Raw genomic sequence first — 144,179 nt, forward strand, 5'->3', positions numbered from 1 at the left:
GTCAGTGAGACTCTGTTCATTTTTTTTAAAACCTTTTCCTCTCTGTGCTTCATTTTAAATTGATTCTCTTGTCATATATATTCAAGTGCATTGATCTTTTCTCCTGCAGTGCTAAATCTTCTGTTTTGTCCCACTGAAATTTTCATTTCCTATATTATACTTTTCAGTTCTAGAATTTCCAGTTTTATAGTTGCCATTTGTCTACTGATATTCCTCTATAGGTTCACCCATTATATTTATATTTTCCTTGCAATCTTTAAAATGTATTTATAATAGACATTTTAAAGATTTTGTCTACTAATTACAATATCTGTGTCACCTATGGATCTGTTTCTCTTGATTACTATTAATTATTTTTCCTGGTTATGGTCTCCTTTTCTTTTCTTGTTTCTTCACAGGTTTCATAATTTTTTTTTTTTTTTTTTTTTCTGCAGTACACGGGCCTCCCACTGCTGTGGCCTCTCCCGTCGCGGAGCACAGGCTCCGGACGTGCAGGCTCAGCGGCCACGGCTCACGGGCGCAGCCCCTCCGCGGCATGTGGGATCTTCCCGGACCGGGGCACGAACCCGTGTCCCCTGCATCGGCAGGCGGACTCTCAACCACTGCGCCACCAGGGAAGCCCCATAATTTTTGATTGTATGATAGGTATTGTGGATGATATGTTGTTGAGTCTGGGATTTGGTGGTGTCTTCTTTAAAGAGTTTTGAATTTTTTTTCTGGCAGGCACTTAATTTACTAGCGGGCCAGCTCGATCATTTCAAGTCTTGTTTTTAAGCTTCATTAAGGTATGTCTAGAGTAGTCTTTACCCTGGAGCTATAACAGCCGTACACTGTAAGGCGTGGTTTTTCCAGTATCACGGCTGAATGTTTAGAGTGTTCAGCAGGTCCCTCTGCTCTGGATGATCAGATCTCATATGTATCCCAGAGCTGTGACTTTTGGAATCTGCATTCAGCTCACAGTTCCTCTGTAGCTGTTCTCTGCCAGGCTTTCCAGAATCTAGTCTTGTGTGTCTAGTCTTTACATTTGGCTAAAGACTTAAGGTGACTTAAGGGCACCCTATGCAGATTTCGCAGCTCTTTCTATACACAAGTCCCTCCTATCTGGTAGCCAGTCTTGCAGTTCCAACTGCCTCAGTAGCCTTGAACTCTAATATCTGCCCCCTAATCTCAAGCAAAACTTCTGTGCTCTGCTTGCAATCCACCTCCCTGTGTTGCATGGTCTGGAGCAGGACCTCCAAGGAGAGAGCCAGGGCAATTTCTCTTATGGATTACAGTCCTCTACTGCCTGCTGTGAAACATCTAAAAACAGTAGTTACTGTATATGCTTTCCCATGGTGGAAGGGCTGGTCCAGTCCCAGTTACTCTGTCGTCTGAAACAGAGGTCATATATTTTTATTTTTTGGAGTTTCTTTTTATAATTTTATTTTATAATTATATAGAATATTTGCAAGATTCCAAATCGAATCTACAAAATAAGATTTATTCATAGAAGTCTAGCTGGTATTCCTATACCTTCCACATTACTCACTCCATTTCTTTATATATAACAATTAAAAATAATATTCATGGTTTATTTTCTATTCTTTCTTTTGTTAACATAAGCAGTGTGTGTGTGTGTGTGTGTGTGTGTGTGTGTGTGTGTTGTATTCACCCCTTATTTAAATAAGTAGTAGCAGTATACTCTACATTTCGATACTTTCCTCCATTTTGCTTTTTTTCATGTAACTATGTATCCTGATGATCACTCCATACTGGTATAAAGAGATACTGCTCATTCCTTCATTACAGTTGCATAGTTCTCAATTGTAAGAGTGACTAACGTGTCCTGGTTTGCCTAGGACTCTCCTGGTGTTAGCACTGAAAGTTCCATGTGTCCCAAACCAGGTTGGTTGGTTGCCCTGTCATTGTATGTGTATTGTAATTTATGTAATCAGTTTTCCTTGGATGGATATTTGGGTTGTTTCCAATCTTTCACTGCTACAAGCAGTTCTCAGTGAATAGCCTTGTGTATATATCTTTTCATGTTTTGCCAGTGTATATTTGAGTTATATTTTTAGAAATGGGATTGCTGGTTCAAAGGTAAATGTGTAAGTTTTCCAGATATTGTCAAATTCTCCTCCATAGGGATTGTACAATATGCATTTCCACCAGCAAAGCTTGAGATCCTGTTTCTCCAGAGATGCACCCACAGAGAATGTCAAACTTTTATTTTTTCCAGTTGAATATCAGGTGAGAAATTATACCTCAGTATAGTTTTAATTTACATTTCTCTTATGAGCAAATTTGAGCATCTTTCAAAATAAGAGCCACTTGCACTTCTTTCTCTGTGGACTGTTGGTACAATTCTCTAGCCTATTTTTCTATAGGCTTATAGGTTTTTTCTTCTCTAATTTTAGAAGTTCTTTTATATATTAGATACATGAACTCTTTGCAATGTAAGTTGCAAATATTATTCCCAGTTTGTTGTTTATCTTTTCACTTTGCATATAACAACTTTTGCTGTGCCCCCAATTTTTTGGAATGTAATCAATTTAGCTATATTTTCCGTTAAGTCATAGGAATGATTTCCCCATTCCCAGACTACAGAAGAATTCAACAATGTTTTCTCTTCTTTAGTGCTTGTATGGTTTGCTTTATTACCTTTACATTTCTGATCCATTTGGGATTTATCCTGATGTGTGACAGGAACGGATGCAATTTTATCTTTTTCTATATGGCTCTCCAATGATCTGAATATAATTTAAAAGTCTATCATTTTTCCTCTGATTTGAGCTGTTGTCTTTATCGCATGTTAAATTTGCATATGAATGGGTCTTTCTCTGACTTTCCTGTTCTGTTTCATTTTAATTATAGAGGCTTCATAGCATGTTTTAGTATTTAGTAGGGTTAAGCCCCCGCTCTTTGTTCTTCTTTTTCAGGATTTTTCTCACTATTATTTGTTGTTCTTCCAAATGAACTTTATAATCAACTTGTTTAGCTGCAGGAATAATCTGAAGATATTTTTATTGGGACTACCAAGTTTTTATACATTAACTTTAGGGAGAATTGTCATCTTTATGACACTGAGTCTTCCCAGTCAAAAACACAGTATCAAGTGACATTTCTGATTACATTTCAGATTAAGGAGTTGATGAAATTCTCTGTATGATCATGTGGCTGGGGACCACTGGGTTTCACAAGTCTTCCTGAGCCCAGCCCGTGCCACCTCTTCCAAGAAGCCTGTCTTCTTTTCTAGGGAAATGATCTCTCCATTCTCTACAGATATCTTGTGATTCACATGAACATTTTCGACTATAGCTCCTACCTTTACATATGTATACCCCATTTCCCCTTCTGGGCTAAGAGCTCTCTGGGAACTGGATATGTATTATATATTTATTTGTTTTTTTGGCTGTCTTGGGTCTTCGTTTCTGTGCGAGGGCTTTCTCTAGTTGCCGCAAGCGGGGGCCACTCTTCATCACGCTGTGCGGGACTCTCACTATCGCGGCCTCTCTTGTTGCAGAGCACAGGCTCCAGACGTGCACAGGCTCAGTAGTTGTGGCTCATGGGCCTAGCTGCCCCGCGGCATGTGGGATCTTCCCAGACCAGGGCTTGAACCCATGTTCCCTGCATTGGCAGGCAGATTCTCAACCACTGCGCCACCAGGGAAGCCCTGGGTATGTATTATAAATCACAGGTGTACTGATAAAAGCTAAGCTAAGGCAAGAGACTCTGAGCTGGGTGTATCACATCAGTTACTTCATAGCCTTTCCCGGGGGTCACCAGCTAGCATCTAGCAAGACAAACCTAGCCCATGTGTTTGACCTGCATGGAAATTTTTAAAATTTTGAATTAGTTGCCAACATTGAAAAATTGTAAGATTTTCACATAAAAACACAGGTTTTCAGATTTTCTAAAAGTAATGGAAGTTCCTGGCAACAACCAGCTGGAGCTGAGTATCTGCTGTCCCTTTAGACCAGGCAGGCACACCACAGTTTTCCCCCTACCTCTTCATTTCCATTATCTGTCTAGGCCCTGGAAGCATCTGAGTCAGTAGTTCGTCTCCTTAAAACCACTGGAAAATGGAAAGAGTGAAATCTCTGTCTGGCCCTGGCACACAGTGGGTGCTCAGCAGATATTTGTGGAATGAATGAATCCCTGTTTGCTGATCAGGTTCTGAGAGCTTCCCTGACTTAGCAAAGGTCACATGACCAGAGGGTGGCCAAGGAAGAGATTTAAAAGGAGGATCTACTTTGCTGCACGGCCCAGCAGTGTCTGACGGCCATCCAAGTGCTGGCCCATGCATTCTTTCTCACCTATTAGCTGGTTAATGGCCGCAGACTTGGTCCCAAGCCCTTAACCAACTTGGTTGTTTTCAGATGGAACGTTAGTTAGTAACTGCCTCATTAACACAGACAGGAGGGAGGGAGGCCTGAAACCTTAGGGGAGAAATGGGCCCTGGTGACCTTTTAGCTTCATAGAGTTAGGTTTGAGACTCTTTCTTTTTCTTTCTCTTTCCACATAGCTCCCCTAGGCCTCATCAAATCTGCTGACAGCGAGCACCCTGGGGGAGAGTCGCAGAAAGGCAGGGCGAGGGGGAGCCTATGTCCTCTGCTCAGGGGTTTCCTTGCCTCTTTAAAGGGAAGAGCAGAGGGCTTCAGGTTGTCCAGGTCTTAGGTCTCCCAACCCCCCAGGACATGGGAGCTTTACCAGTAAATTGCCTTAAAAAAGAACAGCTAATTATTTTTTTTTTCCATTCAACAAACAGGTATTGAGCAGTTTTCTGTACCAGCCACTGTGCTAGCAGTAAAGGCCTTGGAGAACTCAGTAGACATGTTCCTCTTTCTAGTAGCAGAAACTGAAAAATAAGCCTGTGAGAAAAATGCATTTTTTTTAACTTTTTATCTTATACTGGAGTATAGTTGATTAACAATGTTGTGATAGTTTCAGGTGTACCACAAAGTATTTCAGTTACACATATACATGTGTCTATTCTTTTTCAGATTCTTTTCCCATTTAGGTTGTCACATAATACTGAGCAGAGCTCCCTGTGCTATACGGTAGGTCCTTGTTGGTTATCCATTTTAAATAGAGCAGTGTGTACATGTCAATCCCACACTCTCTAACTATCCCTTCTCCCCATCCTTCCCCCTGCGCCCCGCCTCCCAACCATAAATTTGTTCTCCAAGTCTGTGAGTCTGTAGTCTGTTTCTGTTTTGTAAATAAGTTCATTTGTACCATTTCTTTTTAGATTCCTCATACAAGCTCTCTTTCTCTGGAAAAATGCATTCTAACAGGACAGGACGGGTATGGGAATACCTAGTAGGAGTGCCTCATGCAGGGATGGTCAGGAAGGGCTTCCCTGAGGGTGCCACCCTCCAGCTGAGTCCTAAATGACAAGAAGGAGTGAGCTAGGGGAGGAGGGAGAGGGGATGGAATGTGGGAGGACCCAGAGGCAGGTCTGAAGAGTGGGAGGAAGCTCGGTAGACTGGGGCATGTGGACAAGGGGCCCAGGAGAAGGCAGTCAGAGGAGGGTCGAGCAGCTAACACTGGAATTGAGGTGAGCACTTGCTATTTGCTGCAGTAAACACTTCTCCGCATAACGGGATGTTGAGGGAACTTGTCCTTTCCCCCTTGAACTGACGCCTAGAGTTCAGAGTAGAGAATCCAGAAGTGCTGCTTTCTCCCTGTTCTGATGAGGACTGCCAGCAGCAGTGTCCAGACTCCCACCCCCCAGGGCCCACTGGAAGGCAGCAGATTAGTCCAGCCACCCCCCACCAGCCCCGCATTCCCCTTCTGGTTTGTAATCGAAAACCAAGGAGAGGGGCAGAATTGCGGCCTCGGCCTCGTGGGGAGCAGCGCTCCCCTGAGAGCTCCTCCGGCTCCCCTCCCTCGTACCACACACCCCAGAGGCCAGTCAAAGGGTGGAGGGTGGGAGGACTCCCAGGGAATCCCTCCTGCAGTATGGGGGCGGTCCGGCAAGAAGGCGAGACTGACAGGTCACTCTGGTGGACAGAGTTTCACAGGTGGACATTTGCTGAGTGGCAGAGTCTACGCCACCGTGAACGTGGTGAGCCAGTGTGGGTGCACTCAGCCTGGGTCCCCGGATTCTGGGGGCGGTTGTGAATGTGGAGACTGGTGCTGAGGAAGGCAGGGAGGACAGCTGGAGCAGCCTGGCCCAACTAAGTGATGAGGGGGGTTCAGGACACCTACCCCCATAGAGAGCACCTTGGCATGCTGAACATTTTAGGCCGAAGGAGTTTGAGAAGACAGCAGAAGCAGGAAGGTCACTCTGACCCCATCCTCCCTCCCCTGAGATGGGTCACAAGGCACTCATATGAGAGCCCTTCTCCTCTCAGGGCGCCCCGAGTCCCTCACCTGCTGGCTGCAGCCCCTCGTGGAAGCGCTGCTACAGTTTACAACGGACAAGGTGCTGAGTGCTTGTGGCAATTTAGCTGTTTGCCACTGACCCGGCCTCTGCCTGCCTGCACCCTGAGGAAAGGGGCATCCTCATCTCTGAAGACAAAGGATCATGGAGAAGAATCCAAATGCACTGGCCTTGCTAAGTTTCCTCCAGTTCCCTACACTGGCTTCATACTCCTCGACCTGCCATATTCCTCCACGATGTCCACTCTTTATGAAACCTAGCATGAAAAGATGCAGGTTTAGGGCTTCCCTGGTGGCGCAGTGGTCGAGAGTCTGCCTGCCAATGCAGGGGACACAGGTTTGTGCCCCGGTCCAGGAAGATCCCACATGCCGCAGAGCGGCTGGGCCCGTGAGCCATGGCAGCTGGGTCTGTGCGTCCGGAGCCTGTGCTCCGCAATGGGAGAGGCCACAACAATGAGAGGCCTGCGTACCGTAATAAATAAATAAATATATAAAATTTAAAAAATTTTAAAAAGATGCGGGTTTAATCATTTCCTCAGGTCTTCATTTCCTTTGGAAGGCTTGCGTGTAAAACTTACTTAAATATATATGTATGCTTTTCTCCTGTTAATTTGGCTGTCAGTTTAATTTTCAGACCCAGTCAGGGACCTTAAAAGGGTTGAGGAAAAATCTTCCCTCCCCTACAGTGAGTAGGGAGCTGGTGTGTAGTAGGTGCTTAAGGACCCAAAGGCCTGGGTCCTGCAGCTCCATGTGAAGGAGCCTGGAGGCTTCCTTCACACGGCAGGGCCTGAAGCTGGCAAGAGAGGAGAAGGGCCATCATGGACTCCTGGCAGGGCTGAGGAAGAGTAGGCTGCTGCTCTCTGGGGGGTCTGCAGAGCTGCCGTTAAGTGAAGTTAAATATCACCCTAAGAAAAGAAGACGCACCACCAAAACAAGGACCACCACATCCGCAGAGACCACCAGCACCTCGTGGAAAGTCGCTGACCCTCTGGGAGGCCAGGGACACTTCCCCCCACCCCCAGGAGGTCATATGGGTGACACATCAGCTACCCACCTTGGACACTAGATGTCAGAGGAGGAAGGAAAGACCCAGACTCAGAGAGGGAGGGAGGTGCCAGGAGGAGGGGGCATGAATGAGCAGACCAAGCCCCTGCCCACTTCTGGTCCTGTTTCTTGAGCCATCGGTCCAACCCACACTAGGAGGAGGGAAGAAATGGGCTTTAAATGACCAGAATGTTTGGCATCTGCTGAAGTGATCATCATCAAGTGGGTAAGATGATGGATCTAACTGGGTACAACTAGAGGCAGAAATAGAAGGAAAAAAAGCCATTTCGTGTTAATGGCCCAATATGTCAGTTACTTGTCCGTTGTATCAAGGAATTTTCCAAACAATCATATAAGGCAGTTACTGTTATTATTGCCGTTTTTGAGGAGAGGGAACCAAGGATCCGGGAGAGGAAGGAACTTAAAACCACACAGCTAACAGGTAGCTGGGCTGGGAGTTGAACTCTCACTGTTGGGCTCTAAAGCCAATTCTCTAAATAGCACTGTCCCCAGAGGGGAGCCCCAGCCGGCACTCCATGCCAACGTCTCCCCTCCCAGCTGCTCTCGGAGTGAACCCAGTGAGGGGACCTCAGCACCTGCCCAGACATCTTATCGTATTTTCAGATGGCTGTTGAAATAACAACTTAGGTTTTTAAAGGTTTTTACGGTTAACACGCACTGTAGTCATTCCATAAGCATTTATGAGACTGCTACCACTCACTGTGCTGAGCACCCCCTAGCTTTTCTGAGAGGAGGGCCCAGCAGGCAATTCTTTTCAACTGTCTTCTGCATATGAGGGAAGGGGAACACAGAAAGGCTATGACTTGCCTAAGGTCACAGAGACCTGGGACCACCACCGCCACCAAGCATTTCCTGAGCGCTCAGTACGTGTCAGGCACTGTGCTAAGCGCTCGACATGGTCCTATGGGGCTTGAGGATTCCTCCTGTCCAGTACTCTTTTCACTGCCCCAGCTGGCTTCCCCCATTCCCACTCCTGATCCCCGCTTTCCTGCATGGAGCCAATGCTTCTCTGGCCAAAGGACTGATTTCCTGGCTTGGGGAAGGCCCTGTAACAGGGAGTCTGCGAGTCTCAGAGAAAAGCAGAGAATTTGGCTTCCTTCCCCAGTGCCAGCTAATCATACCAACTGACCTGCTGCAGGAGAAGAGAAGGCGCTGGTAGTTCAAAGCATGGGCCCTTGATTAATTTCTCATCCTCTATAAATAAGTGAATAAAGGCACATTCTGCACGCACTGCTTCGACGCCTCCTATGGGCCTTTTATTGCTCTCTACACCTTGTTACTCACTGGCCTTGGGACGTCAAACTTACTTCCAGCCAGACAGTCAAACTCCTTAGCTTGGCAGGTGTGCCCCTTATTCACCCCCTACACCCAACCTAGGCTCCTGCTCACCTGACTTCTCTCTGGACTCACCAGTTGCCTACACTGCCCTGCTTTTCTGGCAGTCCATCATGACAGAGCAGCTAAGCATGTCGGCTTGTATGGGTTCAAATCCCAGCTCTGTCACTTCTTGGCTTTGTGACCATATGGGTAAATTATTTAACTTCTGCAGTCCTCGGTTTCTTGATATATAGAATAGGGATGATGAAAATAGTGTGTATCCTGGAATTAACGTCCTAGTTGGGAATCAGACACTAAATAGGCAGACAGTCACACATACAAGAATTTCAGTCAGTGATGAGTAGCGTGATGGAGAGTGAGAGAGTGAGGCCAAGGAGGGCTTCTCTGAAGAGGTGACCTTTGAGCTAAGACATTAAGGATGAGAAAGAGCTGATTCAAAGAGGATCTGAGGGCAGTTGGTTCCAGGCAGAGAAGGAACAGGGAGTGTGACTCTGGGCAGTTCTCTGAGGGCTGGGGAGGGGTTGGCTGGAGGGGTCCCTGGTGCTAGGGGATGGGTGGGAAGGTGGGCCAGGCCTCTCACAAGGCACATATTAAGGGGAGATGGGGTCTGAAAAGCTGGGTTAAGTGGCTAAAGCCCAGGGGTGAGAGAAGAGAAAAGAGACATTGGTGGGGGACTCTGATGCCATCACGAGGCCCATACTCAAGTCTCTAGAGGCTGGCTCTTTGAGCGCCTTCCAGCCTCCTGGGCCAGTGAGGAGTGGAGAGGAGGTGGCAGGTCCTGCTTTCGTCACCACAGGTCCCCCATCTTCTCTTCCCCTTTCCTAAAGTGAAACACTGTCCAGAGAGGGTCTGGTGTCAGCCATGTACACAGCGGTATGTGGGCTCTCCAAACAAGGCAACACAAAAGGCACTGACTTGCCGCTTTGGCCAGTAGTGGGGGTGTAAATACTCCCACCACGGCTGATTTTTTTTGTGCTTCCAGCATAATGTGTGATTGTGGAGTTGGGAGGTGAGGCACAAGATCGGCTCCCATGTGCAGGTGGGCACTGGCTCCAGCTCACCCCTGCATTCACACCCAAGGAACAATGAGCAGGGTTTAGGAAGCACTTACCATGTGTCAGGCTCAGTGGTAACCACTTTATATAGACTAACCCACAGCAACTCTATGAGGCGGGAGCTGTTAATATTCCCATTACACAGATGAGAAATGCAGTCACAGATGAGCTTGGTAACCTGCCCAAAGTCACATAGGCAATGCTGGAGCTGAGATTAAACTGCAGTATAACTTATAGGGAAGTGAGCGAATCCCAAGCACACTGCACAGTGGAGTTTTAGGTATGTATACCATATGTAAGCAGATCATGATAGGGAACATTTCCAGTCCCAACTGGCTCTTTTTATCACTCTTGTCTTTGATACTCTCCCTCCAGGATAACCACCATTTTTCATTTTTATCACCATAGATTTGCTTTGTCTGTGCTTGAATTTTGTTTTCTTTTTTTTTTTCTGGCTGCGCCAGGCAGCAGGTGGGATCTTAGTACCCCAACCAGGGATCGAACCCGTGTCCCCTGCAGTGGAAGAGCAGAATCCTAACCACTGGACCGCCAGGGAAGTCCCCAGTCTGTGCTTGAATTTTATGCAACTGGAATCATTCATTACATAATCTTTTTGTGTCTTGGCTTCTTTCTCTCCAATGTCATTGCTTCATCCATGTCGTTGCGTGTTTCAGAAGTTTGTTCTTTTGAACCGTCGTATGCTTTTCTGCAGTGTGTGAGTATGTACGATGTATCTATCCATTCTCCTGTGGATGGTCTTTGGGCTTGTTTCTGCAGTGTGTGCTCATAATCACTATGACATAGTGCCACTCAAGTATGGATGCACTCCCTGACTCTTCCTGTCTCTGGGGGATTTGCAGGATTAGCATGTGGGTTGAGTGGTATCACAGGATGTATTACTTTCTGATTGCAGCTATAACAAATCACCACAAACTTAGTGTCTTAATGCAACACAGAGTTATTACTTTACAGTTCTGGAGGTCAGGAGTCTAAAATAGGCTGGCAGCTATGGTTCTTCTGGAGACTGTAGGGGGATAATCCCTTGCTTTGCCTTTTCCAACCTCTGGAGGCTGCCTGGGTCCATCTCTGCTTCTGTCATCACATCTCCTCTTACTCTGACCCTCCTGCCTCCCTCTCATAAGGACCCTTGTGATTACATTGGACCTATCCAGATAACCCAGGATAATCTCCCCATCTCAAGATCCTAACTTAATCACATCTGCAAAGTCTTGCCATGTCAGGTAGCATATTCACAGGTTCTGGGGTTAGGACATGGACATATTTGGGGGGCCATTATTGTGCCTCACACATTGGACTCTCCTGATGTAATGGTAAGACCCTGGTGTGGGAATCAGGAACCCAGGGTCCTGGTCTGCCCCCTGGGTTGACTTACTGCGGGTAGTAAGTCTGACTTACTGGGCTTTTGGCAGACATATTGAATAAAACGAAGGGCTAGGATGTGATCCATTTCACAGGTGCCTCCCAGCCTCCACGTTCTAGGACTCAATACATAAGCTTTAGGCTTGGGGCTCTATCCAGCCACCCCTTTCATCTGTGTGTGCCGATTCCTTCCCACCCCCAGGGCAAAGGGAGCACACCTTCTGAGAAGACCTGGGAGGCCTCCAGCGGATTCCCCACTGTCCCTCCCTTCCCCTTCCTTTCTATCATGTGACCCCTGGGCCTTTTATCCAGAATGACTCTGAAAGCCTGCTATTGATTTTCCTGTCACTTCAGGTCATACACTCCCACCCGTCATCTTCCTTTAAGTGAAAGTTTGAAAACACAATTTGGAAAAGAAAAAAAAAGATCACCCACGTGATTTCAGGGGCTGGGCTGATGGAGCAGCCCTTCCAGGAGGCTGGGTGTGAAGTGCTTGGAGGAAGTAATAGAGACACCCTTAAAGACTCCGTTCTGACATGAGCTGAGCTGTTCCTTCATTTGCAGTTGACGGCTGTTCTAGTCGTGGGCTCCCAGCAGTTACTGAAAAAAGAAAGTGGGAGAGCAAATCATTTTCATGATTGCCATACAGGAAGCCTACTTTGCTGAAAGCGAACCAGCCGCCTGTTGGGTCTTCATATTTTCTACTAGCCGAGTATTTGGTCTTTCCTAGCTGGCACCTTGTGGCTGATCATCTCCTCCATCTCTTCTCTCATTGATACAGTCATTAGTGACCACCTACTTTTTCTGCTTTGCATGGTAACTAGGGCATATGCTTTAAAGTCAGATGGTCATTCCTTCAATAAATGTTTACTGGGTGCCTACTTTATGCCGGGCACTTGACCAGGCACTGGGGACAAACTGACAAGCAAAACGGATATGGGGTCTGTCCCCAAGGAGCTTATACTGATGGAGGAGACAGAAGGGAACTGCATAATCCCACGATATATTGAATTACAAAATGTGGCAAATGCCATGAACCAAAAGTCAGGGAAGCTATGAGAGCAAATTCCAAGAGGGCACGAACTAGTTTAAGGGTTAGGAGAGGCTGCACTGGGTGGAAAATGGGGGCATAATGGAGACAAAGGAATCTGTTCAGATGAAGCCCTGAGGCAGAAGGAAGCTGGGTAAGTTTGAGGACTTTGGAGGAGTGTAGATGGTGAAGGGTGAGGGAAGGAGAGCAACACATAATGGGGAGTTTTGAATTTATTAATGCTGTAATAAAGTCCGTAAACTGGTTGACTTTCAGTGTCCTAATCCATAAAATGTGTATTGAAATACCTTCCTTGCAGAGTGGCTTTGAGGATTCACTGAGATAAAATATGCCATTTTAAGATAAAGTGCTTAGCCCAGAACTTGGTCTATTGCAATCCTGGAATAAATGGCAGCAACTAGTTTTATGACTGGGCAAGGTGCACCGCTGCTGGGAGCTGGGGACAGAAATGAATCAGCTTTGGTCCTTGCCTTCAAGCAGCTTCTAACATCGCTGAGGGGATCAGCAATATCTAGTCTGCAAGTGTGCCATAGCTTCTCCGCCTACAGGGCTCAGAGGAGGGAAGGCTGACTCCAGTGGGGAGAAAGGGAAGGCCGCTTGAGGGGGAGGCATCTAGATGCCCAACACATAATTCTGGTCAGGCGGGAAAGCAAAGAAAGCGAGGACCATCTTCACCTCCCTGGGAGCACCTGGGATGTGGAGAGGGAAACAGCTGCATTTCCTTCCCTCCTGCCGAAGTGAAGGAACTCAGAGGTGCTGCTTCTCTTATTAATCAAGCTGTGAGCATTTTTTAGACCATCGTGAGCCCCTGAGGAATGAGGTGCAGAGCCTCTGAACAACATCATTAAAATGCTTCCCAAGATGAAACTCAAGCCGAGCAGGTGAGAATCTAACGGCAGAACCAGCACCAAGCGATGTAGCTCGGAATGCGAGGCAGGGAATGGTTCCTGTCTAGCTCTGTGCCAACAGTCTTGGACAAGTCCCCTCACCTATGGGTCTTGGTTTTCTCACCTGTAAAATGAAATGATTGTTGTAGATGATGACATTTGTTCTTCTGACATTCTATGTCTCCAAAAGGCTACATTATTGCTTTGGTAAGATTCTGGGGACGATTTCTATCAAGAACAAAGGGGAAAATGGAGGCAACTCCCCAGTAATTCTCACTGCCTCTCAACACATTTGTACTGGAAAATCCACACATTTGCAACCTAAGTGAGTTTGGGAGCCTAAAATATATCTGGCAAGCTAAATAATTTCCTCACTTCATTTTCCTAATCTAGTCCTAGCGTTGATATTTCTAAGCAATATGTGACCACAAGCAAGTCACTTAACCTTTGCAAGTGTCTGTTTCCCCTTCTTAAAATGCAGACCTCCGACTGAATCATCTCCTTGGGCCCCTTCAGCTCTCATTTTCTCTGTCTTTTTCATTCATGGCTTTGATCCTTGGGCAGGTCAGTTATCTCTAGCAACAAGTGAGATGTGGAAAAAGAAACTCAGGTGGTCTACCATCTCCCTGAACCTCAGTGCTGTGATCTGAATAAAGTTAACATGTTTAAGGGTGTCTTTTCTAGACCAGCAGGGTAGCAAAGTAGTTATAAGCAGGGGCTTTCAAGCAGGCAGTCTGGAATCAAATCTGGTCTCTATCACTTAATACCTGTGTGGCCTTGAGCAAGTGCCAATCAACATGAAGCATGGATAGTTCTATTTAGGCAGAAAAGCAAGAAGTCTCAGTTTCCTTATCTGTAAAACGGGAGTGAAGATAATGCCTGCTGCTTACAGTCATTGTGGGGAATAAATACACAGTGCTTTCCAAATTTCTATCATACAGTAAGATAAAACATAGTTTCTCTGATATATGGGCAAATGACGCTTGGTCCTGAGATTAGGGACACGTGGAGCAGTGGGGATTGAGGCCAAATGGGTCAGTTTGCTGCAGCTGACTGTAACACTGTAGGTCTCAGTGTTGCCAGATCTGATTTTTTTCTTTTTCAAGAGAAACCAGAAATCTGGATTTTTATGTGAGATTGCCTAATCTTAAAATACTGGCTCACATTTATTTTTTTAAACATGCAAATAAGACATGGCTGCTGCCAGGATGTGGCCCACAGTTTTTCAGTTGGTAACCTCAGTTTGTAACCATTAAGTGCTCAACGAATGATGGGGAAAACCCCGGTCATCTTAGTTAGCACTCTCAAGTACTCTCAACCACCCAATTTTACAGATATGGAAACTGAGGCCAAGGCTAAGAAAAGTGAAATGACTTGCCCAATGTTGCATGACTTTATTATGTTAAAGATGGGACTCTAACTCAGGTCTTTTGACACTTAGTTTGGTGCCCTTTTGCCAAGTCACAGGAATCCTTCTAGAAACTCACAGCCTGGATGGTGAGCTGCCCTGGAGCCACAATCCTTGCTTTCCCCCCATGTCTTTTCCTGCAGTGCTTACAGATAACTGTGTTTTGAGATGATGCACAGAACCTCTACCTATGTGCCTGCATAACACCCACAGTCCAACAGTGGCTCATATCGGGGCAGGGGTGATTCCGAGTGTTCCCAGCTGTTCCCCTCACTCCATGCCTCCCGTCTCTGCCCACTTTCCCTGAGATCAGCTACAAAATGAGTTTTAGTTGGAATGTCTCTTTTTAAAAGGTTACAGGACAAAATAATCCTTGATGCAATATAATTATAAAATATAATCTCATTTGTGGTTAAATCCTCGAACTTCAGCACATTTTAGCTAAAAATGGATAGTTTTATTTTTAATAAAAACAAGATTAGCTAATGAAAATCTACTATAATTCCTATTAGAAAGCTCTAAAGCATTGCTGCCTCTGATTGAGCTTCCAGACGCCCTCCCCACCATCCACATCCCCTGATGCATCCTCCTCTCTGGGGAGCCTGATAGATGTACCCACATTGCCTTCTGAAACCTCCCTCTTGGGCCCCAGTTCTCAACCTTCATTTCCTTCACTTTAAATTCTAGTGCAAACCAGCTCAGCCATCCATCAGCACCCCTCGGCTCTGACAGGCTCTCTGCCCATCGGGAAGTCCCCTCTGCTCCATTCTAAGAGTCTTGTTAGGGGTGACTGGGATGTGTACCATTGGCAAATCGCTTCTGGAAACGAGTTTCCCACTTTGACGGGAGATGGAGCAGGGACAATCCCGCTGGGGGACTGGCATGGTTTATCAGCCTTCGTCCCAACTCTGTGTTCTTAACAGGGGTTTTCATAATCTCCTTTCCCTCAGTTGCTTCCTCTCAAAGGTATTTGCATTTAAACAAGAGTTTGCTCCCCTGCTGATTATTTTCCCCCTCTTTGATTCCATTGCAAAAGCAGCCAGAGTTGCCCGGGCGTGCTGGTGTCTGGATGGGCTGCATGGTAACAGCTGGGTGTAAACTTCGCCTCTTCCTTTTGCAGGTACGGTTGGCAGAGTAAGCACATTTAGGAGAAATTTCCAGGAAGTGAAAAGGGAACTATTTGTCACCTCTGAGTCTCCTGGGCCTGCTTCAAAAGCCTCTGGTAACATTTCTCAGAGAGAAATATTACCCTCTAGGTAATATTTTAAAATATTACCCACTAGGTAACATTTTAAAGCCAAGAGCACATGATTCTACCCAGGGAGAATTGTGCAAAGAGCAGGAAAAAAGCGTTCCAGTGTCTCCTTGACACTGACCCATGGCATGACCTTGAGCAGACAGGTGATCTCTGGTTAACTTGGGTGCTCTTACACTGTGCTGGGTGGAGGAGAAGCCTCTGAGGCTGAACTCCAAGACCCTCTTCCCTGTGGGGCTTAGCTCACCTTGCATTTAGCAGAGTTCAGCATAGTAAACACACAAGCTTTGGTGTCAGACACAGCTGGGTCCAAAACCCAGATGCATTCCACACACACTTGTGACTTTAGACAAATAGCTTAACTGTTTGAAGCCTCGGCTTCACCATGGGGTAAAGTTGGGCTGTAGTAGATGGGATTGTTGTTCTTGATTCTTCACACCCTCGGTCTTCCATGTGACCTTGCAGGGCACACATGTGCACAGGAATATATTTTCTTACCTTATGGATGTTGGGCTTCGCCATATAACTTGCTTGGGCCAATGGAACGATAAGGACTTGGTGTGAGCAGAGGCCATAAATGTGCTTCCAAGGTTTGGCTTGGTTCTTGCATCTATGACCTACCATGGAAAGAACACAAACATTGTAGTGTCTTGTCTAAGGAAAATGAGGACACAGGTGGAACAGACTAGAGACCATCAACAGCCTGGAGACTACCTATGGCTTGAAGCTGAGCCCCTCCCAAACTGGCCTGTAGACTCAGAAACTAGAACATGAAATGCTCTTTAATATAAACCGTTGGGTTTTGAGGGGTAGTTTGTTATGCACAAACTACCATGGTTGTGGCCATAGCTGACTGATACAGAGAAGTTACAACACTGAGGATTAACTGAGAATATGCATGTGTTACCTGGCTGCCGTATACCACTGCTTTGTTCAGTCTGCACTACTCCCAAAGAACTCAACTTCAAACACATGTGTAAGTGCGTACAAACGTACAGATGATCTAAAGAGCAAGTCAATATTTTTTCTTACCATCATAGTTTTTCCTCCTCTTAATGCAGTGCCAAGTAGATAGCGAGCTTTCAATAAATGGTGACCATGATGAAAATGATGATAACTCTGGCGAGGGCAATCTCTGTGCACTTTAGTTGGGGTGCACTTGGCATTGTACCCCAGGAATCTTCTTTGTAGACTCTTCTAGCTTGTTTCTTAAACACCCGAACTCATGGATATCTGTTTCATTTGCAGCTCTTGGTCTGACCTTAAGAGTAATAATAATCCATAACTTCTAAGGAGCATTTTAGAGCTTATGAAATGAGTTACAATTCATTCATTCAGCATTCATTTATTGAAATTTTACTTTTAAAATGCCCACTAGATGCAGGCATTGCCTAAAGTGCTGGGAAAACAGCAGTGACCAAGACTGGGGAAGCCTGTGCCCTCATGGGACTTGTGTTCCAGGCAGGAAGGACCACACAACTGAACAATTAATTAACTTAATATTCTAAACAAATATTTAAAAGTACATATTTTACAAGCAAATAATTAAATAAGAGCTTAATTAAACAGACTGTGGTAAGTGCAACAGAGAAAATAGAACAGGATTGAGTGACAGGGAAGGATTGAGGGCACTTTTTAGATGGGTTATCAGGGCCAGTGACTGCAAAGAGAATAAGTACCCAGGAGTCCAGGTGTTTAGCTAGAGTATGGAGGTGACATATTTTATCTTGGAATCTTATAACAACCTTGCCAGGTACCTATTCTTATTTCTCTCACCCCTCCTCTCCTTTTTTCCAGTGAGGAACCCATGGCTCAGAGAAATCAGATACCATGCCTCATGTAGCAGAGGAAGGAACTGGGACTTAAAATCAGTTGTTTGGAGGTTACCCAGAAGGCACCGGGCAGCAGAAGACCTCAGATGAGGATGTCAGGAATCCAGGTGATTGCCTCGCCCACCCTAACCCCCAGCTCCCATGTTGGGGATATGACCATCTTTAAGGCAGTGTCATTGATGACCCCCGACCCACCTGCCCAGTGTTACCAGCCAATACACCCAGCAGGAGGAAGGCAATCCTCACCAGTCCTTCCCTAAGAGAGACAGCTGGGTGCGTGGAGCAGCACACACTGCCTGGTCCACTGTGAGCCAAAGATGCCAGCTGTCACCTGGCAGCCTTTGGATGATGCAGTGATTCAGGGGAGCGCCATTGCGAACTCAATCACACCTCCCTGCCGCAGGTGGCAGCCACAGACCCACAGCATGAGCACTGAGGGAGGGCCTTCACTTCCAGACGCAGAACCAGTGATGCGCGGGGGCGCCAGGCAGTCTGGTTCCCACGTGCAGCCCAGCACACATGCTCTTCTCAGTCTTTGGCTTCTGAGCTCAGGATTCCATAGATATAATGTCTCTGAGTTTACCACCACTCGAAATTAATCAGTAGTACCTGCCGTCTAAAATTTTCCTTATGGAAAAATGGAGGCACAGGCCAGGCAATGACTTACTCATAGTCATTTGCAATTATGAGTTCTGGCTAGACTAGGGACCCTTCTAAGTCTTGGTCTTCAACCAAGTGTTGAGAATCTGCTATGTGCCGGGTGCTGTACTAAATGCTGATGAGCTCACGTCTTCTGAGAAAGAAAGAAACATGAACAGTTATGAGTGTTATTTACCTTAGAAGTGATGTGATAGGAATAGGTGTGGGTGACCTCTGGGGGTCCCCAAAGTAGGGAATCTACACTTCTGCAGTGGTAGAGAGGGGAGGCCGGTGGGTGGGGTCTTGAAGGTCTAATGCAAAGGTCATGCTTGAGCTTTCCCCTGCTCTTTCCAGTAAAAGATATTCAAATTTCCCATTTGCATAAACTCATTTTATTAAAAGTAAAAAAATTCACTTATTTATTTTTAGCTTCAGTTTTGTTTAAGTTTGAATATGTAGTTATGAAGAAAGCGTTATCATCAAAGCTGTGTGAATTTTAGCAGATCCTCAAGCCTCTCTGTGCCTCAGTTTCTTCAAAGGGGGCTTGGGAAGACTGAATGAGTTAAAATATACACAGAGTGGTTAGAACGAGGCCTTACACTATATGCTGTGATTCTTGCCTTCCTTCCCAGAGGACACCATTAGGGGGAAATTGGGTATGAATGAGCCACGGCAGCAATCCAGATGCCTGCAGTCTCCGAATCCTGCCCCTGAAAGCTGCAGGAGCCACGTCCAGCCTCAGTGAGCTGGGGTCTGTGGACGAAGCCCATGCCATGGTTAACCTGCAGCGCTGCTGTGAGGATTGCTGTGGGATATCGTTTGGGTATAGGAACGTGAGGCTTATTATTTCTCAAAAGACAACCACGTGGCCTGTGGGTTTGTTTTTGTTGGCCACAGGCCAACATTTATTTCGTTTGCTAAAACACGCAAACAAATAAAAGGTCCACACTGCAAAGCACTGAGAGGCGAGACGCATGTTTAGGCAAATCAGGAGACAGTAACAATCCATCACAGCCAGTTTCAAAGCCTGCTGCACTTGTGACTGGGCTTGGGGAGGCTCTGCACAGAAACTCCATGCTTAATTGGGTCTCAGGTCTTTGGTATTTGCCGGCATCACATGGGAGGGGCTGGCAAAGCCAGGAACAAGTTAGCTGTGATTGGAAGTTTGGATTTCAGGACGGAGCAGTAGCTGGGAACTTAGAGCTGAAATCTCACTCCCAAGGAGGCTCTAGTGCACTAAAAACCCACTAAGAAACATCTGGGGTGGGAGGATCAACAGCCAGTTGATCCCAGGTATTGGGGGTGGCTGCATACAAGGTGATATGGGAAGCAAGCAGCGTTTGTCTGGCACTCAGGATACAGAGCGTCTCCAAGTTCTCACAGCCTGAGGGAGGCAGGAGGAAGCTCACTATCTGGGATATGCCAAGGCGAAATGAGCTCGAAACTCAGTTGTGGTGCCCACTGGAGCACAGTGGACGCTGCAGCTGCTCTGTCTCTGTGCCTTCAAGGATGTCACTGTTCCTCCCCCTTCCCCAGGATTTTGTCTGCCAGAGGAGTCCCCCACCTACAGCTACCCTTCAAAACCCTGCTTTGGACTTGCTAGATGAATCATGTCACTGCTCAGACACCTTCAACAACTGCCCCAAACATACAGAATAGAGTCCAAACCCTAAACTCAGCACCCAAGGCGGTTTACCCTGATATGGCCCATAAGCGCCACTGCTTCTTCTATTCCATGTTTTAACCACAGCATACATGCTCACTGCAAATGAACCCCTATTTACTATCTCTGGGCCTTTGCTGATGCTATTTCCTTTGCCTGAAGGCCTTCCTTGCTCTTTCCTCATCCTAATCACGTCACTTATTAGACAAGAGTTTATTTGCTTGGTGTGTCTATTATGTGGCAGAGACTATTCTGATGCTGTTTGAAATGGCCATAGTGGAAGACTGCAAAAAAGGCCACAAATTCTTCCCCTCCTTGAATCCACGTCCCCTCACCTATAACTCTGCGTGCCCTCCCATTCTGACTCTGGGTTCAGCCATGTGATTTGTTTTGGCCAATGGGATATTACCAAATGGGATGCAAGCAAAGGTCTGAAAAGTGCTTGTACTCTTTTTGTTTCTCTTGGAAACCTTTTCTGCTTCTGTGTGAATGAGCCGGGGCTAGCCTGCTGGAAGCTGAGAGACCTTGTGAATCAGAAATGATGGCTCAACCAAGGGCCCTAGACCAGTCAGCCCCAAGCAGACCGTGTGTCTGTTCACAGATGCATGAGTGAGCCCAAACTGCCAACCACAAAATCCTGTACTAAATAAATAGTCGTTGTTTTAAGTAACACTTTTCAGGTGGTTTCTTTTTTTTTTTTTTTTTTTTTTTTTAAATTTATTTATTTTTGGCTGCATTGGGTCTTTGTTGCTGCACGCGGGCTTCTCATTGTGGTGGCTTCTCTTGTTGTGGAGCACAGGCTCTAGGCACGTGGGCTTCAGTAGTTGTGGTGTGTGGGCTCAGTAGTTGTGGCTCACGGGCCCAGCCGCCCCGCGGCACGTGGGATCCTCCCGGACCAGGGCCCGAACCCATGTCCCCTGCATTGGCAGGCGGACTCCCAACCACTGCGCCACCAGGGAAGCCCTTCAGGTGGTTTCTTAAACACAATAGATACCTAATGCAGCCATCGATGGGTCTTATCAGTCTAATCTCTTACCCCTTCTGTTGGTGCTAACAACCTGCTTTTATAGTGATAAACATCCTCCTTCATTCTAAGTTAGATGCTTCTGGTGAAGTTAGTCTACCTGCTCCTCTGACTGCAGGACTGTCAATCAGTGTATCTCTGGCCACCACGATGGGCACATGGCTCAAATGGTCTAATAAGCCTCAGATCTGGGATTTCTGTTGAAATTCCTGAAACAATAATGCTCTTTTTCCAGCAGGGTGGCTAAGCCAGGAGGTCAGCCTCGAGTGCTCACACAGCTCCCACAGAAAAGAGAAGGACCAAGAGACGGAGAGTGAGTCCTGCCGACACGGGTCCCTGGATCAGCCTGTGCCTACAGTTCCATCTCTCCCTGGGTTTTTTTTGGTTACATAAGACAGAAAAAAAAAAATCCTCTACTTCTGTTTAAGCCAATATGAGTGGGATCTCTGTCATTTACAGCCCCAAATTTCTGACTGATGCATTCCTCAAATGCTACCTTCTCCAAAAAAACTTTACTTCATCTCCTGGCAAGAACGGAGGTTCCTAAAGATTTTTGCACATAGTGAAGAACACTAACTTCAAGTCGGACAGACTTGACCTACAGTGACCACAGGGCTTGCATTAGAGACGGGCACGTGACCCATGACAGACCAGTGGGTGTCATTTCTGGGACTTTTACTAGAACTGTTAAGGAAGAGAAGTTCTTTCTCTATTGACATTGCCAGACTAGAAGAATGAAGCCAGGAGTTTGTAGCCTCCATCTTGCAACCAAGAGGAAAATCCTGTCTGGGGTGACGGCAACACAGAGGGAAAGGAAAAGCCAAGGCAGGAGATGAACAGTGTCATCTTGGAGCCCCTCTATCCAGCTGAACTTGAAGACCAACTTACCCCTAGACCTTTTAGTTATTTGAGCCAATATCTTCCCTTTTTTATTTAAGCTGGTCATAGTTGGGTTTCTGTCACCGAAAGAGTCCTAAAGAACCTCTCTCAGCCTCAGGTTTGTCCTCTGCTAAATAAGGTTTAACAGTACCTCTCCCACACATGTAAGATGTCTAGCACAGCACTGGCCCAGAGTGGGAGCTCCACACTGGTAATGGTCCTCCTTCCTCTGAGCTCTGGGAGTGAGGGTAGTATCCCCCTCTCTCTGCAAGCAGCAGCTTCTCCTCTGTTGGCCAGCTGACTGGAAATTGCCCAGAAGGCCAACAGCCTTCTTCCTTTGTTGCAAATGGTATCATTTCATCTGGGTGGATGCAGGAGCTCAGTGGAGTGTATATTTGTCCCTGATCTCTGGTTTTTGATTGCCACCCGGCATGTGCCCAGCAGGCAGCCTGCTGTGTTCTATGTACCACAGCCAGATGATAAATCTTTGATTTTTGCTCTTCTCTGCTTCTTGGGAATAATGGGTCCATAATGAATTGCATCCACAAGAATAGCTGTAATTGTAACAGTGCCATAGAGATGGAGCTGGCAGATCAGCCTGTCCCACGAAATGTGCCTACTTTGTTCCAATCACTTTCTTTGAAATGGCTACCAACTTTGTTTTTCCATCTCAAACTTTTAATAAGCAGTGGGTTTTCTGTGGAAAGAGGAGAATGAAAGCTATATACCTGGGAGGTTTTATTCTTGGTTTGTTTATTTTATTCCCTTGTCTGCACAATTTCCCTTAGAATTTGGTCTCGGGGGTAGGGGGGAAATCTTTGGCTCCCAAATATCTTAGCCACGCTGGCATTGTGTCAAAGAATTGACACCTCCCTGATATCTAGAGATGCGGAATCACTTGTACACTATCCGAGGTGTTGATAACTGGTATTCTTATGGAAATCTCAGAGGAGATCTCAAAGATTGCAATGTGCACAGATCTCAATCTCAAAGAGATGAGTGGTTGGGGGGTGGGGTGCAGGACTGCAAAGATTGGTAAAGAGGGAACGCCCCTGTCTATCCTGGGCTGTTTCCTGACAGCATGTCTTCTTGGAAGTTCACAGCCATCTTGACTCTCTGAGACGCTGGGGTCCAAACGGAACCAAATGATGAGCAGTAAAGAGTCAGGATGGTAAATATGACTTTCTAACGTTCAACTGGAATTGTAGGTAAACATAAGAAGAATCAGTATTAATTATATTTAGCAGCTATTAGTACTGTATACTTGCTATATGCCAGGCCAAGTACTCAGTATCAATTTTATCATTTAATCCTTACAACAACCCAGTAAGTTAGGTACTATTATTGCCCTGATATTTTAGTCAAGAAAACTGGAAGTTGAAAAGAAAAATGGCTTGACCCAGGGCAGAGGCTGAGTTTTGACCTCATAACCCACCTTTTAGCTACTATGTTAGGCCTAGTGAACGTGCTCAAGACTGCATTCTAGGGGACTTCCCTGGTGGTCCAGCGGTTAAGACGCGGCACTTCCACTGTAGGGGGCACAGGTTCGATCCCTGGTCGGGGGCGGCGGGGGGAGAAAAAAAGACTGCATTCTAGAAGACCCAGGAAGGTCAGCCTCCAGCTCACTGGGTGACTTAGGGCAAGCAAAATTTCTCATCTGGGTTTTGAATTCTCCAGTTAAATTAGTGGATTGGCTCTAAATCCTCCAATGGGCCAGGTAGCCTTGGTTCAGGGGTCGGCCCCCTATCATTGGATGTAAGCTTGAGTCATAGCCAGGGAAGTCCACGGCAACAAAGTCACAGAGGGGATTCAATCACAGGACGGCGAGATGGGGCGCCATGACATTTACGGTTCTCTCTCCTATGAGAGTCTGATGCCAATATGTTTTTTCACCTATTTTTAAATCTAAGAGGCCAGCATTTGTGTTCCCTGAAGCTCGGCCGTGCCGATTGCAAGGCAGTTCTATTTGCCTGCTGCATCTTGCTCTGGTGGCTCAGCAGGAGGCGGGGAGGAGGCGCCCATCCACTCAGCCCTCCTTCTGAAGCCTTTGCTTGGCTGAGCATGGGAGACTGGGTGGGAGGGCACCAAGATAATTGCTCAGAATTCGTTTGCTGCTGGTGCGCCCGTTGTCTCTGCAGGCACCACATTTCCCCATCCCTAGCAGGGTTCTCACTGGGTTGAACGCTGAATGCCCATTAGGGAAGCTTGTCACTTTCTCATTCGCGGGAAATGTCCGACACAGAAGGGCAGGTACCACTTAAAATGTCAAGGCAGCAGTGCAACTGGCAGGTAAATTTCTGCGTAAAAATCCTCTTTCTGCTTTAGAGCGAGGAGATTATGTAAGATTGTTTGACAGCCGTCAGACAGGAGGACTGCCTTCAGCCAGAGAGGAAGAGGTAAACAATCTCAGGAATCCAGCCAGTTCTTTCACCAGTTGAAGATTCCAGTGCGGGCTGCCTCCACACTCACACTTCCAGTCTTCATACAAGGCACCCTGTTCCCCTCCCAAAGCCCCTTTCCATGTCCACCGTTGATCAACACCTCCACTATCACTACCTCTCTTCCACTTCCACTGCCACGTCCTTTTGGAATAATGTCCTAACTTATCTTCCTTCCTCTAACTTCTCTGTATGACAATCCATTCTGTAGGGAGCTGCCATTTGAAGACTACTGAAGGGGAATTCTGAACAGCAGCTTCCCAGCATATGAAATTTCCAAGGCTTCTCGAGTGTTTACAGAAAACAAACAACACCTCTACTGCCCAGTCTCCAAGCCTAACACTTTTTGTGTGCTTACTACATGATGCCAGGAACTATGCTAGGCACTTCATGCATTGATTTGTCTTTCACAACAGCCCTGTGAGCTGGGTATTAACAGCCTCATATTACAGCTGAGTAAACTGAGGCTGAGAATTAAACAACCTGCCTAAGATCTCCCAGTTTTTAAGTGCCTAACCCAGATCTAAACTGAAGTGGTCTGCATTTCCCCCCTCTTTCATTACTACTTTTAATAGACTTTACTTTTTCGCGTAGTTTTAGGCTTATAGAAAAATGGGAGTGCCAAGTATAGAGAGTTCCCATATGCCCCATTATCTTTGTCCCTCCCCCAACAGTTTCGCCTATTATTAGCATCTTGCATTGGTGTGGTACATTTGATGAGCCAATATTGATACATGGTTACTAACTATAGTCCATAGTTTACCTCAGGGTTCACTCTTGGTGTTGTACATTCTATGGGTTTTGACAAACATATAATGACATGTATCCACTATTACAGTATCAAAAGGAGAGTTTCACTGCCCTAAGAATCCCCTGCACTCCACCCATTTATTCTCCCCCACCCAACTCTTGGCAATTACTGATATTTTTACTGTCTCCAACTGCAGACCCAGCTGCCCAGAGGCCCTCGGTAGTTTCTAGCTTCTTTCACTCCCTGGAACAATCATGCAGGGCAGGATTCAACAAAGCCAGACCCCACCATCGCCAGCATTGGTGGGAAGGGCTTCTTCCCCTGATTAGGCCTGGTTCTCATTGGGCTTGTGGGTAAAAACTCAGGATCTGTCTGCCTGTCTCCACAGACTCGGCAGGTGGCTCGGGGTGGACAGATGGGACTGAGAGTTTCATCAGCAGAGTCAGAGAATTCAGCACATGGGGCAGGTGATGGAATGTGGCAGCAAAGGGCTGTTGGCTCATGGGCTCGCTCATGCTGTGATGGGGTAGCTAATGCTTATTGTACTTGCCTGTGGCAAACATACCTGTAGCCTGTCCTTCAGAAAAGTGCCCCCCCCAACCAATTACGCAGTGCAGCTTTTTGAATCTTTAGTATGCATGTGGATTTCCTGGGCATCTTGTTAAAATGCAGATTCTAATTCAGTAGGTGTCAGGCGAGGCCTGATAGTCTGCATTTCTAGCAAGTTCCCAGGTGATGCTGAGAGTAGCAAGGATGTAGGAAACAGAAAATGAATTTATATTGGGCTCATTGCCTGTTTTGTCATTGGGCTTGCTACCTAATTTCCTTAAAACTCTGATTATTTCTTATGCTTCAGAGAAACACTTGTACCTGGCTGAGTTCGATCCTAAGTTCCACCATTAAATAGGGACATTTACAATCTCAGTGTGCTCAGATGAAGGCACCTGGGATGGATAATGAGGCCAATTATTCAATAACCAGTGTAGTCTTTCAGTAAATATCTGTCAAGCTCCTAGAATGTGCTAGACACTGTCCTCTTGGGACTTTGGGCTAGCAGCCAAAGGCACCAAAACTAAGCAAACAATCAAAGTAATTTCAAGTTGTGATAAATTCATGGAAGGACATTAACAAAGGCCTAAGCTGGAGACTAATGAAGGGGAAGGGAGTATCTTAGAATAAGTGGTTGTACAGGTTTCCTGTTGCTGATATAACAAATCAATGCAAACAGTGGCTGAAAACAACACAAATGTACTCTCTTACGGTTATGGATGTGAAGTTCTAAATCAGTCTCACAGAGCTAAGGTCAAGGTGTCTGGGGGCTGCTTTCCTTCTGGAGGTGCTAGGGGAGAATGTTTCCTTGCTTTACCAGCTTCTAGAGGTTACCCACCTTCCTTGGCTCAGGACCCTTTCCTGGAAACAGGCCAATCTCTGTGTGCGCCCACCAAAATAATCCAGGATAATCTCCCCATCTCAAGATCCTTAATCAGGGAATTCCCTGGTGGTCCAATGGTTAGGACCCTGCGCTTTCACTGCCGACGGCCCAGGTTCAATCCCTGGTTGGGGAACTAAGACCCTGCAAGCCACTCAGCGTGGCCAAAAAAAAAAAAAAAGATCCTTAATCACACCTGCAAAGTCCCTTTTGTCGTGTCAGGTAACGTGTTGACGGGTTCCAGGGATTGGGATGTGGACATCTTGTGTGGGGTGGGGGGAGCAGGCATTATTCTGCCTACCACGGGGTCAAGAAAGCCTCCCTGGGGAAATAACATTCAAGCTAAAGACTGAGCACAAGTCAGAAATGAGAAGAGTAGAAGGAACAGCTTTCTGGATGGAGCCAACAGCGAGGGCAAAGACCCTGAGGAGAGGGCTTTTAAAGTCCAAGCACTGGAGAGAGCCCTGGAGTGTGGGAGCACAGGGAGTAGACAGGATGAGGGCGTAGCAGATGGCAGGGGTTGGGCCCGTGGGCCCCGCGGGCTATTATGAGGACTTTGGATTTTACTCCAAGTGTGGTCAGGAGCCACTGGAAAGTCGAAGCCTGCTGCTAACGTGATCTGATTCGTGTCCGAAGGAGTGATGGTTTCTCAGCTGCAGCCCACGCTTGCCTTGTAGAAATGTGCCACACAGCCCAGTGTGCCCAGCTCTTCTGACTTCTCAGGCAAAGTTGGAAATCTGGATACTTTTTTTTTTTTTTTTTTTTTTTTTTTATGCGTTACGCGGGCCTCTCACTGTTGTGGCCTCTCCCGTTGCGGAGGACAGGCTCCGGACGCGCAGGCTCAGCGGCCATGGCTCACGGGCCCAGCCGCTCCGCGGCATGTGGGATCCTCCCAGACCGGGGCACGAACCCGCGTCCCCTGCATCGGCAGGCGGACTCTCAACCACTGCGCCACCAGGGAAGCCCGAAATCTGGATACTTTTAATGTCAAACTCCCTATTTTATATTACTGACAATATACTGGAAAATTAAAAAAACACACCTACAAGTAAGGTTTGGCTGAGACCTGCCAGGCCACCATCTCTGAAGAAGTTCTGCTACCTACTCACTGCATGACCTGGAGTGAAATATGGACACTTCGGGGCTTCAGGTTCCCAGTCTGTACAGTGGAGAGAATACTGGTGGCTATTACAGAGGGTTGAATGGATTCAAAGTCTATTAATGAGAGAATCCATATAAAATACTTGGTACCGTGCCTGGAAGCTTTCAGTATATCTGTACCCATGTATGTATGTTTTTTAATTTGAGGGGATCAGATGAAGGTTTGAAAGAGATGACCTTTAAAATTGCTTCTGGCTCTGAGATTCTAGGATGATAAAAGAGTCCTGAGTTGCCTTCCTTCACCTGGATTTAATTTCCTTACCCAGTATGCTTCACACAGAATGCATGGTTGATAAGATGACAGCAGGCTCCAAGACAACTATGCTTGACAGCAAAAACCACTGTGGTCAGGAAAAAGGCCCCTGTTGCTGATTACACACAATACCAAGGAGTAAGAGCCCCAGCAATCAAGCCCCAGTATCTGCTCAATTTTCTCAAGAGTTTTGGAATTAACACTTCCTGAGCTTCTGAAACTCCAAATATGGTTCCTTTTTTCTTTTTTATTAAATTGAAGTATAGTTGATTTACACTATTGTGTTAGTTTTAGGTGTACAGCATAGTGATTCAGTATTTTTCAAATTATATTCCATTAAAATTTATTACAAGATAATGGGTATAATTCCCTGTGCTATATAGTATATATCTCTGTTGCTTATCTATTTTATATATAGTAGTTTGTACCTGTTAATCCCATACCCTTAATTTGTCCCTTCCTCCTTCTCTCTCCCCTTTGGTAACCACAAGTTTGTTTTCTATATAGTTGAGTCTGTTTCGGTTTTGCATATACATTCATTTGTATTATTTTTTAGATTCCACATGGAAGTGATATCGTACAGTATTTGTCTTTCTCTGTCTGACTTATTTCACTAAGCATATTCTCTAGGTCCATCCATGTGGCTGTTAATGGCAGTATTTCCTTTTCTATGGCTGAGTAACATTCTATTTTATATATATATATATATATATGCCATATCGTCTTAATCCAATTGTCTGTTGATGGGCACCTGGGATTCTGGGTGCCCTTCTTTCTACTCAGGGGAGTAAAATCTGAGGAGGGTATAGGCGAGTACAGGTCACTGTCTCTAGACAGGTGAACCTGAAGATTGAAGGTTTTGCTCAGGAGGGCCTCCTCCTAGGACCACATCAAATATCTCCCCACCCTCAGGACTGTACCCAGAAAGGCACAGAGCAGAGTCAGGGCAAGCCTGATGCCAGGCAGAGCTCCAGGAGAGGATGTGGCAGGTTTGAATTTTATCAGTAAGATCAATGTTTGTAAATGGCAATGACAAACAAATTGCACAGCTTCTTGGAATACTATCCAAGGACACTTCCGCGTACATTTACACACTCACACAGAACTTTAATTTCTTTACCAAGTTTCACCAGCAGCTTGGAGTTGGGAAGATAGAGAGCCATGCCTGATCACCAACACATCTCTCGCTAATTGAACTTCCCCAACAGGAGGCTGCAGTCACAGTGGTAGGCTGGGAGGTCTACCTGAATCTCTGAATCACAACCTTTAGTGTCTCTAGGGTGGGTAAAATGCTCCAACTGTGCCACTTTAGGGGGACCATGTGAGGGAACTGCCCAGCACTGTACAGATGGAGGGCACGGATTCTGACACTACTCAGGTCCTGGGCTGCAGTTCTTTTGCCTCAGCCTGGTGTTCAAGGCTGTTTGTTAAGGCTCTTTGTTTGCAAGCCCAGACTGACTCAGGCTAACGGCTAACTCAGGCCCAAAGCGGGCCTAATGGAAGACTGTGGGGCTGACAGAGTAAAAAACAAAACAAAACAAAACAAAAAAGGGCTGAGACCTTGGACAGGGCCGGCAAAGGCAGCTCTGAGATCCAGGGCAGAAATGAACATGAACTCACTCCCTGGGGACACCATCTGGTGAGTTGGTGCAATGGTTTTCAGTCTCTGTGTCATTCTGCTCATGGATTGAAATCCCTGAGAGACTCTTATGGTGTAGGTCATCTCTCTCCTGCCCAGTGTGTGTCGGGACTGACAGGCCCGCCAGTCTGCATGCTATGGGGAAGCAGGTTTCCCCAAAGAAATATTGAGGTACTGCTACCAGAAAAAAAAGGACGAAGGCAGGCAGAGACAGCAGCTGTCTGCACAAAGGCCCTGCATGAAGAGGTTCCAGCCACCCTACTGGCCTACTTCCCAAGACTCCCAGCACATGCTGTCCCCTCTTTTTTACCATATTCCCCATTTCTTCTAGTTTGTGTCCTGCTCACTCTGGGATGCCCTTCCTGCCTACCTCTGTATGTTCCCCAAGCCCATATCATGGAAAGGGAACCTCTTCCTGGTCTCTGCCTATTGTGCATCAGGGTTTGGGTTCAACTGGCTGTGGGTTAAGAAATAGGCTTTACTGGGGAAATGGAAAACTTACATAGCTAGTGCTTCCATACCCCACAGAGAGAAGCCACTGAGGGGCCCACAGCTAAGGTGTGATTTCCAGCAGGGAAAAATTGCCCCCTGCTCTTCTCCCATTTATAGGGCAAAAGTGAGAAAACAGCCTTGGTAGAGGAACACACAGGCTACTTTGTGCCATTAGTTCAAACGTGGGGTGCCAACCACTTATAGGAATAGTCTGGGATACTAGCTACCCTGCACTTGAACTTGGGGTCCATAGAAAGTTAGAGTTCTCCTTACCAGATGAAGGAAACCATCAGTTCTGTGGGGAGCTGAGTTTGGGTGCAGCCCCTTTGGTTGTGCAAATGGGGAGTGATCCTGGTCCTAATTAGCTTGTTTCTAGGCAACACACATACCCAACTCCAAAGCCATTCCTTTTATAGTTCTTTCACAGGTCCACACTCTTAACTTCCAAACCCCACAAACCAGACAGCTCTCATTTCTCTAAACCCTTTGATGAGGTTGCCTTGAGGATTTGTCCTCTTTTTCCTGTTTCCATCTTTACTCATCCCTGCCCAGGCTCACTCCCTTGATTTTAAATGTCCATATCCCTGTCTCCTCTACCAAACTGTCATCTCTTCAAGGGCCTCTGCCATATGTCTCTTATCTTTGCATTCCTGTCACTAATTGGAAGATTGACCCAAAGAATCCCTCCATACAAATACAGGGTTGACAAACAAATGGTTTCAACTGCAAGATAGAAAACTACTCAGATATGAGATGAAGATGGATCATTCAAAGCAGCTCCCTAGAAACACAAGGCAGTGGCATGAATGACAACACCACCAGGAATGGACTAATGGGGAGAAAGCCCGTATGGCATTGTGGAGGGCGGGTGGTAGAGCTGGTGTTGGTAAAAACGTTGATTCCTTCGACAAATATTTTTTGAGCATCTACCACACCTCAGGCACCAGGAAAATCTGTGGAATACACCAGTGAATAAGGCATTTAGGGTCCCCACCATGATAGAGGTAAACGTACATTCTTCAACTTCCTCTAAACCCTGAGAGTGAATTTTCTTTGCTTCGCTAAATTCTTAATACTCCAAGATAAACTGGGCTCTACTTAGATCCATATTTACTGGTGCATGGCATTGAATCAGAGGGGAAACTGGACCAAAAATTCCCTGTATTTGTTAAGAATTTTAAAAAGAAAGAAAAGAAAAGAAAAAAGAACTCCCTCCCCCTCTCTCCCTCTCTCTCTCTCCTTTTATCCCCAAACGTTCAAATGGTCACAGGCAAGCTGAGTCAAGATTTGGCCTGCTCAGCCCTATTATCATGCCAGAGACACAGCAGGGGGTGGCATTGTTTTGACAAACTTAAATGGCTTCAAAACCCAAATAGCTTAAATGTAAAATGCTGTCTCTGTGAGCTGTCACTCAGAAATCGCTCCAAGCATTGATCTGGGGAGAGTGAGGATGAATCAATGGTTGGATAGGGAGAGGTCTGCCTTTCAAGTCCATGCTTCTCTTTCTTGCTATCTCTGGCCTTGGAGAGGGATGGGGGGAGAGAAGGCATTGGGTTATTTTGAAAACCTTGCCTTAATCACAAGGAATAAACCTTAGAGATTTAAAAGTACAGGACCCTCATTCTACAGATACTATGAATGAGGAGCCTTATTACTGACTTTCCTGGTCAGTTCCCCACTCACCTCACCTTTTACGCTCACTGGGATTAAGGAGCCCAGAAGGAGAGGAAGCTCCTTTTCCTCCTGGGTCACTGACATATATAGAGGGAAAAACTGAGGGTTATACAAATGTCTGAAACAACTCAATTGGTTAGTTTAGGAATATGGTTCCTGTGTGACAGACAAATGCACATCTAAGTCACAGCTGTTTGAATGAAGACCAAGAACTGCAGTTGATTGAATGGTTATACTGTTTAAAAGCCTAGACTTAGGGACTTCCCTGGCGGTCCAGTGGTTAAGACTTCGCCGGGGCGGGGGGGGGGTGTGTGGGTTCGATCCCGGGTTGGGGAGCTAAGGTTCCACATGGTTCGGGGCCAAAACACCAAAACATAAAACAGAAGCAATGTTGTAACAAATTCAATAAAGACTTTAAAAATGGACCGCATCAAAAAATCTTAAAAAAAAAAAAAAGCCTAGACTTAGTCTTTATGTCTCAGGCTCAGGACCGGCTCCTCTAGAATAGCTTTCTGTGCCCCACTCAGCCAGAATTTGGCACTTCGTCTATACACCCACCCCACTTATACTTCTGAAAAAGCACTTGCTGAAGCAACTGAGGTTGTTTGCAAGCACTGTCCATTGTTTGTTAGTCTATCTCCTTGTGGACAAAGAGACCATCTTATTCTTTTCTATATCCTTAGCACTTAGTAAGTATTCAGTAAATGTCTCAAGAATGAAGGAACAAACACCTGATTACATGCACCCCATATTATGGTAGTTATGAGAGAAAGAGATGGAAGGGGGTTGCCTAGTTCTGAGAGTTAGAAGGGAACAGGAAGATTGAAAACGGGAAAAAGAAAAAGGAGAAGATAATAAAAGAGAGGGACAGGGGCTTCCCTGGTGGCACAGCGGTTGAGAGTCCGCCTGCTGATGCAGGGGACACGGGTTCGTGCCCCGGTCCAGGAAGATCCCACATGCTGCGGAGCGGCTGGGCCCGTGCGCCATGGCCGCTGAGCCTGCGCGTCCGGAGCCTGTGCTCCGCAACGGGAGAGGCGAGGCCACAACAGTGAGAGGCCTGCGTACCGGAAAAAAAAAAAAAAAAAAAAAGAGAGGGACAGAAGGTAAGGTTCCAGGAGGGAGACACAAACTTAGAAGGCAGGAGCTCAGTGGCTTTGAGTCAGATTCCAGGAAAACATTGATCAGATCCTGCCGTTCCCTGGGGTTTATGGCTGAGAGTGGATTCCTGTTATCACTTCTCTCTGAAGTGCTAGTTAGAAGATTAGCCATTGTTCAGAGCTCTTTGGCCACTCTTTATCTTCCCCAGTTGCACTCTGAAGGGGACAGCTTCAGGAGAACTAATTTTCTGTACTGCAGCCTAAAAGCCAGAATACTATGGGAGCTGGATGAAACCAGATTTGAGCTGGCTCACGGGGGTCTTCTTTGTCTCTCTGGTTGAAAGCAATGTTTTTTGCATCTACTCTGATCATCCACAGAACTGGATTTCATAATCCCTACCCAACCAAATCTGTCACAAAAAAAACCCCTCAAAAAACAAAAAAGAACTGCAGAGAAAGGCAGAGGATGAGAAAGGGAGTTTTGCGGTCCCTATCTCCCATTTATTGAACTCTGACTGTGTGCCAGGCACCAGCCTCAGCAAGTTACATGAATCGTCTCACTTAATCCTCACCTGTGGGGTAGGGAATTTTATTATTCCCATTTACAGATGAGGGAACCGAAGCTGAGAATAAATAACTTGTCCAAGAGCAGATATCTGGTCCCCATTACAGCCCAGATTTGAGACTAGGATGGTCTGACTCCAGAACCCACTCCCTTCACCATGATGTTGCTGAACTCCACCCACCAGGAGGCACACAATCACTGGTGGGTATGGCATGATGGTGGTGGTGGTGATGGTGAATACACATGGAAGCTAAGCTGTTATTACTGAGGGTTTATTTTCTGCCCATCATTGTTACTAAGTGATTGTACATACATGGTCCTATTGAAACCTCCTGACAACCCAGTGAGGTAGGTTTTATGATTTATTTGTAGATGAGAAACTTGAAGCCCATAGAGATTTAGACTCACCCACGGTTGCCCAGTGAACTGTGCAGCGGCAGAGCTCAGAATTGAGACCAGGGCTTCCCTGGTGGCGCAGTGGTTGGGAGTCCGCCTGCCGATGCAGGGGGCGCGGGTTCATGCCCCGGTCCGGGAGGATCCCGCGTGTCGCTGGGCCTGCGTGTCCGGGGCCTGTGCTCCGCGGCGGGGGAGGCCACAGCGGTGAGAGGCCCGCGTACCGCAAAAAAAAACCACAAAAAAAACACACAAAAGTCTACCTGGCTCTAACAATGATGCTAAGGCTTGGAAGGATTAAACCAGAGGATTTCTTCACTGACTGGACTTCACTCTGACTCACAGAATCTTCCTGGAGAAAGGGATCTTTTAATTCACCCCTCTGCCTTTGGGTAGATAAACCACTATTTTCTGCTTCTGATAGTTGCAATGGGGTCAGAGTTTTAAGGGGCTCGTTCAAGGTCACAGCTTGTTTGACATCATCTCAAGTTCCCCCCCCCGCCCGCCTCCACCCCACCAAGACCATTAGGTGATTAAGGATTGTCTGCACCATCTCCCTACGTTCTCTTGGCCTCTCCATTTCCTTCCCCCACTGGTGGGGGAACAACAACAGTTTATTTCTTGCATATGCTACAGGCTCATTTTGGGTTTGCAAAACCCAAAATGAGCCTGTAGCATATGGAAGAAATAAACTATTGGCTCTCTGCTATCAGAGAGCCTGTAATCTTGCAGGTACCCAGAATGATGGAGGAGTCACCATCTCAACTTGAAGCTTCAGGGTTCACCTTAGTGACAGAAGAGGGCATGGAGAACAGCACACAAGTTCTTAAATACACTGGTCACATTTCATTGACCCAATGTCCATTTGATGTTCCCGGGGTCCTGGGCACCTTACTACTCCTCTTGCCTTTGCTGCCTTTTTTGAATCCTTTTATCTCACTAGAATTTATCTCGCTGTGTCCCTCCTGACCCTGCCAGGTGGCTAAAGTCAATTTGATCAAACTCATTTGCACTAAAGCATTAATGGCTTATTATAGCAATCCTTCCGGGTAAGTGCTGCGTTTTAAAACACCTCATTTAAATCTTGGACCAATGCTGTACACTGCAGCATAGTGGCAGGCACCTGAGAGATGTTTTGGTAAGGTTTTCTTTCTGGTTAGGCAAATCACTTGACCTGCACACAAAGGCAAGCCTCCCCAGCATTTACCACTTCAGACAGATCTTTCCTGGCAGAGCTTCAGTTGCCAAAATGGGGATGGGGATTTTTTTGCCTGCAAGGAGGCAGTTGGGCCTGTCGCAGCATGAAGATCAGCCTAATTTCAGAAATCTAATCCGGGGAGGCAGAGGCTGTCAGGCAGCCAGCAAAATTAATGAGAAAATTGGAGTAAACACGATGTGTGTCTCATCGACTTGGGTTAGGAGAAGGTGACTTGGTGCCAGTCTGCAGAGTCAGGCTCTCCGAGGTGTGTATATGTGGTCTACGTGCCTCTTTGGAAGTGCTATGTTCTCCGAGCTAATGAATTCAAAGGCACGGATAAGGGCTTAGAAGAGAATGCCTATACCTGGATAGCTTCTGGAGAACCTTTCATTTACTTGAATCACATCTTAGATCTGCCCTCTGTGATCAAATTAATGAGGAGTAGCACACACACAAAGCCTCTCAGTGTCAGATAAAAAAGACATCATGCTCAATAGGAATGGCAAGAGGGAAAAAGCAATAAGAGATTGAAGAGCTTCTGTGATTCCCTGCCTGAGTATAAGCTTCACAAAGTGGGGTTTCTTCTTTTCTCTTCACTGGGAGATGCGAACATCAGGAATGAGAAAAAGTTGCCATTTGATTGAGTCCCTTGTAATGGGGTGATTCTTTTATAAAGGACGTACACAGGAGGAGCTGCCATTACCTGACAACCTGTTTGCTTTAATCAATCAAATATTTTTATTCCTGGCTCATTCCTTTGAGGGGAAATTTGCTTGGCAGAAAACAGGTACAAGAAGGGTAATGGGGACCTAGTCCATGGGTCTGTGCTCATGGGAGGAGAGAGTCAGGGACAAGGGGAGCTTAGGGTGAGAGTGGTTCAGATTGTCTTAATGACTCTAGGGTTTCTGGTGACCTGGAAGGTCATGTGTTATACTTTTAATATTTATTTTAGAGGAACTATAGCATAGTGCAAGGTTGCAAAAGCAATGCCCACAGGGAGAAAACAGGTAACATAAACAAATAAATTGATTCATGTAGGAAACTCAACAGGCCAAGCCCAAGACAAACAGTACTGACCCTCAATGTCTGGGATATAACAGGTACTGTGTTGAGTGGCAAAGCACTTGGACTGTCAGGGATCAACCTCTGGAGACTAGTTGAAAGTACACTCTATTGAATCAGAAAAACCTGTATTAGAATTCCAGTTTTCCCTCTTATTGGTTTTGTGACCTTGGGAAAATTATTTAGCCTCATAAATTGAAAACAGGAAGTTAAAAAGCAGCATGAGGGCCTTCCCTGGTGGCACAGAGGTTAAGGATCCACCTGCCAATGCAGGGGACGCTGGTTCAATCCCTGGTCCAGGAAGATCCCACATGCCACGGAGCAACTAAGCCGGTGCACCACAGCTACTGAAGCCTGTGCTCTGCAACAAGAGAAGCCACCGCAATGAGAAGCCTGCGCACCGCAACGAAGAGTAGCCTCCGCAACTAGAGAAAGCCCGCATGCAGCAACGAAGACCCAACGTAGCCAAAAAAAAAAGCACAAGAAGGACGAGCTCTATATTGGTCAGTTTAGGCTAAGATACACTGTTGTAACAAACATCCACCGTTATGGGTTGAATTGTGTCTCCCTAAAAATCATATGTTAAAGTCCTACTCCCTAGTACTCAGAATGTAACCTTATAAGAAAGTAGGGTCATTACATATATAATTAGTTAAGATGAGGTCATTATGGTGGGCCCTAATCAAATATGACTGGTGTCCTTATTAAAAGGAAGAAATTTGGACACAGATATGTACACTTGCAGGATGCCAGGTGAAGATGAAGGCAGTAATCAGGAAGATGCTTCTATAAGCCAAGGAATGCCCAAGATCAGTAGTAAACCACCAGAATCTAGCAGAGAGGCATGAAACAGATTCTCCTTCACAGGCCTCAGAAGGGACCAGGCCACATCAACAACTTGAACTTGAACCTCTAACCTCCAGAACTATGAGACAGTAAATTCTGGTGTTAAGCCACCCAGTTTGTGGTACTTTGTTACAGCAGTACTAGCAAACTAATATATCCACTGAGTTCCAATGGCTTGAAACAACCGTTTATTTCTTGCATATGCTACATGCCCATTTTGGGTTGGCAGGGGGCTCTGCTATCAGAGAGCCTGTAATCTTGCAGGTACCCAGAATGATGGAGGAGCCACCATCTCAACTTGAAGCTTCAGGGTTCACCTTAGTGATGGAAGAGGGCATGGAGAACGGCACACAAGCTCTTAAATACACTGCTCACATTTCATGGACCAAACCAAGTCATATGACCATGCCTAATATCAAGGGGGGAAGGAAGTATAATTGTCCCATGTATTTAGAAGGAGAAGAGACCCAGGTGATGGGCGTGAGTAATGTCTATCACAATTATTTAAGAATATCTGCATAGAAAAAAACAATTGGGTAGAAATTTACCAAAAAGCACTGATTGATGTTAGCATGCTTGAATTATAATATTTTTCTAAATTTAAAATAATTTTTCACAAAGGATATATGTATATTACCTTAAGAATCAGGAGAAAAAAACCTTTTACTTTTAAAAATAAAATAAAGGTCATACCACTTACCAATGGTTAATAAATGAATGGACAAGTTAATAAGTGGATGGATCAAAAACAAAAACTCAACTCTAAATTTCTCACTTTTACACCTGAAACTAACACAACATTGTAAATCAACTATACTCCAATAAAAATTTTTTAAAAATATTCAACTTTTAAAAAAAAGGTAAATTTCTCACTTTTCTTTTCTATAAAAGGAATGGGATGAGGTCACCATTATGTGTAGTGAAATTTCCTTATTGAAAAGGCTTTATATATAAGATGGACATGAACACCACCAAGTTGAGTTTATTGTTGTCTAGAAATCTGCTGACAGAGTAGATAACTTTAACAGTGACATTTCCATTTACCATGTTTACATTCATGAGACACATTTCCATAAGGAAGACTGATGCAGATGATCATGGGGAGGGAATATTTATTCAAGGGAATATAGTCTGTGGGCCTGGAGGAAAGGAAGGTAGATGAAGGATGAGAGATGGTGTCTTAGGGCAGATGGTGTCTCAGGGCAGGTGATAGTGTGCTTGCATGTGATTTATTAAGGGAGCGCTCCAAGGAGAAACTGGTGAGGGAGTGTGGGCAGTAAAACATGATGAGGAAGAGGCCAGGCAAAGGTGTGATTTCAGGCTCAATCCGAGCCTGATCCAGGGGGATCTCTGGAATGTAATTGACACCTTAGAGTTGGCCCTGACTTGCGGCAAGAGAGCTGGGTTTTTAGGCTCCTGCCCTAGTTGGTCACTGGCTCTCAGGCACTTCTGGCTCCCTGAAAGTGAGGGTAGAGCAAATCCGACAGCCTGAGGCAGGCCTCTGCAGAAAGTAGCAGGTGTGATTCATCAGAAACAGAGCACACAGAAGCTGGCCGAGGGACCACAGAAATGGTGAAGGGGATCTGAGGACTCTGGGTGGAACACTGACATTGCCCACTATGGATGGAGACTCCCTGCAGACAGAGGTCCTGGCACTTCAGATAACCTGGGCTTCACAGACTGTGTATGGATGGGGCTTAAGTAATAGCCCGTGGGAAAGAACTTTAGTCAAGACAGACAACATGGCTCTTAACCTGCTCCTTGCTGGCAGTTGGAGGAGGGACTCATGTGGCTTTTGGCCACAGATACCTCCATCAGCTATCATTGGGAAGGATCGATAGATGGTTTCAAATCTGCATGAGTGGCTGGGGGGAAGCGTGCATTGTACTGACCGTGTAGGGATTTTTGACATACATGAGGAATGAAAAATGACAGTGTTGTTGGGTGGGGTCGGTGCCCTTATGAAGATGTGACGGAGGGGGAAACCCCCTTGCCCTCTCTTACTATCATCTCCACTGGAATCCAGCCTGCCTGCTTCTCCCTCTCCCTCCCTCTCTCCTGCTAAGGGCTAGAAGGCCATAATTCAAAGTTTCCCGAGGCCTGCATGAGAGGAAGCGCAGGGAAAAGACTTGAAGAGAATTGACCCAGGTTCAAAACCTGACTGTCGCTTACCCTCAATCTCAAGTTCCTTAAATATAAAATAGGGAGTGATAACACCTATACCGATGAGGACTATACTGAAGTTAGAGGGGATTGCAACCTTTCTGAGTCTTAATTTCTTCATCTATACAATATAATGTAATAAAATGAATGATAAACGATGATGATGATGATGACACTGGTGATCACTCTTACCTCTCAGAACTGATGTTGCGGGAGGGAGGAGGGGTGTGTTAAAGTACTAAATATAGCAGTGTGCTGTAAATAGGTTATTGTCCCCAGCCCATCCCGGGTGCCCCTCCACCCCTAAGTCTTCTTAAAGGGAAGAAGAATGGGTCTTGCCACTACTGACCAGGATATTTTTCATATAGACTTGGAGCCCATTTGAAGTGCTGCATCTTGTATTTCCTAATAGAAATCCTACTCTTTTCCTTCCAGCCATTGTGAGCTTTGTGACATGGCTGTCTCTGGGTAAGGAGACACAGAGCCCTCCAGAGGGTGAGAAAGCCCATCAGGCCAGGCCTGCTGGCCCCAGGTGGAATAACTATGAACGAGGTAATGTCGAGGGCTTTCTCTTTCTCCTGGTAAATGCCCTGGACGAACCTGGACCTGTTTAATTTCTAGGACAGAAGCACAAATTGAATTCTGTACCATAGGCATTTGTTGTCTCTCCCTTTTCTGCAAGAATCTAGATGGGGATTAACGGGCTCACTCTAACAGGGAGAGACGTAAGGAGTGCCATCGAGTCCTCTGTGTTTACAGCGCTTGAAAGGATGGAGCTCTAACAAGTCTAATTTAATCTTGGCTCAAGTGACGGTATGGTGAATTCCAGGCCAGGAAGAATAAACTGGCATGCCATAGAACATTAGAGATAATTTAATTCAACTCCTTCTCTCAGAAGATAAGGAACCTGAGGCTCAGGGGGTGGAGAAGGAGCATTGGTGTGTCCACAGCCACAAACCAAACTACTGCTGGCTGGGACAGGGGCCAGCGCTCTGGGCGCTGTCATTCATTTCTGTGCTGTTGTCATGATTTTTGTCATATCTACACACCATCTGTACATTTATTAACATTGTTTCTTTAATAATTGAATTGACTTTACTTTTTACTCCTAAATAAATTAATTTTGAAAGGAAACTGGTACAAAGGGAAAGCAAGCATCGTTTGCCACAAATAAAAGGCAACCATAAAAATAAATGCTATGAAACAAAGCAATACAAATTTTAGCAAGTTACCGCTATATGTGAAGAGACCACTCATTCTTTCTTTTAAAAGGGAGAGTCACAATGTTAAAGAGAATTTAAAAGGGAATACCTTTTAAATAGGAGAGGACTCTTTTTTTTTTTTTAGTTGCGCCACACCATGGCTTGCAGGATCTTAGTTCCCTGACCAGGGATTAAACCCGGGGCCTTGGCAGTGAAAGCGCAGGGTCCTAACCACTGGACCGCCAGGGAATTCGCAGGACAGGATGTTTTTTAATGTGTTGTGGACCACTTAAAATCCTCTCTCATATGATGAGTGACTAAGTGTATCAGGAAAGAAAATGGGTGTGAAAGTTTCTAAGGAAGTCTAATACTTTACCTAGGTTAGAATTCCAATTGTCATTTGCCTTGAGCAAGTTACTTAATCTCTTTCTGCCTCAGTTTCCTCACTCATAAAATGGGAATAAAAGTATGTGTGTGCCATGGGATTGTTGCAAGTATTAAATTAGACAGTATATATAAAGCCTTAGAACAGTACTTGGCACAGAGCAAGCATGTGATAGCAGCAGGTATTACTGTAATTATCATTATTAAAACTTAAGTGGTATTTACTGTCTAGCAGGATTACAAACTTTATTTGTAAAGGTTTACATAGTAAATACTTTGCCTCTACAGTCTGTGTGGTCTCTGTTGCAACCACTCATCTCTGGCACAGCAGAGAAAAAGCAGCCATAGGTAGTACATAAACAAATGGGCATGGCTGTGCTCCAATAGAACTCTATTTACAAAAATAGTCAGCAGGCTATACAGGTTCTGCTAGAGGCTCACAGGTATGGAAAACAAAAACAGGTCAACTTATTCCATGCAAATGGAAATCAAAAGAAAGCTGGAGTAGCAATTCTCATATCAGACAAAATAGACTTTAAAATAAAGACTATTACAAGAGACAAAGAAGGACACTACATAATGATCAAGGGATCAATCCAAGAAGAAGATATAACAATTGTAAATATTTATGCACCCAACATAGGAGCACCTCAATACATAAGGCAAATGCTAAGAGCCATAAAAGGGAAATTGACAGTAACACAATCATAGTAGGGGACTTCAACACCCCACTTTCACCAATGGACAGATCATCCAAAATGAAAATAAATAAGGAAACACAAGCTTTAAATGATACATTAAACAAGAAGGACTTGATTGATATTTATAGGACATTCCATCCCAAAACCAACAGAATACACTTTCTTCTCAAGTGCTCATGAAACATTCTCCAGGATAGATCGTATCTTGGGTCACAAATCTAGCCTTAGTAAATTTAAGAAAATTGAAATCGTATCAAGTATCTTTTCCGACCACAATGCTATGAGACTAGATATCAATTACAGGAAAAATCTGTAAAAAATACAAACACATGGAGGCTAAACAATACACTACTAAATAACCAAGAGATCACTGAAGAAATCAAAAAATACCTAGAAGCAAATGACAATGAAAACACGACAACCCAAAACTTATGGGATGCAGCAAAAGCAGTTCTAAGAGGGAAGTTTATAGAAATACAGTCCTACCTCAAGAAACAAGAAACATCTTTAAAAATAAACAACCTAACCTTACACCTAAAGCAATTAGAGAAAGAAGAACACAAAAACCCCAAAGTTAGCAGAAGGAAAGAAATCATAAAGATCAGATGAGAAATAAATGAAAAATAAATGAAGGAAACAATAGCAAAGATCAATAAAACTAAAAGCTGGTTCTTTGAGAAGATAAACAAAATTGATAAACCATTAGCCAGATTCATCAAGAAAAAAAGGGAGAGGACTCATATCAATAGAATTAGAAACGAAAACGGAGAAGTAACAACTGATGCTGCAGAAATACAAAGGATCATGAGAGATTACTACAAGCAACTCTATGCCAATAAAATGGACAACCTGGAAGAAATGGACAAATTCTTACAAATGCACAACCTTCCGAGACTGAAGCAGGAAGAAATAGAAAATATGAACAGTCCTATCACAAGCACTGAAATTGAAACTGTGATTAAAAATCTTTCAACAAACAAAAGTCCAGGACCAGATGGATTCACAGGTGAATTCTATCAAACATTCAGAGAAGAGCTAACACCTATCCTTCTCAAACTCTCCCAAAATATAGCAGAGGGAGGAACGCTCCCAAACTCCTTCTACGAGGCCACCATCACCCTGATACCAAAACCAGACAAAGATGTCACAAAGAAAACCACAGGCCAATATCATTGATGAACATAGATGCAAAAATCCTCAACAAAATACTAGCAAACAGAATCCAGCAGCACATTAAAAGGGTCATACACCATGATCAAGTGGGCTTTATCCCAGGAATGCAAGGATTCTTCAATATACACAAATCAATCAATGTGATAAACCATATTAACAAGTCGAAGTAGAAAATCTATATGATCATCTCAACAGATGCAGAATAACATTCGACAAAATTCAACACCCATTTATGATAAAAAAACCCTCCAGAAAGAAGGCATAGAGGGAACTTACCTCAACATAATAAAGGCCATATATGATAAACCCAGAGCCAACATCACTCTCAATGGTGAAAAACTGAAAGCATTTCCTCTAAGATCAGGAACAAGACAAGGTTGTCCACTCTCACCATTATTATTCAACATAGTTTTGGAATTTTTAACCACAGCAATCAGAGAAGAAAAAGAAATAAAAGGAATTCAAATTAGAAAAGAAGAAGGAAAGCTGTCACTGTTTGCAGATGACATGATATTGTACATAGAGAATCCTAAAGATGCTACCAGAAAGCTACTAGATCTAATCAATGAATTTGGTAAAGTAGCAGGATACAAAATTAATGCACAGAAATCTCTTGCATTCCTATACACTAAAGATGAAAAATCTGAAAGAGAAATCAAGGAAACACTCCCATTTACCACTGCAACAAAAAGAATAAAATACCTAGGAATGAACCTACCTAAGGAGACAAAAAGACCTGTATGCAGAAAACTATAAGACAATGATGAAAGAAATTAAAGATGATACAAACAGATGGAGTGATATACCATGTTCTTGGATTGGAAGAATCAACACTGTGAAAATGACTATACTACCCAAAGCAATCTACAGATGCAATGCAATCCCTATCAAACTATCACTGGCATTTTTCACAGAACTAGAACAAAAAATTTCACAATTCGTATGCAAACACAAAAGACCCCGAAGAGCCAAAGCAATCTTGAGAAAGAAAAACAGAGCTGGAGGAATCAGGCTCCTCGACTTCAGACTATACTACAAAGCTACAGTAATCAAGACAGTATGGTACTGGCACAAAAACAGAACTATAGATCAACGGAACAGGATAGAAAGCCCAAAGATAAACCCATGCACATATGGTCACCTTATCTTTGATAAAGGAGGCAAGAATATACAATAGAGAAAAGACAGCCTCTTCAATAAGTGGTGCTGGGAAAACTGGACAGCTACATGTAAAAGAATGAAATTAGAACATTCCCTAACACCATACACAAAAATAAACTCAAAATGGATTAAAGACCTAAATGTAAGGCCAGAAACTATAATACTCTTAGAGGAAAACATAGGCAGAATGCTGTATGACATAAATCACAGCAATATCCTTTTTGACCCACCTGCTAGAGAAATGGAAATAAAAACAAAAATAAACAAATGGGACCTAATGAAACTTAAAATATTTTGCACAGCAAAGGAAACCATAAACAAGACGAAAAGACAACCCTCAGAATGGGAGAAAGTATTTGCAAACGAAGCAACTGACAAAGGATTAATCTCCAAAACATACAAGCAGCTCATGCAGCTCAATATTAATAAAACAAACAAAGCAATCCAAAAATGGGCAGAAGACCTAAACAGACATTTCTCCAAAGAAGATATACAGATTGCCAGCAAACACATGAAAGGATGCTCAACATCACTAATCATTAGAGAAATGCAAATCAAAACTACAATGACGTATTACCTCACACCAGTCAGAATGGCCATCATCAAAACATCCACAAACAAAAAATGCTGGAGAGGGTGTGGAGAAAAGGGAACCCTCTTGCACTGTTGGTGGGAATGTACATTGGTATAGCCACTATGGAGAACAGTATGGAGGTTCCTTACAAAACTAAAAATAGAACTACCATACGACCCAGCAATCCCACTACTGGGCATATACCTGGAGAAAACCATAATTCAAAGAGTCATGTACCACAATGTTCATTGCAGCACTATTTACAATAGCCAGGACAATGGAAGCAACCTAAGTGTCCATTGACAGATGAATGGGTAAAGAAGATGTGGCACATATATACAATGGAATATTACTCAGCTGTAAAAAACAGAATTGAGTTATTTATAGTGAGGTGGATGGACCTAGAGTCTGTCATACAGAGTGAAGTAAGTCAGAAAGAGAAAAACAAATACCGTATGCTAACACATATATATGGAATCTAAAAAAAAAATGGTTCTGAAGAATCTAGGGGCAGGACAGGAATAAAGGTGCAGACGTAGAGAACGGACTTGAGGACACGGGGTGGGAGAACGGTAAGCTGGGACGAAGTGAGAGAGAGGCAAGGACACATATACACTACCAAACGTAAAATATATAGCTAGTGGGAAGCAGCCGCATAGCACAGGGAGATCAGCTCGGTGCTTTGTGACCACCTAGAGGGGTGGGATAGGGAGGGTGGAAGGGAGACACAAGAGGGAGGAGATATGGGGATATATGTATATGTATAGCTGATTCACTTTGTTATAAAGCAGGAACTAACACAGCATTGTAAAGCAATTATACTCCAATAAAGATGTTAAAAACAAAAACCAAAAAACAGGCCAACTGCTTTTGGACAATTTTGAATAAAATATCTACCCACACGAGGTAGCATTCTATCTCATATCATAGCCCAAATCTCAATTTTTGAAGTCATCCTCATACACCTGAAATGTAGGTTTTTTCTTACTACCTGCCATCATCTTAACTGCTCCCCAAACGGCCAGGGGACTGGACAGCCACTGAACTTGAGCTAGGATCAAAGTTAAAAGCAGAGGCTTGGGAGTCAGAATGACTTTAGTTTGTCACCTACCCTGCAAGGGGTGTCATTTTTTTTTACACAGGAGGAAATTGCAGCTCAGCGTGGTATAGTTATTTGCCCAATGTCACACAGCCAGCAGACTGACATCTATTCCACAAACATGAAATTTGGTTCTAATTCAGAAATCCCAGGGCCAGCTGCATGTCATCATGAGGCTTCCATTTCCTGTTTCGAACCTCCATGATAAGGGAGGGGAGAGCTTGTGAAGGATTGATACAGCATTGGAAATGATGCTGATGGCTTAGGGCATGATTGTAACCTGGGGAGGAGGGAGAATATAGTCCTCAGAGACCATAAGATACAGTGGAAAGTGCACGGAGCCGGACATGCCCCCTCTCTCACAACCCTAGTTGTGTACGTGGGCAGTTCTTCCTACCTCTCTGTGCCTCACTTCCCCCAAATGTAATAATAAGCAGCAGCATTTACTAGTACACAGGGCACAGTGCTTTCCAATACCTTTATCTCATTTTCTCCTTTCAACAACCCTGAGATTTTTATCCCCATTGCACAGATGAGTAAGGTGAGGCTCAAAAAGTTTGTTTCAATTGCCCAGGGTCACAGAACTAGAAATAGTGCAGCTGGGATATGAATGCTAGTCTGTCTGGTTGCAAGTTTTTCCAGTGCAAAATATTCCTCACTGGAGTCTACATCCTCTCTGCGGTGAGTCTGCAAATGAGGAGGATGTACATGGATGTTCTATAATTCTAGAATCAGAGCTAACTCAGGTTGCACTCTTAGCATGTGCTCGGCACTGTGCAAAGCCAGTCCTGCCAAATGACCTTATGAACGGGGGGTATGGTGGTGGGGTGTGGTGGCTGATAACATCCTCTTTCTGCAGATTTGGAAACTGAGGTTCATAGACTTTACGAAACTTGTCCAAGGTCACTCATCTACTAAGAGGCAAGGGTAGGCTTTGAATTCAGGTCAAACTCACTCCCAAGCCCATGATCTTAATAGTTTATCGTTCAACCCAGGACACTTTGGCCCTATTAATAATTACGCCAGGATAGCAGGCAGAAACAGGGATGTGTGGTCATCCCAGCTCCTGGCCACTGTGTTCTCCACATCCCTCAGGACCACCGTGAATCATGATGACATGGAGAGGATATCTACTACAGCTGGCAGCACCACCATTCTAACCATTACAATGAGCACTTACATTGATCTTAGGAAGCATTTTGGGAAAGAGGTCAAGTCCTGTGGAAATAAGGCATTTGGGGTTTGGTGCTTGAGATTTTTGGAAGGGGGGGCCTCTAGAGCTGCTACAAGAAGTAGTCAAAGACCAGCTGGCACCCTCCCCTGACAGACCCCCGTTTCCCTTAACTCTCTGACTGCAGGCACTGGGTGAAAAAGAAAGGTTAAAAGAGTGCTCCAAGGAAATGGAGATGATAAATGACTTTAGATTTGCTATGGTAAGAAGACCAAGGAACTTCTTAGATTCAGAAAAGAGACCAGACCATCATCAGGCTAACGCTTGAAACCACACATACCTCTAACTCAAGGCTAGTATCACATGGGGTCAGTGCTTGGAGCTGTCTCCACTGGACACTTGGAGGCATGCTGGGGAGAATTTTCTGCATCAGAATTCCCAGAATTCTACCCTGAAGGCCTTACCTCTGTGGGTAAACATTTCATTCCTCTAGGAGCCCAGTTTTAAAAATAAACAACCTTGGAACCATTTGAGTTCATTATCAGTCGTAAACATGGTGGAACTTATTACATACCAGATTTCCTTTTGAATTTGACTGTTGGCTGGGACATAAGAAAGGTAAGTTGTGATAGAGAAATGGGCACAGGGGAAGCTTTAGGACATGGGATTTTGCCAAAGGAGTTTACCTTAGTGTGGGGTCCTGGGCAGCCAGGAGGCAGCAAAAAAGGTTTTGACTAAGTGGTGCTCAGCAGAGCAAGAGTGTTGGGGGAGAAGATGGCACTAGAGGGGTAAAGTCTATCACTGCAGCCTTGACCACGCAAAGCTCCAGGGCAATGAATCCACAGAGAATGGCGAGGTCATGGGAGTCAAAGTGGTAAAAGGCAAAGAGGCCAGGGAACTCGGACCCTGGGTGGCTGGGGAGACTGCTAATGTGGGACGCCAGGAAAGTTAGTCACCCTGTGATGGCTCATCTACCAGGCATGAAGCTTGGCTGAAAATGAAATAATCTCTGCGGTCTTTCAGCTTTAATACTAAATGCGATTCTAGATGGCGTGACTAAGTGAATCTTGCTGTGCCTAAGTGGGTGGCTTAGAGCTAAGAGGCTCTTGACTGGAGTGCGGGCATGACCCAAACCACGAATCTCTCCCCTCCACGTTATCCCTTCTCCTCACCTTAATTCTCTTGATGACCAAGGGAGCTTTTAACTTCTCCTTGTCCTAGTCTTCTTTTCAACCTATGGGGAGAGGGCAGAAAAGAAGGGCCAGTAAGAGGGAAGGGTGGCTGGGCAAAGGCTTCTGATGGGCCCTATCTGCCAGGGTCCCACCTTGGCTAAGAGGGAACTGAGAAAAGTCAAGATCCTTGACTACCAACTGCAGCAAAGAGAAAACCTTACCTGGAGATGGCCCAGGGACTGACCACAAAGTCTGGGAAAACACACTGGAAAATGTCAGCTAAGACATTTAGCTTCTCAGTGCTTTGCTTTTTCATCTTTAATGAGGAGTCAGGGGCGGAGTAATGTTTAATGGACATCTACTCTCACAGGGACTGGCTGGGTGCTTTACGTGTTATCCCATTTAATCCTCACAACGACCCTTCAAGGGAAATATTATCTTCATTTTACAGAGGAAGAAACAGCAGCTTAGGGCAGATAAATCATTTGCCCAAGTTTATACAGCTGAGAAGTAGCAGAGCTGGGATGCACACCAGGTCTAAGGTCCAAGGCTGGTCCACCAGGATGATTTCACTGTCCCTTCAGGTCACCGAACAGGCTCTGGTGTAGGAGGGGGAGGGGGCAGACTGCCTGAGTCCAAATCTCATTTACAAGCCTGTCATTTAGGGCAAGTTACTTAACCTCTCTGAGCCTTAGTTTCCTCATCTATATACTGGAGGATTAGGACAGTTCATACCTCTTAGATTTGTTGTAAGGATTAAATGAGATGAAGTGTGTAATGGGTTTACTGGCCTGAGGCAAATGCTACATAATTTTTAGCCATTATTATTATTAATATTGTCCTTAAATTGTACGCAAACCAACACACAAATAAATCTGTGGTTCACTTGGATTCTACGCTGGGTGGGATCTTCTGATAAATCCCTGCTGGATTCAAGTGCCATATGTGAAAGCAGCCCCACCCACACGCAAAAAAAACACAAACATTTTGATGTTTAGATGGTTCACAAGGAGCTTTCACAATATTTCAACTAATATTTCAGCACAACTAATCCATGAGGTAGGGAACACAGATAAGGTAAGACTTGAGTCACACAGCTGGAGGTGAAACTAAAGCTTTTTTTTTTTTTAACTCCTAAGCCCAGAGCTTTTATATGCTATGTCACGGAGAATGCAAACGAATTCTCTTAGAGCCTTCAGGTATATGCATGCATGTACATCTGGACAGATAGATGGCTATATTGATGAGGAAGGAGGAAAGAGTGAGCCCTGGAACATCCCAGATCCAGGGAGGGATACATTCTAGCTAGGTTCACCTCTCCCCTCTGAGAATTTGGCTTCTGGATTTAAACTTGGAGTGACTACCCCATTCTGTGTAATTCTGCCTCTCGGCTGTGCCTACCTGGACCAGGCCAGGTTCACTCCTTCCCCTCAGCCTTTCCCCAGGACCTGGTATCCATCAAACCCCACTGGGGACTTGTTCAAATGCTTTCACCCTGATATGCCACCTTCCAAAAGCTTACTGGATATGGGCTGCGGCGGATCTCCAGGAGCAGCTTGGCTTGGTGTTGGGCACGAGGCTTTAGGAGGCAATAACAAACATGTTTCCATGTCCCAGCTGGGCCTGCTTGGCCACCCAGGTATTTCCCTCCCAGGGTCTGTGTTAAGCCCTCGGCTGTGGGAGGCAGAGCAGCAGCGAGCCTTCCTGTCCGTTCTGCGGCGCCACAGCGGCCCCTCGTGGCTATCAACAGAACTAAGGCACTCCTGTCTGGTCGGGTTTTCTGCCTTTTTTTCCGTTTAGATGTATTGAGACCTACGGCGTGTCAGCCACGGTTCTAGACACCCTGGACATATCAGTGAACAAAACAAAATCCTCTCCCTCGTAAGGTTTAAGCTTTCTTGTGTGAGTTGGGGGTGGGAGACAGAAAATATACGTGCATATATGTGTAAATGTATGTTGGATGTTCAGAACTATACGAAAAATAAAGCAGGGAGGAGGGTTAGGGAGGGGGAGGAGGATAGCCCTTTTCAACAAGGTACAAAGCCTCACTGATATGGTGACATCTAAGAGGGACTTGAGAGAGATGAGGGAGGGAATCCAGGTACATGCAACATCAAGGATTAAAGGCCTTGAAGTGAGAAAGCACCTGGCCGTTTTAGGAATAACAAGGTGGCCAGTTTGGCTGGCACAGACCGAGTAGGGGAAGAGCAGCAGGAGATGCTGTCTGAGAGGTGTGGGACCAGATCCCACAAGGTACTGGGCCTCCAAGTGTGGCCCCTCCCCATCCCCCCTCCCCCTCCCAGCATCAGCGTCACCTGGGAACTTGCAAGAAATGCAAATCATAGGGCCCCGCCCCAGACCTACTGAGTCAGAAACTCTGGGCATGGGTTCCAGCAGGCTGTGTTTGAACAAGCCTTCCAGCTGAGTCAGATGCTGTCGCAGTGTGAGAACCACTGATGCGAGGCCTCCTGGGCCATCTCAGGAACTCTTTTACTCTGAGATGAGAAGCCATTAGAAGTTTTGGGGCAGAGGAGTGACATGATCTGACATAAAAGAACAAAACCACACTTGTGCCCTCTGGTCCTGCCCCCAGAGGTTCTAATTTGATTAGAGTGATATGGGCTGGGCATTGACAGTTCTGAACCTTTTCCAGGTGATTCTAATGTGCAGCCAAGAGTGAGGTCCCTCCGGCTTCTGGGTCGAGAATAGGCTGCAGGGGGTCAAGGGAAGACGCAGGAAGCTAAGCTGGGAGGCTACTGATGTAATACGGCTGAGTTGGGAGGGTATTGCTGTAATACAGGCGAGGAATGAAGGGGGCTTAGACCAGAGCAGCAGCAGTGGAGGAAATAGATCCAGATTCTGGATCTATTCTGAAGGTAGAACTATCAAGACTTTCTCATAGATTTGATACAGGGTGTAAGAGAAAGTGAAAAGTCTGGATGACTCTCAGGTTTTTACCCTGAGCAACTGGAAAGACGCGGTTTCCATTTGCTAAGGTGGGGCAGACGAAGTGAGGAAGAGGTTTCCCCGTGGAGGGGGATCAGGAATCTGATTTTGAACATGCTGACTTGGAAATGTCTTTGTGAGATTCAAATGGAGATGCTGACTCGGTTCAGGCGAGATGTCCGGGCTGGACATCTAAGTGTGTGAGCTGTCGGTGATGGTGTTTAAGGTACAAAGGCTGGCTGAGATTACTTAGGGAGGGAGCGTAGATGGAAAAGAGAAGTTCAGAGGAGACCTAGGGGCGCTCCAATGTCAGAAGGAAGTAGGAAGAGAACCAAGAGCCGGTGGTGTCCCAAGAACCCAAGTGGTAAAGTGTTTCAAGAGAAAGGTGCTGCTCAACTGTCACAAACGGCTGACCAGGCAAGTAATGTGAGGACTGAGAATGACCTCCGGGTTTAGCAGCACTGAGGTCACGGGGGACCACGCCGACCGAGAACAGTGTCAGTGGAGGGGTTGGGAGAAGGGCAGAGGCCTGTTTGTGGAATGGGAGGAGAGGAACTGGAGACACAGGACCAACAATTCCTTTATGAAATTTTGCTGTAAAGGGAAAGTGTTGGAGGAAGATACAGTCTAGAAAGGTCTTTTTTTTTTTAATATGAGAGAAGTAACAACATGTTTCTCTCTTTGTTGGGAAAGCTCCTCCAGCTCAGGGAAAGATTAGTAGATATTTTAATAGCAACAACATACATTAAGCACATTTTTATGCTCCTGGCACTGTTTAGCGTTGCACATGAATTATTCTCCTCACAACATAACATTTTCTCCTCACCACAACCCTATGAGACGTTTCTATTATTATCCCCAATTTACAGCCAAGGAGTCTGAGCACTGAGAATCGAACTAATGTTCCCAGAGACACACAGCCAGTAAGAGGGAAGAGCAGAGGTTCCATCCTGGAATTGCCTCCGGAGCTAGAGCCCTTGACCCCTGCTCTGCAAGGCCCAGCTGTTGACCTTCCTGCATGTGGGCCACCCTTTAAAATCCCTGCATTTTGGGTGCTCAACTAGAAGGGAAGAAATGACTCAAAACGGTACCAAAGAAACCAACAATTAATTAGAAGTAATCATGCCTACAGCGCTGTTATAAAGTCTCCCAGGTATAACTGGGAGGAAAGCTTTCAGTTATCATTCCCTTTACACTGTCACGCCCAACACGATGTTGCTGTTTACTGCCTGGAACGTCCTGGGCGCGCAAGCTGGCTTTGCCCGTCCTGTTGTACCTGTCTGCAAGGCACAGTCTCACAGGTTCCATTAAACACGTTTCCGTTCTTTGTGCCAGCCTTGATGCTCAGATGTACTGCCTACCTCTTCCTCATAGAGCACCCCTCTGCACTAGGCTGGGTGACCTCCTCAACTCAGTGTCCACTGGTGGACACTGCTGTAACAGTCCATACCCTTGGTAGAAGCAAAAGGAAATAGTATCTGTACTGGGTTGAACAGTGTCCCCCCGCCCCCAAAGTTTATGTCTACTTGGAACCTTAGGAACGTGAGTTTATTTGGAAATAGTCTTTGAAGGTGTAACTAGTTGAGTTCATGCTAGATTAGGCTGAGCCCTACTCCACTGACTGTTGTCCTTATAAGAAGAGAAAACAGAGACACAGACCCTCAGGGAGAAGGCCATGTGATGACTGAGGCAGAGATTGCAGTGATGCAGCTACAAGCCCAGGAACACTGAGGATTGCTGGCAACACCAGAAGCTGGGAAGAAGCAAGGAAGGATTCTTCCATAGATCCTTCAGAGACAGCATGGCCCTGATGACCTTGATTTCAGACTTGAGTTTCCAGAACTGTGAGAGAATAAATTCCTGTTGTCTTAAGCCACCACATTTGTGGTAATTTGTCGTGGCAGCTTGAGGAAACTAATACAGTACCCATTGGTCAAAACTTGGCAGTACTCCTGTGAAGGATTATGTGGCATCCCCATGTGCTATGCAATTAGTGCAGCACTGCATTGAGATCGCCATTAAGAATGCATTAAGGAGAGGCACAGAATGATACATCTGGGAGGATCCTTGGAGACAATGTAGTTCAGCCAGCTTCTTTTAAAGATGTGGAAGATCAAGTCCAAGAAGGGCAAGAGGATTGTCCAAGGTCACATGGCTATTTAATTGCTGGGCTCATATCTGTTTGGTTTACATTGCATCCCCGGTAACCTAGGACCCTGCCTTGTACCTAGCAGGTGCTCAATAAACATTTGTTGAATGAAGGAATGAATGAATGGAACCCAAATGCCTGATCATGTTCTCATGTTCTCAAGATCAAAATCAACACTACTTTGTTTAAATTGGCAATTCTTTTCCCCAAAATGCTAAGATTAATACCTACCAGCTATGAATTGATTTTTATTGTTGAAAATGTCAAGGCTTCTTGGAGATCCAGCCAGAGAAAATTTCTAAAACTGAAGCATAATGCCTCATAGGTTTTCCTTTACTACCTAAGAAGGACTTTCCTGTTCCATTGGACATTCATCTTCAGTAAATGGCTGTTTCATAAAAATAGTGCCACCTAAATTTGCTAATATTATACCAACCCATTGACTCTAGTTGTGTTAGGCTTCAGGCCTTGGAGATAAATTCCTCACTGGTTGTTCACAAGCATAAAGGCAATATGACTAAGAGCCACCATTTACAGGTAACTACAGTATGTCAGATATTCGGATATTTGTTAGGCACTCTGCTACATTATCACCTGTCTTCACAGTAAAGATTGATAACATCTTTCAAAGTATTGATTGTACCTGTGTTGTCCAATAAGGCAGCCACCAGCCTTGGAAGGAGCTCTTTTTGGAGGTCTGACGTTAGCAGAGACAGGCTGATGGCTTGGTGAACTCACAAGAGGATGCTCTTCTGGGTTTTAAAACTTATAAGAACTTATCTTACAGATAAAGTTTATCAAGTGTGCAAAGAAGTATGTCCAGAGATATTTTTTAGGAAACTGTTTGTGAGAGATAAAGATTGGAAACATCTAAAAAGTCCAACAACAGGGGTTGGTTAAAGGGTACATTCCATTAATAGGATGCCAGAAAGCCACTCAAAGGAATGAGGCAGATCTATAGGTACTCCTATGGAAAAATGTCTAAGACATAAGGTCTGAACAGTACAGTCCCATTTGTGTAAAATAAATACAATGATATAAAATACATAGAGAAAGGAAGGTGGGATGTTATTGTCTTATTTGTGTAAGATAAAGATAATTATGTAGAATATATATAGAAAGAGAGGAAGGGAGGGAAAAGATTTCTGGAAGAATGTATAAAATACTGTTCATATATGGGGAGTATAACTAGGGATCAGGGGGCGGGAAGCAAAGAAAAGATTTTTGAACCTAAAACCTTTCTATACTGTTCATATTTTTAAACAATGTGCATATATTAAACTTATTTAAAACCCAGTTGTTTAAAAATAAGAAAAATGGAGGGTGTATGACTTGCTATTAATACCCTTGGGGTCTACAAAGAGACCACAAAGAAACCATGCAAGCTTATTTCCGCATGGATGCTCAGAAAGTAAGGAAATGTTGGCTCTTAGCAGAATTTATACTGATACATGCAAGCTCAGGTTAATAACATGCTCAGAATAGATAGGCTAGGGACAGTGTCACTGGACACATGCAAAACAGAGTCTGGCCAAGCTGTTAGAGGAAAGATATTACAGAGCACAAATGTTGGACAGATGGATGGTGGAAGATGTTTCCCAAAATGTTGCTAAGTCTCAAAAGGATACAGAAAAATGAAGTATGTGGAATGAGTTCTTAATTCATAAGGGGCCACTTTTTTCCTGAAGGAAACATTCATTTCCAAATTCTTTTTCCTGCTTTAGTGGGCTAATATGTGAGCCAGCAGATATTAAGCTGTAAAATTACAGAGTGATCCTAATATTTCCTGACTTGACTGCGTTGTCTGTGCCAGGCGTTTTAGCTCTCACAATCATCTGTGAGGTAGGGCATTCACAAATAGGTAAACCAATATTCAAAGAAGTTAAGCAACCTGTCCAAGGTCACTTGGTGAGTAGGTGATGGAGCCCCCCTTTGAGCTTCCTGCCTGCTAAGCTATGTGCATCTCAGCCTTCCAGGCGGAGTGGCTTGCACAGGCATCATCTTATTCTGCAGGAGAGGAAGCTAAGGTCCATGGGGGAAGAGACTTGCTGAAGGCCAGGGTCCATCCTGGTAGTGGCCAAGGCACGCCTGGAACTCAGGCATCTGCTCCCAGTGCATGTTCATCCACTTAAACTTTTCCTTTAGCTCTTGGGTATATGGCGGGTATTTCAGATAATGTCGAACCGAATTAAATCAGGCTCTTATATATACCGTATTGTAAGAGGCCTCCAAGAATGAGGCTCCTTTCTGAAACCCACACTTTCCCAAACTTGAACATCCTCTTCTCGATTTTTGCACTGTCCCTATGGCCCTGAGCATCACCTGTCAATTCCATACTTTATGGAAGGTTGATAACTGTGGCATCACTTATCTTAACTTCATTTAAACCAAAAATATGTGTGAAAGCATAGGTTTAGTGGTTTTCTTCTAACACATATTTTGAAGGGTAATGCTGATCGTGTTACTCCTCTTTAAAAGAAGCATTTAATTTGTTTTTAGAATGAAGTCTCAGATTCCTAGCCTGGGCTTATGGGAGGAGGGGTCTGCAGTCTGGTTCCCTGACACTACAGCATCATCAGGAGACTTGCTGGTCTTAATTTTTCTGCTCAAATGCACCTTTGTCTCACCATTCACACCCTCTGAACATGCTTTTCCATCTGCCTGGAACATTCTTCCCCTGAGCAATTTGTAGGAATCAGCTTAAAGGCCATTTCCTTGGGGAGGTGCTTCCCAAGCCCCAGGGTAGGCCTTTGAGATTCTTGTCGCACTTGTACTTCCTTGGTCACCGTAATCTTTCCCAGCAGATTGTGGGCTCCAAGAGGGCAGGAATCACATTTCTCTTGTTTATCACTCTGGGCAGAGTTCTTAGTGGCCAGCCTGCAGGTACTGTGTGTCTTACTTGTTGATTAAATAAATGAAAGAAGAGAAAAAAAAAAACCTATGCAATATACATAAAAGATCTCAGGAAGTATAAAAGTTCTACACATCTGTGATTTCAGAGTTTATCACTATTTTATACCCAAGTATGTAATGTAAGCTTGTAATGATATTCCAAGTTATTGACAAAAGGCTCTGCTCAGTGTGCTGCCAGAGAAAGTGGCACCGAAATTCATTTGAAAACTATTTCCATTAAAACAGTCAAATTGAAAAAAATCTTCTTACAACAGGAACATTAACCATCTGAAAAAACAAAACACTTAGCAAAATACCTATTGATGCCAGAAAAACAAAGCATTACTCTACTTTGAACTAACAAAAGCTGTATTTATGAATTTTTATATTACACATGGGTACATTTCATTTTCCTCCATCTTACTCAGTATCCAGGAGGTTCACGGGTAATAAAACAAATGAATTTCTTCTCCATTAGCCTGTCACCACCACTTTCAAATGGCTCCTTGCCCATACACTCCAATATTTTTCTCATAATAAGTGGTAAAGCCTTCAGCCTTCTCATTTATCTTAACCACGTCCTTTGTGTTCCAGAAAAGATAAGGAGTATATTACCTTCCGTCTACATCAAGGAAGGAGGTAAATTGAGGCAAAGATTCTAAATTATTTCTTTAAGTTTACATAATTAACCAGTATTCACCCATCCATCTATATCAGTGATGCAACAAATATTTAGTGATTGTCAATTTAGAGGTGCCAAGCTCTGTTTAGTTGCTGATAATATAATAGGAAATAAAGTAATGTCCCTATTTTCATGTAGCTGATATTGTAGGTGGGGGAAATAATATAATAAACAAGTAAATAAATAATAAATAACCAATATCTAATAGAGTGATAGACTGAATTTGTGTTCCCCCAAATTCATATGCTGAAATCTAATCCCCAGTGTTACAGTATTAGGGGGTGGGGGTCTTTGGGAGGTGATTAGGTCATGGGGGTGGGCCCTCATGAATGAGATTAGTGCCCTTATAAAAGAGACCCTGGAGAGCTCTCTCACCCTTTTCCACCACGTGAGGACACAGCAAGAAGACAGCCATCTGCAAGCCAGGATGCTGGTTCTCACCATACACCAAATCTGCTGGCACCTTGATCTTGGACTTCCCAGCCTCTTGAACTGTGAGAGAGAAATTTCCGTTTTTTAATCCACCCAGTCGATGGTATTCTGTTACAGTAGCCCCAGTGGACTAAGACAAATAGTGACAAGTACTATGGTAAAGTTAACAGTTATTATTAGAGTTATTTAGCCCTGACTCTAACCCCAACCCTGGGGGCACCTACTGTTGTATGGTTAGGGAGGCCCCTCTGAAATGGTGACAGCTTAGCTGAGATCTGAATGCCAAGAAGAAACCAGTGAAGGGAACATCTGGGGGAAGATATTCTAGGCAGAGGGAAGAACAAGACCAAAGGTTTTGAGGTGGGAGCAAGCTTGGTGTGTTTGGGGAACAGCAAGGAGGTCAGGGTGGCTGGGAGGTATAGTGAGGTGGGTGGTAGGTGATGAGCGTGGACACAGGAAGGAGCAGCTCATAGGGAGTCTTATAGGCTATGGTGGGGAGTATGGATTTTCTTCTAGAATTTTCTTCTAGTGACAGGAGACACTATAGAACATAAGCAGGAGATGACATGCTTTTGAAAGTTCACTCTGGTTGCACTGTTGAGAATGGATCAACTGGGGACAATAGTGGGGAACATCAAATAGTACAAGCAAGAGATGATGGTATCTTGAAACAGGATGACATCAATGGAGGAAGAGAGTAGTGGATGGATTAGATATATGGTTTTTGAAGCAAAACAAGAGAACTTGCTGATCTATTGGACACTGAGAGTAAGGTAAATTGAGTCCAGGATGAAACTGATTTTTGTCTTGAGCAAATGACTAGATGGTGGTGCCATTTACTGAGAGAAGATGGTGGAGGTAGAAACTGATGTATGCTTTTGTTATCAGGTTAGGGAATCAAAAATTCTGTTTCAGATATATTAATTTTGAGATGCCTTTTAGAGGTGCCTGGCCAAATGGTGATGGCAAGTAGGGAGGTGTTAGATCCACAGGTCTAGAAGAGAGCATTTAGAGCTGGAAATATCAATTTGGAGTCACCAGTGTGAAGATGGTATTTAAAACTTTTTAAAAGTTTTAAATTTAAAAGTCAGTGATGTCTCCAAGGAAGAGAGTGCTGTTGGAAAAGAGGCAGCCACACCTCCTGAGCCCTCACCCCCCAAGTCCCACATTAACCAATGTGGTCATATACTACAACACAACAGTTTTGTCCCCCCTCCCATCCCATTAAACACACATTTACTGTCTCTTCTATACAAAAGGTGTTACCCTAAGGAATAAGGGGCTACAAATACAGGTGACTAGTACATGATGCCATCTCTCAAGTTGCTCATAAACTTGTAAGGAAGGAGTAACTATAATATAAAAGGTAGAATGTTACTGTATTTCCAAGAGAGTGGAGGGGTCTTAAAAGGTAAACTTGGGAAGATAGGCTGGGAGCAGATCATGGAGGATCAAGAAATTGGATTTTTTTTTTTTTTTTTTTTTTTTTTTACTGCTAAGACAGCAGGGCACCATTGAAGATTTCTGAGTTCCATGACCAGATTAACACCTTTCCTTCACTGTCCAAGGCTTATTCATCCTCCTGGCCTGGCTCAAATCTCACCCCATCCACAAGGTATTGCCCACCCTCTGCTACCACTCACTTTTCATCTTTAACTCCTTAAACTTTTATTATCTAGTGCTAATCCATTTAGCACTTCATGCCACACTGTCTCTTTCAGATGGTTTATTTGTAGGAACATCTTACTTTTTCAACAGGTCTATAAATTCCTTCTAAGCAGCATTCGATTATGTTTCTGTCTCTGGCTCAGAACAGAAACATAATAAGCCCTCAAGCAATGCCTGCTGCTGCTAGTGTCACTTCTTCAGGGGATTCTTCTCTGACCTCTGATGAGATCGGATTCCTTTGTTCCAAGCTCTCAGAGAATCATTTTCTAGCACACTCCTCAGTTTTTAATTATCTACCCTGTGTGTGACTTTTTGAATAGGATCTGTCTTCCCATAGGCTGTCAGTTCCCAAAGAGCAGGGACCACCTCTGATTTTACTCATGATAGTGTCCCTAGTTTATGTGCAACAAACATCTGTTGAAAAATTGAATAGGCATAGCCTTAGGTGTTCAAAGGGTCAAGGGACTTGAGCAGAGTAGACTCAGGCATGGTCCAACTGCCTGTAGTTTCTGAAAGAGCAATGAAATTCACATGGTAAAACTACCCCTCAGCGGGAGTTCCTCTTGATAAACTTCCCTTCTGCTTAGGGACAAACTCTTTCCCAGGGGGTGGCTCTTCTACTGTAAGGAGGCCCCCTTGAAGGCTGTTTTATCATCACTCAGGACACTTGAGTCCTCCTTCTCACACGGCTAAGCAGGAGGCAAAGCAGAGTGTTTCCAGCTGTCAGGAAGAAGCAGCATGCTGGCAGCAGCCTCGATCATCCAGGCAGATGGAGCAACATATGTATATTTACATATATATTTCCTAATCAATAGGTTCCAGTGAAAACATGAAAACTCAAGGACATGACTGGAATTTAAGGGGCTCTGAAGGAGTTTGATTCCTTAAAGAAAATTAGGACAATCGAGTTGTGTTTTGTTTTTTTTAGCTGCAGATGATTTCAGGACAAAACGAATAGTACTACTGAATGATCAAACTTCCCTCCCTAAATTGGTAAATCTCCTCTTCCAAATTAGGCACTGCTAGCATTTCTTCTAAGAAACACATTTCTGGGGACAGCCAAAAAGAGCTTTGAAATCTTTTAACCTTATTCCCGCCCCTGCCTGCTTCTCTGACATTCTCCCCTCACAGCCACACAGGCTTATTTCTTCTCTTTCTCCAATAGGCCAACCTTGTTGTCCCCTAGGAACTTTGTTATTGCTTGCTCATAGCAGGTGGCCAGTACGTATCTGATAATGAATAAATAGGTTAAGATAAGCCAATTATACCCCAGCAGAATCCCATAACTTGTCTGTCTGCTGTTTGAGCCACGTGTATTGGAGACTACATAAGTGATGGCTTGAAGATTTAACCTAAGATTTAATGCTTCTGATTCTTGCTTTGTTCATGCATGTGTGGACTGAAAAAAATGCACAACCTAAAAGTTGAGAATTATGTTTTATTCGGCAGACATACTGAGGACTTAAGCCTGGGAAGCGGCCTTTCAGATAGTTCTGAGGGACTGTTCTGAAGAGGTAAGGGAGTAGCCAGGATATACATGAATTTTTGCAACAAAAAACAGGTAGTCAGAACAGCAAAAGATTAGTTAATTAAAGAAAAACCAGACATCTCAAGTTAATGAACTTAATACTTCTCTATGTATGGGAAGATGTAAGAGCCTGGGCTCATCGAAACCATTCCTTTGATGTACACCTTAACTATCTAGGCCGGTATCCTGTTTTTCTCCATCCTGAATCCCCTCAGGGTGCACAGTCAGGGTGGCTGTAGTGGCTGATGGCTTGATGGCTGCAACATCCTTTGTTTACTGATATGGTACACAACATTCTTCATCCATACATGTGAGTATCTTCAAGGAACATGGTTTGCAACTATACCCACCACACAACCACATTTTGCTCCTGTAATTCAAGTGAAGTTGACCTTGTTGCACATTACCAGTTGCCTACAACTTCCATTCTTCACTTTCTTAATAATAAAACACTTCGCTGCAATATGTCCAGTGAAAAAATATACAATTTCATCTTCCCAAGCTTTCATACAGTAACTGCAGGTAGTCATGTAACCTAGTTCTGGAAGCTGTATAGTGGAAGTCAGGTGAGGCTTCTGGAAAGCTATCGCCTTCCTGATAAAAAGGTACAGACTTTGACTGTCTACCGCAAAAAAAAAAAAAAAAATGTATCTCTATAGAAGACTTCAGACAAATGAAATACACTCCACTGAACATTTAATACATTACATTCAAGTACAACTTTTTTTAAAAAAAGGACAAAATTTTAATGTAAGTATTCATTAACATGGTAACCATTTAAACATCATCTGAACCATATTAAACAACTCATTTACTCTTATGAAATGTGTTGAGAATCTAGGAGTTTATGCATAAGCCTTAGCACTTTTGTGTGTGTGTGTGTGTGGTACGCGGGCCTCTCACTGTTGTGGCCTCTCCCGTTGCGGAGCACAGGCTCCGGACGCACAGGCTCAGCGGCCATGGCTCACGGGCTCAGCCGCTCCGCGGCATGTGGGATCTTCCCAGACCGGGGCACGAACCCGTGTCTCCTGCATTGGCAGGCGGACTCTCAACCACTGCGCACCAGGGAAGCCCAAGGCTTAGCACTTTTAACATTGCTGGCGTAGGGGACAAAAGACTGTGTTCTCTTAATAGTGATTCAGGAAATCTGGTATACTTGTGTTACCGTAGCTGATGTGAGGAGGCAAGGCTAGCACCCATGACTGGCCGGGCCCTGGAAAACAAGCATTCACGCTCCCATGCTGCTCTGTGACACAGAATACAAACTCTGATTTAGGTTGAAACTACATGCAGGGCGTGGAGAGGACTGTGCCAAGGGGTTCACTGTGGCTGGAGGACAAAAGGGAAGCTGGGTATTTCGACTTTAAAATACGTGGTAAGTGAGGTGAAGAAGCCGGGAGCCTCCTCACAACCATTCCAGGTCAGCGACTCCCAAGATATTTATATCAAGGTAGTTGGTAGGAAATATAAACGCTCACTGGGCCAGACTCAAGAACTAAACTATCAGAACAGATGCGACTTTGAGGACAGGCTTATCAAACTGCCTATAAACTAATCGCGGTATCAGCTCAAAAGATGCCTGTCTGTCTGATTTCAGCTGGTAAGGAATCTCTAAAAATGTTCACATGTCTATTTTTGGTAAATTTATTTCACAAAGCCACCATTTCATTTCATAAGGACAGTAAGGTTCATTAAATCACAATACAAGACAGAATTTGTAAATGAGATGACATAACTATTTCAAATACAGTTTGTTGCATAAAGGCATTTTCACTAACCATAAAATCTAGCAAGACAGAAGGATAATTACACTACCACTATTGTCAAAAGACTGTTACTGGAGTTTAAGTTCAAAAGGTTAAGGATTTTACAAAAAGACAGCATGAGTATTAATAATATATGAAGAGTATTTGATTAGCTACAGAAAATGTTAGTGACTGTGGTTTTCTTCCTCTGAACAACTAGATTTAGAAAGTAATACCAGCTCCACTTAAATTTTGACCTACTTTAATTTCTTATCAGTGGCACCTTAACCTGGAATACTCAAAGTAATCCAGTTACTTTGACCACCAAATTAAGTCACCGTTACATTTCTAAAGTGATTTATCTAGGATACACTGGAGTAGCCTATACTTGTTATATAGTATTGTGCAAACTTATTTTTTTCCCAATATTTCTTGTATTTTTCCAAAGCCCTGTTTCTCAGGACTTTGATCATTAAATATGTCTACATTAAGGTCCCAAATGCCCATGTCTATTATGAGAACATGTGGGGTAAATCCATTCTCTTTAATGTGACAAGCTGCATTCTAAAAATGACCCCAAACCTGCTATATTGGGACAGGTTGCAAGGTGCTATCTAAAGATCTGAGGGACATTCAGGGGACAGACCTCAGACAAGGGATTTAAAAATTTTTTACATTTTCAAGAGAAACATTCTGGGAAGGGAAAAAGTGTTCTATAATCTAGGGCATGTTCAAGAGCCCTTGCTCTCATAGCCAAATGTATGAAAACAGTGTTCTTTAAAGAAATACAGGTCTATGAGCCAAGACAAGCTTTGGCTAAATGATGGGTAGCTTTTGTTTGGCTCTGGAGGTTTCCATGGAAACAGTCTGAGAGACAGAAAAGGCAGCATTATCATTATCTGTAATGCCATCTGATAAAACTGCACATCGATTCATTCATGCTACTGAGAGCAGATATATTACTTCTGATAAGCCTTCACAAAGGAGAAAGGAGTTCTATCTGGTCACACTTCGAATTTCCTGCCTTCCTCCATTTGAAATTAAAATCCTGATAAAAACCTCCCCCAAACATTTCTCTCAGGAACCTCTGTTCAAGTAATGCTTCAGTAATCAGAAGCCAAATGAAGAAACGTGAAGCACATGGAGCTCCACTGCCAAGTTCTTAAAATTATATGACGCCAAGCTTACTGTAGCTGAAGAAATTATTTTGAAGAGTATGTACAATTCCATTATATCAGATCTCAGCCAGGCAAGAAATACTGTCCTAAGTGTTTATTATACACAGTTGAATCAGGTGGCATCCCTCATAATTTTTCTCCCTCTTTATGTCTAGATCATCTGTATGTGTGTATATATATATCCATCTGTATTAGTATCTATATATTTAGTATAGTAACATACACCACACACCATTATCTAATCTTATTTCAGATTAGTGCTTCTCAGAAAGGCCACAAAAGCAGCCCTAGCTCAAAATTCTATACCTGAAGTACACAAAAATAAAAACCTCAACAATAAAATATAAACAAGACAAACAAGATAAGGAGGCATGCAACCTTTAGCACCATATTAAAGACCACGGAGGGCAAGAGTGTTGACAGAGGTCTAAAGAGGAATTCAGCTGTGGGTTTTCTCCTGGAATGGGATCCCAAACACAGAACTACCTCATAGAGTCCAGTACTTTTAAACAGGGAAAGCCTGAGAAATTCTATGAACAGAAATGTCAAAATCCATTAATTTACCAGACACAGATGATTTGACATTGTTTCTTATTCTAAAAACAATGAAGACATTATTCTTTAGGAACGAACTGTTCACTTTTGGAGAACAGTTGGGAAATCACTGCCGGCTCAATGAGCTAAATGATGCCTCAGTAAGTTAAAAAGACATGATACACCCCCACAAGTTCCAATTTACTCATGGAAAGTAGCTTACTAATGAGCAGTTAGCTCCCCGGTATCTGTATAACGATACAGACATGGGCTACACTGGAGACATTCAACCTAGCATATACAACTGTATGCTCCACCAGCAAGACATCTGAAAAACACCCACACCTCTATGCATAGCATTGGTGTGGGAATCCAAGTCACAAAGTTTCAGCTTGGTCCTTTCCATAAAAAGGACTCAAAGTCTAGGGAAGTGTTTATTCAGAAATGGGCTGAAGATTCTTTTGGTTCAAAGGTGGCAGGTAAGAAGTTAGAGGGCCAGAAATGTCTTTAGATATCATCCAGTGCAAATCCCTCATCTTGTTAGTGGGAAAACTGAGGCCTAAAGTGTCAGCCCTAACAATGGAAGAACCATGACCAGAAGAGAAGCCATGTAATTCTGGGTGTGGTACTTTCCCCATTAGGCTGATGTCTCAGGCCCCTTTAAATCTCAACATGTGTCATTTAATCAAGCTCACGGTAAATGACTGAGAAAGATCAGATAGGGAAAACACTGAATTTTTAGAAAGATTTTGGTAACAATTCATGTCCTGATGTGCTTAATATGAGCAAGGGGAAAGTCCTACTTATCTTTTGGTAAAAATGTTATTTCCTGCATGAAACAGGTTCCTTTTCTGAGAGCCATTTTTGTAGGTACTGGGGTAGCTCACAGCTGGCAGCTTTCAAGTGCCCCATCTTTGTAGTTAGAGTTCAATTCAGCAGATCCTATATCATCAGGCGGGCTGAAATGATTGCTGTCTTGAGAATCTGTATCAATACTTTTGGTCTCTGACTGAAGGTGGACAGAAACCTGAACTGCTATCTCCTGGCCTTGTTCACTCAGGGAACCATCATCCGAATCTCCTCCTGGTGAATTACTCCGGCCCATCTCTGGGTTAATGACAAAGATGCCATCCTGAGCATTCAAGGCAGGTCTCTCTTTAATTCTTTCTCCCATGTCATCAGGGTCATCCACTCGCACAGCCTCAAACATCTCCTCTACAAAGGCCCGACAGTTTAGAATAAGAGGTGGCAGAGGGACGCTTCTTGCCAGTTCTTCAATATAACGAGCAAACTCCATGGTTTTAAACTGTGTGACTTTGGCGAGCTCCAGAGTCTTGGCTGAGGTGATGATGGGGATGCGTTTTGCGATCTCAAAGGCCTTCTGAAGTTTCTCTGCCCCTTCAGTTCGGAAGAATTCATTGATGGCTTTCTCAGTTTTACGAAGATGGCTGCTCATCATGCACAGCCGTGTGACATTCAAGATGAGAGTGATTGTAAAGGCAATCAAGCAAACAACCATGTAGTAGACACTCATGTCTCCCGAGGTGAAGATAACACGCAGGGTGACCGAGTAGGAGGCACGGATCGGAGAGGTGATAAAACATGTATAGAGCCCACGGTCAGCAAAGGCTATGTTGGTGATATTCAGGAAGTTATCAGAAACCAACCATTTTCCACCTGATAACCCAACAGAAATAAAAAATTACAGTATAAAGAATACTATTACTAAATATGCCAACTGCCTTATCAATATTCCACCTCTTCATGAGAGTACTTTAAATCAACTCTTCTATTAGGCTCTGCTATTTCCTTAAAAGATGTAAGAAAGGGCAGACTTTTTATGTTCAGAGTCAGAATTTAAACAGCCTGGAACTTAAAAAAGGGAATCAAGATCTTCCTGACACTAATGATTATCATAACTACCTTTTCACTGCTAGATGTAAGAAGCCTTTCAGGGAGACAGGTGTGTCGACATAATGCTAAATGACTAAACTTAAAAAGAAATATTTACGTGTGTGTGTGTGTCTATATCACAGTCTCTACCTAGACTTTCTCATAAATAGAAGGATGTGCCTCAGAAATATAAAACAATGGTTATTTATAATGGGTTATGAGTAATTTTTACTTCCTTTTAAACTGTTTACTTTCAATAATGAACTTATTTAAGACAAAAACTATTTTTAAAAAACCCTACCAATTTAATGCATTTCTTCAATTACTAAGTGGCTAATCTGGCATGCCTTGCACATGTTAATTTGTCTTGTTAGAAAAGGTTGGTTGATGATAGTATCTTGTTTTTCTGGCAGGAGTAAATGAAGCACAAGCCAAAAGATATGTTTCACAAGCAAGGCTAAATGACCAGCTTGGGAGAGAGAAAAAAGTTGCCCTTAAGATGCCTAGGCTTGTTTTAAACCTAAAACATGCTGCCTCTCTTCCATACATGAAGGTATCTTCATTCAGGGAACGCGTATACAAAAGCACATGAGTATGAAAAACAAAGCACACTGACCACCCACCGTGATTCAACATCCTTTAATAACTTGGAAAAAAAAAAAACCAACTTGGCTCTGCCTGCACAATTCTCACCTTTGTGGTAAGTTCTCAGTGTACTCTGTGCTTTAACTATGAAAGCCATTCAAAGATGGGATAGATGTGCGGTGTAGGTATGAGTCCCAATGCCTAGAGGTGGTGTCCCAGAGGAGGCTGGGTGACTGCTTGTTAAGCACCATTTCAATGTCTAATCTTCCAGATCTCTTTCATCCCTGAGATTCTATGGTTCAGGATTATTTGGGTGGCACGTCAATTAGTAAGTACTGTGGATTGTGCCCGTTCTTATCATCATCAAAATTTATCTAAATTCTAGTTATATTTTTACTAAAGTAAAAAGAGGAAAACATGTAGTTATGAATATAGTCATTATTTTATAAACTTCTGTTCTATAAACTTGGAGCTATGAAAAGGATACCCTGTGAATCCACGGTATGATGAACTACATAGACTCCATTCATCAACCACTATAACCACAATCTAAACTCTCTAGCTTACTTGCTGATAATAGCTCAAGATTTATGAACCTTATACTAGACTAATATGCTCTTTAAACTCTCCTCACTTGAGATTCATAAAATTTAATATAATTGTCCAGAGCTGCTGCTGAAAGCATCAATGACAGATGTTAGTGGTTTTCAAAGTAAGGGCAAAATAGGAAAATAAAACTGTCATTCCACTTGGCTGGTCTCATCCTGACCTAAGCTTTGTCTATACAGTCAGTCCGTAATAATCACATTGATTAACTCACATCTTAAATGAGTTTGTTAGGACCCTAGAGCCAAACGAGATAAGAGTCTAGTTCAGTGGATCCAAACAGGGAACCCCAAATCATGTTCAAAATTCCACTCTAGAGATTCTGCTTTCTGGGTACCACTGTAGAGATTCTGATTTAATAGGTCTATATTCTTAAGAAGCTCTGTTCTTTCTAACATTCAAACTCTTCAATCCCTTGGTGGCCAGTTACTCAGTTTGCATAACGTTAAAATATTTAGCGTATACTTTAGAAGGAAGCACCATCTGTCTCCTTTTCTGTTTTCCACTCTAATATGAATAGCCAAATATCCTTATATTCCAAGAGATTAGACTATCTTTCTAGCAAAAAATATAAAGCGGCCTTTTCCGAAAAGTGTAGCTTGTGAGGATCCCAGAATTTAATCTTTATCCCATTGATATTTCATGGAGATTTCTTCCTAAGGTGTTTTAACACAAGTAGTCTTCAAAAAAAAAATCTTTCTAACAGAACACTAATTAAAGGAAATAGTATTCTGATTAAGATGTGTTTACGGGTTCACAAACAGCATAATCAAATAAAAACCTGTCAAAAAGTAGACCTTGGTCACATTATTATGATGTTTGTGTGATTTTTTAAGACTGACAGACAAAAAAAAAAATACAAGGGAAACTCTCCTGTTTTCAAGTAAATTAAGGTATAGAATAGAAAGGGCTTATAGAGTTCCTCCTCAGTGCCCTTCTGATTCTGAGGGACTTAAAGTTTTATGCACAGATCTTTATAACTATTTTTAAAAACATCCTGGATTTCCTCCAACATTTTTAGTAACTCATTTCTGAACAAAACATTTTTATTTATGACTCTAAGTCTAACCCAAATCCTTCTTGCTGTATTCACACAGGGCCAGCACTCTGTACTACTCACATTACAGTCTAGGTGAATGGTGCCCCTGGAGTTGTGCAGTGTGTAGCCTGCACAGCTGTATGCAGCAACCCTGATGGAGTCTACCTTGAATGAAGAAGGAAACCAGCTCACCAAGAGGAGAGAAAATAGCTCACCATCATTATGTGAACACCTTTTAAATTCATAACTATTCTCTATTTATTTTCTTCTGGTTAAGTAATTACCATTATTTTGCTTTTTCTGATAGGTATAATACTCCAGGCCTTCCAAAGTTTTAACTATTTACTGTAGTACCTCATCTTAGAGATTTCTTGTTGAATATGCCTTAAAACCAAGAAGAAAGAAGTAATAGGAAATGAGTAACCTTGATTAGTTATACTCTGGCATAGTTACCTCTGCCTCTGTTATCCAGCTGCTGTCCTTTTGAGTTGTACCAATAGACACCTTCATAGTGGTCGACTGTGAGAAGACACTCAATTGAAACACTAGTTCCCTCTCTGGCTATGATGACATCATCACCTGAGTGGGAATCTGCTGAGAGTTCAAAACTTGGGAGAAATGATGCATTGGAAGAACTATGATTTGCTCCCAGCGGGGTCATTTGGTTGAAGCCTACATCTTCCAAAGCAAAAGCAGCTGGCACAGTAACACTCACCACTAAAGTGAATAAACAACAATGTGGCTTCATGGGAAAATGGGAGAAAATCTTGTTTAGAGTTGGAGAACCGAAAAGCTTCTATATTATAACAAGAGCACGGTGATTGCTTGGTATTGGAGTTTTCAAAAAAAATGGTAGATCCAGGTATATTTTGAAGTCTTCAAGATTAAAAGAGATGAGTGGAGACCAACCTAAAAGAAAGCCAGATATAAAGTTTAACCAGGAAAGACTCATAGTAGGGTGAAACTCTATGTACTAAAAATAAACAGATGTGAAACTGATTAGAATAATTGGCATCAACATTAGGGAGTGAAACAGAGAGAACACCACCTAAAAATCCCAATGGAATCGGTTGAAAGAGCACTGAATTGGGAAACGGCAGACCTAGATTCTGGTATTAGCTTTGCTACTAACTAGCTGTAGGTCCTTGGCAAGTAGCTAGGCTTGTTCTCTCATGTGTCAAATGAGGGACTGGATGAGACAATCTCTAAGGGCCCTTCTAGTTCTGAAATGCTGTGATTCTATTTCACTCTGACAAACTCCAAGCAACAGGGAGCCAATGAAGGTTAAAATATTTAGCTTAATGATCTTTTATTCCAACCTGCACCATTACCAAATGCTGTTATATCAATAATTTAAATCAACTGGTACATTATAATCATAACCATGGAGCTCAAAATTTGAGTAATTCAAGTACACAGACATATAAGATATAAATAATACAGGGCTACCTGAAGTAGTTTTTTTGCTTTAACATTAGAAAGAAAACTGCACTACTACATGTACATAAATAGTTACTGACTTCTGAGGCTATAGAAACTCCCTCTTGGGCAAGAATGTTAGACAAAAGAATTTTCCTTTAATAATTTCTTCAATATCAAGAAACAAAATTCAGTATATTTAAGTTTGTAAGAATACCAGATTTCTAGCTCAAAGTCTATAAAATTAGCTAAGGGAGGAACTGACACCTTAAATGTCTAGTTGGTAGAAATACAGATGTAAGCTACAGGGAAAGATTGTCAGACACGTTTAAAAGAAGAGTAAAATATCATAAATAAAAGCAAAATGATATCCCAGTGTAAGAATCTATGTGATTATGATGAACTTCCTGGTAATTTGATTCCTCTTTTAAAATCAGACTCTTTTTTAAAAAATTTAGTTATTTAATTTATTTATTTTTGGCTGCGTTGGGTCTTCGTTGCTGCACGCGGGCTTTCTCTAGTTGCGGTGAGTGGGGGCTACTCTCTGTTGCGGTGCGCGGGCTTCAGTAGTTGTGGCACATGGGCTCAGTAGTTGCGTCTCATGGGCTCCAGAGCGCAGGCTCAGTAGTTGTGGCCCACGGGCTTAGTTGCACTGCGGCATGTGGGATCTTCCCAGACCAGGGCTCGAACCTGTGTCCCCTGCGTTGGCAGGAGGATTCTTAACCACTGTGCCACCAGGGAAGCCCCTAAAATCACTGACTCTTAAAGAAATATTTCAAATTCTATTTCTATAAAATATGGGATGAAACACCTAGCTTTATTTCTTATGAGGGCCCAAAATAATTAGTTTTGGAAATGACATTTACTCCCCTGTATACTCACGTGAAAGCTGCTTGATCATACAACATAAAAATCAATTGATCATTGTATTTTGCCATTAAACTACTCAAAGTCTAAATTACATTAAGTTGTAAATATCATTTAATCTTCATTAGACCTTGAAAGGATGGTTGGATGATGACAATAATTTTCTCTTTCAAATTTAAGTATGGACTATTTAGAGTAAAACAAAGAACTTCAGAGTTTGCTATACATAAATAGATAAACACATGTGCTTGTTTCCATTTCTTTCCAAAACCCCACTAAAATGACACTAAAGGAAACAAAGCACTTAGGCACTGCAGGGGATTATAGAAGTGATCTGGTCTAACCTCTTCACTGTGACTTGCTCTTTAAGAGCATACTATAAGTTAGCAGGAGAATCCTGGTCTCTATTAGGAGGGAGTGGAGGGTGGAAACAATAGAAATAACATTTATTAAATGACTGAAGTAAGCCAGGCACTGTGCTAGGGCTTGATATATGTAAGCTCCCAACTTTTTCACTACAATTGGCAGATGTGATTTTTGTCCTTTATTCTAGACTCGTGGTTCTCAACAGGGACAGGAAATGAGTATGCTGAAAAAGCGCTCCAAGTTTGCCCCAGGACTTCCATAACAAGTACCTGTGGCTTCATCCAAGTTGGCATTTACCAAATTTCATTCATTTCTTCTACCGTTATGATTTTTTTTTGCTATATCCATGAACCATATTATTATTAGTTATGCTTTTCTTTAAAAAACTCATTTTTTCATATATTTATGTTAAAAGGAAAGTCTGTATCACATCTGTAGATAAAAGTAAGTGTACACATAAGCACAATGCAAACAAAGTCATGTTATTAACTTCTAGAGATACTGCCATCTGTTGAAGGCTCTGAGCTAGAGGCCTGCTCTCTTTGTGGAGAAAACAAAAACAAAACAAAACAGCTCTTTCCTGGCTGGAACCATGGAGAGTGCAGAAGAGAAGAAAAAGAAGGTTCCTGCTGTGCCAGAAACCCTTAAGAAAAAGTGAATTTCACAGAGCTTAAGATCAAGAGCCTGAGGAAGAAATTTGCCCAAAAGATGCTTCGAAAGGCACGGAGGAAGTTGATCTATGAAAAAGCTAAGCACTATCACAGGGAATACCGGCAGATGTACAGAACTGAAATTCGAACGGCTGGGATGGCAAGAAAAGCTGGCAACTTCCACGTACCCGCGGAACCCAAATTGGCATTTGTCATCAGGATCAGAGGTATCAATGGTGTGAGCCCAAAGGTTCGAAAGGTGTTGCAGCTTCCTCGCCTCCGTCAGATTTTCAATGGCACATTTGTGAAGCACGAGGAGGCTTCAATTAACATGCTGAGAATCGTGGAACCATACACTGATTGCACGGGGGTACCCAAACCTGAAGTCAGTAAATGAACTGATCTACAAGCGTGGTTATGGCAAAAGCAACAAGAAGCGAATTGCCCTGACGGATAACGTGTTGATTGCTCGATCTCTCGGCAAATACGGTATTATCTGCATGGAGGATCTGATTCATGAGATCTATACTGTTGGAAAACGTTTCAAAGAAGCGAACAACTTCCTGTGGCCCTTCAAATTGTCTTCTCCACGAGGTGGAATGAAGAAAAAGACCACCCATTTTGTAGAAGGTGGAGATGCTGACAACAGGGAAGACCAGATCGACAGGCTTATTAGAAGGATGAACTAAGGTATCTACCATGATTATTTTTGTAATCTGGTCAGTTAATAAACAGTGACTGCTTTCAAACTGAAAAAAAACAAAACAAACCTCCCAGAACTCCACTTTATCCTAATACCACCTCATTTCTTATTCTGCCACTCCTTTGCTCCCCACCGCTTCTTACTACAGAGTTTAGAACCCACTATTTTAGACCAGAGGTATACATTTTAATCTATTCAACTGTGTCTACTGAGCAGCTACTTTTTGCCAACCTACTCTACCACAGACACCATCTCTGCCTTCACGGAGCTCAGTCAGGTAGAGGACATAGACACTAAGTACATACAAAATACACTAAATGCTACCCAAGGGAAAGTACAGGATGCTACAGGAGCACCCAACATGGAGAGCTAACCATGTCGCAGAAAGCCTCCCTGAGAAAGTAAGGTATGCAATAGGACCTGAGGATAAATGGGAATCGAGAATGCAAGAGGGCCATCTAGGTAAAGGGATGGGGGCAGGGAAAAAGCAGAGGGGTCACTGGTTAGAAGGTGTTCAGGAAAAAGCTACAAGTTGTGGCCAGAGAGTTATGGGTCTGATTCCTGATTCTGGAGGGGAGCAGTTTCAACCAACAGCAAAACTGGAGGTAGACTTTGGGAACTGGAGTGGCAGGTTGAAGTGAGTGAAAGAGATAATTGTCCAAGGTGAAGCAGTCAAAGAATTGAGAGGCTCAAAAGTGGGGTACCTCATGTAAGGGGGTGTTAATGTCCCCCCAGGATCAAGGCAGCTAAGGTAGAAGACACTGGAAATAGAAGAAATGGACTCACTCTCCCTGCTCTGAGATCAGGAGCTTCAGGGGAATGAATAGCTTCCATGTGACAGCCTCCACGTGACAGGGCTGTAGGGCAATAGTGTCCTGGCAGTGTTACTGCTGTATGGAATCCCTTCTTCATGCAGCTTCCCTGAGCCTCCTCTCAAGGCCTGGCTCTTCCTCCCATATGGATCCAGAGTATACCTGGACGCAGGATGGCTATTCCCTGACCCCTGTAGCCCTCACCATTACACTATTCACCTGGCTCTAGTATATGCTGCTCTGTACTACCAGGCAGTCTACACCATCTCACCTATGAGCCCTTTAAGCACAGGGACTGTATTTTTTTGATGCTATGTTTCGTAACTCGCACATGTTCAATAAATACTTACTGATAGAGAATAGTTTGAATATAATCAAGTATGTTATGGATCTTTGTAAATTGAAGAATGGTATACGACAGGGATCATAATTATTCAGGCCCACATGCATTTACTAGCACTTGTTATATTCTCTGAGACAAAAAGAACCAATGTTGTAATCTCGAAAGATCCTAAAGGCATAATGCCTAAACGCATTCCATGAACCAACCACTAACCCTCAAAGTCTTCATTTACCATCTAGTCCTAGGAGATAATGGTGGCAATAAAAGATTACCAAGTCCAGAGTTTCCAAGCCAGGCTGAATATCACAATCACCTAGAGAACTTGTTAAAAATATAGATTACTGGGTTCCACCCCAGACCTACTGACCTGGTGAATAAGAACCTCTGCGTTTGGACCTTGGAATTCATGGTTTTTAACTAGCTCCCTGGGTGATTCTGAGGCAGAGGGTCCATGGACTAGCAACCACTAATATACTTCCTCATTTCCTCTACAACAGCCCTGCTCCAGACTGTCTGAACACTTCCAATACAAGAGAACTATTACTCAGATTACATTCTGGATTGTTCACCCTGGAACATCATACTTGCTGGCCTCTGATAAAGGCAGGGTAGCAGAGAAGTTCAGAGTACAGACTCTGGAACCAGGTTTCCTGGGCTTGAATCCTGGCTCTGACTCTAACCAGCCTTACGACTTTTGTTAATGATTTAATCTCTCTGTGCCTCAGTCCCCCCATCTTTAAAACAGGGAAAATAATAGCATCTATTTTCACAGGACTATTGCAAGGTCTGAATGAGACAGTATATAAAAAACACAGAGTCTGGTAATAGTAATCACTGAATAAGCTCTAGATATTATTATTGCTGATGGTCCTTTCAGGTGCTAAAATCTACACCTTACAGCAAAGCCATTATTTAAGATAAATAAAACACTTTTACTTGGAATACCATGCAACCATTTAAAAATCATGGAGGAGGGAGGGGAAACACCACTAGGTAATTTCAGTCTTTAAATTTCACACTCTTTTTCTCATTGCAAATAAATATTTTACAATGATAATGGATCAAACAGGAACTGTAAACTGACCTTGGAGCCCAACCATTATATTACATTGTTTTTAATGTGTCCTGAGCTTGTGGTAGAGAGCTTTTGTTGTGATCTACCTAGCCCGTGTTTCCCTTTTTGGAGCCCTGCCTTCTTAGGCCCAGGAGGAAGTCAACCCACTGGCTAAGAAGAATCTTGTTCTTGGAATTTGGATTGAGACACTGTGGGTTAGGGCCATCTGAGGAAGAGAAGCCTTATAGGGAGCTGAGGCAATCAGGTTAGAGAAAGGACAACAGGGGTGGAGAAGGGAAAGAGAGAGGAGACAGGAGAAAGGGGCTGCTGGTGGTGGAAAGAGCTGCAGAAGGGAAGAGAAAGAGGGACTCACACATGCTGCTCCGGCTCCTGATAGAATTCTACTTCCTGGCTTCAATATGACTTTTTTTTTTTTGGCAGTACGCGGGCCTCTCACTGCTGTGGCCTCTCCCATTGCGGAGCACAGGCTCCGGACGCACAAGCCGAGCGGCCATGGCTCATGGGCCCAGTTGCTCCGCGGCATGTGGGATCCTCCCGGACCGGGACACGAACCCGTGTCCCCTGCATCAGCAGGCAGACTCTCAACCACTGCGCCACCAGGGAAGCCCTTATTTTCTTTTTGAGAAATAAACATCTTGGAGATATGGGGATATATGTATAGTTGATTCACTTTGTTATACAGCAGAGACTAACACACTATTGTAAAGCAATTATACTCCAATAAAGATGTTAAAAAAAGAAATAAACATCTTTATCTAATTTTATTCAAAATTAAAACCACAAAAATGAAGGCTGACTGTGCAAACAATGAAGGAAATGGAGAAACGGTCAGGTGGGAGAAAAAAGACTGAGTTCAGCAAAACCTGGAAGGCAGGGGCAGAGACAGCTAACTATATACAAGAGAAGTACTGAAGAGAAGTGTAATTGTGCTGTGAAAACAAAAGAGAAAGGAGGACTTCATGAATTTTAGAAATGCAACTCACTTAAAAGTTTGGGACTTTGCATAATATCATGCCTGCTATTCTCAATGGAGCAGCTGACATTTGGAGGCTAAGAAGAAAGAGTTCAAAAAGGAAAATCAAAGTGCCACCTTCCTGTAAACAGTTAAAAAGGGCTATGCTATGCTTGTGATTGAAGTTACTTGGTAGAATGTTTTATTACCTTTCTTCAGCATGAATAGGATAACTGAAAAGTGTGATATTTAAGTTTAATCTAACTCCTTTTTCATCTTTCAGGTACACTAAAACGTTAGCTTTTCTAGGATCATGAATAATCAGAAATGTAGATGATTTTACCCTCCAGAATCATTCTGGATATTGGCTATATCATTAAAAAAGAAAAAGAAAGAAAAGCGCCTAAGCTATCATCCCTAACAGATTGCCTTGTTGCTGTTCCTGCCAAATTCTGAGAGAAGAAATATTTCCATTCTCTTCCAATTTTCAACAGAAGTAAATAAGGAAGTAATGTGGCTAACTTCCATTCTTGTGGCTCAATATTAAGTTGGCTGAGGAAAACAGCTGTTTGCAGAAATAGTTCTGGGATAATTCAAAGGAAGGAAAAACACTTGATGCCCAGATGGTATTGGTTTTTGCTCCAAGTATACTGGGATATTAACGGTTCATTCTCCATAGTTAACTGCGTTCAAGGCTGTATTTACAGCTTATCCACTCTCCTCAGCCTGCACTGTTACACTTGAAAAATGGAGAAGGTCCCTACACGAGGCACACAAATGGTCAGAGTGGCATTCTGAATTGGCAAAGGGGAGAAAAAAAATGAAGAGCAGGCTGTTAGCACTCCTCTATCCTTTCAGAGAATAAATGTAAAGCTGTTGTGCTTATACTCGACCACTGCTATAGATAACATAAAAAGGTTAGTAATACGCAAACAGAAATCATCATTTTGAGGGCCATTTTCCAAAAAGTTTCTGAATAGCCCTTATGCTCCCAACAGCATCTTAGAGCCATCACACACCTCATCACTGGCCTTTGGGCACTTGGCTCAAATGTCAGCATATTTTCTGGTACACTGAGGAACACCCTCTGTATTTGCTGAAGTTGTGCTTCAAACCATGGTTAGTTGTTATGCCCTTGACTTTGATCATTTTTGCCATAAGCATTTGCTTATGAAGCTACACAAAGACATAGATATGACAAGCTTAGACTTATGATCTCCTTGCCCATTTTTTTCTCTATAGTCTGAACCTCCCCCTGCCCCCACACCCTCCCAGTATCTCAAACTCAGTATAACTAAAAAAGAACTCCTCACTCTCATGCTCAGATCTACCTGTCCAGTATATACATAGTTCAAACGATAACCACACAATACAATTCTTCCAGTTTTGCAAGATCAAAGTTACAGTGTCATCATGGCTGTGTGGTCAGGAACATGGATTCTGGCGTTAGAGTGCCTGATGTGGGACTTCCCTGGTGGTGCAGTGGTTAAGAATCCGCTTGCCAATGCAGGCGACACCGGTTCGAGCCCAGGTCCGGGAGGATATCACGTGCCTCGGAGCAACTAAGCCCGTGCACCGCAACTACTGAGCCTGCACTCCAGAGCCTGCGAGCCACAACTACTGAAGCCTGCGTGCCTACAGCCCGTGCTCCGCAACAAGAGAAGCCACCGCAATGAGAAGCCCGTGCACTGCAACGAAGAGTAGCCCCGCTCACTGCAACTACAGAAAGCCCGTGCGCAGCAACGAAGACCCAACACAGCCAAAAATAAATAAATAAAATAAATTTATTAAAAAAATAAAGATGCAGATTTCTTGGGCATCTGCATCTTTGCCGTGCATGCAGTTTTAATGACTTACAAATCAAGCCCATGTATCTTTTGATTTTCAAAACCTTACTGTAATTCACTGATTCTCAAAGTGTGGTGCAGGGGCCTCTGGGGGTCCCTAAGACTTTTTCAAAATGAGTTTCGTATTAATACTAGAAAATTATTTGCTCTTTTCTCTCTCATTCTCACACAATATGGTGCAGTTTTCCAGAGGCTACATAATGAATGCTATCACAAAAGAGTGAATGCAGAAGGAGATATGAGAATCTAGTTGTCTTCTATTAAGCCAGATACTAAAAAAAAACTTGTAACAATGTAAAACAATGCCATTCTTTCCAATAATTTTCTTTTGGAAAATATTCTTCATAGAAATACTATTTATGTTAACATGTAATAAATGTATCATTTTAAATAAATAATTTTTGAAAAGCTGTTTTGATATATAAAATGGCATACTGAGGAACTCTGGGAGAGGGAGGGTGTCAGGGAGTGCTGGTTGAGAGTGGGTATGAGGGAACTCTGGGCGAGGGAAGGGGTGGGGGGAAAAATGGCATATTGATAGTTATAAGCACACAAACAAAAACTCTCTGACGTTCTCAATAAGTTTTAAAAGTGTCAAGGGATACTAAGACCAAAAAGTTTGAACACTTTCTATTATAATTATTATCAGTAGTATTTTAAGGATAAGACAGTTAAGTGGCTTGCCAAGATTCTATTCTTAAACCTCCAATTTTATGCATTTCCATTACAACAGAAAATCAGAGGAAAACACCTATTTTATACTTAAAGTGTTGTTTTTTTTGGGAATAGGCATTTTTAACATGCTCCCAGGTGATACTGATGCCCCTAAATTTAGAGAAGCACCATCAAAGCAAAGGAAACCATCTGAAGAGTTTTAGGAAGTGACAATTATGTATAGACATTAAAATGGTCATTCTGAAAGCATTAAATGGAGTTGGAAGACGTTGGTTCTTAAAAGGCCAGGTGCCTTCACCTCTCTGGGACTTAGTTTTTCACATCTCTACAGGGAGGGTGTCTCTAATGCTTTTCTGGCCGTCATTTTGGGTTTCATGCATTCCACTGTCCAAGGGCAAGTGAAGAGGTGCATCTTTCTGATGAAGGGTCAGGAGTAACCTAAAGTCATAAATCACAGCATGTCACTCTTGGGCACAGAAACCTTCAGTGCTTTTCCACTGCTTTCCAAATAAAAGTCAAAATCCTTCTCCTGGCTCACAGCCCCTACAAGGGTTGGCCAGTTTAAGTCTCTGGTCTCATCTTCCTCTTTTTGCTCCACGCACAGCAGCCTTTTTCCTCTTCCTTGGCCTGGCTCGGTTTGTTCCCACAAGAAGGCGTTTGCACTTGCTATTCCTTCTGCTTCTAAGACTCTTCACCAGATCTTCAAAAGGTTTACTCCCTCGCTTCGTTCCGTCACCTTATTCTGCTTAATTTTCTTTAAAGCACTCACTACCGTCTTAGATAATCGTGTTTGTTTGTTGACCTGTTTATAGTCGGTCTCCTCCGCTAGGCTGTCAACTACTTGTGAGCAAAGCCACAGTCGCTCGTAAACCAGTATGTCCCAAACGCCCAGAGAAGTGCCTGGCAGGTATGTGGAGCTCCGTAAATATACGACGGCCGAACTCCTGCAGCCCAGGCCAGGCTTGCAAAAGGGCAGCGGATACCCCACCCTCCTTCACGTTGTACACCAACCCACCGCTCAAACCCACGCCCCGGCACCGCTAGTAACCCACCCCCACCCCGCCCCAGCCCTAGACCACGACCGCGAACTAGCCCTCACTCACCAGACCCTTGCCAAGCTCCTTCCGGCTGGACCGGCTGCTTGACCCGGAAGCTCTCTCAGGTAGGCAAGGCCTTCTCCGTCCTGAAGGAGGACTTCCGGGGCAGTAGGGCGTGGCTTCTCTGCGGCTGTGGTGGCGGTGCGGATGGCGGCGGGCTGGGTACGGGGCTTCCTGGGAGGAGGCAGGCCGGGTCCGGGGTCTCGGGGTTGCCGCGGAAGGGGAGGAAGCGGCCTGGGGCTGGGGCGCGGGCGCCTCGGGGTGGACGCTGAGGCTACGGAAGTGCTCTGGTTATTGAAGCGCTCCGCTTGCGTGAGGAATTCTCGTCGTTGTCAGCGTCGGAGAACTTAGGAGCGCAGGTTTACACCAGAATTCCGGTTTGGCACCTGTTCTTGTAATTAGGAAGAAGGGAGAACGGATTTTGTACATCTCGAGACAAATCGTTATATTAGTGAAAATAGTAATGCTCCCTCCAGACAACCACCAGGTACTAACAGCAGCTTTTACCCGTGAGGGGTTACGTGCCAGGCTCCGTTCCGAACCCCTCACATCCACCGGGTCGTTTCGTCTTTCCAGGAATCCTGGCAAGTAGGTAGTACTCTCCTCCTTTTACAGATGAAGAAACGGAGACGCACCTAGGTGAACTGACTTCTCACAGTCACTCAAGTACAGAGTTGGAAGAGTGTCAGCCTAACTACATATTATATAGAGTATATAATGTGTATGTTACATGCATATTACCGTGTGTTGTAACTTGGAGACAGCATAAGGAGAGCAAAAAAATATTCCATCAATGTTTCAGCTACACGAAACATTGATGGAACTTTGTGCAAGAACTGTGTAGCCTTTCCTATTTGGCCTCTGGAGTAAGTAGGGCAGAAATAGTGTCTTAAATTAGTTCTCAGTCTCCAGAGCTTGGCATGCAACAGGTAGTCAAAAAAAACGTTTGCAAGTAAATGAATGAGTGTTTCACAGTTGGTTTTTATGTTTATGGATGGTTGTATCTAGATTGTTTTTTTCTATGTGTTTCGGAAACGTATGTATATCATATACCATATGGTCTAGGATCCCGGATGTTATATAAATCTACCTTTCTAGCCTTACGCCTCCCCATCATTCTCTTTGCCATATTAACTACTCCTGGTATCTGTCTGTATTCCACGCTGTCATACCTCAGACCTTTGAGATTTCCCCTGTGTTGTTTACACACCCTTGAATTCTCTCATTGGCATCTTCATCTGTCAGAATCCTAAGTGCCCTTTAAGGCAGGTATTACAAGTTCAGATGCCTACAGGGGCTAATCAGGTAACATAAACGAGTCAAGTGAATTTGGGTGGAGATTACGGGGAACTAGAGAGCACTACTCTACCCTGTCTAAAAGATCCCCAGCAAATATTTGGCATGAGCTAGTTATTAACAAGTCGAATGTGGGCCCAGTGTCGCCAGATCTTTCAGTTTTACAAGGGAAGTTGGAAATTTCTATTTGTAAACAAACTCTGATTTTTAAATGTTACCAATTAGTATAGAAAAAAGTTTAAGCAATGTGCAGGCCAAACAAAAAAATCTGTAGGCTGGATTTGGGACTCAAAATCCCAGTTTGTGATCACTATTTTATGCTTTTTTCAAGTATTTAAAGTTCATGAGTGTTATTTCCTGATCGTAGGATACTTTTCTTTGCTCTCTGTTCTTTTAACATTTTGTGTGTACCTCAGTTATAGTGCTACTTCCAGGCTGCCTTAGTTGTTAGTATGTCTCTTTTTTAGTATGTTAGAAATGTTTTGATGGCATTGATGGATTGGGTCTAATTTTGTGGTTAGTATATATTGGTAAAAACATGTGCTTATACATACCGAGGTCTGGGTGTATGTGTGTGTCTATGTATGTGTGGGATACGTTTATTTCTCCCCTGGTAATACTTGGTTATCCTGGAAACCAGCATCTCCTCCTTGTAAAAACACCAATAATATCTTGACTTTAATTGTCAAAGAGCCGTACTTCTGGAAGGAATTGAATTTGTTAACATTGCTGTTCAAAAGCTGGTCTGATGTAAATCTTATTCTGGTAGCTTAAATTTCATAATCTTCTCTCTGAAAAATTGAGGTAGGAATGATTAATGAGTAATAAGATTTTTTTAAAATGTCAAAAAAGGAAAAGTTGATAAATTGAAATTAAAAACTTTTGCTCTGTGAAAAGATCTATGAAGAGGATGAAAAGATAAGCTACAAACTGGGATAAAATGTTTACAAACCTCATATCTGACAAAGGACTTGAATCTAGAATATAAAAAGAGCTCTCAAAACTTAACAGTAGGGCTTCTCTGGTGGCGCAGTGGTTGAGAGTCCACCTGCCGATGCAGGGGACACGGGTTCGTGCCCCGGTCCGGGAGGATCCCACATGCCGCGGAGCGGATAGGCCCGTGAGCCATGGCCGCTGAGCCTGCGCATCCGGAGCCTGTGCTCTGCAACGGGAGAGGCCACAACAGTGAGAGGCCCGCGTACCGCAAACAAAACAAAACTTAACAGTAAAAATAAAAATCCAATTAGAACATGAGCAAAAGATTAAAAAAGCTGTTTCACTGAAGAGGATATACAGATGGCAAATAAACACATGAAAAGATGTTCAATATCATTAGCCATTAGAGAAATGCAGCTTAAAGCTTAAAGCCATATTAAGCTGTCAGATATCAGAATGGTTACCATATCAGAATGGTTCACATAAAAAATAACACTGCCAAATGCTGGTGAGAATGAAGAGAAACTTGATTACTCATACATTGCTGGTGGGAATGTAAAATGGTACGGCAACTTTGGAAAAGAGTATGGCAGCTTCTTATAAAATTAAGCAAGTACTATCGATTGCACTCTGGTCATTTATTCCAGGGAAATGAAACCTTATATTCCCATAAAAACCTGTATATAAATGTTCATAGCCATTTTATTCGTAATAGCCCTAAACTGGAAACAGCCCAGACATCCTTCAACAGGTAAATGGTGAAACAACTGAGATACATCCATACCAAAGAACACTGCTCAGCAATAAAAAGGGAGAAACTAGTGGTACAACAACTTGGATGAATCTTGAGGGACTTATGCTGAGTGAAAAAAGTAAATCTCAATAGGTTACATACTGTGTGATTGCATTTATATAACATGTTGAAATGACAGAATTATAGAGATGGAGAATATCAGTGGTTGCTGTGGGTTAGGAGGAGGGTGGGACATGGCTAAAAATAGATAACACAAGGGATCCTTGTAACTGAATTATTCTGTATCCTGACTTTGGTAATTGAATTATTCTGTATCCTGACTGTGGTAATCCTATTCTGTATCACATGAATTTGTGCATGTGATAAAATTTCATACAACTAATTACACGCACACAAATGAGTGCATGTAAAACTGGTGAAATCTGAGTAATGTTGGGGGATTGTATCTTATCAGCATCCTGGTTGTGATATGCTATAGTTACACAAATTGTTCCCTTGGGGGAAACTAAATGAAGGGTATATTAGATCTCTCTGTACTATTTCTTACACCTGCATGTGACTCGATAATCTCAAAAAGTTTATTCAAGTAACTTTTACCAAAAACAAGCTTATATAATTAATTTTTGGGGGTTGGGGGGCTTTTATTTTACCAGGCAATGATCTAATCATGTCGGATAAAGGTGATATTGAGACTGAAGTGATAACTGAAGCAACTTCCATCCTTGAAGATGAGAACTGTGAGCCAACCAAGAATTTTGAGTCAGTTGACCAAAGTGCCAAGTCAGAGAGTAAATCAGAACCTGTAGCTTCTACTCGGAAAAGACCAGAGTCCAAACCTTCCAGTGACCTTGAGACTTCAGACGTTCTCCCTGTTCAGACATCACAGGCTGCAGGCAAAGTAAAGTATCTATTAAAACATTGAGATTAAAAAGTATTAGGGTTAAAAGGAATACGGAATCAATACCAAATTGGGATTGCACCTATTTCTTTCTTTTTATAACCATAAAACAATTTTCTCAGTTCTATAAATGCTTTTATGAGTGGTTGCCTTTGCTATGTGGTGCTTACATTGCAGGTAACACACATCTGTCAGTCAAGCAATACACTTTTTGAGCCAACTAATATGTATCTGTTCACCCATACTTTTGGCCAATAATTAGCTACCTTGTATATACACTCTTATTTTCCTCTAATTTTTCCATTTTTCTTTGCCTTTGTTTTTCTGGCTACTGGGAAAAATAGGAGACTGTTTCCAAAGATGTACCCCACACCGGATGGGGCTATTGGGGAAGTTGGGGCAAGTCCTTGCTCTCCTCAGCCTCAGCTACAGTAGCCACAGTAGGTAAGGTCATCAGTCATTTTATTCATTTTTGTGTGCATTTTGCTACAGATCTGTGTTCAAAACGACTTTGTTAATCATTCTTCTTCCATGATTACTCAAAGGCTTTATAGTTTGAAGATACATTAATAATGATGGGCTGATTTATACTGCCACTAGAATTGGTAACGTATTTCATTAGAAGGTTGACATTTAGGAATTAATATAAAACTATTCATTGGTGATAATAAATCAATTTTTTTTTCCTTTAGTAAGGATACACTCCCAAAGATGAGTTATATATGGTCAAAATAACATGTATTCTGGTTGTAATGAATTTTAAAATCTGTGGTTTTAATTTTCAGCTTGTTTCTTCAGTTTTGGTGACTAGTAGCAAATAAATTCAAATATAAAAATGTTATTTTTTCTCATTAGGACAAGGTATTTCAAATGTCATTGAGAAGGCAGAGACTTCCCTTGGAATCCCTAGTCCCAGTGAAATTTCATCTGAAGTCCAGTATGCAACAGGTCAGTATATGGAAACATTAAGGCCTAGAATTATAAACTGAAATGGAATAGTTAAGCTCATTTTTTTCAGTAGATGTTTTTTGACTGTCTGGTATTCAGGGCATCATGGGGCTGATGAGAAATGGGATTTGGAATCTTTGGCTTTAACCACTCAGGTGTCTCTTTACTTTCCTCATCTATGAAATTGGGTGATATTTTATATTGCAGAGGACTGTTACAAACATTAAATAAGTAAAGCCATGAATGTAGATTGTAAAAATTGCCTTGCTTTGTGCTTGGCACAATTGAGTAAGAGCCCAGTAAGAGTTAGCTGAATTTGAATCTACTGTGGCATGAAAAAATGTTTTAATGTGTTAGTTTTGGTGCTGTTCCATGGTTCATTTTTTTAAGCCTTTTTTCTCTGTGCTTCGGTTTGGATAGTTTTTGTTGTGGCTTCAGGTTTACTGATCTTTTCTTCTGCTGTGTCTAATGCTGTTAAGTCCATTCAGTGACTTTTAAATTTTAGATATATTTTTCAACTCTAAAAATTCCATTTGTTTCTTTTTTTGTCTTCTATTTCTCACCTCCTTATGTATATATTTTAGTGTCCCTGACTGTCATCTCTGTCATTTGAATCTGTTTCTAGTGACCATTTTTTTTTTCTTGCTTAGAGATAACATTTTCATTTCATTGATTGGATGCTGCACGTTAGAAATGTTACCTTGCTGAGTGGATTTTGTAGTCCTTTAAAGGGTGTGAGTTTTGTTTGGAAGGCAGTTAAGATATTTGTAGCTTAGATTGATCTTTTGGTCTCGATTTTAAACTTCTTGAGCGTGATTTCTAGAGTAGCCGTTATTGTTAAGTGCTAGTTTAGATCAACTACCAAGTCTCTGACCCTTCTGAGGTCTCTACCTAATTTCCAGGTGTTTAACTAGGTCTCTCTACTTGATTGGTTGGAAGTCAAATGTCTGTCAGCCTAGCATGAGCTTTGGGCATTGTTTAGTTTACAGCTCCATGGCAGTTCTTTGCCCAGTATCGTGGAGTTTTCCAGTGCAGGAACAGCTTAGTATTCAGCCAAAGACTCAAGGGCACTCCTGTGTAGATAGTTGGAACTCTTTACCTCTGTATCTCCCTCCTCTCCAGTACAGGCATACCTTGGAGATATTGTGGATTCAGTTTCAGACCACTGCAATAAAGTGAATATCGCAAAAAACGAGTCTCACAAATTCTTTTTTGGGTTTTCCAGTGCGTATAAAAATTTATACTATATTGTAGGCTATTAAATGTACAGTAGCATTATGTCAAAAAGAATAATGTACATACCTTAATTAAAAAATACCTCATTGCTGAAAAATACTAACCATTATCTGACAGCAGAGGATTGCACAAACCTTCAGTTTGTAAAAAAAAAAAGCATATCTGCGGAGCACAATGAAGTGCTTGTGCTTCATGCACAAGGTATGAGGTATGCTTGTACTCTGACCTGCAAATTCCAGGTGCTTCAGCTTTCCTAGATTCCAGTCTCTGTCTCTTCTACTTAATAAGACTGCCATGCTCTGCTTGGGTTTCCCCTCCCTGTGCTGTGGTCTGGAAAGCAAGCCAATCACAGAGTTCTCATCATTTGTTTCTCTTCTCTCCTGAACCATAGTACAGTATGGTCTGTAGTCCAATGTCTGGAGGTAATTGTTTCTTATATTTGTCCAGTTTTCTAGATGCTATGGTAGAAGGGCAAGTCTGACACCAGATAATCCATCATAGTTGGAAGCAGAAGTCCTCCCTACAATAGATTATTTGTTGATCTCCTATAAGAGATTTTAGTGTTAATAAAATAGAACAGATTTTAAACAAATCTTTGTAATGCATGTCTGAATCCTGTGAAGAAGCATAATTTTCCAGGATAAAGTTTAAAGTAGACTGGATTTTTAAAAAGTCACATTTATTGAGTTATAATTTACGTAAAGTTCACTCTTTTTAGATACAATGATCCCTTGATATCCATGGGGGGATTGGTTCCCGGAGCCCCCCGCATGGATTCCAAAATCCTCAGATGCTCAAGTTCTTTATACAAAATGAGTATTCACGGGTTCAGCATCCATAGAACAGAGGGCCAACTGTATATAGTTTTACATATTTTAACAAACATACTGTCCTGTTTATGCTATGTAATCACAGTCCATTGTGATTATACAGATATAGAATATTTCTTATTTTTGTATAGACAAGACTTGAGAATATTTTCATTCCTCCCCCCCCAAAAAAAAAAAAATCCCCTCATGCCCCTTTGTAGTCACTCCCCTCCACCTGTTCTTAGCTCTTGGCAACCACTGATCTGTTTTCTGACCCTGTGGTTTTACCTGTGCAGAAGATCATATGAATGGAATCACACAGTATATAGTCTGTTATATATGTCATAGGTTGTTCAAAAGACTGGATTTTGTTTTTGAAATGAAAATGAAAAACTGCCTTAACTTTTAATTTAAAATAGGGAAATGGTTTAAAATAATAAAACAAAAAGTACTAAGGCCTTGTGTGTTGGAAATAAAGTCTAATTTTTAAAAATTCATATAGATGCTAATAAAGCAAAATTATTTACGGACTGTCTCTTCATATTTACACATCCCTTCCCCACTATAGGAGAGACAAGTGCCAAAGAGAATGAAAACTCCTCTCCAATGAGTGGGCCATTTGGGGTATTCTCTACCATCTCTACTGCTGTTCAGAGCACAGTGAGTAAAAATTGCAAGGTGGCCTGCTTCCTTCCATGATTATAATGGGTTTTTGTCTCTTTCTCTTTCTTTTCCTTGAAAAGTCATGGGGACTGATTCCTCTTATGGGAGTTCAAATTGCTGAAGATCATTCACTTTGATCTTAGGGTAAAGTGAGAGCTAACTTGAAAACTTAAAAGAAGTAAAAGAGGGAGCAGGAAATGCAGAGTAATAGAGAGGCAATGTACCTAATATTTTATGGACTAAGAATTCTTAGTTTGGTGGCCCTAGAAAAACATCTCTGCTTTACAAAAATATTTTTGTCATAATTATATCTTTTAGACAAAGGGAAAATGAGATGTTTATGATAAATACTTATAAAACTATAGATGATTAGAAACATTTTTGAAAGGATTAAATAGGAAGCTTAATATCTTTCCTACATGAGGATAGATAGCTAGTACTTTTTTATTTTAACTTTTGTGTGGTTTTTTTTGTGTGGTTTTTTTTTTTTTTTTTGCGGTACACGGGCCTCTCACTGCCGTGGCCTCTCCAGTTGTGGAGCACAGCTCCGGATGCGCAGGCCCAGTGGCCATGGCTCACTGGCCCAGCCGCTCTGCGGCATGTGGGATCCTCCCGGACCGGGGCACGAACCTGCGTCCCCTGCATCGGCAGGCGGACTCCCAACCACTGCACCACCAGGGAAGCCCTTAATTTTAACTTTTCATTGAAGTATAATCTGTATACAGACGAGTGAAATCATAAGTGTTCAGTTTTAATTTTCACGACATGAGCACATTCAGACTAAGAAACAGAAGGGTGGTATATCAGATGTCTCCACTGTGCTGTCTCCCAGTCTTCTGTGCCTCCCCCTCTTGCCATCTAAGATAACCACAATTCAGTCTTCTGCCATCATAGATTAATTTTCCCTGCTATATGAACAGAATCACACAGAATGTACTCTAGTGTATCTAGTTTTTTTCACTCATTATGTTTATATAATTTATCCACAGTATAGTTTGTGTGGCGTATTCCATTTTCTTTGTTGTATTCCATCGAGTGACTATGTAACATTTACTCATTCCAGGGTTGGTAAGTATTGGGGCAATTTCCAGCTTTTAGGTTTTATAATAGTACTGCTATGGGTGTTCTTGTATGTCTTTTGATGAACCTCTACACATTTTTTTTGAATATTTAACCATGCGTTGAGTTGCTGGGTCATAGGATATTCACATGTTTAGCTATAGTAGATACTGACAAATAATATTCCAAAGTGGGTATACTGCTTTACATTCCCACAAGCACTGTATGATTGTTTTAGTTGCTCCTTGTTCTAGCCAGTGGTTGCTATTGTTAGCCACTATTTTATGAAATGAAAACATGCAGGTGTCTTTTTTCAGTATTATTGTAATGAGGTTGCATGTGTTTCCTAGGGAAAGAGTGTTATCAGTGGGGGTTTGGATGCCTTAGAATTCATTGGGAAAAAGACAATGGATGTAATAGCAGAAGGGGATCCTGGATTTAAAAGAACCAAGGGTCTGATGAACCGGACTTCCACACTATCTCAGGTACTGTTTGCATTCCTGTCTGTATTTTGATCTGTATTTTTGCCTTTGGTAATTTGGGACCTTCTTATTATTTCCTTTTGAGGACTTTTCAGTGTTTTTTGTTTTTTGTTTTGTTTTGTTTTGTTTTGTTTTTGGTAAGGGGATGCACAGCTCTAATGCTTAGAAAAATGCCCAGTTCTTTTTTTTTTCCTCCTCTTTCCTTTCTACAGGAGCCTCTTGTCAGTGCAATATAAGATGCCAAGCCCTTTCAGGGTTGTTATTAGATTAATAGTAAAACCACTGTCAGAGAAACACCTGGTTCCTGGGGTGTTGTTTACCCTGTCTAGGAGCAAATTATGTGATCATATTTTCCCTGCAGCTCCTGAGCCTATCCGATTTGAATCACAATTCCAAGAATGAAAGGGCAGTGTTACCCATCTCAGTTTGCTTCCCTTGACTTTCAGAACTCACCCTTAAGCTCTTGTTACTTGTTGCAGTGTAATGCCTTGATCTCTTTCAGGTTTTAAGAGAGGCGAAGGAGAAAGAAGAGCTATGGACCACCAATGAGGTTACCATGGAAACGGACAAGAAAACTCATTATGGGCTACTCTTTGATGAATTTCAAGGCCTTTCACATCTAGAAGCTCTGGAGATGCTCTCCCGAGAAAGTGAAATAAAGGTAATTCCAAACCAAAAATTTCAACTGGAGTAGTCTTTAAGCAGAAGCACACTGCATAGTTTCTTTTCCTTTTGTGCAGTTGGAGGATGAAATGTATGTCAGGTAGAGGCTTGAGACTCTCTGAAAATACTATACCAAAATAAACAAAAAAACTAATTTTTGAACTAATTGCTAGAAATAGAATGAGTCAAGTGTTGTTTCTCTTAATTTAAACAAAAATGGACAGATTGGGCTTCCCTGGTGGCGCAGTGATTGGGAGTCTGCCTGCCGATGCAGGGGACACAGGTTCGTGCCCCGGTCTGGGAAGATCCCACATGCCGCAGAGTGGCTGGGCCTGTGAGCCATGGCCGCTGAGCTTGTGCGTCCGGAGCCTGTGCTCCGCAATGGGAGAGGCCACAGCAGTGAGAGGCCCGCGTACCGCAAAAAAAAAAAAAAAAAAAAAAAAGGACAGGTTAACAAAGAGGTCTTAATAGCATATCTATTATTTTTCCTTCATCTTGTTCTTTTTTTTTCTTTTTATAAGTTTCTTTGGCTTAAGCTGCCAGTTTGGATACAGTTACCTGTTAGCATTTAATTGATTCAAGACTATTCCATTTCCTCCTAATTTCTAAGCTGTTGTTAAGCACTAATAATTTCCAGACATTTCTGCTTATATTATTTTTGGAAGCACAATTCTCTGTACCTTTCTTTGATGACCTGCCTCTTGTATTAAGGTTCTTGAGGAAGAGCTTGTGAACTCATACTTTTAATTTTAGTATGATCCATAGCCTCTTCATTTGAGAATGTTTTTCTTTTTCTCTCATACTCCCACTTACTATTTTATATCAATTCAGGTGAAATCTATTCTTAATTCTCTAAGTGGAGAAGAATTGGAGACTCTAAAATGTGAATTGGAGCAACTCAAAGAAGCATTTTCCCTAGCAGAGTTCTGTGAGGAAGAGGAGGAAGAGAAGAAAGGTAACATGGAAATCCAGCATCTGAGTGGGAGGGATGTAGTGTGTTTATATGCAGTGATTGTCCTTGAAATAAATCTCTCCAATTACATTAACTCTTTTTTTAAAATTGAAGTGTAGTTGATTCACAGTATTGTGTTAGTTTCAGGTGTACAGCAAAGTAATTCAATTATATACATATATTTTTCAGATTGTTTTCCATTATAGGTTATTACAAGATATTGAATATAATTCCCTGTGCTATACAGTAAATCCTTGTTGCTTGTCTGTTTTATGTATAGTAGTTTGTATCTGTTAATCCCATATTCCTAATGTATCCCCCCTTCTCTTTTCCCCTTTGGTAATCATAAGTTTGTTTTCTGTGTCTGTGAGTCTGTTTCTGTTTTGTATATAGATTCATGTGTACTATTTTTAAGATTCCACATAAAAGTGCTATCATACAGTATTTGTATTTGCCTCTCTGACTTCACTTAGTATGATAATCTCTAGGTCCATCCATGTTGGTGCAAATGGCAATATTTCATTCTTTTTATGGCTGAGTAGTAGTTCCTTCTGTGTATATATACCACATCTTCTGAAACCAATTGTCTGGTTATGTAATATCTTGCTAAATGGTATCTTACTCTATGTAAAAGAGTCCTGATATGAAATGGTCTTTGAATATGAGTTTTTAAAGCTGTCTTGAGGTATTGAGAAGGCAATAAGCATGGTGGATAAAAGGATGGGTTTTGGAGTTAGACCTGGGTTCTAAATCAAGATCTGCCATGTATTAAGCCATGCAACTTTGTGAAATTACTTAACCCTGAGTGTCTGGTTCCTCAACTGGTGAGTAGAGGTAGCTAATTCCTCTCAGTTTGTTATAAGGACTAAATGAAATATTATGTTTAATGTGTGGCTCATAGTAAACACTCAACAAACGGTGGCTATTATTTTCATTATTAGGATGGCATAAGTAAATAAATAAAGATCTGCATTTTCAAAGTCTCACTTAGCAGGAAACCTATAAATTAATTTTGATTTGCTTAAGTTGCTCCATTGTTCTTAACTAAGCCCTGGTGTGACAATCCCTGGTTATTTATGAACTTAATTAAGGTTATTTGTACATAGTGCCTAACAGGATTTGTTTAATTTAGTTGACATCTGGCTTCACATAGTGATCAGAAATCCTGATCTTTAAATACCATTCAGAGGACTCTAAGGGAATTTCTAAACAGATGGATTTGTGTCTATAATATTTTTATTCCCTGTTTGCCTGAGATCAGGATTCTGCAAAGATAGCAGTGGAGTGCTGCATGCCACCCTTCCCAATGGCCCTCTGCAGTGATTTTGGTTGAGAATGCAACACTGACCTTGGTATTTAATTATATCTCAATGAAGTTTTTTTTTAAAAAGTGGTAGCAGAGGGGAGAGAAAACCACAGAACCTAGTTCTGGTGATGTTGATCATCTTCAGTTTCTATCAGCATCCTTAGCCCTTGTCCCTCTATCTTATATACTCAATGCCTTCACTTTTTTAGGAGACTTCTTGCTTGAGGTGCTAGCCTCTCTCCTGAGTCCCTCCAAAGCACTAACCCTGTCTCCCTTCCATCCTTACATGCTTTATTCTAATGCAACAACTGCTTTTTATGCTCAAGTCTCTGGGGAGTACGCGACAAGGATCTCCATTTTTTCCCCCTGTATTTTATTTTACCTTATTATTTTTTTAAATATTAATTTGTTTTATTTTTTAGATTCCACATATAAGTGATAACATAGTTTTTGTCTTTCTCTATCTGACTTATTTCTCTAAGCATAATACCCTCCAGGTCTATACATGTTGCAAATGCAAACATTTTTTGATCAACGCTTAGCAGTAAAAGGTTTTTGAGCACTTAGACCCAATATGTGTATATTTGAATGTGTATAAATTATACACATATACTACCATAGTAATATATTATTTACATTCTAAAGTACATCCTAAAAAAGTACTTCTTGAAGAATGAAATAAATGACTACAAGTAAAAGTTGAATTTTTTTCGTCCTGCACTCAATTTTTTGTGAACCCTTTGAGGTGCTTGCATCCCACTTGGATTCAGATCCATCCCTTGTCTCACATAATTTAGAGCTTAACTGGGAAAGCAAAATGCCTTCCTGAGAGTCAGGTTTTTAGTAGAATATGATTTAGGAGTTGTTCACATGAGTTATATAGGTCACAGTTGTATCATTTAGTGAGATCGGCTTTTCCCAAACTATGTTATACCCGGGATCACTAAACCTTTTGAATTCTCTGCCTTGAGTGCCAAGAGAGGACAGAAGAGCAGATGGAGAGAGAAGAACCAAGACAGATTTTTTTCCTAAGGATTCTGGGGAGAAAGCATGTATGAAGCAGTAGTAATTTGCCTTGGTAACCATGAACTGGTGTCTAAGAAATACATAGATTGTAAGTGCTAAGAGATTTCTGTGTACAGGATTTCTCTCTGTAGTCTTTGGTGGAGAGAAAACTTGGGCTGGGCTTCAAAGAGGAGATTGGATAGGATTTAGATGAATAGAGAGGAAAAGAGCCATTTCCTGTCATTTGTTTGGATGTGTTAATTGTTTTTGATCTTGACTCACCTGTTTGTTTGCATGTTTCTCAGGTATTAAGTATTCCATGTTCCACATCATCCCTCATCAAGCTTATTCCAAAGCTTCCTTACTATCCTTCCAACATTCTGGAATCCTCTTCCTTTCTTATTACCTACCCTTATTCTTATCTGGATCCTGGAATATTGCCTCAGGCTTCCTGCCTCCCTTCATGTTTCTCTTATTTCATTCCCACCAGGAGCTAAAGTGATCTTTCTAAAATTTTAATTGGACTTACCTGTCTCTGTATAAAACTATTCAGCAGCTCCTCATTCTCTTAAAAAAAGTTTGAATTCTTCACCATGGTTTATGATGCCCTTTATTATCTGGATCCTGCTTAGTTTCCTAGCTTCATTCTACCCCTCTTCTCTTTCTTCCATTAGGACACTCCCAACCATGTTAAACTTCTTGCCACGCGTTCTTTCACCTCTGGACCTTTGTACTTGTTTTCTCTGCCTGAAGCTCTTCCATTCTCCTGGCTAACTTGTACTTGTTTTTTATGTCCCAGCTTAAATCCATTTCTTTGGAAGCACATGCCTCTTACCCACTTAGTACTCTGCTTTCATCACTTTTCCATTCATACTTCTAGGATGTAATCCAAAGAGCATAGGCTGTGGACTGGGGGTGGGAAGCCCAAGGTTTGACTCCTTATTTGTTATGAGATTTGGGGATATAAATTAACCTCTTCAAGCCCTAGTTTCTTCATCTCGAAAATGGGATAATGACGCATTTTTTTTAGAAGCCTATTGGAAGAATTCATCAGTAAAATATACATAAAAGGATTCTGTAAGCACTAAAGCACCTTGCTCATATAATTTGCTTCTGCTGTTTTTACTGCTACAGCTACTACTATCATGCCTCTTCTCTCTCCCTGCAATGATCCTCACCAGTCTTTCTGCAGTGTTTTATGTGGGACTTGTTTTTCTAGGGGATGAAGACTTTACCAAAGAGATAACAGAGGTATTTTCCCAGCTGCATGTCTCCTCCAAACCGGAGAAACTTACTAGGGTAAGTTTTCCTTCTTGCTGATTTTCAATTTTTTACATATATATTTAGTGGATAAAGAATGTAAGGTTGTAAATTCCTGGCAAGGATGTCACCAAACCCAAGGGTATATTCTGAGTTCCATACCTCCTGTCTCCCTCTTGGTCTTGCAGGTTAGTGTGCTAAACTCACACTGCACCCCCTTACCCCCAGCCCCCCAACACATCTGCCATCCTCACCTGTTTCCATTTGGAATGCTTTGCTTGTCTGAAAGCTGAAGTTAGGCCATAGCATTGGTCAGTTAAAGTTGGCAGCACTCATCAGCCATCATGATACCAATGGGCTAGTTCTCTATTGAGGGCTCACTGTTCTCAAGGCTCTGAGTGATTCCGAGATGATGGGATGTGGCCCCTGCCTTTAGGTAGCTGGAGTTTGCCATTTCCCAGAGCCCAGTAACTCGCATAATGACCACTTAGCTTGTGGAAATGAGAGAGTCCATGGCCTGAGTCTTGGTCTTTGGTAGTGATGCCTGAGCTGTCTTCAGTCAAAGCTCAGAGTGGGTCGGGAGATACTGTTTCCAGGGTAGTACCCGCCTAGCATATACACCAGTGCCAGCTCTTGGGACAGTATTCTCTGGGTCTTGGGCTGCTTGCTGCCTCTTCACCCTCTTCTTGAGAAATATCTTAGAATCGGTTAGCAGCAGCACACATTGCTTCCTGGCCAGGGAGAGCTGATAGCCATTGTATAGTCATCAGAGTCACCTCTTGTGTACCCCACGGTAAGGAATAGGATGCTTCAGGGAAGTTACCCTGCTCTCCCATGCCCACTAAAAACACTGCATTCTCCCAAGAAAGCTTTTCAGAACCTTGCGTCAGCAGCTCCTCTCCCTCATCTTGTCTGTAGCACTTTATGGCACTTTCTAGCTTGTGTTATAGTGTTTTTTGTTTTGGAAGTAATAGTAAACTTAGAAAAAAGTTGCAAGAAAAGTACAAACAACATTCATATAGCTTTTATGCAGATACACCTATTAACATTTCACTGCATTTGCTTCATCATTTGTGCTTGCAAATATGTTCTCTTTCCCTCTTCCTATCCCTTCCTCTCCACCTCCCCCATAGACACACACACACAAGTTATTACTATTACTGGGACTTTTTTTTTTTTTGGCCATACCGTGTGGCATGCGGGATCTTTAGTTCCCCAACCACGGATAGAACCCATGCCCTCCCGCACTGGAAGTGTGGTGTCTTAACCACTGGACCACCAGGGAAGTCCCTGGGACTATTTTTTGTGAGTAAGATGTAAGCATTATAGCCCTGTACTCCTAAATATTTCAATATGTATCTCGTAAGAATATGGATATTCCCTTCTATAACCACACGAATTATCAACTGCAATAAATTTAACATTGATACCATACTTTATTTAATCTGTTGTCCACATTCCAGTTTTGTCAATTGACCTGATAATGTCCTTCATATCCAATTTTTTCCTCTAATGTTGGAGCCAGTACATGATTGCGAATTGTATTTAGTTGTCACGTACTTTGTCTCTTTTAATCTATATTTGCTTTGTTTTGTTTTTTTGTTTGTTTTAGTCTCTTTTAATCTGGAAGAGTTCCTTAGCTTTTTTTTGTCTTTTATGATTTTGACATTTTTGAGAAATACAAGCCCCTTCCCCCTTTATAAAGGTAGAGTATTCCTCATTTGAGTGTTGTCTGGTGTTTTCTCATGATTAAAATCAGGTTATGCATTCTTGTAAGTGATGTTGTATCCTGCACAGGGTTCCATATCTAGAGGCACACGATGTCCATTTGTCCCTTATTGGTGATGTGTTGTCTGATTTCTCACTGTATAGTTATGATTTTGTTCCTTTGCTGCTAATGAGCTTTCTGTGGGGAGACATTTTAAGACCATACAAATATCCTGCTCCTCATAATTTAGCATCCTAGATTTAGCAACTATTCATGATTCTTGCTGCACCAGTCTTTACTGTGATGGTTGCTGAATGATCATTTGTTTCAATCCCAGTACATGCTCCACATTTACCAGTGAGCTCTCAGCATTCTACTTAGAATTAAGAGCTCTCCCTTCTCCCCTTATCTCTTTATTATCTGTTTGCTATTGATATGGTCTCATGGGTTTCTATTTTTTTCCCCCATTGGTTTGTAATTCATTACTGTCCTTAATTATTTTGCTGTTCAAATTGTCCTTCAAGCTGACTCCTGTGTGACATGCCCCCGTTATTTGAATATTTCCTTATTTTCTGGCATAACGAGAGATCTTGTACCTTCCATATTTCTCTCCAGAATGAACCTTTTCTTCAAGGAGCCATGGTTCCTTTTTGATATTACAGGACAAAACCTGGATGCTAGGTGTGCTCATCGCTTGGGGTATCTTTGCTTCTAGGCCCTGTTGGCCTAGGAAATATATTCAAGTACACATACGTGCACCTGTGTGTGTGTGTGTGTGTGTGTGTGTGTCCATGTATATGCTCACATACATATTTTAGAGATCATGAGTTCACACTGATAACTCCAGTTTCAGTCCATTCTTACAGGTTCTTCCTTGCCTCTCCCCATTATACATTTGTATCTCTTTTTCATAGTAAGAACTCTGTCTCCCAACAACATTACTGCATTTCCTAATTTCCCTAGTCCTATAATGCATCTGAAATGGTTCCCTTGCTTTGCCCATACTACTATAAAACCAAACTATAAAAAAATTTATGTTATATTTATTGTCTCCCCATGTTAATTTAATTTCATCTTTGAATATATAGAATATTAATATGTTTTCAAAAGTCAAAACTGTACAAAAAATATATTCAGAAGTGTCACTTCCTCTCAATTCCCACCCACTTCACTCTCCCCTCTCCTTTTAGATATTAAACTTTCTTGTTTTCCAGCATATCCTTCCTGTGTTTCTTTTTTAGATAAGCAGATATATATTTAAAGACAAGCAGATATATTTTCTTATCTCCTTCTTATATAAAAGTTAACATACTATTGATATATGTATTCTTCAGCACTTTATTCACTTAACTGTGTGCAAACGTATTTTCATAAAATTATCATTGGTTTTTGTTTGTTTGTTTTGTTTTGCGGTACGCAAAGACGTTCCAGACTGAATTCTGGGTGTGGAGAGTGGCTAGCACTGGTTTTGTTTTGTTTTGTTTGTTTTTGCTGTACACGGGCCTCTCACTGTTGTGGCCTCTCCCGTTGCGGAGCACAGGCTCTGGACGCGCAGGCTCAGCGGCCATGGCTCACGGGCCCAGCTGCTCTGCAGTATGTGGGACCTTCCCAGACCGGGGCACGAACCCGCGTCCCGTGCATTGGCAGGCAGACTGTCAACCACTGTGCCACCAGGGAAGCCCCTGTTTGTTTTTAAATGTGTGTATCTTACCTCCCATTCTAAAACTTAAATTTCTTCAAGGCTGGCTCTGTGCTTTATCAGTTCTTAAAATCCCAGCTTTGCCATCTTTTACTTTCTGTGTGGTCTTAAGCAAGTTGCTTAACCTCTCTGTGCCTCAGCTGCTCTGTCTGTGAGGTAGGGATAATGTAGGGTTCCTGTGAGGATTTAATGTGTTAATACACACAGAGCTCTTAAAAGTGCCTGGCCCGTAGTAAATACTCACTGTTTATGGTCCTAAAGAAGCTAGCTCAGTATGTTATACATTTAGATGTTCGATAAACATATATACAATAAACCTTTATTTTCCTAGGTGCTAGGGAAACAGTAATGAAAGAGACATAGTTTCTCTACTCAAATAGATCATCATAATAAATAAATTGTTTTTAAAAAGTAACCCCTTACCTATCTGGTAGTCCTAGTCATTCTCTAAAAGCAGTCTTTGTATTGTTTATATTTTGGGTGTTGAGACTTAAGATGTAGAATGATTAAGGATCAGGGCCTGATTATTTCCCGGAATTTATATGAGAGTCTGTATGATGCAGGGGAAAAGCAGTGAAGCAAAAGTCTGAGAACACAGTTCTGATTCTTATTGTGACTCTCACGTGTGATGTAGGCAAATCTCATTTGTTCTCCAGGCCTCATTTTTTTCAGCTGGAAAAAAAAATAAGTTGTTGGAGAAGCTAAGCTCAAAGGTGCCTTTTAATTCCAAAGTCTCTAGATCTCATCAGTGGGACGTTCCAGACTGAATTCGGGGTGTGGAGGGCGGCTAGCATTGGTTTTATTTTGTTTTGTTTGTTTTTTTGTTTTTGCTGTACACGGGCCTCTCACTGTTGTGGCCTCTCCAGTTGTGGAGCACAGGTTCCGGACGCTCAGGCTCAGCTGCCATGGCTCATGGGCCCAGCCGCTCCGTGGCATGTGGGATCCTCCTGGACCGGGGCACGAACCCGCCTCCCCTGAATCAGCAGGCAGACTCTCAACCACTGCGCCACCAGGGAAGCCCTTGGTTTGGTTATTTTTTAATTTATTTTATTTATTTATTTTTGGCTGTGTTGGGTCTTTGTTGCTGTGTGTAGGCTTTCTCTAGTTGCGGCGAGCAGGGGCTCATCTTCGTTGCAGTGTGTGGGCTTCTCATTGCAGTGGCTTCTCTTATATGGAGCACAGGCTCTAGGTGCGTGGGCTTCAGTAGTTGTGGCACGCAGGCTCAGTAGTTGTGGCTCGTGGGTTGTAGAGCGCAGGCTCAGTAGTTGGGGCGCACGGGCTTAGTTGCTCTGCGTCATGTGTGATCTTCCCAGACCAGGGATCGAACCTGTGTCCCCTGCATTGGCAGGCAAATTCTTAACCATTGTGCCACCAGGGAAGTCCCAAGCATTGATATTTTTTGAAAGGGATGATAAATTACATTGAGTTGGCACAATAGATTATAATAACTTAATATATTTACTAGGTTAATTTGAGTATGTATTATGCCTACTAAAATATCTCCAAGTAAGTTAAATTTATAGTATCAAATTTCTTTTTGTTTTATGTGGCCTTATATCTCTATATTTTTCTTCTTTTTTCCATCTCACATAAATCAATGTCTGTTTTTTGTCTGGGTTCATAGGTTGTGCTCTAGCTCATTCATGTTGTACCCTTGGGTGTAGCCCCACTTGTTGATCCTTAAAGGCTCAGCCCCAATGCTATGTCTGTAATAAAGCCTGTGATTCTCTCAGTTTTCAGTTGGAATGACCCTCAGCGTCTTCTCTGGATTCCTATTGCCTGGTTACAGCTCTGAACACATTCTGTGTATATAAAGTTACTCAAGTGGGTGACTTAATTTAATGACAGTAAACATTTCGTTAGAAACCAGGACTCTTCTCAGTTGCAAATGACGGAAACTCAAGTCAGACTGGCTTAAGAAAAAGGCACATTTATTAGCTCATGGAACTAGAAAACTAAGGGGCAACACTGGCTTCAGGCATGGCTCTCCACCCAGAAACTTGTCCCTTCTCCATCTCTTGACTCTGCTTTCTTCTGTTCATTCTTAGGGATGCTTTTCCACATGATGGTAAATGATTACTGGCAGCTTCAGGAGACTTCTTCCAGTTGAGTAACTCCAACAGAAAGAGGACTTCCCTTTCCCAGTAATTTTATGAGATGTCCTGAGGCTGATGCCCATTGACCTAGCTTGGGTCACTTTTCCATCCATGAACTAATTACTGTATAGACAGGGGGATTAATTTCTTGGTAGCTAAACCTGAATCATTTGCCAACCCTTGGAGTCAGAGGTTGAAAGTAACCCCATCCAAACCACATGAACTGAGAAAAATCTAGAACTTGCTACCAAAAGAAAGGAGATATATATGCCAACTAGGTAAAAACAGTAGATATCTCTCAATGCTATAGGGAACATCTGGGTGCACTAATCCAAGTAAGATACTACCACTGTTCTGTAATAATGTAGTTTATTTAGGAGATAACACATAGTTAATTCCAGTGTATTTTGGTAAGTACTAAGTTGAAGGTGTACTTAGGGGACTGTGGATGTACAGAAAAGGGTTGTTGAGGTGCCCAATCTCCTGGGATGCCTTTGAAAGTTACTTGGAGCAGACAGTGTTTGGGTGGAGGATTGAAAAAAAACTGAGTTGCCTTGATTTAGGGGAAAAAAAAATGGAAATGACACTTTGGACTAAGGGAATACCATGAACAAAGAACAGGCATATTACAGGTCATTATTACCAGATCATAAAGTGGGAAATGGTAAGAGATGAAGCTAGAGAAGTAGGTAGAGTAGGTCATGGGCATTTTTTAGATCATGTCAAAGAGCATGATCTAGTGGATGGAGAGCCATTGAAGAAAAGCAGAGTGATCAGCTATGGGCTTAGATAGATCACTGGTACCATTATGGAAGATGGATTTAAGAGGAGCCATATCAGAAGCAGGGAGACCAATCAGAGTGCTCTTGCCATAGAGTAGATTTGAACTTAAGTGGTGATAATAGAGAGGAAGAGCAAAGTGGAGAAATACATACGGTAAAATCAGACTATCTTGGTGATTGGAAAGGAAGAATCTAGGATGGCTCGTGTATTTTGGCTTGGATGACTGGTATATGGTGGTTCTTCTAAAGCTCAGGGGAATAAGAGAGGATGAAAAATTTAGGGATAGGGAGAGAAAGATGATGAATTTAAATTTTGCACATGTTATATATGAGAGATGCCTATAGGATATCCTGATGTGTATGTCCAGAAGGGAGTTGGAATATGTTGTTTTCAGAAGTTAGTGCTGGAAATAAGGATTCAGGAGTCAGCAGCAGGTAAGGAATAGTTAAAATTACTGAAATAGGATCGATGGAGACGGGAGGGAGTAGGGTGAGATAAGTAGAGCACCAAGGCTGCCACTTGGGACTAAGAAGGGGTATGGGGGACTTCCTAGAGTGATGGGAAAGTTCTGTATCCTGATCTGGGTCACAGTTACACAGGCATATACACATGTAACCTGTCATGCTCCGAAGATTTGTGCACTTTACTGTGTGTAAGGTACACCTCAGTTTAAAAAAAGCCAAAGAATTAGAGGGAATGTGTGGTCACAAATGTTAAGTGTTGTAAGGAGATCTAGTAAGTTAAGTACTGAAAAGCTAGATGGTATGTTTATTTGGGTGAGAACAAGAACACTGACTTCCATGATGCTAAAATGTTCCTGGTGGGTGCGCAGTAATCTTGGTGAGCTGAATCGAATTGCTGATGGACTGTACAGTCATCCCTTGATATCCCCAGAGGTATCCTGGTTCCAGGGCCCCCTGTTGATACCAAAATTGAGGGATGCTCAAGTCCCTGATATAAAATGGTGTGGTATTTGCATATAACCTACATACATCCTCTGGTATATGTTAAATCACCTCTTGATTGCTTATAATACCTAATACAGTATAAATGCTGTGCAAATAGTTGTACATACAATGTAAATACTATTTAAGTTGCCAGCACTTGGGAAATTTAGGTTTTGCTTTTTGGAACTTTTTGGATTTTTTTTTTTTTTCCGAATATTTTCAAACTGTGGTTGGTTGAATCTGAAGATGTGGAAGCTGTGTAGATGGAGGGCCAACTATAATCTTTTTCTTATTTAGGCAAGAAATACAGCCTGTGAATGGATCAGGACATCTCTGGCCAAACCATTAGAAGAGAAGGAAGAAGGAAAAAAACAGTTGGAAGCAGAAAAAATTGAGCAAATCAATAACAATTCAATAGAGGTAATGAAAACAACTAAGGCTTTTTTTTTTTTTCAATGTGGTATCGCAATTAGGGACGTAAGCACCTATTTTGTTGTACTGCTATCCATAATTTCTACCTTGTGATCCAAGATCGCAACATCTTAGTTCTAGACTATAGGATGCAAGGAGTGAAGAAAAAGAGACAAAGGGTGCATGTATGTGGCGTCATGAGAAGGTTCCCAGAAGCTGCACATGACACTTTTTATTCAAATCTTTTGGCTAAAACTTAGTCACATGGTCACACCTGACTTCAGGGGAGCCTCTGTTTTTATAGCTATGAGCCCAGTTATAAAATTATATAGCTACTATGGAAGAAGAGGAGGTTTATTGAAGGGCAGCTGTTAGTCTGTGTTGCTTTCAAGATATGGTATACTTCAGTATGGGAGAAGCAGGGTGGTGTCATTTCCTCTTGTATTTAAAAAAACAATGCTCTGTGTTGTTATGCTTTGTTTTGTTTTTCCATCCAGGATATCCATGCATTTGCAATCAGGAGCCTAGCAGAACTGACTGCCTGCTCAATTGAACTGTTTCACAAAACAGCGGCTCTGGTTCTGCATGGCAGGAAGCAGGAAGTAACAGCCATGGAAAGGAGCAGAGCCCTTTCCCAGTAAGTGTAATGAGTATCCCTCTAAATGATACAGTTTGCTGAAAGAGCTTTCTCAGTTTCTTTCCAAAGTTTTAGAAACTTTCCTCTCAGTAAGACGCTGTTCACATTGCACCATTCGCATCTTAGAGGTTTGTTCATTTTGGGTTTTAGTTAATAAGTAGCCAAGGGTGTTTATTTTCATTGAGCCATAAATCTATATTATAAATCTGCCCTTTTTTATTAACCAATTCATACTCGGAAAACTAGTTTTTTTTTTTTTTTCAGATCACTGACCTTAATTGAAGTAGAATTTTGCATAAGTGAAAACAGGGCTTCCCTGGTGGCGCAGTGGTTGGGAGCCTGCCTGGCGATGCAGGGGACGCGGGTTCGTGCCCCGGTCTGGGGGGATCCCGCATGCTGTGGAGCGGCTGGGCCTGTGGGCCATGGCCGCTGGGCCTGTGCGTCCGGAGCCTGTGCTCCGCAGCGGGAGAGGCCGCAGCAGTGAGAGGCCCGTGTACCAAAAAAAAAAAAAAAAAAAAAAAAACAGAAAATAGTTCTAATAACCTCAGTTCTTAATAACAGTTGTTGGTTATTGAGTGCTAATTATACGCCAGGTGCCATGCTAAGGGATTTATGTGTATCATTTCTAATCTTTAAAAACAACCCTCAAGATAAATAATCAGTCCAGCTTTAAAAATGAGGAAACACAAACATAAGAGAAGTTAAGTAAATTATGTCCAGGTTGTGCAGACTGGGATTTAAACCCAGGTCTATCTAAGTTTCAAACCGTATTTTTCCAGTATATTGCTGGTTTTGAACAAAAATTTGAAAAATGATAGAATGTAGGTAGTCACAGGAGGAAAAAAAACCCTACTGTTTTCTAAATAAATCTCCTAATTAAATAATGAGAATTTTCATTGGAGGAAAAAACATGAGTGAGAGTGTCTAGTGTGTTAGGATTGGAAGGGACCCTTGATGTTCTCTCGGCCATTTCTTCACCTACGGTTTCACTGCCCCTCTACAACATCCCGTAAGGAGGGGCCTAGTTTTGTCTTAAACATCCTTAGGATGAGGGATTCACAGTCCCAAAGCAGACTATTCTTTGGAAAACTAGCTATTTCCACTGCATGGAATGCTCTTCCAGTCATGGCTCTTTCCTTCACTGAATTTCCTTTACTTCTTAGAGGGTCCTTTTTCACCACCCTATCTAATACTATCTTCTACTATTTTCTCATTCTTTTTTTCTTTTCTCTAACTCTAATTCACTATTACATTGATCAGTTTAACCTCCTCAAGGGTAGGATTTTTATTTTGTTTTATTTTTTAATTTATTTTGTAATAAAAAAATGTCATAAAATTTTTGAAGGTTACCTTCCATTCACAGTTATTACAAAATATTGGTTATATTCCCCATATTGTTATTACAAAATATTGGCTATATTCCCCATCCTTGAGCTTGTCTTACACCCAGTAGTTTGTACCTCCCACTTCCCCACCCCTATATTGCCCCTCCCTCCCTCTCCCCACTGGTAACCACTAGTTTGTTCTCCATATCTGTGAGTCTGCTTCTTTTTTGGTATACTCACTAGTTTGTTGTATTTTTTAGATTCCTCATATAAGTGATTTCATACAGTATTTGTCTTTCTCTGTCTGACTTATTTCACTTAGCATAAATGCCCTCCAAGTCCGTCCATGTTGCTGCAGATGGCAAAATTTCGTTCTCTTTTATGGCTGAGTAGTATTCCATTGTGTATATATACCACATCTTCTTTATCCGTTCATCTGTTGATGGACACTTAGGTTACTTCCATATCTTGGCGATTGTGAATAATGCTGCTGTGAACATTGGAGCGCGTGTACCTTTTCGAATTAGTGTTTTTGTTTTTTTGATATATACCCAGGAGTGGAATTCCTGGGTCATATGGTAGTTCTATTTTTAGTTTTTTGAGAAACCTCTATACTACTTTTCACAATGGCTGCACCAATTTACATTCCCACCAACAGTGTACAAGGGTTCCCTTTTTTCCGTATCCTCACCAACATTTGTTATTTGTGTTCTTTTTGTTGATAGCCATTCTGACAGGTGTGAGATGATATCTCGTGTGTTTTTTTGTTTGTTTTTTAAATTTTTATTGGTGTATAGTTGATTTACAGTGTTGTGCTAGTTTCAGCTGTACAGCAAAGTAAATCAGTTATACATATACATACATCCATTCTTTTTTTTGGAGATTATTTTCCCATGTAGGCTATTGCAGAGTATTGAGTAGAGTTCCCTGTGCTATACAGCAGGCTATTATTAGTTACCTATTTTATATACAGTAGTGTGTATTCACCAGTCCCAAGCTCCCAGTTTATCGCTCCACCCCCACCACCCCCCCGCTCCACATCCCCTGGTAACCATAAATTTGTTTTCTACATCCATGACTCTACTTCTGTTTTGTAAATAAGTTCATTTTTACTCTTTTTTTTTAAGATTCCACATATAAGCGATACTATATAATATTTGTCATTCTGTGTCTGACTTACTTCACTCAGTATGACGATCTGTAGGTCCATCCATGTTGCTGCCTCATGTGGCTTTGATTTGCATTTCCCTGTTACATTTTAGAATTCTTTACTTGCTTTCATATCACCATCTAGTACATATTATATATATAAATATATGTATACTTTTGTGTGTGTATAAATGTATACATATATAACTATAAACATATACAAACATCCATCTCTTTCTATATTTATAGTATCCCTGTCAATCAGCAAGTAAGTTAGTATTCATGAAAACTGGTGCTTTGCTTGTTTACTAATATATCCCCAGTGCTCAGAAGTACCTGGTACATAGAAGCCTTTCAGTATTTGTCGAATGAATGAATATTTAATTTAACTATATTTCTAAATGGAATGTAGGATCTTTTAAGTACGACCTTGTCTCCTTAAAATGTATCTTAGTTATTTCCTTTGATTTAATTTGAAAGCATAGTATTTTCTAGAGAATTTTGTAGAAAAGTATTTCTCTAAGGACTGAACCTTCTCTTCCTATAATAACATGGGTCCCCATATATGTAGTTGAACATATATGGGGACCTAGGACCTGTTGGAACATATATGGGGACCTAGGACCTGTTTCTTCTTTTTTCCCTTCTTTCCTAGGATGACAGTTGTGTTGTGTAAAGAGTTGTCCTCTCTGTCTAAAGAGTTCACCACCTGCCTAACAACTGCTGGGGTAAGAATTCATGATTTTTATTGGGCTAATGTCTGTTTTGTTTTGTTTTTAGAACAGCTTTATTAAGATGTAGTTTACATATCATAAAATTTTTCCCATTTAAGTGTACGTTTCAATGGTTTTTAATATATTTACAGAGCCATGCAACAGTCACCAAAATCTAATTTTAGATCGTTTTCATCATCTCCCAGAAAACCTCTTACCATTGGCAGTCACTTACCATTCCCTTCCCCTCCACATTCTTCTAGCCTTAAGCAACACTAATCTACTTTCTGTCTATAAATTTGCCTATTCTGGGCATCTAATATAAATGGGATCATACAATATTATGGTATTTTGTGTCTGTTTTCTTTCACTTAGCATAATGTTTTTGATGTTCATCCACATTGTATCAGTATTTCCTTTTATTACCTAATAACATTCTATCATATGGATATATACCACATTTATCTATTCATCAGTTGATAGACATTTGGATTGTTTACTCTTCTTGGTTGTAATGAATAATGTTACTATGAGCATGCATGTATGTTTTTATTTCTCTTGGGTGGATAGCTAGGAGTGGAATTTCTGGGTCATATGGGTAATATGGACCATTAAGGAACTGTCAGATTGTTTTCCAAAGTAGTTGCACCATTTTACACCCCTGCCAGCAATGTATGAGAGTTCCAGTTTCTCCACATCCTTGTTGACACTTGCTGTTGTCTGGTTTTGTGTTTTTGTTTTTGTTTTTTAAACTTTTACCAGACCTAGTAGGTATGAAGTGTTATCTCATTATGGGTTTTATTTGCATTTCCCTGATGGCTGATGATGTTGAGCATCTTTTCACATGCTTGTTAGCCATTTGTATGTCTTCTATAGAGAAGTGTCTTTTCCAGTCCTTTGCCTATTTTTAAATTGGGTTGTCTTTTTATTATTATTTTATAAATTGGGTTTTTTATTTTATAATTTATTCTGATTTTAATTATGTGTCTTTATTATTTACTATTTATTATTGAGTTATAGAAGTTCTTTATTTTCTCTGGATACAAGTTCCTTACCAGATATATGATATGCACATATTTTCTCCCAGTCCATGGGCGGTCCTTTCACTTTCTTGATAGTGAATAGTGATAGAGTCCAACTTGTCAATATTCTCTTTTATCACTTGTTCTTTTGGTATTGTATCTAAAGAATCATTGCCTCACCCAAGATCATGAGGATTTACTCATGTTTTTTTCTAAGAGTCTTATGTTGCAGCTCTTATGTTTACGTCTATTATATATTTTGAGTTAATTTTTGTGTATGGTGTGAGGTAGGGGCCCAACATTTTTTTTTTTCATGTGGCTATCCAGTTGTCCCAGCACCATTTGTTGAAAAGTTTCTCCTTGTTGAATTGTCTTGGCCCTTTTTGTCTAAAATCAATTGACCATAGTCATAGGGATTTGTTTCTGGGCTCTTATTTCAGTTCCATTGATCTGTGGTATCCTATGCCAGTGCCATACTGTCTTGATTTCTGTAGCTTTGTAGTAAGTTTTGAAATCAAGAAGTGTAAGTCTTCCAACTTTCTTCTTCTTTTTCAAGATTTTTTTGTCTATTGGGGGCCCTATGCATTTCCATATGAATTTTAGGATCAGTTTGTCTATGTCTAACTGAATTTTGCAACTCGTTGTTCTTTTTTATACAGCCTTCAGTATATTTTGTGCTGCTCGCTCTAGAGACCTGTACTGAGAATGTAGACCTTGATAAGATAAAAATCCCAAAGTTGGATTCTAGTTTAAAGGGGCAGCGCCTTACTTAGAGTATGGCAACTCTCATAGTTTGCAGTTGCCAGCCAGTAGGAGAGTTGTAATTAAAGCTAAAGTTTTTTTGTTTTGTTTTAAGGAATTGTAAAAATTTACTGAAGGTGTGTGAACTATGGAAGATGATTCAGACATCAGTAATCATGAATTGGCATAAAATCAAGGGCATTTTAAATGGACAGATAAAAATCACTTTGTAGTACACCAAACTCATACATACAGAGAACAGATAGGTGGTTGCCAGAGGCAAAGGTGGGGGCTGGGTGAAATGGGTGAAGGGGATCAAAAGGTACAAACTTCCAGTTATAAAATAAATAATGTACAGCATTGGGGATGTCATGTACGTCATGATACCTATAGTTAATAATACTGTATTGCATATTTGAAAGTTGCTAAGACAGTAGATCTTAAAAGTTGTCATCACAAGAAAAAAAATTACTTCACTGTGTATAGTGATGGATGTTGACTGGTCTTATTATCATCATTTTGCCATGTATGCAGATAGTAAATCATTAGTTTGTACATATGCAATTAGTATAGTGTTGTATGTCAGTTATACCTCAATTAAAAAAAATCAGCTCGTAGTTAAGGGTATAAGGGTCAGTGTGGCAGCAAAGTTATTCTGGGCCCTTAAATTTATTTTAGTTAAGAGCATGGCCCAAATTAATTCTTCTCACTTTGAGTTTAGATTTTTCCTATACGGGATAATTCTGTGATATAGTTTCTCTTTTCCTCTTAGTATTTTCTTTAAAAGAGCTTCTGGGTTTCCTGAAGTTAATCTTATGAAGCTAAAGTTTTCCATGTGTTTCATAAAGATACTTTAACCCAGCAAGTCAACTCTAAGGTGCTAAAACATGCAAGTATTAAATTTGCATTATTTGTCTCCACATTTTCCAAACAGCCCATCTTAAAAACGAGTTGAGTATTTTGAGCGCATGTTTCATATCTGTATATTTTGTTTTAAAATTTTTCTAAAGTTTTTGTGGTCAAATATACCATTTCTATCTCCCTTCCAAAATGAATATACTTTTTAAAGTTAGTAAAAACTACAAAGGCAGGGCTTCCCTGGTGGCACAGTGGTTGAAAGTCTGCCTGCCAATGCAGGGGACACAGGTTCGTGCCCCGGTCTGGGAAGATCCCACATGCCGCGGAGCGGCTGGGCCCGTGAGCCATGGCTGCTGAGCCTGCACGTCCGGAGCCTGTGCTCCGCAACGGGAGAGGCCACAACAGTGAGAGGCCCGCGTACCGAAAAACAAAAACAAACAAGCAAAAAAACTAAAAAGGCATACACTCTCAATTTGGATAGAAGGAAATTTAAAGCCCTTCTTGAGTCTGATCCAGCCTTTGTCTATGCTTATATTTATATTTGGGTACGTGTGGGTGTGTTTCAAAGTGGAATCATACTTTATTTATTTTTGAATTTTTGAATTCTATTTAATGTATTTTTTTCTACAGCAGGTTCTTATTAGTTATCCATTTTATACATATTAGTGTATACATGTCAATCCCAATCTCCCAGTTCATCACACCACCACCACCACCGCCCACGTCTTTCCCCCCTTGGTGTCCATACATTTGTTGTCTACATCTGTGTCTCAATTTCTGCCCTACAAACCAGTTCATCTGTACCATTTTTCTAGGTTCCACATGTATTCATTAATATACGATATTTGTTTTTCTCTTCCTGGCTTACTTCACTCTGTATGACAGTCTCTAGATTCATCCACGTCTCTACAAATGACCCAATTTCGTTCCTTTTTATGGCTGAGTATTATTCCATTGTGTATATATATATATATATATATATATATATACATATATATACCACATCTTGTTTATCCATTCGTCTGTCGATGGGCATTTAGGTTGCTTCCATGACCTGGCTATTGTAAAAAGTGCTGCAATGAACATTGGGGTGCATGACTCTTTTTGAATTATGGTTTTCCTGGGTATATGCCCAGTAGCAGGATTGCTGGGTCATATGGTAATTCTATTTTTAGTTTTTTAACGAACCTCCATCCTGTTCTGCATAGTGGCTGTATCAATTTACATTCCCACCAACAGTGCAAGAGGGTTCCCTTTTCTCCACACCCTCTAGCATTTGTTGTTTGTAGATTTTCTGATGATGCCCATTCTGACTGGTGTGAGGTGATAAGTCATTGTAGTTTTGATTTACATTTCTCTAATAATCAGTGATATTGAGCAGCTTTTCATGTGCTTCTTTGCTATCTATATGTCTTCTTTGGAGAAATGTCTATTTAGGTCTTCTGCCCATTTTTGGATTGGGTTGTTTTGTTTTTTTTTAATATTGACCTACATGAGCTGTTTATATATTTGGGAGATTAATCCTTTGTCCATTGATTCATTTACAAATATTTTCTCCCATTCTTAGGGCTGTCTTTTCGTCTTGTTTGTAGTTTTCTTTGCAAAAGCTTTTAAGTTTCATTAGGTCCCATTTGTTTATTTTTGTTTTTATTTCCATTACTCTAGGAGGTGGATCAAAAAAGATCTTGCTGTGATTTATGTCAAAGAGTGTTCTTCCTATGTTTTCCTCTAAGAGTTTTATAGTGTCTGGTCTTACATTTAGGTCTCTAATCCATTTTGAGTTTATTTTTATGTATGGTGTTGAAGGAGTGTTCTAATTTCATTCTTTAACATGTAGCTGTCCAGTTTTCCCACCACCACTTACTGAAGAGACTGTCTTTTCTCAATTGTATATACTTGCCTCCTTTGTCATAGATTAGTTGACCATAGGTGCATGGGTTTATCTCTGGGCTTTCTATCCTGTTCCATTGATCTATATTTCTGTTTTTGTGTCAGTACCATATAGTCTTGATTACTGTAGCTTTGTAGTATAGTCTGAAGTCAGGGAGTGTGATTCCCCCAGCTCTGATTTTTTTCCCTCAAGAGTGCTTTGGCTATTCGGGGTCTTTTGTGTCTCCATACAAATTTTAAGATTTTTTGTTCTACTTCTGTAAAAAATGCCATTGCTAATTTGATAAGGATTGCATTGAATCAGTAAATTGTTTTGGGTAGTATAGGCATTTTCACAATATTGATTCTTCCAGTCCAAGAACATGGTATACATCTCCATCTGTTTGTATCATCTTTAATTTCTTACATCAGTGTCTTATAGTTTTCTGCATACAGGTCTTTTGTCTCCCTAGGTAGGTTTATTCCTAGGTATTTTATTCTTTCTGTTGCAGTGGTAAATGGGTGTTTCCTTAATTTTCTTTCAGATTTTTCATCATTAGTGTATAGAAATGCAAGAGATTTCTGTGCATTAATTTTGTATCCTGCAACTTTACCAAATTGATTGATTAGCTCTTAATAGTTTTCTGGTGGCATCTTTAGGATTCTCTATGTATAGTATCACGTCATCTGCAAAGAGTGACAGTTTTACTTCTTCTTTTCCGATTTATATTCCTTTTATTTCTTTTTCTTCTCTGATTGCCATGGCTAGGACTTCCAAAACTATGTTGAATAATAGTGGTGAGTGTGGACATTCTTGTCTTGTTCCTGATCTTAGAGGAAATGCTTTCACTTTTTCACCATTGAGGATGATGTTTGCTGTTGGTTTGTCATATATGGCCTTTATTATGTTGAGGTAGATTCTCTCTATGCCTGCTTTCTGGAGAGCTTTTGTCATAAATGGGTGTTGAATTTTGTGAAAAGCTTTTTTTACATCTATTGAGATGATCATATGGTTTTTATTCTTCAGTTTGTTAATATAGTGTATTGCATTGATCTGTTTGCATATATTGAAGAATCCTTGCATCCCTGGGATAAACCCCACTTGATCATGGTATATGATAATTTTAATATGTTGTTGGTTTCTGTTTACTAGTATTTTGTTGAGGATTTTTGCATCTATATTCATCAGTGATATTGGTCTGTAATTTTCTTGTTTTGTAGTATCTTTGTCTGGTTTTGGTATCAGGGTGATGGTGGCCTCATAGAATGAGTTCCTTCCTCTGCAATTTTTTGGAATAGGTTGAGAAGGATGGGTGGTAGCTCTTCTCTAAATGTTTGATAGAGTTCACCTGTGAAGCCATCTGGTCCTGAATTTTTGTTTGTTGGAAGATTTTTAATCACACTTTCAATTTCATTACTTGTTATTGGTCTGTTCATATTTTCTATTTCCTCCTGGTTCAGTCTTGGAAGGTTATACCTTTCTAAGAATTTGTCCATTTCTTCCAGGTTGTCCATTTTATTGGCATAGAGTTGCTTGTAGTAGTCTCTTAGGGTGCTTTGTATTTCTGCGGTGTCTGTTGTAACTTCTCCTTTTTCATTTCTAAGTTTATTGATTTGAGTCCTCTCTCTCTCTCTTTCTTGATGAGTCTGGCTCATGTTTATCAATTTTGTTTATCTTCTCAAAGAACCAGCTTTTAGTTTTATTGATCTTTGCTATTGTTTTCTTTGTTTCTATTTCATTTATTTCTACTCTGATCTTTATGATTTCTTTCCTTCTGTTAACTTTGGGTTTTGTTTGTTCTTCTTTCTCTAGTTCCTTTAGGTATAAGATTAGATTATTTACTTGAGATTTTTCTTGTTTCTTGAGGCTTGTATTGCTGTAAACTTCCCTCTTAGAACTACTTTTGCTGCATGCTATATAGGTTTTGGATTGTCATGTTTTCATTGTCACTTGTCTCTAGGTATTTTTTGATTTCCTCTTTGATTTCTCCAGTGATCTCTTGGTTATTTAGTAATGTATTGTTCAGCCTCCATGTGTTTGTGTTTTTTACGTTTTTTTCCGTGTAATTGATTTCTAATCTCATAGCACTGTGGTCAGAAAAGATGCTTGATATGATTTAAATTTTCTTAAATTTATTGAGGCTTGATTTCTGACCCAAGATGTGATCTATCCTGGAGAATGTTCTGTGCGCACTTGAGAAGAAAGTGTAATCTGCTGTTTTAGGAATGAATGTCCTATAAATATCAATTAAATCTATTTGGTTTCTTGTATCATTTAAAGCTTGTGTATCCTTATTAATTTTCTGTTTGGATGATCTGTCCATTGGTGTAAGTGAGGTGTTAAAAGTCCCCCACTATTACTGTGTTACTGTTGATTTCCTCTTTTATAGCTGTTAGAAGTTGCCTTATGTATTGAGGTGCTCCTATGTTGGGTGCATATATATTTATAATTGTTATATCTTCTTCTTGAATTGATCCCTTCATCATTATGTAGTGTCCTTCCTTGTCTCTTGTAACGTTCTTTATTTTAAAGTCTATTTTATCTGATATGAATATCACTACTCCAGCTTTCTTTTGATTTCCATTTGCATGGAATATCTTTTTCCATCCCTTCACTTTCAGTCTGTATGTGTCCCTAGGTCTGAAGTGGCTCTCTTGTAGACAGCATATACATGGGTTTTGTTTTTGTATCCATTCAGCGAGCCTATGTCTTTTGGTTGGAGCATTTAATCTGTTCACACATTTAAGGTAATTATCGATATGTATGTTCCTATTACCATTTTCTTAATTGTTTTGGGTTTGTTTTTGTAGGTCCTTTTCTTCTCTTGTGTTTCCCACTTAGACAAGTTCCTTTAGCATTTGTTGCAGAGCTGGTTTGATGGTGCTGAATTCTCTTAGCTTTTGCTTGTCTGTTCAGCTTTTGATTTCTCCATCGAATCTGAATGAGATCTTTGCCGGGTAGAGTAATCTTGGCTGTACGTTCTTCCCTTTCATCACTTTCAATATCTCATGCCACTCCCTTCTGGCTTGTAGAGTTTCTGCTGAGAAATCAGCTGTTAACCTTATGGGAGTTCCCTTGTATGTTATTTGTCATCTTTCCCTTGTTGCTTTCCATAATTTTTCTTAGTCCTTAATTATTGTCAATTTGATTACTATGTGTCTCAGCATGTTTCTCCTTGGGTTTATCCTGACTGGGACTCTCTGTGTTTCCTGGACTTGGGCGGCTATTTCCTTTCCCATGTTAGGGAAGTTTTCAACTATAATCTCTTAAAATATTTTCTTGGGTCCTTTCTCTCTCTCTTCTCCTTCTGGGACCCCTATAATGTGAGTGTTGTTGCTTTTAATGTTGTCCCAGAGGTCTCTTAGGCTGTCTTCATTCCTTTTCATTTTTTTTTCTTTATTCTGTTCCGCAGCAGTGAATTCCACCATTCTGTCTTCCAGGTCACTTACCCATTCTTCTGCCTCAGTTATTCTGCTATTGATTCCTTCTAGTGTATTTTTCATTTGTTATTATATGGTTCACCTCTGTTTGTTCTTTAATTCTTCTAGGTCTTTGTTAAACATTTCTTGCATCTTCTGTATCTTTGCCTCCATTCTTTTTCCGAGGTCCTGGATCATCTTCACGATCATATTCTGAATGTTTTTTCTGGAAGGTTGCCTATCTCCACTTCATTTAGTTGTTCTTCTGGGATTTTTTCTTGTTCCTTCACCTGGTACATAGCCCTCTGACTTTTCATCTTTTCTGTCTTTCTGTGAATGTGCTTTTTGCTCCACAGGCTGCAGGATGGTAGTTCTTCTTGCTTCTGCTGTCTGCCCTCTGGTGGGTGAGGCTATCTAAGAGGCCTGTGCAAGTTTCCTGATGGGAGGGACTGGTGGTGGGTAGAGCTGGCTGTTGCTCTGGTGGGCAGAGCTCAGTAAAACTTTCATCGGCTTGTCTGCTGATGGGTGGGGCTGGGTTCCCTCCCTGTTGGTTGTTTGGCCTGAGGCGACCCAACACTGGAGCCTACCCGGGCTCTTTGGTGGGGCTAATGACGGGTTCTGGGAGGGCTCACGCCAAGGAGTACTTCCCAGAACTTCTGCTGCCAGTGTCTTTGTCCTCACAGTGAGACACAGCCACCCCCGTCTCTGCAGGAGACCCTCCAACACTAGGAGGTAGGTCTGGTTCAGTCTCCCCTGGGGTCACTGCTCCTTCCGCTGGGTCCTGATGCACACACTACTTTGTGTCTGCCCTCCAGGAGTGGAGTCTCTGTTTCCCCCACTTCTGTCAAAGTCCTGCAGTCAAATCCCGCTAGCCTTCAATGTGTGATTCTCTAGGAATTCCTCTTCCCGTTGCCGGACTCCCAGGTTGGGAAGCCTGACGTGGGGCTCAGAACCTTCACTCCAGTGGGTGGACTTCTGTGGTTACATGTTCTCTGGTTTGTGAGTCACCCACCCAACAGTTATGGGATTTGATTTTATTGTGATGTGCCCCTCCTACCACCTCACTGCAGCTTCTCCTTTGTCTTTGGATGTGGGATATCTTTTTTGGTGAGTTCCAGTGTCTTCCTGTCGATGATTGTTCAGCAGTTAGTTGTGATTCCGGTGCTCTCGCAGGAGGGAGTGAGAGCATGTCCTTCTACTCCGCCATCTTGAACCAATCATCATATTTTACCTATTGTTTTTTAATGTGCTATGCTCGCTTAACACATTATCCTTTGTTCTAGGTCAAGGAAAAGGCAGACGTCCTTAATCCGTTAATCACTGCAGTATTTCTAGAGGTTAGTAGTACTAATTGTTTTTTAAGTCTCTAACTTCTGGGGCATTATGTATTAATAACTCTTTTAAGTTTTCATTTTTTGTTTTTTTCACTAGTTTAGCATGTTGATGCAGATATGACCAAAATGGTGTATATTTTATCATATTTCCTATTAATGATGAAGGTGCCAGGTAAAGTGCAGTGGAAGAAGCGGTAGGCTGTCATTACTTAGTACTACCCCTTTGTAATTAATGGCCAATTCTCATTAATGAAACATCTTCTGGAGACTAGCTAGTAAACATGATGCACTGAAAATTACAAATAGGCTAGCACTGCTCCTTAAAGGAGTAAGGTTTATGCAGAGAAGATTAGTTACAAAACAAAACAAAACAAAACAAAACATTTTGTCACTTTCTTGCGCAGAAATTTGCTTTATTATGTCAAAAAGCTACCTGTGTTTACATAATCCGTGTCAGTTCATTAGATTTAAGAAGGTAGGTAGTTTAAGTCCATGGATGGATTATATTGCTGCCATGTATGATGCTTTCTGGATTCCATGATTTAAGAACTCTATCTTAGGACTTCCTTGGTGGCGCAGTATCCACCTGCCAATGCAGGGGACACAGGTCTGAGCCCTGGTCCAATGCAGGGAACGTGGGTTCGAGCCCTGGTCCGGGAAGCAGAGCAACTAATAAGCCTGTGCACCACAATTACTGAGCTGTGCTCTAGAGCCCGCGAGCCACAACTACTGAGCCTGTGTGCCGCAACTACGGAAGCCTGCATGCCTAGAACCCATGTTACACAACAAGAAAAGCCACCGCAATGAGAAGCCCGCACACCGCAATGAAGAGTAGCCCCTGCTCACCGCAACTAGAGAAAGCCCACGTGCAGCAATGAAGACCCAACGCAGCCAGAAATAAATAAATAAATAAATAAATTTATATTGATAAAAAGAGAAAACCACAGAAGGCAGAAAAAGTGAAAGATAAAAAAAAAAAACGACCTATCTTGTAAATTAGTTGTGCAAAAATTTAGATGTTTGATGATTTGTTTAAAACATATTTATCTAAGTCTGAGGGGAGAAAATATATTTGATAATCAGTTAGGTTTAAATATGAATTGAAAAAAATTTTTTGCCACCAGAGTGTTACTTCTTTAGTTTTAGATTCTTTTAAAATTACCGATGAAGAAATGCCTTCCATTCCTTAACTGCATAGTTTTCCTTTAATAGTTAGGGAAATTATTCTGATCACTTAAGCAATTTAAAAAAAATAAGTGTATGATTTAGTAGATGGCAGAGTGGTAGAGATGAAAGAAGTTTGCAAACCAGGAGCCCAGTCCTGTCCTAGGTCTCCCCTGATTTGCACTATGACCATGGACCAGGGGTTTACCTTCTTGGCAATCTTGTTATCTTTATATACAAAATAAGAGATTTAACTAGATGTGCTGTGAGGTCTCTTTTGGCTGCAAAACTTGGTATCAAACGTCACACTGAAGTTTAAACAGGGGTTCTTGCCATTGATAAATCAGAACATGGTAAGCTCACTTGATATGGTTACCCTTTTGTTATTCTGAGTTGGTTGTTCTTGCCTACAGATTTGAAACACTCTTGTCCTTGAAATTATACGTTTTTATTTTAAGGTAATGAACTCTTATGCTTCTGGAAAGTCAGAACTTGTCAGATATAAATGAAGTCTGGCAAACTCTGAGCATAATGATTCCAAGTTTTTCATATGTCTCTTGTAGTAGACAGAAACATATCTGTACTTTATCATCTTTAAAAGCAGTATTCCTTCTTTGTCTTTGTGAGCACCTGTCGCATGTTCACTGATTACGTTGAGTCCATGGAAGAAGAACAATCACAATGGACTAGAAATCCTATTGATGTAGGATTCATAGCCTTCTGAAATCCTCTTTGAGTAATTGACTAAAATGCTGTGACAGGATCTACCCATTCAATCAAGGAATAGATAAGCTTTGAATGCCATATTTGAGCAAGATGCCAAAGAATGGCTATCATTCTAATGGGCAAGTTGGACAAAAATGGTGACATTCTTTTTTGGTGCTGTCATATCATTTTAAGAGCTAGATCAAAAAAACAAACAAACAAACAAAAAAAAGAGCTAGATCATTCTTTCCCCTATAAGTTTAGTGAAATGGTTAAGTATGTATTCTTATTTGCCAGGCTACAGATATAGTTAGATTGTAAAAATTAATTTGTTTTTTTGTTGTCTTATAATATATTTTCTCTTGTAAGTGACTGCAGTATTTTCTTTTTCTTATTTTTCAATCCTTATCCTTATAGGCATCAAACAGTGCTTCCTACATTCAGGATGCCTTTCAGCTACTTTTACCTGTGCTGGAGATCTCTCTTATTGAGAACAAGACTGAATTACCAGAGGCATGAGCTACAGGTCCAGAGGCCTTTGTCAGGACACTGAAGAACAGAGAAGATTCTACATGAGACTTGTGATGGCCAAGAAATGCCACTCTTTTCTGGGTACTCCTGGAGAAGTGAGGGAGAAAGGTTATTTTAATATATAAAACTCCAGGCAGGAGAGCATGTTTAAGGAAGTTTGTTGCCTTCAGTGCTTGGTTGAAGTATTCAGGTCCTCACACTGCTCTTCCCAGTTGTTATAATTAATAAATTATTTGAAAAGAAGTTTTATAGAAAGTTAGAAAATAATAGCTCATAAGGTTAAGGGGACACTCAGGCAAAAATATTGGTCTTCCTTTGACAAGATGCAAAACACTAAAAATTTTGCAGTGGCTGTAATTTTGCAGTCCATGGATGTAATTGGTTGTTAAGCAAGAGGAAAAGGAATTCAGTATTCTGGAATTCATGTGCTTGATCTATTAATGCCATTTTCTTTCTCCTCTCTATAATAAAATCTATGACTTTAAGAAAACCGAGTATATATAAACTCTGTAATGATTACATGAATTCTTGGAATTGGTTAGAAAGTTTCATCTCCTCTTTAATTCTCAGTAGATATTTGGCATTGAAGAGAAGCTTATGGAATATACTTAGAGCCACATGAATGAACTATAGCAAGGTGCCCTTTGGCTTCAAATTGCTTTCCCACCGCAAGATGACAAGCTTCAAGTTGTAGTTGACCCCCCTTTAGGAGATTCATGACCAATAAATGCAATTTAGAGAAACAGTTTCATGTTTGCAGATATTCTGAGTCTCCAGGATGTTTTTCATGCATACCCGATATGCAGGATAAATTCTGTAATAGCCAACTCCAAAGGAGTGTTGAAGCTCTTTCAATGATGGGGATTTTGTTGTTTGAATATTGTTGAAGTGGACTGTAGAGTCCCATAGAAATGATGTTTATGTATAACAGGATTAAGACAGTTTATTTTTCCTCATTCTTTTTTGTTTCTTTTAATGTATTCTTTAGCATGTTTATAAATATAACTTTTATCTTTCATATCTTAAGCCTTCTTTTGCTTTGTTCAACAATCTAAAAGACTTACAGGTTATCTTCTTCCTGAAAGCTATTTTGGTATCCACTCTTTTAAAAAAAAATTCTCCAACTTTGTGGTTTTTAATGATTCAGGTAACTTTTGTGAGCTCTGCCCCTTATCTTTTAAAACCTTTAAATAAAATATAATAATCATGTCAGTTGATCCTTTTATTTACTTTTGCAAATGTGAGCCCTGATATCTTCTCAGACCACAGAAATAGCAAAGCGAACCTATAACAGGTTGATATCAAGACTATTTCTATGTGATCACCTTATTTGGGGTAGGGGGCAGTTTGTTAGCAAGGAGGAAAATAGGTAGATTTGGACTAAAAAGATACACCAACATCACTAAAATGTTACTCTGCTTATATTCTGTTCTAACATGATGAGAAAAGGTTTTGAATATTTCTTTTTATAGAAACATTTAACTCTTCCCAAAGTGAGTAATTCTGTAATTTCAGAAAAACAGTTGTGTTGTGGTAAGTAAAGCTGGTGTCCCCAGCCCTAATTTGTGCCTCAGACCCAGTTGCTGTGTCTGAACCTGGATCCTTGAGGGTGGTATTTCTTGAGTAAAGTTTAGAAACTGGCCACACTACCTACTACCTGTTCAGATTCTCATATAAGGGCAGTTTGCAGTTTTTACTCTTTGATCTGGAAACACATCTAAGGTTTTTCTTTTAAGAAGAGGGGTATAGATGTGGGGGATAGAACAGTGACTTCTTATGCCTTTCCAGATTGCAGCCCTCAGTTTCACCTGTTTTAGATTAGATCTTACAGAAGGCCATTGTGAGTCACTGCCTCTTCTTTCTCTTTCATCCCTCTCATCAGGTTTGCCCACCCACTCACATGTGTTTTAGTGGATTTAGGAGACCACCAATGAAATGATGAAAGGACCAATGAATTCTGAGTAACAGTTACCTACCTTTCACCTAGAATATGATGAAAAAGAATGAAAGTTCTTTGATTCAGTAGAGTAAGGGAAGTAAGAGCATAAACATTCATTGATAGGTGGAATAGGTAGATTCAGGGGACTCATTGGAACCTGTTGGATTATGGTGATGGTTTTTGGATGATGCATGCTTCATTATTCCATTTGGGGTGAGTACATGATGTAGTTTCTTGATGATACCTACTCTTCTGGTGCTATTTCCTTTAAATTTTTTGGTACGTAAAATTTACTGCTGTGTCATAGTATGTGCTACCTCCCCTTCCCAATTCACTTAACACCTTGATAGGTTAAATGTTCAGTTTTTACTGGATTAAATGTTTCTCTTCCTACTGTTGGGATCTTTAAAGGCTGTGATTAAAAGAGACTTTATTAATTTGATCTAAAAGAAATAGAAATTTCCATGAACTAATTCTTGTTCCTTTTTCCTTTATACAATACCTTGGAAACATGTTAAGGACAAGCTATTTTTTCCTTACTTGATTTTGATAGGTGGTTTTTTTTTTTTTTTAAGGTTAGACGCCTAGATTGACAGGTCTCTGAAATGTGAATTTGTAATTCATATCGGTGGCATTACCACAAATCTGAAATCAGGGCTGATGTGCAAATGTAAATTTTCCAGTCCTACAATCAGGAAACAAGATTTTGTGGGTTCCTCTGCTTGAATGAGGACCCTCTCTTTTGAATTTGTTTTTATACAAAGACTTATTGCAGGGAGAGATGTTTTATAAGTAGTTGCTATTGATGCCATCAGTTGAGAAATAGACATTTTTCTACACTTTTAGATGTTTTCCGAATTTAAAGGCGAGTATACTCTTCAGGATGGAAAAACCCAGATAAAATTGTATCCACAGTGGGCTCTCAGTAAGCATGATATTTCTTCATAAATGTCAAAGGTTGAAATCGCTTATTATGTCTTTGCAATGTGAAGCTCATTTTCATAAATGATTTAGAATGAAGCATTTGAGAAATGAGGAAGTTCTAAAAATAACAAACCTCTTAATTAATGTGTCATCGAGTTCTCTGGCTAATACATGAGGAGAATTTGGAAAACTCGCCCATTAGTGTCACTTTTCAACCGCAACCTGTTCCTCACGTACCAACCAGTCACTCGTTCCTCCCTGTTTTACTTGTGACCCTTGTTATTACATCCTTTCTTGTCATTACATCATCTGCCCAAATCCCAAAGTCCCTTCATGTCTATCACTTCCCCAATCAACTCTTCAGGGAAATTGTTTTATAAATCAGAATATTGTCTGAACTAACATGTCCTTTAGGCTAAAGGTAAAGGAAGGCTGCAGTGACTGATCACCCTCACACATGAATGTTGAATTTTCTAGACGTCTAAGTTTCTGACTGGCTTACTCTTGTAAGGGGCAGATACAGAGACTACAAATAGAATTGAATCATCATCTGTGTCTTCTTGTCAGCCCCACATTTGTTTCCTTCTGTGTGCACGGGCCATTGCTACGCTCTTAAGCTAGTTCTAAAGAGGAAGTCATTTTCCCCATCACAACTGTGCATGCACCAGTATGCTTAATATTTTAAAACATGTTTTTAAAGTTGGAATGGGAGTATTTTTCCACTGTCTACCAGCCAGTCTCAGTTGGGTAACTGGTGCACTGACTTGGCAATTTCAGCCAAACCTGTTTAAGCCTGAATTGTCTACATAGTAGTTGTAGCTGTTGATGTCAGAACTGAAGGCCTTCTCTTAAGTGTTTAGTACAACCTGATCTTCCTTTACTTCTTCCAGGCATATCACTGAGAGTAATGAGAACTGCATGTTTAGCATGTATGTCGAAGCAAAAGTCTCAAAGTAAGAATTGAATATTCTTAGGCATTTAGTGCATTCAGTAAATCAGCAAATATTAAGTACCTTTTTTCTGTATTTGTCTTGCTCACTATTGAGTTCCCAGCTTTTGGCACTGGGTCTGGCACATGGCAGGAAATATTTGTTGTCTGGCTGAAAGAAAGAAGGAAGAAAAAGGAGGGGAGTGGGAGGGAAAAAGAAAAGTAAAAGAGGAAAGTTTGCTTAGTGCTTTGCTGCTAGTAGAGGATATGGAGCTGGAAGGGATTTCGAGCATGTAAGGTGAAAACCCCTCATTTCACAGCTGGGGACATTGAGGCCTCATAGGAAAAAGTGACCCCCAAAGTCACATGGCTGGCTGATAGCAAGCTCAGGGTAGACCTGAATCTGGGTCTTTGAATCCTGGCCTAGTCTCTCCATTGCACCAGAGCCTCCCTGGGGTTGTACACACATTTACTGAGAGGTTATGCCAGACACTGGGTTAAGGGCTGGGGGAACAGACTGCAGAATGTGTGGCCTCTGTCCTGTAGGAGCTCACGTGGGTGCCACTGTCTGAGCAATCTCTGCATGGTAGCTGCAAAGCCCTCCGAGAAAGGAAGTGAGGCAGCTGCTCTCTTGTAATGGATTGTGGCTGAGCTGGATGGACTCGTCCCAAATCTGATTGTGATTGTTGGGCAGGTCACATGGCAAATGTCTGCAGATGCATCCTCAAAACCCTCAAATTGCTACTTCTGTTTTGGTGCTTTGTGTCTTGAGAGGCCAATTTCTGCTGTGTATAGAACTATAGAATGATCTGTTGTTCATCAGCTACCAATAGTTACAAGAGGACACTAACACATGTGGAGCCCACTGACTACCAGGCACCACGGAAGACACATAACTTTGTAAATCCTCATAACTGCTCTGCCAGGCAGGGCACTGCCTCCCCCAGTGCATGGGCCTGCAGGATGGTGTAGAAGTGAGAAGCAAAGACAGATTCAAAATTGAATCTGACTTCCCTCATTTTCCAGACCTGTGATCATGAGCAAGTGTCTTAATCCCTTAAATTGTAGTTTGGTAATCTGTACAATTGATCTCATAATAGCACTCGTATATTATAAAGTCATTGATAGGATTAAGTAAAGTAATCTGTGTAAAGTGCTTAGAATAGTGCCTGCCACATAGCAGTGGGAACTAATGCTTAGTAAATACTATGTGCCAGGTGCTGTTCTGAACATTTTGTGTGTATTCACTTAATCCTCACGAGATAGGAACTATTAGTATGCCTATCTACAGATGGAAAAACTGAGGCACAGGAAGATCACAAATAACTTGCCCGAGGTCACATACCCAACAAGTGGTAGAGTCAGGATTCAAACCCAGGCAGCTTGGTACCAGACTTCCTGTTTTTAACCATTATTACACTGCCACCACAGGTGGTTGATAAAGAAACCTTAACTATCAGCTGTTTTATTATGATTATGAAACAGATTCAGAGTTAAGTAACTCGCATGAGACTTCACCACTGTAAAAGGCAGAGCCCCTGCAGTGTGAGCTCACGTTGTCTGGCTCCCAAACTCACGTTTGTTCTATTTTATTTCTTTTAGGAGAAAGGCTTGAAGGCACCTGTCTAGTGATAAGGGTCTGTAGGGGAGCATCTGGGCAGATTATCCAAAGCTACTAGGAGTTGGCATAGAAGGGATGGTGTAGTGACAAGTCACGTTTGCAGCAGGAGGAACAAAGATCTTGGTGAATCTGCATCAATTAGTGATCAAAGAGGAAAGAGGAGTATATGAATGTTCACAGCAGCTTTATTTGTAACATCCCCAAACTGGAAACTACGAAGATGTCCTTCAGTGGGTGAATGCATCCGCACCATGGGTTACTACTCAGCAGTTAAAAGGAACAAACTGTTGATACATGTAAGAACTTGGATGAATCTCAAAGGAATCATGCTGAGTGAAAAACTCCAATCCCCCCAAACTGCATAAGGTATATAATTCCATTTATATAACATGGAAATGACAAAATTACAGAAATGGAGAACAGATCAATAGTTGCCAGGGGTTAGGAATGGGGATGGGGGAGGAGGTAGCTAGGTAGGTGTGGGGTTTTTTTTAAGCTTTTATTATTATTATTTTAAAATTATTTTGGGCTGCATTGGGTCTTCTTTGCTGCATGCAGACTTTCTCTCGTTGTGGCGAGCCGGGGCTACACTTCATTGCAGTGTGCAGGCTTCTCATTGCAGTGGCTTCTCTTGTTGCGGAGCACAGACTCTAGGCGTGCGGGTTGTGGCACATGGACTCAGTAGTTGTGGCACATGGGCTCAGTAGTTGCAGCGTGCAGGCTCTAGGGTGCATGGGCTTTCAGTAGTTGTGGTGCATGGGCTCAGCAGTTGTGGCGCGAGGGCTCTAGGGCACAGGTTCAGTAGTGTGGCACATGGGCTTAGTTGCTCCACTGCATGTGGGATCTTCCCGGAACAGGGATCCAACCCGTGTCCCCTGCATTGGCAGGCGTATTCTTAACCACTGCACCACCAGGGAAGTCTGGTAGGTGTGGTTTCGTTTTTTTTTGTTTGTTTGTTTGTTTGTTTGTTTGCGGTACGCGGGCCTCTCACTGTTGTGGCCTCTCCCACTGCGGAGCACAGGCTCCAGACGCGCAGGCCCAGCGGCCATGGCTCACGGGCCCAGCCGCTCCGCGGCATGTGGGATCTTCCCGGACCGGGGCACGAACCCGTGTCCCCTGCATCGGCAGGTGGACTCTCAACCACTGCGCCACCAGGGAAGCCCGTAGGTGTGGTTTTAAAAGAACAACACATCATCCTTGTGGTGATGGAGTAACTTGGCTGCGCTGGTGGCCACAAAGACCTACTCATGTGATAAAGTGTATAGAACTAAATACACACACACACACACACACACACACACAATGAGTACAAGGAAAACTGAGGACTCTGAATGACAGGTGGATTGTATCAATGTCAATATCCTTGTGAAATTTTATTTTAGTTTTGTAAGATGTTACCATTGGGGGAAACGGATAAAGGGAACACAGAATCTCTGTTTCTTATAATTGCATGTGAATCTATAATTATCTCAATACCTATTTAAGTTAAAAAAAAAAAAAAGCAAGGAGGAGGGCTTTGGGCCAAGGGAGCCAAAGAGTCAAGAAATGTTGCCCACTTCCTGGGTTTAACAAAGGCCTAAGGGGCCTCTCTTTCAGGTGACCGTCCCTATCACAGGTGTTCGGAAGCAGGAATGGTGGCAAGTGCAGCTCCATCTGGCTCCTCTTCATAAACAGGTACTTGGGGAGCAGGTTCCAAAGTGGAAGGGGTTTGAGAAATTTTCTTGGGTGATTCTAATCCATTGTTGTTCACTGAAATCAACCAACTCAATGGAAAAGATGTTTATGGAATTCTTTTTCCAGCATCATTAAAGCCAAATTCTGCATCAAACAGGTGAAAGAAGCATTATAAATTAAATAAAAGCCATTTATAAATAAAGGTTTTGACAGGACCTACCCAGGACAACTGGGTTCTAATGCTGGTTTAGTCTCTAACTCACAGGATTTATACGGAGACACTTTCAATGCATTAATCTTGCTAATGATAATAGCTACTGTTAACTGAGTGGTTACTATGTGCCAGGCCAGTGTGCCGAAGGTTGTAAGTACATCATCCCATTTATTTTCACAACAGCCTAACAAAGCTGGAACTGTTCTGATGGCCTGCAGAGGTTAAGACATTAGCCTGAGGTCACACGGTGTGTGGTGGGAGAGCAGACTCACCACCACCCTCGGCCTGCCTTCATAGCCACTACACTGACTGCTGCTTGGTTCTCGGCTGTGGAAAGAGGAGATTGGACCATTGGGTCTGGATTCTCCATGCCTCCAGTGGATGCTGAGCCAATTAGCTAATTCTGACCTGAACTTATCAGGGGGCAGTAAAGACATAATTTAAGAAGTGCCAATCTTGCCTTACAGGGAGGAAGATAAGCCTGGGCAGGTTGAGGGACAGAGAGGGTAACAGGATTTTTCATCCTTCAAAGGGATGAGACTTACTTAGGACTTCCTGTTATATCCCAATTGAATGTGAAAAATAAGCCCTTTCTCTCCAATAGACTTAAGGTCTCTAAAGAGTCCTGATGGTTGAATGCATATTATAGCCTGTCTCCTTTGATTACCTAAAAGACAGGCAATGGGAAGATAAAATATCTGTGTGCTGGCTCATTCAAGTTCACATTACGCCCTCCCAGAAAAGCAACTGCTGCTGTTAATACACTGTAGGAAGGGAATCAGGACAGGATGCGTGTCGGCCAAGGTGAAAGAGAGATACCAAGATCCAATGGGAGAGAAGAGACAATACACAATAGCGCAAACAAGCTGAGGGGTTTTCTTCTGCATCTTGAAGTTCCTTGGGGTTTAAGGAGACCACCTTTGGGTGGTTTTTGGTTCTTCTATATCTTCAGGGTTGGCATGGCTTAAAAAGGGGGCCGCTCAAATGGAATTGGGGTGAGAGAACACTGCTACCTAGAGTGGGCGGACCCATCAGCTGTCAGCGGCCATTTAAAATCCACTTCGGCTTGCAATCCTTACCCCGCTCACTTCCCCTGCGGAGGCAGAACAGCAAGATGTTTAAGAGCCAGGGTGAGCTCTGGAACCAGACAGCCAGAAAATGTGCTCCCTGTGGGTTTTTTCTGGGGCCCACTCAGCTTCCCCAGGAGAGAGAAGAATCTCATACAGCCAGATGAGATCAGGCCAGACTATCTCAGCTGATGAAGATTATTTTGAGGTGCGAAGGCTTTCCTAATCCTCTTACAACCCCCAGGTGGGCTCTGCCTTCTCTGTCCAGGTGAAGACGCTGCCCCTGGTGTGAATCGTGACAGCCTTGATTGTGGTTGGAGGGCATCAGGGGCTACTGCTCTGGAGGGACTCCCCACCAGTGCAGTCACCTGACTGCCTGCAGCGCAGTGGTTAGATAGACTACAGGCTCTGGGCTCAAATTGACCTGGGTTCAAATTCTGTCTAAGCTACTTCCAGCTATGTTTCCTTAGGCATCATAAACTAACCACAACTTCCTTGCCTGTGAAATGAAATAAAATGAGCACATTCCTTATGTTTAGATTTGCCCAGGGTAACTTAATTTGTGGGCTCCAGTGCAAAATGAAAATGCAGGGTTCCTTGTTCAAAAAGCAAGAATGAGCTTTTCACCTTCTTCGTGGTTCCTCTGTCCACCTGCCATGGAGTTTTTTATTTGCTATTGAATGTTGTGCTCTCTCAGGCACAAGGATACTTGGCGGGCTAGCGCAGACCCTCACAGGAGCCTGGGGCCCAACCCCGAGAAAAAGCGAGCTGGGCCATGCGTTGGCCGAGGCTCCAAGCCCCCAGCACATGTTCCACTGTCTATCTAACTTTGCTAACAAGAGCTAAATTCAAATATAAAATTATTAAGCATTTCACGATGGTAACCCCAGAGCATTAAACCCCCAAGCATCGGCCCTTGTGAGTGTAGGCCTTGTGTGATTGTACTGGTTACACACCCGTGAAGCTGGCCCTGTATGTGATTTAGCCTGATCTCTGGTCTTTAGTAAGGCCTCAGTAAGTGGTCAGGAGAGAGAGCCCAGTTTTGTCCACAGCTTACCTTAGGAATCCCTAAACTTAAGCCCTCACTTGAGCTTTGCATTTCCTGGTTCATGGGAGAGTCGGGGAAGGTGTTATTACCACCTTTGTACAAATGGGGAAACTGAGGCCCAGAGAAAGGATAGGACTTGGCCATGTTCACCATGCAGGTGGTAAAAGAATCAGAAGTGAATGGTGATCTCCAAATTGTCAGTCAGTGTTGAGCCTCTCAGTTTCAGCTCCCCCTCTGGCCTCTTACCTGGGATTGTGAGTGGCAACAGCTCATGCAGCTTCCATCAGGAGCACACCCCCTGCCCCAGCTCCTACTAGCTTTCTGCACAAACCCTAGCTCAATGCCAGCCCACTCCAGAAAGATTTCCCTGCCAAGGACCTAACCATGGTATGTTTTTTTTTTTCCTATGCACATTCACCCCAAATTTAGTTATATGTAGTTTTATTTCCTGTGCTTTTTATATTACCAAACGAGCATATTTGTGGCTTATTAAATATTTTTAACCTTATTTATAATAGCTTCATAATATTCTATTTTAGGGAAACTCCATAATTTATTTGACAAATCCTCTATTGTTAGACACTCAGATTGTTTCAAATTATTTTTCATCTACTGAGGGGATGTACAAGTTCTAAACTGGGGATAATCACAGTACTGGTTCGTGGTTCATTGTGCTGATTAAATAAATTAATATAGGAATAGCATTTAGGAAATGAAACAAATAAGTATTGTATATGTGTTAGCTAAGGTTATTCTGTTAGGTCTATTATTTTGATAATACTGTAGCTGCTACCATTTTATACATATCTTTAAACACATAAGTGGCTATTTCCTGGGTCAGAGGGGAGAGAATTGTGAAGGCTGGCATAAAATATGTCCACAATTTATGGAGGGTGTGCCTTGCCACTGACAAGGGAGATCAAGGGGGGCAAGAGGTGGGGTGGGATTGAGCCCCAGCCTTTGGCTGGAAACATCTGTCATGATCTGACTGTGATGCCTTAGGATGTTTGGACGAGTTTGTTCACCTCAGGGCTGAAAAGAGGAAGCATAGAAAGTGTGAAGACTTTTGAGAGGCTCCAGGAAGTATCTGTTAGCCCTGCCCAGAGACCAGTTTGCCCTCCAGCTCCAGATTAAGTAGGTGGATATTTTCCTCTGTTCTCTTGGCTCCTGCTATGACTAGTGAATTTGGGCCTTGGATACAAAGGCGTTGAGATAAAATTGGGTGGGACCATTGAGACTTAGATAGCCAAAGCTCTGCAATATTAGTCTGTCACTTCAGGTCAGCACTGGGTAGAGAAGCAGGGAATTAACAGCTGCCTTTGTGGTTGGCCTGCCCCCATGCACCTCCTCTGCCTGCTGTCTTCCATCATGGAGCTGTGACTCTGTAACTTAAAAATAATTTGTCTTTAGGATGTCCCTTATACAACACAAATAACCAGGGGAGTTATGTATTTCATAGAAGGATAGAATCATAGAATTTCAGAGGTGAAAGGGAGCAAATTCCATCTGGTATTCTTCTAGAGCAGGAATTCTCAAACATTCAGTTGTCAGAATCCTACCTCAGAATTACCTGAGAGCTTGTTAAAAAGGTAGATTCCTGGGCCCACACTTAGAGTCTGATTCAGTGGGTGTTGAGTGGGTCCCAGGAATTTGCCCCTTTAAGAATAACCCCAGATAATTCATGCTGATACAGGTGGGCTACACTCTGAGAAACTCTATTCTATAATATCCCTAGCAGGTTGGTTGCCTCTAGTGTTGGGGAGCTCACCACCTCAGAAGACAGACTATTCCATTTTAGAACAGTTCTGACCATAGAAAGTTCTGTCTTATGTGGAGCTGGAATCTGCCTCTGTGTAAATTCCACACACTGGTCCTAATTCTATCCATTAGGGCCCTGCAGAGAAACTCCAATTCCTCCAGCCTTCTATGGGCAGGGGGACTTGAGAAATATGCACCCATAAGAGTTTGTGAGTCAAAGGTGCATTGTAAGGGAGCCCCTAGGTCTCTAAGCTGGCTGGGCTTTGAGAAACTCATTTCCCCTTCTCACTGGGGTTGATGTCTCCTTCCAAACCCAGGTGGAGGTGTCCCCAAATCAGAGGGCAGACTCCCTGGGGAGGAGGAAAGGTGACCTTGGGCAGCTCAAGGGGCTGCAGAAATCAGTTCCTGTGATCTCAGGGGATGGTGGAGGTGGGGCGCATGCCTGGCCAGGTGTGCTCGTGGGGAGTTCCACGACCTGGGTTCCAGCCCAGCTCTGCCTCTAAGCCCCCAACAGATTCTCAGCAAGTCCCTGCCCCCTTGGGCCTCAGTTTTCACATCTACACAACCATCCTTTCCAGTCCTCTGCAGTCTGAAATCCCATCTCTAAAGCCCGGCGCTCTCTGATCTGGCCTTGTCTTTGCTACTCTGGCAAGTTGTCTGGTGAGGGTGGCAGGAGGGGAGGTGTCAGCGTTCTCAGGAGAGAATCTCGAGACCAAGTCTGAGAAGGGGCACAGTCACCATCCAGCAGAGTGGCTCTTGTGGGTGCAGGGTGGGGATGAGTCATGAAAAATTGAGGGGTGGACCTTAATGGCCATTGTCTCTGGAGCCTGTGCTCCCAGGGCTGGAGGCCCCCTCCCTGTGGGGCTCTGTCTGAGGAGGGGAGCCCTCCAGCTGGAGGCTGGCTCAGGGAGACAGAGAATAGGAAAACAAGGAGGGTCAAAGGGTCCTTATTCTACACCCCACCCTACCTCTCCGCCTGACCCACCTCCTTCTTTTGTTGGGAGATAATCTGAGGTTTTAGGCGAAGAGAACTCTGTGGGAGCACTGACTCTCCGTGGGTTCTTGGGACGTTCCTCTCACCTCCCTGGGCCTCTGTTTCCTCATCTGTCCAGTGGGCTAGCAGTGCTGACCTCATAGGGCTGCCCATCATAGAAGACAACATCCATAAACCCCCCCTGTAAACTGGTACATGCCAGGAAGATGCCAGCTGCCATCAGTCTATTTGTTCTCAGCTTGGTGTGCACAAAAGCAAGAAATCTCACTTAAGATGGATTTTGTCCTGCTCACCTGGGATTTTTTTCTCTGTATCCTGGGCATGACCTTCCGGGGACCTGGTGGGAGAAGGGGCCATCTTAACAGGAAAACTCTCCCCAGAGTTGCCGAGGTCTGACTAGGATTTAGAGAAAAACAATGGCTATCAAGAAATCTGGAGCCCCAGACCAACAACTCTGGGGTGAGAGGCCATGGCAGCCATGAGCAGAAACGGCCGCTGGGGAACATGCATGTGTAGGTTGTTAAAGTGTGAATGGCTGAGCTCGGGCGTGCTACGTGCACACATATCATCCGTGGACACTCACTTGTCATTACATACACCAGGTGCCTAGTATCCCTTCCCACAGCCCACACAGACCCAAAGGCTGACCCCAAAGTGTCCCCCAAGGGCAGAGGCTGCAGGTCATTCCTGGGGAGGCACTTGACTAGGGCCACCAGTCAACGCTGATGGGGGGAGCTGGGCTGTTTCTCTCAACTGTCATGTTCTACTTGGTCGGGGAAGAACCCCTGGACCGGGAGGGAGAAATCTGAGATTCTAGTTCACCCATGGCACCAATTTCCTTACATGTTTTTAGAGATGCCACTTACCTTCTCTGGATCTCAGTTAACTTCTCTGTGAAATGGGTCCACAATCCCTTCTGAAAATGGCAGTAGGGCTCAAATGGAATATTCAATATGAAAGTACTTTGAGAAAGCTGAAAAACCTGCACACATGCAAGGAGGAGGGAAAGGGGAGAGGTGGGCAAGGGAGGAACAGACCCTGATGATTTTAGGTCACACCATCAAGCCGGCCTCTCACCTGAGCATGTTTTCTCTTCACCACCCTCTCCAGGGTTTGGCAGAGATGATGACAAAGAGAAGGAGCAGGGCTTCCCTGGTGGTGCAGCGGTTGAGAGTCCGCCTGCCGATGCAGGGGACACGGGTTCGTGCCCCGGTCCGGGAAGATCCCACATGCTGCGGAGCGGCTGGGCCCGTGAGCCATGGCCGCTGAGCCTGCGCGTCCGGAGCCTGTGCTCCGCAACAGGAGAGGCCACAACAGTGAGAGGCCCGCGTACCGCAAAAAAAAAGAGAAGGAGCTGCAGAAAGAGAAGGGGAAGCTGAAGCGTACACCCTGTGAGGAGCAGCAGAAGAAGGCTGAGCAGGTGGTGAGGCTCCTGTGCCCTCTCTGTGTCAGAACAGTTAGGAAATGAGACTTGCCAGGGTCACAGCTCATGTGGAGACTCTCTGGGGTGACTGTGCTGTCCCGGTTTGAGCTGCTCCTGGCAGGCAGATATCCTGGGATGAGGGAGGCTGGTTCTGCTCAGGCATAGAGGACCCAGGAAGGAAGCTGTTGGCCAACTGGAAAGTGACTTCAGCACTTGGTGAATGGACCAATCAATGTCACATGGCTGTAAACATGGATTCAAAGACCTCATACAAATTACTGAGTAGGGCTGAGAGGCTGGGGAAAAGGGGCTGTGGGCTTCATAGGGCATGCTTAGAGGATGCTGGCGCTGTGCCTAGACTGAGGAACTCTGCTCCTGATTCCTCTCCAGCCTCACCTTGGCCGGTCAGGGGAATGGTCCCAGCTGCATCTAAGGGTCATTTGTCTAAGTCCCGTGTCCCAGGAACAGCGTTCCCAAATAACATTCTCCTTCTCCTCTGGTAATTTACCTTCCGAACAAACTTCTCTTTGAAGCCTGTGTAGAAGCAGATTAATGGATGCAGCTGCCTTCTGCCTTGGGCAGCTCCTGGAAAAGTTTTAAAGTAGGAACAGTTTGATGCTGCCCCATCATTTTTCTCTGGTTGCTTCTTCCTCCTCTTTCCTCCCCGTGAAGCCTCTCAGTGATGGGGTGGTGGTGGTGGTAGGGGTGGGAGTGGAGGTTCTCCTTCCTTACACCTTTACCATACTCTCTGGAAAGAATCTGATAGCAGCCATTCATAGTTTAAGGTCAGAGACTTTGAGAAGCTAGTATCAGAATTTGGACTAAAATCTGTATCTCTCTGTTGTGTGTACCCTCCCCTGGTCTTTACTGCCCCAGGATGTCTTTTTTCCCCCTACTATGCCACGGGCATAGTGCTTAGAGCTGTTCTCAATTATTTAATGTCACCCTCCAAACAACACAGTAGGTCTGTAGTATCATTCTAAATTACAGATGAGAAAACAGGGTTAAGGAGCTCAAGAGACTTGCCCAAAGTTAACACCGCTGTGGGGTGGGTGGGTGTGGGGAAGAGAGCTTCGCATATGACTGTGTTTGACCATATTGCCTATCTACACATGAAACGTGAAAGCCCGACCCCATCCACTTAAAGATTCACTGTCTCTCCCCCAGGATCTCCCCAGTCCCATCAACCTAACACAAATGAGCTACAATTAGGTCAGGGCATCTTGGAATGAACTTGACTGGACCAGAATCCTGTGGCATAAGCAGAGAGCAGGGGAGGGTAGAAGGATCCTTGCTGGCCCCAGGGGCAGGAGAGAGAGGCTTTGTTTCCAGCCCTGCCACTGAGCAGGTGGGGTACCTTGAGTACATCTCTTATTGTGTTTATGGTTTAGTTTCTGCACCTGTAGCTCTAGAAAAAACTCACCAGGAAGTAAAACTTATGTTTCCAGGATATTTGGCTCCATCTTCTGGTCAGTACCAATCACTGCAACTTTTGCAGTGTAGTCATCCACTGTGGACATCAGGTAATGTTGAGTCTTCTAGGAAACTTCTGGTCACTGTGGGGATTAGGGGTGCCTGGGGCAGAACCAGGGATGACCTGAAAGTCCAGGGAATTTCTGTGGCCTCTGGGTCACACTGGCCCTGTACTGCTAGGGGCTGGGCAGAAATTCAGGGAGGGAGAAGCCCCAGTTCCAGAGTAGGAGGGACACTGGAGGCCACGGAGTCTAGCCCCACCAAAGGACAGGCAGGGACACTGAGGCCTGGGGAGAAGTAGGGCCTCACTCCAGGCTACACACATAGGTCTCCTGACACCCAAATCCACTAGCCTGCTGTCTGCCTAGCTCCCTAGCAGCCCCCTTCTCCAAGGATTCCATCCCAGCTGGTCACTTCTTCTCATTCTCCTGAGAAAGGACCATCTGCTTAATAAGCACGCTGCTCCATCCACTTGCTCCCATGACAGCCCACCCTCTCCTGGTCCCAGCTCCAGCCCTGACTGGGTGGGGCGTCCTTCCACCTCTCCAAGCCAGGGCTTTCCTGGAGGAGTTGGGGGCATGGAAGGAAGAGGGAGGCAGAGACCTGCATCTCCTCCAGCTCTGCCTCTCCTCCACTTCCAGCCCAGCCTCTCTCAACCTCAGTTTCCCCATCTGACACACAACCAACCACTACACCAGATTCCTGAGAAGATTAAGTGGATAGTTGGTGTGAAGGTGCTTTGTGAATTCTTGAGCCCTCTAAGAAAGTATTAAATTTCCAGACCTATGAGTCCTCCCTAAGCCACACAGGACCCCAGGTGGTAATTGGAACCCAATTAGCCCACAGGCTATGGGACCCTCCTCAGAGGAGGGAGATGAACCGTTCTTCTAATCTCATGGCTTCAGGATCTGGGGCTTCCTTGCAGAGTCTAGAGTAGAACTCCCCCCTCCCACCCAGTCTAAGAGATTCTGCTTATTTCTGGAAGATGAGTGAGTCCCAGTCTAAGAGAGTTTCTTAGAGGCACTCCCACTGACCCAGAAGCTAGCCTTTGAAAGCCCAGGAGCTGTAAAGGGAGAGGCAGAGGAGGACCAGTTTGCCTGGTGTCTTCCTTTCCCTTGTCTGGACATAAGGTCCATGGCCTCTAGTTTAGATGAGTGAGGGCCAGAGAAGCAGCTGAGGAAGAGGGGAAACCTTTCCCCGCTTGAGTCTTGAGCTCCCACTGCAGTCTTGATTTCGTTTGAACTTCAGAGTAATGGAGAAACTGGAGGCAAGAAGGGATGGTTGAGGTCATCCAGAGCAGCCCTGCCTTTCTTGCATACTCCCAAAGGTGGGGGGATCACTACCTTTCCTAGGAAGCCCAGTTCCTCCTAAGGCAGCTCTAACCCTTTGAAAAGTCCTGCTCAATAATGCTAGAGGGAAGTTCTGAGACCACTTGTACCACAGTCCCCTGGAGTGACTTGCTGAATCAAACCATCTGGGACAGGCCTAGAATCTGCATCTGTGAGCTCCAGGAGCCATTGGTCCACCTCTGTTGCCCCGGGAATGACAGCCCCCCACTCTCAGTGCCTGCCCTGGACACAATTCTGCCAACCCTTTCTGACAGGACATGGTTTTCTCTTTTCTCAGCATTCTGCTCTGTCACTTCTTAGATTATTCTCTCTTTTTCCTGGTCTCCATGCCTGTTTTGTAAATAGAACATCATAGAATTTGGGGGCTAGAAGTGTCTTAACAGAACACCTTATCCAATTCCTTATTTTATAGATGGGGTATTTGAGACCCAGAGAGGGCAGAGTCTTGCCCCAGGTCACACAGCTGTTCCATGGGAGCTAATAGGAGACACAATCCCATGACTCCTAGTGAGTGCCCTTCCTACTGTGCAGTTCTGTCCTGCTGTAAAAGCTGCATTGTAGGGCGATGCCCATCCCAGACTCCTTCTTAGATGAAGCCATCATGGTGTCATCACAGGACTTTCCCTGGCCAAAACTGACTGGACTGGGAGTGGTCATCTGAACTCTGAGCTGGGTCAGTCAGATTTTCTCTTGAAAGAGAGTTGTTGCTGAGGGTCACAGATGCTATTGAGCCCTGGGGCTCAGAGGCCAAGCAGAGTCCAGTGTTGGGGGCTGGGGTGGCAATTTGTGTGCCATGCATGCTGAGGAGCAGGTCGAGAAAGGGCCTGCGGAGAGAGACCGACCAGAGATGGGAGACAGTGAGATGCGAGAGAGAGGGAGAGGGAGAGGGAGGCCCTTAGAGGGTGAAAGAGATTGCAATAAACATCAGAGAGAGACAGAGACACACATACAGATGGAGAGAGACAGAGATAAACACAGAGAGACATAGAGGGAGAGACTGGAATAGAGATGTGTGCGTGTGTGTGCGTGTGTGTGTGTGTATGTGTATGTATGTGTGTGAGAGAGAGAGAGGGAGAGAGGGGCCCTTAGAGGGTGAAAGAGATTGCAATAAACATCAGAGAGAGACAGAGACACACATATAGATGGGGAGAGACAGAGATAAACACAGAGAGACATAGAGGGAGAGACTGGAATAGAGATGTGTGCGTGTCTGTGTGTGTGTGTGTGTGTCTGTGAGAGAGAGAGAGAGAGAGAGAGAGAGAGAGGGAGGGAGGGAGGGAGGGAGAGAGATATTGACTTAGAGCGACAGAGACAATGAAAGAGAAAAAGTCAAAGAGACAAAGACAGAGCCCTTGGCACTCGGTATTTTGTTTTTTTCCCAAGGTCCAGCTGCCCCCCTGCCCTTGCTTGCCTTCTGTGAGATGCCCTGGAATCTCTCTCCAACCACCTTTACACTTGAGCGAGCTTCAGTGGGTTTCTGCCTCTGGCCATGATGTGATTCCCAACCAACCGGGCCCTGGAGGGGTTTCTGGGGGCGGGTGGGGCTCATGGGAAGCAAAGGCTACATTCTGCTCCTCAGACCAGCTGTCATTTCTCCTTACCTCCAGGACCTGGGCATGACTCTACTCCTCAGCAGGTGCAGCAGAGCCGGCTCCCATGGTGGGCTGCTCTCCCGTCAGCAGCAGTCTTCCTGGGAGCAGACTCCCTGCCTGTCCACAGCCGAGTTAACGAGGCCCACGCTGTGCTCGTTGTCACCTCCAGGCCCATGTTCACTTGGCGTCCTTCCCTTCCCAGGACTGTCCTCTCAGCCCAGGCCATGCCCCACTCACCTTTCCACTTCTCCAGGAAGCCTTCCTAACAGCCCATCTTGTGGCACACACGAATCCTTCCCTTTCTAAATGTTCACTGTACCTCTTTTCTCTCTTTTGTTCTTTAGTGCGTATCGCTCCAAAATTATGTCACATAAAGGGCTATTACGCTAAGTTATGAGCCCATCAAACTTACCACGTGAGTGGAAAAGGAAATCATTGAATTTGTATGTTTGGGACAATAAGAGCTATTCATAATATAGAAGGTTATTTGGATGCTGTGAATCTTCTAGCACTTGTTACTGAGTAACTCATTTGATCCTCACAACTGTTTACAAAACAGGAACTGGGGGCACAGAAAAGTCACTTGTTAAAAGGTCATGTCTATAGTCAAGGACAGAAGGCACAGGAGATTTCATGACAGATTCCTTCCCCATCCCACTTGGCTGGCCGCCACCTAACAGTCCATCACTGGGATTTTGTCCTTTTGTTTTAAAGCTGTAATGCCTTTCAAATACAGATTTTTTTTTTTAAACAGAGGAAGAAAACATTCCAGACCATCAAAAATTGCCTCCTTGAGAGACAGACATCTGAATAACCAGCACCCTCCTGTTTTCTGAGTGTGTCCTATGCAATGCTAGTTCCTTGGGATGTTAAGTAGGTTTTACTAAAAAAAAATTTTAAAAAGACAAAGGCAATTCAGTGTGGGAAGCACCAGATTAAACTGCTGTCTTTGCAGCACGACTGCTCAGTGCCTTAGTGTGCTGCAGGGGGGGCACTGCAGGTCTGTAAGAAGGGGAGAAATGTGCTGTATTCACTAAACAAATTTGACCGTGACCTCTGTTCTTACAGATCACCTCTCAATTAAACTTCCATGGATCCTTTTTGTAGAAATGCTGCCTGAACTCACTGGATAACCCAGTCACCACTGACCACAGTTTCTAGTTTTTTAATGCTTCCTGTGGACACATACCTGGCTGCCCTTCGTTTGCATTTGGTGGTGCTCCCTGCCAGGTGGCTTCTCAGCTAGACAAGGTTAACCCAAACTACTCGCATTCTTCTGCCTGGATTCCCTGTCATCAATCAGCTTCCTTCACAGGGTCAGGACTGTGGAACTGCTGGCCCCTTCTATTCTTGCCTGACCGCATGCACTCACTCACTCTTTTAGAAAATGGTTTTAGCACCTCCAAGACCCTGGAGAGGTCCCTGAGGGGATCAGAGCCTGCTCCTGGCCTGGGCTCTGTTTGGGTGGATCAGATGGACACACAGGGAAGGGGGAGGGACACAGGATGGAGGGAGAGCTCACTTCCAGCTGGGGGGTGGGGTGGGGAAGCTGGGATTCTGGGAAGTTACCCAGGGAAGGTCCCCTCAGAGCTGGGCCTGGAAGGGCGACAAGAGGTAGAGTTTGTGGCCAAGAGCGGGCAGAACTCTTGGGGTATCTTGACAGGTACCTTGACCCCTCCCCCTCTCTGGCCATGGAGAGTGGTAGAGCCCACAGTAGCTGCTAAGAAGGGGCTCCAGGAGGGTGGGACCACCAGGGTCCCCGGGTAGGAGGTGCCCTCCTGTACTCTCCTCTTCCATGGCTAACTTGAGAAGGAGGAAGCTTCTGTGTCTGGGACTCCGGGGGCCATGGCCAGGTTTGTCTTGTTCTCACTGTACCCCCAACACCAGCAGAGAGACCCTCAGACCTTGCTGGGTGAATGGATGCCCACCCTTCCTCCAGTCCTTTTCTCCCTGTGGTGCTTTCTGTTTGTCCAGGGACTTGTTCTGGCACCGGGCCATGAATCTACTGAGGAGCGAGGCCCTCCAGAAACTCTCTCATTTTCGTGAAGACCTGAAGGTTCACAAGCGCGTTTACACAGGATCAAGTGTGCTGGAGCGTCAGAGTTCACTGAGCATCAGAAGGGTGTCCGGGTAGCCAGGATGGCAGCAGGTCAGGACTGTGGCCACGAGCCAGCCCATCAGCAGAGGGGCCTTCTACGTAAATATTTCTGAGTAACTTTGTAAATAATATATCAGTCGTGGACAGCAGTCCCGCCTTATTCTCAGTTTCGCTTTCAGCAGTTTCCGTTACCCGTGGTCAACTGAGCTCCAAAAACATTAAAAGGAAAATTCCAGAAGTAGGTAACCCATAAGTTTTAAATTGCATGCTGTTATGAGCAGTGTGGTGAAATCTTGCGTTGTCCCGCTTCGCCCCACCCAGGACATGAATCATCCCTCTGTCTAGCTATACTGTCCATTAGTCACTCAGTAGCCAACTTCGTTATCAGATCACTTGTTGAGGTATCATGGTGCTTGTGGTCAAGTCACCCTTATTTTACTTACTAATGGCTGGAGCAGTGATGCTAGCAATTCAGATATGCCAAAGTGAAGCTGTAAAATGCTTCATTTAAGGGAAAAGGGGGAAGTTCTCAACTTATTAAGAAAAGATGAAATTGTACGCTGAGGTTGCTAAGATCTATGGTAAGAATGGATCTTCTATCTGTGAAATGGTAAAGAAGGAAAAAGAAATTCATGCTAGTTTTGCTGTGCACCTCAAATCGGGAAAGTGATGACCACAGTGCGTGATAAGTGCTTAGCTAAAATGGAAAAGTCACTAAATCTGTCCAATAAGATATTTTGAAAGAGTGAGGCCACATTCACGTAACTTTTATTACAGTATATTGTTATAATAATTGTTGTATTTTATTATTAGTTATTGTTGTTAATCTCTTACTGTGCCTAATTTATAAGTTAAACTTTATCATAGGTATGTATGTATAGGAAAAAACAGTATATACAGGGTTCGGTACTATCCATGGTTTCAGGCATCCACGGGGGGTCTTGGAATGGACCCCACGGGGATAAGGAGGGACCCCTGTATCAGAAAGCACACAGATTCTGGAATCCAGCTTGCCTCAAGTCTCAGGCCCACTATGGCCAGGGTGAACCTGTTTATCCAGCCTTTAACTCCTTCTACGTAGAATGAGGAGATTGTCTTTCTAAAAAGATGATTGTACTGAGTGAGACCAGGCTTGTCCAAGTCCTGTGCTAGTTAACCAGCTGCTGTCACCCTAGGAAAATGACCACCCTAAGGCCTTTCTGGACCCTGGGCCCTGTGACCACAGGTCCTCATGGGGTTTTAGTTCCACATTCTTTTTATGTTGCTCTGAAACCTGCTTCCCTGTAACACTGTCCCCTCTTCACACCGGGTTTTAATATTTCCCCCTGAGCCTTTCTCTGCAGGATGACAGCTTCTCAAATAACCTCAAGTGCATCATGTCAGCAACTTGAGGCTTGGTTCCCACATCTGTAAGATGGCCATATTGTCAGTCCTTGGCCCATAGGGAGCTTTCGGGGATTAGTCAAGGAATGTGTATACAAGTGTGTGATGCACATGGACACAATATGTATAATACAGGTACATGCATTTCCGAGCACAGGGCCTGGCTCATGTGCTCATTAACTGAATGGCTGGCGTTTCAGATCCCATTGCCCTGGTCCACACCAAATTGATAAAATTCCTCACCAGGGGGATTAGAGGAGGCTTCCTGGAGCAGGTGGGACTTGAGCTGGGCTTTGAAGGACCGGAGAATTTCCAAAAATATGCAAGAGTGGGCATGAGATTGGATGGGGTGGAGGGAGCTTTGGAATAGAGAAAAACAAGTGGAAAGTTTTGAGGTTTGCTCAGAGGACAGAGGGGAAGCCTAAGTTGTTGGTTTGTTGAGAAAACTAGAGGGAGATAAACCTGAAAGAACAGGGTATAGCCCTGGGATCACAAAAGGTAGAACTGGAGGAGGCCTGGAGGTCACCTGGCCCAGTGTCTTACCTGCAGTGGGAATACAAACAGGTGACTTGGTAGTAAGAAGAGAGCCTGGTCTGAGGCTCAGCTCTGCTGTGGGTTCTTGGATAAATTACATATCTACATCTCTGATCTGGATTTCTCCTCTTTGTGATGGAAATATCAATACTAATCCTTGCCCTGCCTACTCTGTAATTGTTAGGAGGATTTTGTGAGCCTTGGGCTAAGGATTTACTAAGAGATGCTGGGCAAGTGGCACTCATCTCCTCTGTGGGCCTTGATTTTACTGTTTGCAAAATGAAGACCCCGTCTGCCTCCAGGGTGCCGGAAGGCTGTGAGTCTAGCCAGGAGATCAGCACCCCAAAGGGGAGAGGAAGGTGACCTGGGAGGGCGTGGGGGAGTGGAGGGGCTGCTGCTCTAGAAATAACCTGGGTTCTTCCCCTTTTTCCCACCCTCTTCTCAGAAAGGACCAGCCTATTTTGGTGGCTGCTGTGGGTCCCAAAGCTGGAATTCTGTCTCCTCCCCGTGGCATGGGTTACATAGCTTGCAGGTGACAAGCTCTGTGAGGGTTGAGAATCAGGCTCATCTGCCCTGCACACCTAGCCCCTGGGCATCCTGGCCCTTCCCGGAAGGAGGGGCTGGGGAGCCGTGCCTGTTCCTCCTCTCCCCCATCACCTCTCCATACCCTGCTGTTCTGACCACCCCTACTTCTTCTGTTAGCACTGGCACAACAGTTTCCAGAGTGCATCCTCCCCGCCCCCCTACTGTGAGGCATACCAGCCAGGACTCTTGGCCACATTTCATGGGCAGGGACACAGAAACTGAGCAAGGCCAAAGGACATGCCCTTCTGGTAGAACTAGAACTCCTACCTTGGTGCTCTTTGCACTGTGCTGGTGACTCTAAAAGTTTGAGTATAAGAATCACATGGGGGCTTCCCTGGTGGCGCAGTGGTTGAGAGTCCGCCTGCCGATGCAGGGGACACGGGTTTGTGCCCCGGTTTGGGAAGATCCCATGTGCCGCGGAGCGGCTGGGCCCGTGAGCCATGGCCACTGAGCCTGCGTGTCCGGAGCCTGTGCTCCGCAACGGGAGAGGCCACAACAGTGAGAGGCCCGCGTACCTCAAAAAAAAAAAACAAAAAACAAAAAAAAGAAAACAAAAAGAATTACATGGGACTTAGTTAAAATGCAGACTCCTAGACCATCATCCCTGGAGAGCAGATCTGGAGCAACTTCAGTGGTGCCTGAGCATCTGTATTTTTTTTTTAATTGAAGTAGAGTTGATTTACAATGTTGTGTTAATTACTGTTGTATAACAGTGATTCAGTTATACATACATATACGTTCCTTTTTTTAATATTCTTTTCCATTACAGTTTATCATAGGATACTGAACATAGTTCTCTGTTCCATACAGTAGGACCTTCCATATAAAAGCCTATATCTGCTAACTCCAACCTCCCACTCCATCCCTCCCCCAAGCCCCTCCCCCTTCGCAACCACCAGTCTGTTCTCTATGTCCGTGATTCTGTTTCTCTTTCACAGATAGGTTCATTTGTATCATATTTTAGATTCCACATTTAAGGATGTCTTATGGTATTTGTCTTTCTCCTTCTGACTTACTTCACGTAGTATGATCATCTCTAGTTTCATCCATGTTGTGGCAAATGGCATTATTTCATTCTTTTTTATGGCTGAGTGTAAGTACTCCATTGTGTATATGTGCCACATCTTCTTTATCCATTCATCTGTCGATGGACATTTAGGTTTTTTCCATGTCTTGACGATTGTGAATAATGCTGTTATGAACATAGGGGTGCACGTATCTTTTTGAATTATAGCTTTGTCTGGATATATGCTCAGGAGTGGGATTGCTGGATCATATGGTAGTTCTATTTTTAGTTTTCTGAGGAACCTCCACACTGTTTTCTACAGTGACTGCACCAACTTACATTCCCACCAACAGTGTGGTAGGGTTCCTTTTTCTCACACCCTCTCCAGCATTTGTTATTTGTAGACTTTTTAATGATGGCCATTCTGACTGGTGTGAGGTGGTACCTCACTGTAGTTCTGATTTGCATTTCTCTAATAATTAGCACAGCATCTTTATTTTTGACAAGCACTCAGGGATGATGATACACCCCAGAACTTGACCCCTGCACTGTACCTCACCTTCTAAACCCTAGAGGTGCAGTGTGGTGAGAGGAGAGGTCCAGAGGGAAAAACCCTTTATTGAGTTCTCACCGTGTCAGGTACTTTGCATGTATTATCCCCCTAGAAGGAGACCTTGTTATTCCCATTTCACAGATGAGAAAATTTAGGCGTGGGGAGGTTAAATAGTTTACCCAAAGTCTGACAGCTGATAAATAGAAAATCCAGGCTTTGGACTTGAGTCTTATAGCTCCAGAGCTCAAATCTCTTCCACCCACAACTTTCCAATGGAATTAGCTGCATGCTGCCCCACCCCATTTCTAGTGTTCCCACTCCCTCTTTTCCAGCTGGGATTAAAGATACCCAGCCAGTGGGAAAGGTGTCTTTTCCTGCAAAACTCCAGAAGGTGGCAGTGCTGGACTGAGTATGTGGGTAAGGGGCAGGAGAAGCTAATTGGAGGACTATCTTCGATTGTTTTCTTCAAGTGGTTTTGCAGCCTCTTTCCCTCCCACATTCTAGGCTATCCGGTTTGCATTTGCTGAGCTGGTGCTGTTTGTTACCTCAGGTCTGATCTTCGTGGCTGGGCTGCCCCAGGAATTCCGAATCTCCCCGAGCCGGTGGAAGAAAACAAGCTGCATCTGTGGTTTACATTTGCCCGGTATACTTTTTGCGCCCTTTCTATGCATTACCTTGTTTAATACTCGCTACCCGCCAAACCCTCTCGAGTTAGGTGCTATCACGTCACCCATTTGTTCAGAGGAGGAAACTGGAGCTCCGAGAAGCTAAGCCACCTGGTGGAGGTAAAGATGCTGGTTCAGTGACAGAGCCAGGCTTGGACATGCACGTTTCTGTCTTCAGAGCTGTGCCCATAATCATTACGCTCTCATTTGTACTGATGGGGAAACTGACCTGTGGAGAAGGAAGAGACCTGTTCCTGGGAATTAGTGGCAGTGCTGGCACGAGAGTCCGGGCCATCTCATAATTCTGGGCCTCCTCTTACTCTTGTGCTCCCATAGCTGTGGGTGAGGGCCTGGACAGCGGGGACTCCCCACCCCTACCCTCTTCAGGCACAGGATGCTTGGCTGGTGCTGTGTTCAGAGCTGGGCTGGGGTGGCCGGGAGCATGGCATTGTGGGGCAGCGACTTTGTCAGTGCTGTCACCATGTGTCCCCAGCTCCTAGCATGGTCTGGCATACAGTCGGTGCTCAATATTTATGGAGGGAATGGACATTCTCCCTCTTTGTCTTCTCAGGCCATCTTCCCTGGCTGCTCAGCTCTCGGCCCACAGGTGTTCCTCCTCCACGGGGTCCTCTAGCCCTGCTGGGGGTGTGCATTTTGTTTCTTAGCTGTCTCCTTGTTCTTCAACTTTCCAGATCAGTCCTTTATCTGTCCTGCCTCCACTCCAGATGGAAAGACCCTAGGGAACAGTCTCTCATATTCCTGTGTGTATGCTTTGCAGTGTCTAGCCCAAGGTTGAATATAAAATTAGCTGTATATGAAAACAACAGTCTCTGTTTTATCCAAGCAGTGCATATTCACTGTTGCCAAAGAGAAATAAAACCAAAGGAAGAAAATTAAAATCACCCGCATGATAACAGAGTCCTTCTTTTCAATGATATTTTAGTGGAACTGTTTTTCTCTTTCTCTTTTTATTACGCAAGAAATACATATTTATTGTACAAACATAAAAAATACAGATAAGCAGAAATAAATATTTTACTTCACTCAAAATACCACTTCATAAGCCTGTCAACAATTCTATTAACAATCATAATGGCAATAACCACCACTATATGCTGAGGGTCTGCTGTGTACTAGCCACTTCATATAATTTTTTAAGAACTTTATTGAGGTATGATTTATATACAATCATAAAATCCACCCATTTTAATTAATGAGTCATTTTAATGAAGAGACTTTTAAGTAAATTTGCAGAGTTGTGCAACCATCAGCATTGTCCAGTTTTAGAATACTTTCATTGCCCCAATAAAATCCCTCAGGCCCCGTTACAGTTAATCCCATTCCCAACCCTCAGCCCCAGGCAACCACTAATCTATTTGCTGGTTCCATAGTTTTGCCTTTTCTGGACATTTCATATAAATGGAACAATGCACTGGGTGGTGTTTTGTGTTTCATCCATATATGGATGATGTTAGATGCAGCCTTTCATTTACAGATGAGGAAACTGAGGTCTGGAGAGGGTAAGTGACTTGTTGGAAGTCACCACTGGAGGAGAGAGTGGAGTAGCCAGGACTCAGCTGAGGTCTGTCTGGCCCACCATCTTCCAACACCTTGTCATTGGGACATGACTTTTCACGTTCTAGCCTGTGCAACTGCATGTTCATATATATTTATTTCTCCCAAAGGGTTGATCTCTCTGTATTGTTTTGCCGCTTTCTTTTTCACTTAATAGTAGGTTGTGAGCATGTTTCCATGTGAATAAGCATACATTTACAAGTGTCCCAGTAGATTCTTGACAAGTACGGAGCAGCGTTAAGGCTTTGGAGCCCCCAGTGGCTGGGGTTCAATACCAATTCTGCCACTTATTAGCCATATGACTTTGGGAAAGTTACTTAAAAGCTTTGTGCCTCAGTTTCCTAGTTTGTAAAAGGAGATTGTAGTGTCAGCTGACTTCATCCAGCTGCCATGAGGACTGAATGAGCTAATACAGCCCACGTGGTACCAGGCACGGCTCAGTCCCTGCCAGCGTGCTTGCTGCTGTTTTTGAACTAATGAATGAACCCCTGCTTTTGCACATCGATTTCAGCCTGGAAGCTGGCGTTGGGGATGGGGCATCTCCTCACTCCACGGACCAGCCAGAGAAGGTCACGCTGCCTCCTCCACAGATGGAATCTCGGCTGTCTCTCTGTGGATTAGTGGAGGAATGGCCTGAAGAGGTTGGGAAATGGACAAACTAATTCCAGCTGGAAATCCCTTCCTGGGGAGTTTAGGAACTGAGCTCCAGAGCTGGGAAAAGTGTTGGGATCTGCTCCAAATTATGAGGGAGACAGACCCCAGGGCTCATGGGGTTGGGGAGGGGTCAGCTCCCTGCCCTGGCCCACTTGAGTCCAGGCAGTACCTTCCTGAGGCTTCTGCTTGCTGGTATGCAGGAGCCAGAATACTGTTCTAGCACCATCCGTCAGCCTGCAATTAGTGAAACAGAGGCACACATGCTGGTTTGCCGATTGTGGATGGGAGGGCAGGATGTGGTAGGAAACAGCTCACCAACTTGAGAGGTGGGGATGGCATTTGTCTGTGTTCCCCGGTGATTTGGCACCGACGCTGCTGGGCACTCATATGGGGTTGGCAGCCTTGGAAAAACCCTGTAGGGCCCTTTCCTTCAGTTGGGTCAGAGGTGAGTTCACCAGGTTTGCCCTCTGGGCAGTAGGGTCAGTGAGGCCAGAGCAGGACACCAGGTATACCCTGGGGGTGGGGCATGGAGCTGAGGACAGTGGCCAGAGGAGGTGAGGAACCAGGAGATTGGCAAGGGGCCTGAGCCCCGGGGAAAGCTCGGGCTGCAGTGGTGGAGCTCAACCCCAGGGACTCAGAGGAGAACCTGCTGGTGCCTGCGGCAGCGCATGAAACGGACAGAAACAATCTAAAGAGTTCCCATGGAAATCCAGGTTTCTGAATCTTCTTGGAAAACTAGAAATTCAGCAGCACAGCCTACATTTCTGCAAGGCAGCACCCCGACTGAGGCTGTGTGCTGGCTGCCCCTTTTGGACAAGGTATCCACTCTCCGGTCTGCTACCATCCCCATTATTCCCCATCTTCGTCCAGTCCAGAAGCCCAGTGCCATAGCCATTCATCCACCTGCACTGGACCAGTTTCATCTTTTTGAGTTGGTGACCTTTGGCCTGAGGATGCTGTGCTGAGGACCTGGATCCCAACTTAGGGAGGTCAGGGGGCTCTGGAGGCGATGACTCCAAGCTGAGACCTGAAGACCCAGCCTGTCCTAAGGTGAGTGCTCCAGGCGGAAGGTACAGCAAGTGCAAAGGCCCTGAGGCAGGAAAAGGCTTTCTGTGCTCTTGGAACTCCTGAAGTGGAGTGCTCAAGACAGACTACATGGGCTTCCCTGGTGGTGCAGTGGTTGAGAGTCCGCCTGCCGGTGCAGGGGGTATGGGTTCGTGCCCCGTTCTGGGAGGATCCCGCATGCCGTGGAGTGGCTGGGCCCGTGGGCCATGGCTGCTGAGCCTGTGCGTCCAGAGCCTGTGCCCTGCGGCAGGAGAGGCCACAGCAGTGAGAGGCCCGCATACCGCAAAAAAAATAATAATAATAAAAATAAGACAGACTACACATCAGGAGGAGAAGAGAGAACCTCCTGGAACAA

At 43.0% G+C, this 144,179-nt stretch overlaps 2 protein-coding genes, 2 long non-coding RNA genes and 1 pseudogene across 8 annotated transcripts; 2 read left to right on the forward strand and 3 right to left on the reverse strand.

Annotated features, from left to right (window-relative positions):
- Positions 1-8,076: 8,076 nt before the first annotated feature.
- Positions 8,077-47,704, reverse strand: LOC116751587. The gene is made up of 4 exons (XR_004349299.1): positions 47,641-47,704; positions 16,838-17,066; positions 16,304-16,422; positions 8,077-11,804 (listed from the first exon to the last, which is right to left on the reverse strand). It is a non-coding gene; the product is annotated as an uncharacterized LOC116751587 (long non-coding RNA).
- Positions 47,705-59,832: 12,128 nt separating this feature from the next.
- On the reverse strand, positions 59,833-78,389 carry MFAP3 (microfibril associated protein 3). Of its 2 annotated transcripts, none has more exons than XM_032627688.1 (3): positions 78,330-78,389; positions 68,233-68,426; positions 59,833-65,071 (listed from the first exon to the last, which is right to left on the reverse strand). In XM_032627688.1, exon 3 carries the CDS (start codon positions 64,926-64,928, stop codon positions 64,278-64,280), a length of 651 nt encoding a protein of 216 aa, XP_032483579.1. In that variant the 5' UTR covers positions 64,929-65,071; positions 68,233-68,426; positions 78,330-78,389; the 3' UTR covers positions 59,833-64,277. The 2 variants fall into 2 exon arrangements, with proteins under 2 accessions (XP_032483579.1, XP_032483578.1); XM_032627687.1 differs by having other exon boundaries at positions 67,971-68,426.
- LOC116751586 lies at positions 70,762-71,508 on the forward strand (annotated as a pseudogene).
- Positions 78,390-78,430: 41 nt separating the features above from the next.
- FAM114A2 (family with sequence similarity 114 member A2) lies at positions 78,431-116,914 on the forward strand. 4 transcript variants are annotated; one of them, XR_004349390.1, is made up of 15 exons: positions 78,437-78,485; positions 81,963-82,207; positions 82,552-82,651; positions 83,063-83,155; positions 85,769-85,860; positions 87,273-87,407; positions 87,907-88,065; positions 88,899-89,022; positions 92,550-92,629; positions 96,864-98,102; positions 100,121-100,243; positions 100,732-100,871; positions 104,001-104,073; positions 113,252-113,305; positions 115,589-116,914. XR_004349390.1 is itself a non-coding variant. In XM_032628513.1 (14 exons), the coding sequence occupies exons 2-14, from the start codon at positions 81,977-81,979 to the stop codon at positions 115,688-115,690; spliced, it is 1,506 nt and encodes a 501-aa protein (XP_032484404.1). In that variant the 5' UTR covers positions 78,431-78,911; positions 81,963-81,976; the 3' UTR covers positions 115,691-116,914. The 4 variants fall into 4 exon arrangements, 3 of the variants coding, with proteins under 3 accessions (XP_032484404.1, XP_032484403.1, XP_032484405.1); XM_032628513.1 differs by lacking the exon at positions 96,864-98,102 and having other exon boundaries at positions 78,431-78,911; XM_032628512.1 differs by lacking the exon at positions 96,864-98,102 and having other exon boundaries at positions 78,434-78,485.
- A 5,576-nt stretch (positions 116,915-122,490) lies between these two features.
- Positions 122,491-129,109, reverse strand: LOC116751504. The gene is made up of 3 exons (XR_004349288.1): positions 128,947-129,109; positions 128,163-128,206; positions 122,491-124,095 (listed from the first exon to the last, which is right to left on the reverse strand). It is a non-coding gene; the product is annotated as an uncharacterized LOC116751504 (long non-coding RNA).
- Positions 129,110-144,179: the final 15,070 nt, after the last annotated feature.

Source organism: Phocoena sinus, chromosome 3 (genome assembly GCF_008692025.1).
Source record: "Phocoena sinus isolate mPhoSin1 chromosome 3, mPhoSin1.pri, whole genome shotgun sequence".
Taxonomy (NCBI): Eukaryota; Metazoa; Chordata; class Mammalia; order Artiodactyla; family Phocoenidae; genus Phocoena; species Phocoena sinus.

What these genes read in the sequence shown, in the direction of transcription:
- FAM114A2 (XM_032628513.1), top strand. Translation starts at nt 81,977, where the DNA reads ATGTCGGATAAAGGTGATATTGAGACTGAAGTGATAACTGAAGCAACT. An exon ending in TGAAGTCCAGTATGCAACAG is followed by an intron (nt 83,156 to 85,768) that starts GTCAGTATATGG and finishes TCCCCACTATAG; the next exon opens with GAGAGACAAGTGCCAAAGAG. An exon ending in CCCGAGAAAGTGAAATAAAG is followed by an intron (nt 88,066 to 88,898) that starts GTAATTCCAAAC and finishes ATATCAATTCAG; the next exon opens with GTGAAATCTATTCTTAATTC.
- MFAP3 (XM_032627687.1), bottom strand. Translation starts at nt 68,265, where the DNA reads ATGAAGCCACATTGTTGTTTATTCACTTTAGTGGTGAGTGTTACTGTG. An exon ending in GCTGGATAACAGAGGCAGAG is followed by an intron (nt 65,072 to 67,970) that starts GTAACTATGCCA and finishes TTGGGTTATCAG; the next exon opens with GTGGAAAATGGTTGGTTTCT.